We start from the raw sequence: 144179 nt of genomic DNA, 5'->3' as shown, positions 1-144179 counted from the left end.
TCTACTGTTCTCTCACTCTAACCTAAACTTTATTCTCCTCTCATTCTGCCTCATGTCTGGAAATTCTTTCCCAACCAGCATATGGACTGCAACAATATTAAAATGATAGAATCATATTTTTCAAGGTCTTCTTAGTCCTAGAAAAAATCAAATAATTATATACAGTACTATGAAAGAGTCACTTGTGAGCATAAGAACAGTGTAAAAACAGGTCATCAAGCCACAATAGTTCATTCCTTTTCCCTTTAAAACGTATCAGTCAGTTCAGTCACTCAGTCATGTCTGACTCTTTGCTACCTCATGGACCACAGCGTGCCAGGCCTCCCTGTCCATCACCAACTCCCAGAGTCCACCCAGAACCATGTCGATTGAGTCCGTGATGCCATCCAGCCATCTCATCCTCTGTCATGCCCTTCTCCCTCTTCCCTCAATCCTTCCCAGCATCAGGGTATTTTCAAATGAATCAGTGCTTCACATCAGGTGCCCAAAGGATTGAAGTTTTAGCTTCAACATCAGTCCATCCAAAGAACACCAGAACTGATCTCCTTTAGGATGGATTGGTTGGATTTCCTTACAGTCCAAGGGACTCTCAAGAGTCTTCTCCAACACCACAAATCAAAAGCATGAACTCTTCCGTGCTCAGTTTTCTTTAGAGTCCAACTCTCACATCCATACATGACCACTGGAAAAACCGTAGCCTTGACTAAACGGACCTTTGTTGGCAAAGTAATGTCTCTGCTTTTCAATATGCTGTCTAGGTTGGTCATAACTTTCCTTCCAAGGAATAAGAGTCTTTTAATTTCATGGCTGCAATCACCATCTGCAGTGATTTTGGAGCCAAAAAATAAATAAATAAATAATGTCAGCCACTGTTTCCATTGTTTCCCCATCTATTTCCCATGAAGTGATGGGACCGGATGCCATGATCTTAGTTTCTGAATGTTGAGCTTAAAGCCAACTTTTTCACTCTCCTCTTTCACTTTTATCAAGAGGCTCTTTAGTTCTTCTTCACTTTCTGCCATAAAGGTGGTGTCATCTGCATATCTGAGGTTATTGATATTTCTCCTGGCAATCTTGATTCCACCTTGTGCTTCCTCCAGCCCAGTGTTTCTGATGATGTACTCTGAATATAAGTTAAATAGGCAGGGTGACAATATACAGCCTTGATGTGCACCTTTTCCTATTTGGAACCAGTCTGTTGTTCCATGTCCAGTTCTAACTGTTGCTTCCTGACCTGCATACAGATTACTCAAGAGGCAGGTCGGGTGGTCTGGTATTCCCATCTCTTTCAGAATTTTCCACACTGTATTGTGATCGACACAGTCGAAGGCTTTGGCATAGTCAATAAAGCAGAAATAGATGTTTTTCTGGAACTCTCTTGCTTTTTCCATGATCCAGCAGATGTTGGCAATTTGATCTCTGGTTCCTCTGCCTTTTCTAAAACCAACTTGAACATCTGGAAGTTCACCGTTCACATATTCCTGAGGCCTGGTTTGGAGAATTTTGAGCATTCCTTTACTAGCGTGTGAGATGAGTGCAATTGTGTGATAGTTTGAGCATTCTTTGGCATTGCCTTTCTTTGGGATTGGAATGAAAACTGACCTTTTCAGTCCTGTGACCACTGCTGAGTTTTCCAAATTTGCTGGCATATTGAGTGCAGCACTTTCACAGCATCATCTTCTAGGATTTGAAATAGCTCAACTGTAATTCCAATGCCTACACTAGCTTTGTTCTTAGTGATGCTTCCTAAGGCCTACTTGACTTTGTATTCCAGGATATCTGGCTCTAGGTGAGTGATCACACCATCGTGATTATCTTGGTCATGAAGATCTTTTTTGTACAGTTCTTCTGTGTATTCTTGCCACCTCTTCTTAATATCTTCTGCGTCTCTTAGGTCCCTACCATTTCTATCACTTATTGAGCCCATCTTTGCATGAAATATTCCCTTGGTATCTCTAATTTTCTTGAAGCGGTCTCTAGTCTTTCCCATTCTATTGTTTTCATCTATTTCTTTGCATTGATCACTGAAGAAGGCTTTCTTATCTCTCCTTGCTGACCTTTGGAACTCTGCATTCAGATGCTTATATCTTTCCTTTTCTCCTTTGCTTGACCGTTCAGGTATGACCTAAATCAAATCCCTTATGACTATACAGTGGAAGTGAGAAATAGATTTAAGGGACTAGATCTGATAGACAGAATACCTGATGAACTATGGACGGAGGTTCGTGACATTGTACAGGAACAGGAATCAAGACCATCCCCAAGAAAAAGAAATGCAAAAAAGCAAAATGGCTGTGTTAAGAGGCCTTACAAGTAGCTGTGAAATGAAGGGAAGCAAAAAGCAAAGGAGAAAATGAAAGATATACCCATTTGAATGCAAAGTTAAAACATGTATGAAAAAACTATTATAATACCCTCTGTTGGAGTTCACTTAATGTTCTTTTCAATTACAAACTAGAATCCTTTTAATGTTAAGAGATCAAAACATTTTCTCTCTTAGTTACAAATGTAAATTTGATCACCTGATGCTAAAAAATATTGGCTGGCCAAGGAAATGGATATGCTGGTATAAACCACAACAGAAAAGACTCTGCCTTTGACAGTGTGATTTGCATAGCTACATTTTCATTACATTTATAATGTAACCCTGGGATTCCCTGGTGACTCAGCTGGTAAAAGAATCTGCCTGCAATGAGGGAGACTTGGGTTTGATCCCTGAGTTTGGAAGACCCCCTGGAGAAGGAAAAGGCTGCCCACTCCAGTATTCTGGTCTGGAGAATTCCATGGACTGTATAGATCATGGAATCCCAAAGAGTTGGGCACTACTGAGTGACTTTAACAAACTTTTTATAATGTAACCAGTATCTTTTAAGGCGCAAATACTTGAAACAGACAAATAGCTAGCATGCTGCTGCTGCTGCTAAGTCACTTCAGTCATGTCCGACTCTGTGTGACCCCATAGACGACAGCCTACCAGGCTCCCTCATCTCTGGGATTCTCCAGGCAAGAACACTGGAGTGGGTTGCCATTTCCTTCTCCAATGCATGAAAGTAAAAAGTGAAAGTGAAGTCGCTCAGTCGTGTCCGACCCTCAGCAACCGCATGGAATGCAGCCTACCAGCCTCTCCGTCCATGAGATTTTCCAGGCAGGAGTACTGGAGTGGGGTGCCATTGCCTTCTCCGTAGCTAGCATGAGGGAATTTCAAATTATAGGTTGCATATGGTTAAAGGAAATACTTAGGATGGCATGTTTATTCCATTGACATTGTTTCCAACAATTTGCATAGTGATTGAAAGGTTTTGACACCTTACCTTTGATAATATTAGATAACTATGTTCAGTCCAGTCGCTCAGTCATGTCCGACTCTTTGCAACCAATGAATCACAGCACGCCAGGCCTCCCTGTCCATCACCAACTCCCGGAGTTCACTCAGACTCACTCCCATTGAGTCAGCCATGCCATCCAGCCATCTCATCCTCTGTCATCCCCTTGCCTCCTGCCCCCAATTCCTCCCAGCATCAGAGTCTTTTCTAATGAGTCAGCTCTTCCCATGAGGTGGCCAAAGTCCTGGAGTTTCAGCTTCAGCATCATTCCCTCCAAAAAACACCCAGGGCTGATCTCCTTTAGAATGGACTGGTTGGATCTCCTTGCAGTTCAAGGGACTCTCAAGAGTCTTCTCCAACACCACAGTTCAAAAGCATCAATTCTTTGGTGCTCAGCTTTCTTCACAGTCCAACTCTCACATCCATACATGACCACAGGAAAAACCATAGCCTTGACTAGATGGACCTTTGTTGGTAAAGTAATGTCTCTGCTTTTGAATATGTTGTCTAGGTTGGTCATAACTTTTCTTCCAAGGAGTAAGTGTCTTTTAATTTCATGGCTGCAATCACCATCTGCAGTGATTTTGGAGCCCCCAAAAATAGTCTGACACTGTTTCTACTGTTTCCCCATCTCTTTCCCATGAAGTGATAGGACCAGATGCCATGATCTTTGTTTTCTGAATGTTGAGCTTTAAGCCAACTTTTTCACTCTCTACTTTCACTTTCATCAAGAGGCTTTTTAGTTCCTCTTCACTTTCTGCCATAAGGGTGGTGTCATCTGCATATCTGAGGTTATTGATATTTCTCCCAGCAATTTTGATTCCAGCTTGTGCTTCTTCCAGTCCAGCGTTTCTCATGATGTACTCTGCATATAAGTTAAATAAACAGGGTGACAATATACAGCCTTGACGAACTCCTTTTCCTATTTGGAACCAGTCTGTTGTTCCATGTCCAGTTCTAGCAGTTACTTCTTGACCTGCATACAGATTTCTCAGGAGGCAGGTCAGATAGTCTAATATTCCCATCTCTTTCAGAATTTTCCACAGTTTATTTTGATCTACACAGTCAAAGTCTTTGGCATAGTCAATAAAGCAGAAGTAGATGTTTTTCTGAAACTGATTATGATGTCCCAAAGTACAGTGTATTGTCCATATATGGAAGTGGAATAAAGAAAGAGCTTAGAAAATATCTGGAAAATTGCCAATGGGTTAAACAAAAAAATTATATTTCTTAATTTCAGTTTAACTATCTTTAAGAAAGTCATTTTAAAGTTATCAATCTCATTTAAGTCTATATAAAATATAATAGTTTATTTTAGAGTATGCTTTTAAAAAGCATATAACTGTTTTCTATATGGCTTAAATCACTATACTTTCTGGTGTTGCCACTCACAAGTTATTACTCAAACCAAGAATACCATGCTCAACCTTTTGTGCTAAGTTGCTTTAGTCGTGTCCAACTCTGAGACCCTAGGGACTGTAACCCAACAGGCTCCTCTGCCCATGGGGATTCTGCAGGCAAGAATAATGGAGTGGGTTGCCATGCTCTCCTCCTAGGGATCTTCCTTTAAAAGCTCAGCCTTTTACATCTCCCTATATTTCCACATAGAAACAAACACTTCAGCATTTTCTGATTCTTTTTGTATTAATCTGATATTTTCCTTCATATTTCTAAATAATTATGTAAGAAAGAATTAATTCAATCAGTTCAAATCATTCACATTACCCCAAAATGCTTATTTTCAAGACTGGCCCTTGGCCAGCTCTTAGAAAGTAAGCACTGGGCTCTAGGAGTAAAGAAAACAGGGAGACTTCTACCTTTAGCCTTTGGTTCCTAGCCTCTATGGCCTATCTTATTGGTTAAATGACCATTGAGTCAAGAAGTTACATTCTGCATCTCAAAGGACATCATCCCAACTGCATGAATATTATTGTCAAGATTGTGCTTAGCTTCACTTTTATTTTTTCTAGATGTTTACTTTTATTTTTATGTTTTAATGAGGTATAGTTGCTTTACAATGTTGTGTTAGTTTCTGCTGTACAACAAAATGAGTCAGCTATATATATATATATATATATATATATACACACACACACATATCCCCTCCCTCTTAGACCTCCCTCTCACCCCACTGTGCCACCTATCTAGGTCACCATGATCTTGGGTAACTTTGGCCTGCAACAGCTTGGAGTGAGACTTGGGTTTCCAGCCAGAGATCGAGACTGGGTCAAAGCGGTGAGAACACCAAATCCTAACCACTAGGCCAGTGATCAGTGATACAGGCCCTGGCCTTTCATCTTTGCAGAAAGATTTTCCACAAAGATGGAAAGTAGTGAAGCAAATAATTTGTTAAGAGGAAAAAGAACAGTATGTGTGGATAGGTACATACGCAGACTCAGAGCGAGAGACCATGAGTCACATTATCATGGCAGTTTAAATCACTTATGTGGGGCATTTCATCTTTGTTTCCTTTGACAGCAATCATTTTAATTTGCCTGGTTCATAGTCCATATTGGTATATCTCAGGATCCTCCCCTGTGTGCATGCTCATCTCTTGTGAAGTGAAAGTGAACGTTGCTCAGTTATGTCCAACTCTTTGCGACACCTGGACTATAACCCACCAGGTTCCTCTGTCCATGGGATTCTCCAGGCAAAAATACTGGAGTGGGTAGCCATTCCCTTCCCCAGGGGATTTTCCTGACACAGGGATCGAACCCAGGTGTACTGCATTGCAGGCATATTCTTTACTGTCTGAGCCACCAGGGAAGACTCTCTCATCTCCTCGCCATGATGGATTCTCCACAAAGGCTTACGAGTAGCCTGGCATTAGTTAGCGTCACTCCTCCTTGATCTCCAAGGAGACTTTCTGCACATGTGTGGTTGGGGAGGGCTTCACGGATGAGAAGGTGGTCCGGGCATGGCCTAGCTTCCTCCCTTAATTGTCCTGATATTCTTGTCTTAGAGTTTCAGTCCACAGGGAATGAATCTCTATTCACTTTACCCCGGGTGAGGGGGTGGTCATCTACCTCCTGTGAAGTGAAGATCACTGAGCTAAGCTCCCTATAGTATTCAGTGGTTCCCACTGGTATCTATTTTACACATGGTACTGTATATATGTCAGACTCAATCTCCCTATTCATCCCACCCTGTTTCCCTCCCAACCCTGTGTCCACAGGTCTGTCCACTACTTCTGTGTCTCTGTTCCTGCCCTGGAAATAGGTTCATTTGTACCATAATAATAATAATAATAAAAAAATCTATTACAAAACTTTCTCAGGTCACCTCTTTTTGGAGGATGCAGTATTTAGTATGCAATGGCTTGTGCCCATTGCTGCATCTCTTTCACCATAAAATAGGCTCCTTGCCTGAGGTACGTAATACAGAGCTGCATATCAGAATACCTGAGAATGCTCAGGTAGTGGTACTGTCCTACACACTGAGAGCAAGAACAAGCTTTTACCTGAGTCTTGCTCAGGACCGATTGCTGACCTTTTATGAAAGAATCAAAATTAATCAACATGTAGCCAAGTGGTTGGTTGACCTCCTCAAAGGAGTATCCTATGGAGGCCCTAGTATGAGTCTCTGATGCTGACTGAATTTTGCAGCAGTAGGAGCTCTACCAGCCTTTGTGAGAAGGAGCCCACACCACTGTGTCAGTAGCCACCATGGCTACCTCCACCATAAGCCCATTGTACATATGTACGGTTGGCCTAAAGGGTTCAGGATGGGGAACACGTGTATACCTGTGGTGGATTCATGTGGATATATGGCAAAGCCAATACAATATTTAAAGTTAAAAAATAAAATAAAATAAATGAAAAATTTTAAATTCAAAAAAAAAAAAAAAAAGGTTGACTTACAAGACACCAGTCATCCTATTCTCCCAGTTGTTCAGGGTCTACTCTCAGCGAGTGTCTCTGAAGGATACAGATAACAAGTCACACACTCTCTACCCAATTCTCTGTGTTTATCTACATGATTTTTTTTTTTTTCCCGTAGTCAAGGAAATCAATGGAATGAAGACCAGTGTCTTCTACTCTTAATTCTCACTCAAGTCCTGGACTCGCTCATTGTTCTTTTAGTTCAGGGTACTGAGATTCCTCCCTTGATCCTCCCTTTCTGCTCTTGTCAGATCCTGCATGTCACTCTTTGCCTGTTCCTTTCATCTTTCCCACAACTACGTGGGTTAACTAAGTTCTTCCCATTTGAACATCTGAGATGAAATCTGTTTCCAGACACACCCTTGACAAATAAAGGCATATTTGAACAAACATTTGAGGGGAGGTAACTAGAAGAAGAATATTTTAAATAAAGGCAGCAGCAAGATCAAAGACCCTGAAATTATAGCTTTCCCTGGATATTTAAGCAACAAGAAGGCTTGCATGGCCAATTAGAACAACCAAGGAAGTGAGCAGTAAGAGGTGAGGCCAGAGAAGAAATGTGGGCTGATAACTCACTACTCTTAGCACTGACTCAGTCTGATTCCAAATTCCAGCATGATTCCAAAAGAATTCTGCTGACCACATTAGTGTAAGTAGCATAGAATAGCACAAAGTTGTCACATGACAGGTAATATTTTTGTTCTAGTACCTAAATCCAGGGTTGCAGACTGTGTCCCACTAGAAAAATCTTGCCCAACCTCTTGTTTTTGTTTAAAAAAAAAAAAAGCTACTGGAATACAGCCAAGAATGTTCATTTACCAAATTCCTGTTGTGATAAAAACATGTATGGCTCACAAAGCTTAAAATATTTATTATCTGGACCTCTACAAAAATAGTTGGCTGACATTTTGCCTAAACGATAGAAAGTATGTCATCCTCTCTAATCACCAAAGATGTAAAAGACAATGGATTTTTTTTTTTTTTTTTTAATTTGTCCTTGACCTCAATCTTACAGCTTGGGTCTGAGTTCCTTTTTTAGTAGAGGCCTGAACACTTCAGTCCATACTTTCTTTTCTCAAGTGCCAATTGACATTTGTGAAGGAAGTTATTTTCTGTGTGTGGCCTTGTATTCTTGGCTAATACCCTCTTCTTTCTAGAGGATTCTGCCCTCTGTCTTAGTTTTCTGATTGCTTATCTGGAATTCAAGCTTCTGTTACACTTTGGCATCTTAGGCTTTTGTTTTCAAAAAGGCGGTGTCTGTCCCTTTAGTGCTTTCTGTTCTACAGGGTGTAGGGTGATTTGAGCTCTGAGTCTTTTCCACTCTGCCTTGTTTTGCTACAGGTAATTAGACAAGGTCCTAAGCAGACACTGAGTCTGCTTTATTTGAAGTATTATTCTATTTCTGTAAAAAATACCTCATCAGAATGCAACTTGGTTTTTGGTACATTCTTGTCAAGCTAATCCAATTGAGAAATCTACATGCAAACGTGCTTTCTGATTACTGTCTTGGCTACTGATGCAGGCTTTTTTAAAACAATTTTCCATGTGTATAGGCCTACCCAAGGGTCCGATCAATGGAAACCACAGCTTCTTTGTTAGTTGTAAAGGCCTTGGAAATCTGACTGACAGTTATAATCAAATCACTTATAAACAACACACTAAGAAAAAGGAAGTTGAATAGTCATCCAACAGCCTGTAAAAGGTGTTCAGTCTCTGTTGTTTTCCAGTCTGCTACCTAACAATTCTATCAAGATCATTATCAATCATCATCATCCTCAACAAAACCAAAAGTTTGTTCAATTTCAGGGAAAGGAGCTACAGCAATCGAATTCTTTGAACCCCTAATTTGAGATCGTGTTAACCTGACTGAAAATCCCATCTCATATCATCAATTTTTATATGGATAATAGTATTAATCTGAAACAGGTCTCATAACTAAAGGAAGTGGAACCTAGAACTATTTGTAGACAGTCTCACTTGACAAGTTTACTCTATACAGTGATATTGGCTTCCAATTCGCATAAACGCTGTCTCGTTTTGTTTCTTCAATATAAAACATTTGCTTTACAAACACAGTGTTCAGATTGCAAGAGAACTCCTCAAGTCAAGCATATACACTGTAATTGTACTGTAATAGCTGTCTGTACAGGCATTTTCACTGAAATCACCAAATAAAATATATTATTATATAAACTGTTCTTTATTAAATTGCTTACTTATAGACAAGTGTCAAGATGTCTCCATAATCTGACGTTTAGCTAAGGGAGACTAGTGCTATTCAAAAGTTTTTTTTCTAGTTTCCTCAGTAATTTGGCTGTGATAAACATGAAGAAACTTAAGTTGCTAATTCAAACTTAAAAAAAAAAATCTCTAAACCTCAAATGCTTCTGCGTGGGCTGTGAATATATTAGTAGGTGGTTTTTCAGTCTGGTAAAGGATTGATGTTTTCTCTTTAACTGGAAGTTTTGATTACAACAAAATATAAAGTCTAGGGAAGACTTTTTTCAATACCAATAGTATTTAGAAATTCTTATACACACTTTTCTATTTGTTGAGATTTAAATGATTAGAAAATGGTTAAGCATGACAAATGAAAAGTAGTTGTATAAATAGTGTAACCCTGTTTTGTAATATTTCTAAGGGTTTGTAAAGAAAAGTATAAATTCAATGTTAATATTTTCCATTTACTATTATGTACTTAATTACATGATGCTAGATTAAATTAGCTATTGTTTATGTAGAATCAATTAGATGTTAGGTATATAAGAGACATATTTTTTTCACATGATTGACTTTTTATTCTTAAAAAATAGACAACTGTCCCTATTTTACTGTGAGTATATTAACATTGAGGAATCTAAGAGAGATGCCAAAAGTTAAAGAGCACTAGAATTAGACATAAATGAGTCAGACTACAAAGTCTATGCCCCCTTTCCTAGACTAGGGTATGTATCACCCTAGTAATATTTTTACTGGAATTGCTTAAATGTGGGCAACAAAGAACCAAGTGCATAATAATTTTAGTTTCTGTTTCTACATATATGAAACTCAATTAGTGCATTTCCACAATTGAGAACAGAATAACAAAGAGAAACTTTTTTTTTTTATTTTCTTTATAAATTCTGACCTGAATGTATTTTATAAACAATTTAAGTTTACTAGGGTGTTGTACATTCAGTAATTATGCTTTGGTACAGTGCCTTTTACCTGATATCTGCATTATATAAAAGACATTTCTGTAAAAGGAAACAGGTTTTAATGAGTAAGCTACACAAAAATTTTCATCTCACACTTAACAATGAATATTACTGTTCTTATAATTTGCACTTCTCAGTCATAAGACATCCTTTTGTGGTTCTCATAATTGGTCTAATGAATTTCTAAAAATAAATGAAAGTCTAATTTGATCCAATGCCCATGAACAATTCACTCATTCACATCCAAATCACTGACCTGATTTGAAGACAAATCATGCCAAATGAAGTCATGCTTTTCTACCAAGTGTGTTGCCTCAGTGAGAGTTTTTGAATGGCCTGTTCTTAGATTTGAAGTGGGGATTTCCAGTGACAAAGAAACACAATTTGATCTCATAACCCTAGACACCACGGACTTATTTTAAATGACAGAAACTTGAGACTGGAAGAAAATCTGAGTCATTATCCAGTCAGTGTTTTCCACACAGTGGGAAACTTACTGATCATCTGGGATTTGACCAGTTTAGGAACGTGATGATATAATCTACAGGTAGAATTCAAATCATTTCTCTACCTGGGAAAAGTTTAGGACCTCTGAGTGTCTGCTGCTGCTGCTAAGTCGCTTCAGTCGTGTCCGACTCTGTGCGACCCCATAGACAGCAGCCCACCAGGCTCTGCTGTCCCTGGGATTCTCCAGGCAAGAACACTGGAGTGGGTTGCCATTTCCTCCTCCGATGCATGAAAGTGAAAAGTGAAAGTGAAGTCGCTCAGTCATGTCTGACTCTTAGCGACCCCATGGACTGCAGCCCACCAGGCTCCTCAGGCAAGAGTACTAGAGTGGGGTGCCATTGCCAGCACCCCTTATCACAGAATTATTCATCCAAATGTTTCCTTTTGTTGAAATTTCAACACTGGAACTTGTTAAAGACCTTTGAAAGAAGGCCACTTTGTATTGTATTAAGACACTAATCTCTAATTAGGACTGTTTGTGTTGGGAGGGGGTGGAGTTGTAACACATAATCAAATGATAAAATGACAAGAGAGATTTATCTAAGATTATCTGTATTTTTCACAGTTCCCTGAATGGTGGATGAAAGAAAGAATGTATTTATTTCTACATTTTATCTTTGGCAACCAATATATTGGCATCGGTTATCACATTACCTTTGATTACTGATTGTAGTAGTATAAAGATGAAAATCTATTGAATGGTTTCACTAAGAATAAAATTTTCTTACACTAGTAAGAATTTTGTCAATAATTTCCCCTAGTGTCTGCCACCAGCCAGAATTTTTTCAACAATTTTCCAAAATCGGATTCCAAAAGTTTAAATTCTGTATGACAGTAAAGAAGGCAGAGCACCAAGAATTAATGCTTTTGAACTGTGGTGCTGAAGAAAACTCTTGAGAGTCCCTTGGACTGCAAGATCAAACCAGTCAATCCTAAAGGAAATCAATCCTAAATACTCTTTGGAAGGACTGATGCTGAAGCTGAAGCGCCAATATTTTGGCTACCTGGTACAAAGAGCTGACTCATGGGAAAAAAACCCTGATGTTGGGAAAGATTGAAGGCAGGAAGAGAATAGGATGACAGAGGATGAGATGGTTGGGTGGCATCATCAATGCAGTACACATGAACTTGCAAACTCTTGGAGATGGTGAGAGAAAGGGAAGCCTGGCATGAGCAGTCTATGGAGTCACAAAGAGTTGGACACGACTTGATGACTGAACAACAACATGAAGCTAACCATTAAAATCCCCAATAAAGTACAATATTAAGATTGAGAGATAAGGCACAATAAAAAATTTTAACAACAGAATCATTTCTTTTGACAACTGTAGAAACAGAAAAACCTCACAATTTTCTCTTCATCAATTAAAACATGTCTTCAGTGACAGGAAAGATTTTAAGAAAATATTATGGACAATTAGGTGTCTAGACAAATTCTTACAAGCACATTAATTACCTAATATGTCTCAATAAGCAATAGAAAATCTCAATAATCCTATACTAATTATATAGCTTGAACCAATAATCAAAAATCCTCCAACAAAGAAAAGCCCAGGGTCAAATGGCCTCACTGGAAAATCCTACTAAATATTTAAAAAAGAATCAACACTAATCCCTCTCAAATTATTCCAAAAATACATCCTAAGTCATTATAGAAGGTTAGCATTATCTTGATACCAAAGCTAGAGACATATAAGAAAAAGGGAACTCACAGACCAATATCCCTAGTGAATATACACACAAAAAGGAAATTAATAAGCAGTCTCACTTACAACATCATGTAAAAAGAACAAAACATCTAATAATAAATTTAAGCAAAGAGGTAAAACAATCATATACTAGAAACTATAAGACATCTTGAAAGAAGCAAGATAAGACTTAAATAAATGAAAAGAGAAAGATTTAATATTGTTATAATTCAAATACTACCCATAGTAAATAAAATTGAAAGCCCAGAAATAACAATTTAATACAGTTAATAGTACAGAAATTTTTCTGAACAACTGATTTTCAAAAGGGTTCCAAGTATATTCAATGGAGAAACAATAGTTTCTTCAACAAATGGTGCTGGGAAAACTGAATTTCTGAATGCAAAAAAATCAAAGTTGGGACCCTAACTCACACCATGTAAAAGCTAATTTAAATTTGATTAAGGACTGAGATGTATATCAAAGTCATAAAAGTCTTAGAGGAAAACATATGAATTAGTTTCCCACTCTTGTATTTGACATTGGATCGTTTGGTATGATGCCAAACACAGGAGAAACATACGACACACAAATTAGACTTCATCAAGATTAAGAATTTTGTGCATCAAAGGACATTATCAGAAAAGTGAAAAACTTACAGAATAAGAGAAATGCATGCAAATCATATATCTAATAAAGCTTTAACAGAATATATAAAGAATATGTATTGCTCTTCATCCTATTTGTGACTCCAATTGTCTTGTTGTCACACTGTTTGCACTGTTCTCTGAAGCCTGGGTAGGCAAGGCGTGAGCTAAGAAGATGAAAGGAAACTGGAGGAGCCTTAGGGATAGCAGACAGGTTTATCCTCTTCCGGCTGATGCAGCAGACACGATATATTCTCTCCTCTCATGACTGAGCCAAGGGACACAGCCATGATGCAGCAGTAAATACTGCTGCTTTTTAGGTGGAGCTCATTCGTGAGCACTGCACAAAGTAGGGTGTGACCAAGCAAGTACCTTATGATGGGAACGCAAGGTGCTGTGATATCCACTGTTACATAAACTGCAAAGTTTGTTTACAGAACATGGGGTGAGAGCCCGACTGGTGCCATTTTGTTAATTTCCCCACAGAATACCTACAACGAAGCAATAAAAATACAAAAAGAAAGCAACTAAAAACATATATACAAATGGCCAAGAACCACACAAAAAGATGTCTGACATTATTAGTCATGAGGAAAATGTGACTCAAAACCACAATAAGATACCACATCATACCTACCAGAATGACTATAAACAAAATAAAAAGGGGGTGATACCAAGTGTTGATGAGGATGTGGAGAAATTTGAACTCTCACACACTGCTTATGGGAATGTAAAACAGTGAAGCTGATGGCATAAATAGTTAAGCAGTTTCTAAAAAGATTAAACATAGAATGAACAGGTTGAGGCAGAAATTGCTAGGCAGTCAATGTAGAGCTCTGAGACCACAGTCTTGCTTTCAGTAAACATCTCACTCCATTAACCTAAAATATGCTTTGTCCCAAATTCCAGGAATGTGTCCTTGGTCTGATAAAATATCAGCACTCAGATCCAGGGAAGGGCAGTAATTAACTTCTGTTTCATATTCCAAAGGGAAAAACAACTAGTGATCATTAATCTTAAGCCTATACATCTAGTGCATTGTAAAATGGCCAGGGGGCATGAAAAAGACTGGTAACTTAATGAGAGGATCAAGAGAAACCATAAAGGTGTTAAGTTAAGCATCTTGACCTTTAAACTGATTGGTTAAAAATAATGCGTTTTAAGAACAAGAGCCAATCAAAAATGTACAGATTAATACTGGTAAAGATATAAAACTGCTGTATTCCCTGCCTTATGGGGGGGACTCTTTACCCCCTCTCAGTGTCTATGCGGAGAGCTTTGTAGTTTCCTTCCCTTTAATAAATCCTATTCACTTGCTACCATGAATGTTTGCATGTTCATGGATTCCATTCTTCGGTTCCACAAGCAAGAACACCATCATTTCAATGTGACCCAGAAGGTCCTTTCCTAGGTATATACCCAAAATAATGGAAAGCAACAACTAGAACTGGACATACAACAACAGATTGGTTCAAAATTGGGGAAGGAGTACAACAAAACTATATTTCTACTCTGCTCATTTAACTTACATTCACAATGTAGTGCTGTGCTGTGCTTAGTTACTCAGTCATGGCCCACTCTGTGACCCCAAGGACTATAGCCAGCCAGGCTCCTCTGTCAATGGTGATTCTCCAGGCAAGAATACTGGAGTGTGTTGCTATGCTCTCTTCCAAGGAATCTTCCCAACCAAGTACAATATGTGAAATGCTGGGCTGCATGACTCACAAGTGGAATCAAGATTGCCTGTAGACATATCAACAACCTCAGATATGCAGATGATACAACTTTAATGCAAGAAAGTGAAGACAGCTTCTTGATGAGAGTGAAAGTGAAGAGAGGTAAAAGCTAGCTTAAAACTCAACATTCAACAAACGAAGAGCATGGCATCCAGTCCCATCACTTCATGGCAAATAGGTGGGGCAAAAGTGGAAATAGTGACAGATTTTATTTTCTTGGGCTTCAAATTCACTGCTGACAGTGACTGCAGCCATGAATTTCAAATACGCTTTCTCCTTTGAAGAAAAGCTATGACAAACGTAGATAGCTTATTAAAAAGTAGAGACATCATTTTGCGGGCAAAAGTCTGAATAGTCAAAGCTATGTTTTTTCCAGTAGTCATGTATAGATATGAAAGTTGTACCATAAAGAAACCTGAGCACTGAAGAACTGGTGCTTTTGAAATGTGGTGCTGGAAAAGACTCTTGAGAATCCCTTGGACAGCAAGGAGATCACATCAGTCAAGCCTACAGGAAATCAATCCTGAATATTCATTGGAAGGACTGATGCTGAAGCTGAAGCCCCAAAACTTTGGCCACCTGATGGGAAGAACTGACTCATTGGAAAAGACCCTGATGCTGGGAAAGATTGAAGTCAGGAGAAGGGGGAGCACAGAGGATGAGATGGTTGGATGGCATCACTGACTCAATGGACAGGAGTCTGAGCAAACTCAAACATAGTGAAGGACAGGGAAGCCTAGCATGCTGCAGTTCATGGGGTCACAAGGAGTCAGACATGACTTAGTGACTGAACAGCCACAGTTGAAAGCAATGACTCAAACTGACACTTGTATGCTAGCATTGATTATCCACAATAGCCAAAGTTCAGTTCAGTTCAGTCCCTCAGTCGTGTCTGACTCTTTTCGACCCCATGAATCACAGCATGCCAGGCCTCCCTGTCCATCACCAACTCCAGGAGTTCACTCAGACTCACGTCCATCAAGTCAGTGATGCCATCCAGCCATCTCATCCTCTGTCATCCCCTTCTCCTCCTGCCCCCAATCCCTCCCAGCATCAGAGTCTTTTCCAATGAGTCAACTCTTCGAATGAGGTGGCCAAAGTCCTGGAGTTTCAGCTTCAGCATCAGTCCTTCCAAAGAAATCCCAGGGCTGATCTCCTTCAGTATGGACTGGTTGGATCTCCTTGCAGTCCAAGGGACTCTCAAGAGTCTTCTCCAACACCACAGTTCAAAAGCATCAATTCTTCGGCACTTAGCCTTCTTCACATTCCAACTCCCACATCCTTACATGACCACAGGAAAAACCATAGCCTTGACTAGATGGACCTTTGTTGGCAAAGTAACGTCTCTGCTTTTGAATATGCTATCTAGGTTGGTCATAACTTTCCTTCCAAGGAGTAAGTGTCTTTTAATTTCATGGCTGCAATCACCATCTGCAGTGATTTTGGAGCCCAGAAAAATAAAGTCTGACACTACTTCCACTGTTTCCCCATCTATTTCCCATGAAGTGATGGGACCGGATGCCATGATCTTCGTTTTCTGAATGTTGAGCTTTAAGCCAACTTTTTCACTCTCCTCTTTCACTTTCATCAAGGGGCTTTTTAGTTCCTCTTCACTTTCTGCCATAAGGGTGGTGTCATCTGCATATCTGAGGTTATTGGTATTTCTCCTGGCAATCTTGATTCCAGCTTGTGTTTCTTCCAGTCCAGCGTTTCTCATGATGTACTCTGAATATAAGTTAAATAAGCAGGGTGACAATATACAGCCTTGACGTACTCCTTTCCCTATTTGGAACCAGTCTGTTGTTCCATGTCCAGTTCTAAGTGTTGCTTCCTGACCTGCATACAGATTTCTCAAGAGGCAGATCAGGTGGTATGGTATTCCCATCTCTTTCAGAATTTTCCACAGTTTATTGTGATCCACACAGTCAAAGGCTTTGGTATAGTCAATAAAGCGGAAATAGATGTTTTTCTGGAACTCTCTTGCTTTTTCGATGACCCAGCGGATGTTAGCAATTTGATCTCTGGTTCCTCTGCCTTTTCTAAAACCAGCTTGAACATCAGGAAGTTCACGGTTCATATATTGCTGAAGCCTTGCTTGGAGAATGTTGAGTATTATTTTACTAGCATGTGAGATGAGTGCAATTGTGTGGTAGTTTGAGCATTCTTTGGCATTGCCTTTCTTTGGGATTGGAATGAAAACTGACCTTTTCCAGTCCTGTGGCCACTGCTGAGCTTTCCAAATTTGCTGGCATATTGAGTGCAGCACTTTCACAGCATCATCTTTCAGGATTAAGCAAATCAAATGTTCACCAATAGATATAAATATTTACATATACATACATATATTATTCAGCCACAAAAAGGGTTGAAGATCGGACACATACTACAACATGAATGAACCTTGAGAACATTATGCTAAGTGAAATAAGTCACACACAAATGGGCAAATATTGTATAATTCTACTTATATGAATTACCCAGGATAGGAAAATTCATAGAGAAAGAAACTAAACTAGAAATTACCCGAGTCTAAGGAAGAGGCTTCCCTGGTGGTTCAGATGGTAAAGAATCTGCCTCTAATGCACAAGACCTGGGTTCGATCCCTAGGTTGAGATGATCCCCTGAAGAAGGACATAGCAACCCACTCCAGTGTTCTTGCCTGGAGAATTCCATGGAGAAGCCTGACCAGCTACAGTTCATGGGGTTGCAAAGAATTGGACATGACTGAGGAATTTTCACTTTCAGAGGAAGTGGAGAATGGAGATGATTGCTTAACAGATTTATGTTTCAGTTGAGAGTCTTTGTTTTGGTGATGATAATTTTTAGAAATAATAATGATGGTTGCTTAAGAATGTAACTAAAGCCACTAAATTGTACATAAAAAATTGCTAATATGGCAAACTTTTTAAATGTATATTCTACCACAGTAAACAAAGGTTAAAAGAAAAGTAAAGTGGAAAAGTGAGGGTCTGATCTTAATGAGTCAACATGCTACTCTCTGAAGCTGATTTGATCTTGTTTAAGTTATCCTGGTTAATTGAAATGGGAAAACAACAACATCAGATTTACATTTAATAAAAATATTCTAGAAACAATAAAAAAATCAGAAATTAGAAGAAAAAATAATAATAAATGTGATTCAACTATATGCTGTCTAAAAAACACATGTTTCATATTCAAGGACACAAATAGGTCAAAATTAAAAGAATGGAAATAAATGTACTATGCAAACTGTAACCCAAAAGGAGCTGGAGTGGTTGTACTAATATAGACAGAATAGAAATCAAGATAAAAATTGTTAGCAGAGTCATACATTTTGAAGTGATAAGAGACTTGGTAAACTAATTAGCAAGACATACAATTATAAGTGTACATGCACCTTAAAGCAAAGATTAAAATATGAAACAAAAATGGACATAATTGAAGAGGAAAACAGATAACTCAATAGATGGAAATTTTAATACTCCCATTTTCAATCATGGTTAGAACCACTAGGCAAACATTAACATGAATCAACACTAAGAACCAGCGGGAACTAAAAGCCCTAAGAATAACCATACCCGCAAACAGCAGAATACAGATTCTTCTTATCTCTCTTATAAATTATATATTAGGTCATAAAATAAGACTCAGTAAATACACATGATTGAATTCATACAAATCATATTCTTTGACCATAGTGGAATGAAATTACAAACCAATAACAGAAGGAAATTTGAAAAACTCCTGCTATAATCTGAATGTTTGTGTTTCCTCAAAACTTGTATGTTCAAATTCTCAGACCCAAAGGTGATGGTAAGTGGGGCCTTTGAAAGGTATGGTAAGTAATGGGCTTCCCTGGTGGCTCAAATGGTAAGGAATCTGCCTGCAATGCAGGAGGCCCAGGTTCAATCCCTGGGTCAGGAAGAAGGGAATGGCTACCCACTCCATTATTCTTGTCTGGAGAATTCCACGGACAGAGGAGCTTGGTGAGGCTCTCAAGAGTCGGACACGATTGAGCGAATAAACCGCCGCTGATCTCCCTCATGAAGGTTATGCTCTAATTATTTAGAAAAAATTGAAAAGTGAAAGCGGCTCCAGCATGTCGAACTTTTTGCAGTCCCACGGACTGTAGCCCCTGCCGGGCTCCTTTGTCCATGGAATTCCCCAGGCAAGAATACTAGAGTCGGTAGCCATTCCCTTCTTCCGGTTAGCTTCCCTACCCAGGGATCAAACGCAGGTCTCCTGCATTGTAGGCAGATTCTTCACCAACTGAGGCGCCAGGGAAGCTCATTATTCAAACCCATTCCAAAGGTTCTACTATCATCGCATTTGGGGCTTAGAATTTGAACATGTGAATTTTGAAGAGACACATTCAAATGAATGGGATTAGCTCCTTATAGAAGACGATCCAGAGATATCCTAGTGGTTCCAGGATGTGAGACTACAACAAGATATTGGAACAGAGGCCTTGCTTGACTATTCTTATACCCTGACCTTGGACTTCCAGCCTCCAGAACTGTGAGAAATAAATTTCTGCTGTTTAATAAGCTACCCAGTCTACTGTATTTTGTTATAGCAGTCTGGATTAAACTAAGACTGTCAAAATATGTGGAAATTAAAAACACACTCATAAATAATCATTGGATCAAAGAAGAAATCAAAGAAAAATTAGAAAATACTGTGAGATGAATGAAAATGGAAACACACCATTCCAAAACTTAGAGGATGTGCTTAAAACAGTGTGTAAAGAAACATTTATTGTGATAAATGCCTGTAATAAGAAAGAAAACAAAGATCTCAAATCATTAATGTAACAATCCATATTACTAAGCTAAAAGAGAAGAATCTCTAGCCAAAACAAGTGGGGGGAAGGAAATAATGATTATAGTAGAAATAAAACTGAGAATGAAAAAAAGAAAAAAGGCTCAATGAAATACAGGATAGTTCTTTGAAAATATTAATAGAAGTGACAAAGCTTTAGCTAGACTGAGCAGTAAATGAAAGGAGACTAAAATCACTTAAATTAAAAAAAAATAAATAAAAGATGAAACATCACTACTGAATTTTCAGACACCACACAAGGTTTGTAAAGGAATACTATGAACTGTATGCTAACTGCTAACAGATTATATAACTTTAGGTGAAATAGACTCTTGCTATTGTTGTTTAGTTGCTAAGTTGCGTCTGACTTTTCGCGACCCCATGGACTCAGTCTGCTAAGTTCCTCTGTCCATAAGATTTCCCAAACAGGAATACTGGAATGGGTTGCCGTTTCCTTATCCAGGGCATCTTCCCAACCCAGGGATCGAAACTGTGTCTGCTGCATCTCCTGCTTGGCAAATGGATTCTTTACCACTGGGTCACTTAGGAAGTCCCATCCACCATGACCAAGTAGGATTAATCCTAGGGAGAAAAATGTAGTTTAGTATTTTAAAAGTCAACATAATATATCAGTAGAATAAAGGACAAAAGAAACAAACATCTCAATAGACACACAAAAATATTTGACAGAATCCAACACTAAAATTAATTTTAAAAATATTAAAAATTTATAAAGTATAACTAGAAAAAGAGACTTTTGAATCTAATAAAGGACTTCTACCTAAAACAGAAAGACAGCATATACTTAAAGTTGAAAGAACTAAATGCTTTACCTTTAAGTTCAGGACAAATGAAGGATGTCCATTTTAACCACTTCCATGCAGCACTGAACTAGAGGTTCTAACCAAGACAATTTGGCAAGAAAAATGAGTAAAAGTCAAAACTCCTTTTTACCCCTCTCTTGCAGCCAACCCAGGAGTCAGCCAATAGAAGCAACTTTGTGTGTATAGCTTTGCATATGTGTGAATTTCAGGATCCTTCCAAGGAAGTGCTATATATATAAAAGAATTGCTTTACATAAAAGTCTGCACTTAGCATGTACTATTCTGGAGTGCACTTTCTGTTCTCTACATTCCATCAAGTAAGCACTACATATTAGCAAACCTTATATTTCCAAAATATTATAATTTTATGCTATTTAACTGTCTTATGTTACATATAAAATGTGATTTTCCTTGAATGTGACAAAATTTTTCTAACAAGAACTCCTTTTATGGTGCTTATGTTTCTAATAAAGTAGTAATGCTTATAAAATTTAAAAATCACATCATCATTAATCATAAAAGAAACCTTGTGGTAATAATATCTTAATGTGAAGTGAAAGTGTTAATTGCTCGGATGTGCCTGACTCTTTGTGACCACATGGACTGTAGCTCTCCAGGCTCCACTGTCCATGGAATTCTCCAGAAAGGAACACTGCAGTGGGTAGCTATTCCCTTCTCCAGTGAATCTTCTCAACCCAGGGATTGAACCTGAGTATCCTGCATTTCAGGCAGATTCTTTCCCAAGTGAGCCAAAAAGGAAAGCCACGATAGTATCTTTACTATCTTTAGATAATATCTTTACTAGCCAGGATATCCTTCTTTAAATTTACTTCCCAAAGGATCAGTATAACATTCTACTACTTGCTGCATTGAAAATGTCACTGGCATAACTTGAAGTTCTGTTTTGCGGTTCCTTTATTTTGAGATTTTTAAAAAAATGATGTGATCTTTGTCTTTTGCATAAATAAATTAGATTTTTCAAAAACTATAATTTTCATTTTGCCTCCTTTCCCTGAAATACTTAAACACTCTTAAAAAAGAAGTTTATTTTCATTTGCTAAATTATTTATTTTTATACTCTGTTTTCTTCCCTTTGTCATTTTGCAATCTCTGAACTCCCTTAAACTCTTTTATTCCCTGTAATTATGCCTTTCTTTCTAAGTCTTTTTATTATTATTTTTTAAATTTGGATCAAAACCTTATGCCTAAAGTGGATTGCACGGCATATCAAAAGCTTCAAACAGTAAAACAAATAAAAATAAGCATGCTGTTCACCATTTATAGTTCTGATGGGAGGGAAAAGGTCAGAGGAAATGGAAACCATGAAACCAGCACCCTTGCAGGCTGAAATTCGTGTAATGACTGTGTCAGGTCTCTCGTTTCATTTATAAGTGGAGAGAACATTTTAGTCCCACACAATACTAGCAGAAGCTACAAACAAAATACAGATGTGCTGAAGAACAAATGCATGATTGTTATGTCTAATTCACTTGTGTATGTTCGCTAGTGTTCTTTATCCTCCGATAGTCTCAAATCCAGGTCATGATTTTATTAGAGCAGTTATGGATTTTACAGTGGACTAGCTGACCAACCTAGAGAGCATATTCAAAAGCAGAGACATTACTTTGCCAACAAAGGTCCGTCTAGTCAAGGCCTTGGTTTTTCCAGTGGTCATATATGGATGTGAGAGTTGGATTGTGAAGAAAGCTGAGCACTGAAGAATTGATGCTTTTGAACTGTGGTGTTGGAGAAGACTCTTGAGAGTCCCTTGGACTGCACGGAGATCCAACCAGTCCATTCTGAAGGAGATCAGCCCTGGGATTTCTTTGGAAGGACTGATGCTGAAGCTGAAACTCCAGTACTTTGGCCACCTCATGTGAAGAGTTGACTCATTGGAAAAGACCCTGATGCTGGGAGGGATTGGGGGCAAGAGGAGAAGGGGACGACAGAGGATGAGATGGCTGGATGGCATCACCGACTCGATGGACATGAGTTTGAGTGAACTCCGGGAGTTGGTGATGGACAGGGAGGCCTGGCGTGCTGCAATTCATGGGGTCACAAAGAGTCGGACACAACTGAGCAACTGAACTGAACTGAACTGAGCTGAGTTAATCCTTACATGCTAGCTATGACTTACATGGAATGTATTTGGATAATCAACATAAAGTATTTACAATGTTTGAAAGACTAGTCAGATTGACTTTGCTTTCTGAAATGATGGCATTTAAATCAATGTATGAATGAATTAAATTTGCTGAATATACATATATATTAATAACATTGGCTGAACATTTATTGAGATTTTATTATATGGTTAAAAATTACAGTTTCTTCAATTGCTGCAGTCCTTTTACTGTTATCTGAGAAGAAAGCTCAGTCAAACTTAAAATGGAGACTTGTCTTTTAAATGACTGCTTTTAAGAATGGTTGTATCACTTCTTGGCCTTTGGTAAGATCATGTGTGAAGAATAGATGTGTTTTGTTTTTACACTCAACAGCTAGTTTTAAAATTATTCCTTGAATTAAAAAGAACAAAAAGCTGCATGAAATTATACAGTTTTCAGCCAATATTCTCATATTCCTGGTAGTATAAATCACAAAAGTGCCTATAACTTACAAGTGTGCCTACGAAAATCGATCACTGGATGTTACATAGCATCTTTCTGTTGGTAATACGGAGTTTACTGACACAAAAGGAATGATTTTTAATGAGATACTGTGAATTTAAAATCAAATAACAAAACACCAAACTGCCAAAGAAAATGGATTTATTAGGGCAAACGAGCCCTTAAATCCTGTTAGAGACATTATTAATAAATTGCCTTTTAACCCTCAGGTCAATCAAAGAAGCTGAGCTCATCAATACCTTTTGGCAGAGTGGTTGCTCTGCCATCACCACCACACAGAAACATTTTATGTGCAAACATTAGTATTACTTTAAATTGCAAATATTTGGAAAGTAAATAGCCAATTGTTTTTAAGGTAACATCTAAATTAAGGTCTATTCAAATTTTGCAGTATTTTCTAGCTATTAAATATATGTGTGAAAGATATGCATATTTTAACATTTATTGGAGTATAGTTTCTTTACAATGTTGTGTTAATTTCTATTGTCCAGAAAATTGAATCAGCTACAGGTATATATGTAGCCCTTTTTTAAAAATTTTCTTCCCGCTTAGGTCACTGCAGAGATCTAAGAAAGGTTCCTTGATAACCCAGAAACTATTTTAAACTGTGCTGTATCAATAAGTAAAGAAAAAACACACTAATTATAAATTCTGACTGCGTCTAGAAAGCCCAGAAAAAATAAAGTATTTGCCTTGGTTAACTTTCCTTAAAAGCATGAGTGATTTTATTTTTTACTATTTTTAATTGCTCTGTATTAATGCTTAATGAGCTTCCTTGGTGGCTCAGGCTGTAAAGAATCTGTCTGCAATGCAGCAGACCTAGGTTCAATCCCTAGGTCAGGAAGATCCCCTGGAGAAGGGAACAGCTACCATTCCAGTATTCTTGCCTGAAGAATTCCATAAACAGAGGAGGCTGGTGGGCTATGGTCCATCGAGTCACAAAGAGTTGGACGTGACTGGGCAACTGACCCTTTTTACTTTCTCTCCCACTCACCTCTATTGAAGCCCTGGCAACCACTAGATTTGTTTACTGTCTCTAATCTTTTCTAGAATGACATGTACATGTATTCATTCACTGGATGACATTTTCAAACTGGATTATTTCACATAGTTATACACATTTAAAATTCACGCATATCTTTACGTGACTTGATGTGTTAGTTGCTCAGTCATCTCTGACTTTTTGCAACCTCATGGACTGTAGCCCACCAGGCTCCTCTGTCCATGGAATTCTCCAGGCAAGAATATTGGAGTGGGTTGCCAGTTCCTTCTCAAGGGGATCTTCCTGACCTAGGAATCAAACTGGGGTCTCCTGCATGACTTGATAGTTCTTTTCTTTTTATCACTGAATAGCATTTTTTTGTATCGATTTGCTATAGTTTGTTTATACCTTTGCTTATTGAATGAGCTCTTGATTGCTACAATTTCTGATGATAATGAAGAAAGCTGCTATAAATATAGCTTTGCAAGAAACAGCCAAAGTGTCTTACAAAGGTAAAGTGCCATCTACGTTTCCATCAGAAAGGAATGAGAGTTTCAGTTTCTCAGCCTCCTTAAGACCAGGAACTGGCACTGTCAGGGTTTTGTTGGGTATGTTTTTGCAGAGTTAGGAGACCCACAGACCTCTGCCTTCAAAAGTCATCACATTGGGGATTAATTTTCATCAAATGAACTTTGTGGGGACACAGATATTCAGCCTATAACAGTATATTTATACCATTTACATTAAAAGTAATTATTGATATATTTGGATTAATATCCAGCACATGTCAGTGGTTTTATTTCCTGCATTTGTCCCATATTTCATTTCTTCTCTTTTTCTGCTTTTTCTGCTTTTGGTTAAGCATTACATATTATTCCATTCTATTGCTCACTTAGCATTTATATTCTTTTCAAAATTATTTTAACAGTTGTTATAAGATTTACTCTATGCATTTTAAAGTAAATAAACTCCACCTGCAAATGGCGCTACATATAGCACTTCATTTGTGATGCATGGGTTTTATAAAAGCATTCTTAATCCCTCCATTCTACCACTGTCACTTTGCCGTATTCACTTCACTTACTGTAAAGCTATAAATAACTGAGTTTATATTATTGCCTCAAATATCCATCAGATCAGTTACAATTTCAGTCCAACAAGCCAGAGCTCTTTATCATTTCTCTCTAAACTCTCTTGTTTTCTTTCTAAACATTTAGTAAGATGATACTTCCACATAGTTGCAACAGCTCTTTATCAATGGGCATTCCCAATGAAATCTGCGTGTCTGTGAATCAGGGACTTCTGTTATCATCTGAAAAAGAATTCTTCATTGGACATTCAACTGCATCTCTTGATGCTGTTTGTAGTTGGTTCAGACACTTTAATATTATTAGTCGGTAGTTTGTACACCATTGAAACACAGCTGAGAGAGAGGATACTTGTGTCTTCTTGCAAATATATTGTACTAAAAACTATAAAGCAGATTCACAGTGTGTTACTTTAGTTTTGGAGTGAGACCTAAATAGCGGCACTTATTTTCCCTGCTTAAAATTGGAACCGTGTGACAAATTAGACTTCTGTGAAAAGATGCTCAGCATCACTAATAATCAGGGAAATGCAAATCAAAGCCACAATAAGACACCAACTCACATTTGTCAGAATGACAATCATCAAAAAAGACAAGGAGCAAGTGTGATTTCCATGCTTAACCTCCTGTAGGTATAAATAATACTGCATTCATAGAAAGGAAACATTGATTCATAACCCAACTTCATAATACACACAGTAAACTTCTCTGGAGTCCAATCATAAATGTTCCAGGAATTCTCTACTTACTATTTAATATGTACTCATAAACATAAGTTTACTGTAAATGCAAGTTTTTGCTTTGTGACCAGTCATCGCAAGGTTTTTTTTTTTGGTTTTGTTTTGTTTTTCGTGTTTTTTTTAAACCAAGAATCTATTGCTGCTCGGCCTGGCCTCTACTGCTGTCCCATGAGGCATTAGTATCTAGTTAAGGGGACTGGTTGCTGTTTCATTTCCTTCCAGATACAACAAATTTTGCTAAGGATCATCATCTGTTGAGTATCATCATCACTATGCATCAATGTTTCATAGCAACAGCAACAGTCAGGATAAAGTCAGGACAGGCTAGGCTGTGGTGCAACAATAAACATCCTCAAAGTTCCAGTGGCTTAATAATGAGATCTATTTCTCACTCATATCATCAGCTGATACAGAATTTGGGACTGTACCTCCCTGTCATCTCAAGATGCTGCCTACCTTCAAAATGTAGCCTCAGTGGCTTCCACACAGAGGAAGAGAATAAGGGTGGTCATCCATGGGGTTAAATGACTAATTCTGAACTTATCTTAGTCCAGAGGTATGCTACAGCCAGTTCACCCTGGTTTGAAAGATTAAATTTGTGCATCTCTTCCCAACTCCAGGTTTACTTGGATGCCATGTTGATAGCTCACTATCAGCTATGGTTTATTTAAACCAGGAAAATCAGCAAACATTAGAAACAAGGTCTTTTGTTTGGGCAGAGTGTTTTGTTTTGTTTTTAAAGAAGCAGCTCTTTAAAATAGAAACCATACATATTTTCAATATTAAAAAATGTCTCAAAGATATTTAAAGAATAATCAAGTTCATGGTAGATGACATCTATTAAGTAATGCAGTCTTCTATTTATTTACTGCTTATAGGAGCCACAGAACCACAATAGTTGTATGCTTTTGCTAAGAATCAAAGTGATAGGGTTTTTTTGTTTGTTTGTTTTCCTATTGACATTTTACTGTATAAAATCATACATGGCTGAAAAGAGTGTACATGAATCAGATACAATTTTTATTGACAGCTTTGAAACCTTATCACAGACTCATTACATGCCTTTACGCTTAATTTCTGAAATAATAAAAATTCAATCTATCTGGATGGTATACTGAATGAACTTCATTTGCCAATATTATAATTTGTGAACAAGCAATTAAACTTGGATGCAGAAACATACTCATAGTTTCTAAAAGATACTGAGGGTTTTGTTGTTGTTGTTGTTGTTTATTTTAAAAAACTAGTTTCATTTGTGCAGAGGTCAACTTTTTTCTCCTGGATATACATCACATGCTTTGGACAATTACAAGGATAAAAATAGCAAAATAAAAACTATATTTTTCTACAGCTGCTCCTTTCAAATTCAGTGATCAGATATGACTGCTAACATAGTTCATAAGATGTGTTTGCTTCAAAATTTTGTGCATTGGTGAAGAATTATATTCATGATTTATTAATTCTTTTACATTAATTTCATTTATGAAGTGCTTCTGGCCAAACCTAGAAATCACTTGACAAAAACTATTCAGGGTTTCCCAGGAGGCCCTAGTGGCGAAGAATCCACCTGCCAATGCAGGAGACATAAAAGATGTGAGTTCGATCTGTCGGTCAGGAAGATCCCCTGGAGAAGGGAATGGCAGCCCACTCCAGTATTCTTGCCTGGAGAGTCCCATGGACAGAGGAGCCTGGCGGGCTACACTCCATGTGGTCCCAAAGAGCTGGACATGACTGGAGACTTAACACACAGCCAAAGTGCTCACTCACAGCAGAAGCACTTTTTAGGTGGTGAACAGTGGGTTCTGTCTGGGAAGGACAGCAAAGAACACAACACACTCAACGCCTCATGGAGCTTACATTCTATAAAAGGGTGGTATGAAAGTGAGAAACTCCTGGGAGGCAGCTTGGCCCCACAGGTTTGTCTTGAACTTGAGAGGCCTACATTCTATAAAAATGAAAAGAATAGATCAATTCAAGAACCACTTAGGAGCCACATCAGGACTAGAACCCAGGTCTACCTGATCCCTAGTGTGTGCTGATCTAATAAGACAAGCACAGATTAACTGGAGCATGTCATTACATCCGCTTCAACTAGATTTTGCATTTTCAGATAGTTGTTTTATGGTTTAGCAAAATGGTTTTGGATGTATGAAGTGAAAGTGTTAGTCGTTCAATCATGACCAACTTTTGCAATGCCATAGACTATAGCCCCCACCAGGCTCCTCTGTCCATGGAACTCTCTGGACATGAATACTGAAGTGGGTTGCCATTCCCTTCTCAAGGGATCTTTCCAACCCAGAGATCAAACCCATATTTCCTGCATTGAAGGCAAATTCTTTACCCTCTGAGCCTTACCTCTGTGCAATACCTTACAGTGCTTAAGTTAATGGAGATCCTCTAAAAACATAAGCCAGGTCATATCACTCTAATGAAAACCTTCAATAACTGTTTCTCTCAAGGCAAAAGCCAAAATCCTTAAAATGCCCTCTAGGCTCCTGTGTAATCTGCCCTTCTCTCTTCCTTTTATTTTTCTACCTGCATCTCCTACTACTCTCCCCTTTCTTATTCGAATCCAGTGGAGCTGTCCCTGCTTTCCTTAGACTTATCAGTCACACTCCCACCTCAATGCCTTTGTATTGATGGTTCCCTCCTGTGGAGAACTCATCTCAGAGAGTCCCAGGACCTGCTTCCACACAACTTTTAGGAATTTTTCTCAGATGTCAGCGCACTGACCTATCTAAAACTCCATCTCATCCCCTCCCTGCCGCAATGCCTGATCCTGCTTCCCCTGCGTGTCTTTTCCTTTTTTCATACTAACCATAAGGGCATGACAACCCCCTCCAGCATTCTTGTCTGGAGAATCTCATGGACAGAGCACCTAGAGGGCTACAGTCCATAGGGTCGCAAAGAGTTGGACGTGACTGAAGCAACTTAGCAGGCACAGAACCACTTAAGCTATTATGTAATTTACTTTTTATTTTATGATCTCTATTTTTATTGTCTTTTTCCCCAGTTGCAATGTAAGTTCTTCAAGGATAATGTTTTTGTCTGTCTGCTCAGATGATGTATTCCAAGCACCTAGAAAAGTATGCTGGAGTGTAGTAGACACTTAGTTAATATGTGTGGAAGAAATGGGTGTTGACATCATGTTTATTATATAATGACCATGTGCTATTAATAGAACAGAGTTCCTTAACATTTTGGCACCAGGGATAAGTTTCATGGGAGACAATTTTCCCACAAATTAGGGACAGTGAGGGAGAGTGGGAGTCAGGGGAGGGGGGTGTAGTTTCAGAGTGATTCAATGAATTCATTTATTGTGCACTTTATTTCTAGTCTAATGCCTTCACTGATTTGACAGGAATACTGGTCCAGGGACTCCTGTTATAGAATAAAGGGGTCTAAAATGTATGGAACATGGAGCTGTTCGCACCCAGTCCCATCTATGAGACTGTCTTTTCACATAAGACTGAAACTTTTCATATAATACGTACACACACACACACACATTTGTGTATACATATATCTAACTTTGAAGACATTAATGAATATATTAAAATTCTAAAGGCTTAATGAAAAGATGGAAGAGGAAATTACTTTACATTAAAGCACTTCCTATCAGTTCAGTTTACTTGCTCAGTCGTGTCCGACTCTTTGCGACCCCATGGACTGCAGCACGCCAGGTCTTCCTGTCCATCATCATCTCCTGGAGTCCACCCAAACTCACAATCACTGAGTCAGTGATGCCATCCAACCATCTCATCCTCTCTCATCCCCTTCTCTTCCTGCCTTCAATCTTTCCCAGCATCAGGGACTTTTCAAATGAGTCAGCTCTTCCCATCAGGTGGCCAAAGTATTGGAGTTTCGGCTTCAACATCAGTCCTTCCAATGAACATCCAGGACTAATCTCCTTTAGGATGGACTGGTTGAATCTCCTTACAGTCCAAGGGACTCTCAAGAGTCTTCTCCAACACCACAGTTCAAAAGCATCAATTCTTTGGCACACTCAGCTTTCTTTATAGTCCAACTCTCACATCCATACATGACCACTGGAAAAACTATAGCTTTGACTAGACAGACCTTTGTGGGCAAAGGTCTCTGCTTTTTAATATGCTGTCTAGGTTGGTCAGAGCTTTTCTTCCAAGGAACAAGTGTCTTTTAATTTCATGGCTGCAATCACCATCTGCAGTGATTTTGGAGCCCAAGAAAATAAAGTCTGTCAAGTGGGCCTTAAGAAGCATCTCTAGGAACAGAGCTAGTGGAGGTGATGGAATTCCAGTTGAGCTATTTCAAATCCTAGAAGATGATGCTGTGAAAGTGCTGCACTCAATATGCCAGCAAATTTGGAAAACTCAGCAGCGGCCACAGGACTAGAAAAGATCAGTTTTCATTCCAATCCCAATGAAAGGCAATGCCAAAGAATGCTCAAACTACCGCACAATTGCATTCATCTCACATGCTAGTAAAGTAATGCACTAAATTCTCCAAGCCACGTTTCAACAATACATGAACCGTGAACTTCCAGATGTTCATGCTGGATTTAGAAAAGGCAGAGGTACCAGAGATCAATTTGTCAACATCCATTGGATTACCAAAAAAAAAAACCCACTTCCTATAAATGCCCTTAAATACTTGTTTTTTTGCTTTCCCAAGTGCTCATTTCTTATGACAGCTGCCATATTTGTGCTTTCTACCAGGTTCTTTCAACCATCTTCTCAGGTGACCTCTTTTCAGTATTCTGGGATTAAGTCCCACCAAACCTTTTTCCAACTACACGTCTACATTTCACTGAATTCAGTAAAGCAAAAAGTCCTGCTAGGAATCCTCCCATCGTATATATCTACCTTTCATCAAATTTGGCAAAACAAAAAGCATTGTTAAAAGTGCCCCCTCCTTGGCAGTGATTATTGGAGTTTGCAGTGGAGAAAGGGTATTATCTTGCTGTTTTATATGAATACATCTTCTCCACAGTCTTCAATAATTTAAGGATATTGCTTATGATTCCTGGAAGCAAAGATAGAACAAATTTATCCTATGAAATAAGTGATTTCCAATCCATAGCAATGAAACTGACCAATATTTTTGTTTTTCCTTCGAAAGATAAGAGAGTTATACTTGGACAATACAAGAAAAGCAAGTCAAATTGAGTCTATGATATCATACTATAGTCTGATATTCTATGATACAGTCCTGGACTGTACTCAGGACCCTAAGAAAAAAGTAGTAAAGGGAGATTTAAACCAAAATCAAAATGAGATCAAGAAATAAAAATTCAGGAACTTTCAGATGAAATGAATTAGAAATAAAATCCATAGAGATGGTATTAGCCAACAGGAAATAGAAAGTTAAATTGAGTGCAAAAATAATAATTCATTAAGCAGTAGTCCGTAGAAATAAAGTTGAAGAGGCAAATTTAAATGTCTCAGCTCATTATGGGAAAAAATTCAAAATATTATATTTTAACCTCCCAGTGTTTGGTTGCTACATCTGGCAGTCATTCAAACCTTCATACTCCCTATGCTTTCTTCCAGTGCAAATTCAGGTATGGGGGTCATCAGAAGGGTATCTCATGCCCACAGCTGGCTTTGTTGATTTCCTGCATTCCTAGGGACTTACCTATAGAACCACATGGAACCAAGAAACAATAACTCTGAGGTTGCTTTTAAAGGATTATCAACCTACAAGAAGGTCATCAGTCATGTATTTCGAAGTTCAGTGCATCAAAATTTGACTGTTGAAAGGATTTGCACTATAGGCACATGCATAAATGCAGTGTTCGCTGGTTAACAGCAAGTATCTATTGTGTTATTCCTTATGTGTGTACATATATATATAAAGTAAATTCTTTACACAATATTACTCAGAGGAATGGGATTAAAACTATCGATGATGGAGAAACTAACGTGTGCCCAGTAGCATCCAATTCTTTGTGACTCTTTGGACTGTAAGCCTCCAGGCCCTTCTGCCCATGGCATTTTTTAGGCAATAATACTAGAGTGGGATGCCATTTCCTCTTCCCTGGGATCTTCCCGACCCAGGGATTGAACCCACATCTCCTGTCACTCCTATACTGCAGGTGGATTCTTTGCCCGCTGAGCCATCAGGGAACCCTGAAGAAACTAAATGAAGTCTCCAAGCGGTCATTCCTCCTTCATCTTCTTTTCTCTTTCTCATACATGATATTTGTAATGGGATTTCACTGAAAACCCGTTTTCATTATTTTCATCACTTCTATTATATTGTGTTAGCATCTCCAAAGAAATATTTAAAATGAATAGGAAACATGAATATTTGTGATAATTTCTCTACAATTATTTCTTTGCTTTCAGCTAAGAGAAAGCATTCTTTATTTTCTTTGGGAATTATGACTACTGATTGATATGCTATTATTTTTGTCTCTATTTCTTTCCCTTGTCATCAAAAGTTTGCAAGTGATATAAGTAAATACTAATTAATTATTTTCTAGTTCAAAGTCTGTAAAATATGGAATTGTTTTCATGAAACTTGTATTCCAATAGAGATGACAACTTTCACAATGAAATCATGTATAGCTATAAATTAAAAATGATTTCTTCGGGAAAGAACAGTATTCTGTTCTTTGGGAAGATTTCATCAAAAAATTGATGGTTGATAATGGAACTATAAACTGCTTGGAAATTACTGAAGCAAAAACTTGAGATTTGCCAAAGATTCAGTAACACTGCTAAGATTAAATGCTTCTGTCAATAGCATTATGCAATTTTGTATACTTTGATTAGCTACTACCAGAATCTCTATCCCCTATCCTGCTGCATTTTACTGAATTCTTGGTACTAGATCTAGAAGACTAGTGAATTTAGAGTAGAAAAAATGAGGAGTAGGCGTGGGTGATATGGGAATGGAGAGGAAAGCAGGTGAGACAATGTAGAAACTTCTTTACCATGTAAAGAGCTTTGGTTTTCATTGTAAGAGCATTCAACAGCCATTTTGCAAATATATATTGTCAATCTACAATAGGACATTGTTTGGATATTTGCAAATATGTGTTAGCAAAGACAATAAGTAAGTAAATGATGTTAGAAGTTTGAAGGTGAAAATAATATAATGTGGAAGGAGGATAGAGTCAGAAGTAAGTTGAGCTGAGGAAACTGTGAGCCATGACATGATCTACTTTGCCTCGTATGGATGCATTTCTCACGGCAAGATGAAAAATGAACTGAAAGGGAGGCTTTTGCAATAGTTCAGGCCAGAGGTAATGCTTGGTCCACTAGTGATGGTGGAGATAATGAAAAGTGAACAGATTTGAGAGACATGTTGTTGTTCAGCAGCTAAGTCATTTCTGATTCTTTGAGACCCCATGGACTGCAGCATGCCAGACTCCTCTATCCTCCATTATTGCCTGGAGTTTGCTCAAATTCATGTTAGTTGGTGATGTTACCTAATCATCTAATCCTCTGTTGCCCCCTTCTCCTCTTACCTTCGATCTTTCCCAGCATCAGGGTCTTTTCCAATGAGTCAGCTCACCATATCAGGTTGCCAAAGTATTGGAGCTTCAGCTTTAACATCAGTGCTACCAAAGAATATTCAGGATTGATTTCCTTTAGGACCGACTATTCAGATCTCTTAGTAGTCCAAGAGACTCTCAATAGTCTTCTCCAGCACAACAGTTTGAAAGCATCATCTCTTCAGTACTCAGCCTTCTTAATGTCCAACTCTCACATCAGTACATGACTACTGGAAAAACCATAGCCTTGACCATAGGAACCTTTGTTGGCAAAGTGATATCTCTACTTTTTAATATGCTGTCTATCTTAGTTATATCTTTTCTTCCAAGGAGCAAGTGTCTTTTAATTTCATGGCTGCAGTCACCATCCACAGTGAGTTTGGAGCCCAAGAAAATAAAATCTGTCACTGCTTCTACTTTTTCCCCTTCTATTTGCCTTGAAGAGATGGAACTGGATGCCATGATCTTAGGTTTTTTAATGTTGAGTTTCAAGTCAGTTTTTTTAGTCTCCCTATTCACCCTCACCTGAGAGAAGGCAACAGCAACCCACTCCAGTACTCTTGCCTGGAAACTCCCATGAATGGAGGAGCCTGGTAGGCTGCAGTCCATGGTCTCGAAGAGTCAGACATGACTGAGCGACTTCACTTTCACTTTTCACTTTCATGCATTGGAGAAGGAAATGGCAACCCACTCCAGCGTTCTTGCCTGGAGAATCCCAGGGACGGGGGAGCCTGGTGGGCTGCCATCTATGGGGTCGCACAGAGTCGGACATGACTGAAGCGACTTAGCAGCAGTATTCACCCTCACAACAGGTAAAATTGACAGGCCTTTGTGATACATTTGATATGAAGGATGATATAAGAAAGAAATATCAAGTATTTCCTTTGCAGAATTGATCAATCACAGACTATTTTTGAGATAGGGAACATTAGGGAAGGTTTGATTGGTTCTTATTTTCCAGCTGGTAGTAATCAGGAAAATCTTGAATGAATTCTTTAGTAATTCACCATGACTTATGACATGGCATGACCTGAATTATTGTACATATATTCTTTTTCTTTCATCTTTCTATATATCTGTTGGCTGTTTGTAAGCAATTTTGTATTTTAAAAGTGGTTCTGATTAAGCTAAAGTTAGTAATAAATTAACATGATAGAAGAAAAAGTTGGAAAACTGTTGCTACCTAATTTCAAGACTTACTATAAAACTACAGTAATCAAGACAGTGTGGTATTGGTGAAAGAACAGACAAGGAGATCAACAGAACAGAATGAAGAGTCCAGAAACAGACACCCATAAATACAGTCAACTGACAAAGAGCAAAGATAACATAATGGAGTAAAGACAGTCTCTTCAACAAATGGTACTGGAACAACTGGACATCCATGTACCCAAAAACAGAGAAGAATCCAGAGATAAATATTGCATCCTTTTAGGAAAGATTAACTCAAAATGAGTCAGAGGCCTAAATGCACAAAACTATAAAATTCTCATAGAATATAACACAGGAGAAAACTTAGATGACCTTGGGCATAATGATTTTTTTTAAACAACTTCAAAATTTTGAATTGAAGCAATGACCTTAACAGACACATCACCAGATAAAAGCTAAGCATATTAAAAAATGTTTCACATCATTTTATTAAAGAAATGCAAATGAAAACAGTAATTAGATACCTAAATTCTTATTAAAATGACCAAAATCTGGAACACTGACATTAACAATGAGAGAAGATGTGTGGAGCAACAGGAATTCTCCTACACTGTTATTGAGCTAATAAACTGGCACAGACAATTTAGAGGACAGTTTGATGGCTTCTTAAAAAACTAAGCAAACCCTTACCATACAATCTAGCAATTATGCTTCTTGATATTTTCCCAAAGGAGTTGAAAACTTATGTCAAAACAAAAGTTTGCACAAGATGTCTACAGAAGTTTTATTAACAATTTCCAAACCTTGGAGGAAACCAAGATGTCTTTTGATAGAGGAGTTTGTGATTGTTGTTCAGTTGCTCAGGCGTGTCCAACTCTTTGCGGCCCCATGGACTGCAGCGAGCCAGGCTTTCCTGTCCTTCACCATCTTCAAGAGCTTACTCAAACTCATGTCCATTGAGTCAGTGATGCCATACAATCATCTCATCCTCTTTTGTCCCCTTCTCCTCCTGCCTTCGATCTTTCCCAGCATCACGGTCTTTTCCAGTGAGTCAGCTCTTTCGATCAGGTGGCCGAAGTACTGGAGTTTCAGCTTCAGCATCAGTCCTTCCAATGAATATTCAGGATTGATTTCCTTTAGGATTGACTGGTTTGATCCCCTTGCAGTCCAAGGAACTCTCAAGAGATTTTTCCAACACCACAGTTCAAAAGCATCAATTTTTTGGTGCTCAGTCTTATTTATGGTCCAACTCTCACATCAACCCACACTAGTACTCTTGCCTGGAAAATGCCATGGAGAGGAGCCTGGTGGGCTACAGACCATGGTATCGTAAAGAGTCGGACACAACTGAACGACTCACTCACTCACTCACTCACTCACTCTCATATCTATTCATGACTACTGAAAAAGCCATAGCTTTGTTGGCAACAGTGAATAAGTAAACAGGTAGTAGATGAATAAGTAGATAAAATGTGGTACATCCCAACAATGCAATTATTCAGTACAAAATTAAATAAGCTGTCAAGCTGTATAAAGACTTGGAGGAATCTTAAGTACATAATTACTAAGTGAAAGAAGCCAAACAGAAAAGTCTACATCCTCTGTTATTTTAACTATATGACATTCTGGAGAAGACTAGACAATGGAAAAAATAAAAAGATCAGTGATTCCTATTGGGGTGAGGGGTAGGGAATGAATAGGTAGAGCAAAGAGATCTTTCAGGTCAAATACTCTGGGTGATATTATGTTATTATAATGATATGTCTTTATACATTTATCCAAACCCATAGAAAATCAGAGATACCAAAGGAACATTTCATGCAAAGATGGGCTCGATAAAGGACAGAAATGGTAGGGACCTAACAGAAGCAGAAGACATTAAGAAGAGATGGCAAGAATACACAGAAGAACTGTACAAAAAAGATCTTCATGACCCAGATAATTACAATGGTGTGATCACTGACCTAGAGCCAGACATCCTGAAATGTGAAGTCAAGTGGGCCTTAGAAAGCATCACTACGAACAAAGCTAGTGGAGGTGATGGAATTCCAGTTGAGCTATTCCAAATCCTGAAAGATGATGCTGTGAAAGTGCTGCACTCAATATGCCAGCAAATTTGGAAAACTCAGCAGTGGCCACAGGACTGGAAAAGGTCAGTTTTCATTCCAATCCCAAAGAAAGGCAATGCCAAAGAATGCTCATACTACCCACAATTGCACTCATCTCACACGCTGGTAAAGTAATGCTCAAAATTCTCCAAGCTAGGCTTCAGCAATATGTGAACCATGAACTTCCTGATGTTCAAGCTGGTTTTAGAAAAGGCAGAGGAACCAGAGGTCAAATTGCCAACATCCGCTGGATCATGGAAAAAGCAAGAGAGTTCCAGAAAAACATCTATTTCTGCTTTGTTGACTATGCCAAAGCCTTTGACTTTGTGGATCACAAAAAACTGTGGAAAATTCTGAAAGAGATGGGAACACCAGATCACCTGATCTGCCTCTTGAGAAATCTGTATGCAGGTCAGGAAGCAACAGTTAGAACTGGACATGGAACAACAGACTGGTTCCAAATAGGAAAAGGAGTTTGTCGAGGCTGTATATTGTCACTCTGTTTATTTAAATTATATGCAGAGTACATCATGAGAAACACTGGACTGAAAGAAACACAAGTTGGAATCAAGATTGCCGGGAGAAATATCAGTAACCTCAGATATGCAGATGACACCACCCTTATGGCAGAAAGTGAAGAGGAACTCAAAAGCCTCTTGATGAAAGTGAAAGAGGAGAGTGAAAAAGTTGGCTTAAAGCTCAACATTCAGAAAATGAAGATCATGGCATCTGGTCCCACCACTTCATGGGACATAGTTGAGGAGACAGTGGAAACAGTGTCAGACTTTATTTTTTGGGGCTCCAAAATCACTGCAGATGGTGACTGCAACCATTAAATTAAAAGATGCTTACTCCTTGGAAGGAAAGTTATGACCAACATAGATAGCATATTCAAAAGCAGAGACATTACTTTGGCAACAAAGGTCCGTCTAGTCAAGGCTATGGTTTTTCCTGTGGTCATGTATGGATGTGAGAGTTGGACTGTGAAGAAGGCTGAGTGCTGAAGAATTGATGCTTTGAACTGTGGTGTTGGAGAAGACTCTTGAGAGTCCCTTGGACTGCAAGGAGATCCAACCAGTCCATTCTGAAGGAGATCAGCCCTGGGATTTCTTTGGAAAGAATGATGCTAGAGCTGAAACTCCAGTACTTTGGCCACCTCATGCAAAGAGTTGACTCATTGGAAAAGACTCTGATGCTGGGAAGGACTGGGGGCAAGAGGAGAAGGGGATGACAGAGGATGAGATGGCTGGATGGCATCACTGACTCGATGGACGTGAGTCTGAGTGAACTCCGGGAGTTGGTGATGGACAGGGAGGCCTGGCGTGCTGCGATTCATGGGGTCGTGGAGAGTCGGACATGACTGAGTGACTGACTGATCTGATCTGATCTGATCTGATAGAATGTACAAATCCATGAGTGAAATCTAAGGTATAAACTCTGGACTTTGGGTAATTAAGATATGTCATTGTAAATTTTTCCTTGGTTAAAACAAAAAAGAAAAAGAAAATGCACCATTCTAGTCATTATGTTAATAATGGAAGAGGCTATGCGCTGTGAGGTCAGTCTATGGGAAATCTCTGTGTTACTTTCGTCTCAATTTTGTTGTAAACCTAAAACTTCCCTGCAAAAAAAGGTTTTAAAAAGTTAACGGGACACAAGTCTATTCATTTAATCTCGTAAAGTAGCACAAAATCATTATTTGCACTTATGGAAGCTTACAATTGAAATGGGTATATTCTCTTTCCGTCCAGCATGAATTGTTGTAGTGTACATATCAGATGATTACCTCTTGATTGTAATGTAAGTGCTTGACATTAAGCTTTTGATTGCTGATCCATCCATGTCAAATATACCATCTGGAATAAACATATTGCCGGCTACACAACTAGATAAAGAGCCAGAACATTTTACACATCAGGTTCCTTTTTTTTATGATAGCTCTGATTGACTTAGATAAGTGACCATTTGACTGACTTCTGGCTTTTACATTCCTGTACTTTACCAGCAGCTCTTATGCTTTATTTCTTTAGATTCTTTTTAAAAATATTTATTTATTTGGCTGCCTCAGGTCTTAGTTGCAGCTTCAGTGATCTTCTTTAGATCATGTGGGATCTTTCATTAAGGCACCTCTGTGTGGGCTGAGTTGCCGCATGGCATGTGGGATCTTAATTCCCTGAACAGGGATGGAACCCATGTCCCCTGCATTGCAAGACTGATTTGAAAGTCCCCTTGCCCTTATGTTTTAAATTCACCAATAAAAAGTAAACCTGCAAAATCCTGAGTACTCCACCTTTGACATCAATAAAAAGAACCCCGTGTCTTCTCTCTCTCTCTCTCTTTCTATCCCCAGCCTCTCTGTTTTAACCCAAAGTGTGACTTCTACCCTCTAGAACTTGTGAGTAATAAACCTATTTCCAAAATTCCTTGGTGGTTTTTGCTAAGGTGCATCTTGCAATCATAATAACCCTAAAGGCCAATCCAGTCACAACACTGACTCCAGGGTTCCCACAAATAGTCCTGGCCTCACTGAATGCCCACAGGCATTTCCAGCCAGTGACATCACTATCAAACAGGCTGAGACAGACACAAACAGGTACTCATTCAATAAATTTTATTGAGCATCTGAAATATGTATGTCACGTTACATTCTATTGGTTCATTCTTATAGAGAATCAAACTTATTTTCAGGCCTCTGTACTTACTTATCCTTGAATTTTGGGAATTGCCAAAAGCGTCAGAGAATGGTTTTCATGTGTAACTTTTGATGCTGCTTTTCACATCTATCTCTTATTCCCAGCTGTTGCTTTTGTAGGCCTTCCGGAAATTGTCCCCTATCAGTAGGGTTTTCACAATGAAACGGTCACACTCTCACTCATAACTTGTTAATTATATAAGAGGAAAACTTTGTTCTGGACATGGCAAGACATATTTTATTCAGACTACTGCAGTAGGAAAGAGAGACTTTAGTGAAAACTAAGCCTGAAACAAATGTCAGGAGGCTTTTCAAGAACTGGGGTATGTTAAAGAAAAAACACTGAAAAAAAACACTGAAGCATGCTGGAAAGGAGGGTTTGGACAATGTGATTAGGCCATCTGCATTTGCTAATTGACACTTACTCAAAGAGGAGAAACAACCATTTTATCCTGACAGGAGGTAGTTTTGCAAAGTTCATCAAAGTTAGACACACTCCCATAGGATCTAAGCAATTAGGAAGTTAAGCTCAGATGATTGCATTTCAAAGAGAGGATTCCCAGATCTTTGAGGAAAGAGTGCTGAATAGTAGGAGATTTACATCTCAAAGGGGCAAAGAAAGGATTTATAATCATAAATTTTCAAAAGTACATGCTTTAAGAAAGGGAAGTTAACAATGTTTAGTTAAATTTTGGCTGGAACAAATAGTCAATTCTTCCTGCAGTGTTGAGGTCTCTTGAGCAGTTCATTTTTAAGAGAATTGTAGTCATCCTAGGGACATTATCTTGGATTAAAGAAACTAGGCTGCCACCCCTTCTCAATGTAGAGGGTTGAACAGAATCATTTGCCCCAGGAGTTCTACAGTTTTCAACTGCAATATTGTAATTTATATGAATATATATGTTTGGTCATTTAGATTCCATAATACCCAGAAAAGAGCAATAGGAACATCTTCTGTTATAATAATTGGTCTCTTGTCCTCAGTTCCTGAAATCACTTCAGAGTCATAAAGGTGAAATGGGTGTGCTGTTATTCATAACAACCACCACAGCTGAGTGTATATTAATGAGGTGACTTTTGGAAAGCCACTAAGGCTGGGGGCTGGAGGCCAGGGCAACCAATCGAGAATAGAGTGGTGGGACTTTTAGTTTCATCCCCTGATTTCTGAGGAGGAAAGAGAGTCTAGATATTGAATCCTATACCCATGACCAGTTATTTAATCTATCATGTCTATGTGATGAAGCCTTCATAAAAACACAGAAGGAGGGAGTTCAGAGAGAACTGGGGGAACCAGAACACTTCAGTGTGCCCTGTGCTGGGTCCACACTCCACAGGGACAGAAGCTCCTTTGTTGGCTATCTCACCCTATGTGTCTCTTCCTCTACCTGTGGATTCGTGTCATATACTCCCCTTTATAACACACTGGTAATCTTGGGAGTGTGCCTTCTGGGAGCCTCTCTAGCCAGCTAATCAAACCCAAGGAAGTGGTCATGGACAACTCCATTTATAGCCAGCTGATAAGAAACACAGTGTTGTACACAGATAAGAAACACTGGCATTGTGCTGCTGTCTGAAGTGGAGGGTAGTCTTGTGGGTCATCTTGTGGGACTGAGCCTTTAACTTGTGAAACTGATGCTGGGCTTCAAGTAGATGGTGTTAGAACTGAGTTGAATACACACAGCTGGCATCTGGAGAATTGTTTTATGTGGAGAACCCACTCCCTTGCACCACACACACACATACACATACATTTTGTAATTTGGTGATTAAAATATTTTTATCATTCAATTCCTATCATTTAAAATTGCACCCAACCATCATGTTGGCGACTCGTATTCAACCCAACACTTGGTGCAGTGAGGAATCTTCAATCTCAGACAGTATTTGAGCAATTCTTTATCTCTCATATAACCTGTAATGCCTGTTGTATCTTTCTGTTATAGGTTGAATTTTAAAAGCATCATTTGGGTTTCTATGGGCATGTATGTAGTTGAGAATGAACTCAAGTAAGATTCTTAATATATGTAGCTTCAAACCATTGTTTTCTACCTGCATGTAAGACTTTTTCATACATCTTTATTTCCAGAATCTCCTTCATGTTTTCTTAGGGAATTCCTCATTTTCTCCCCCTCCATGCTGTCTCCTACTGGATTCACTCCCTTATTTCTATCTGAGAAGACAATGCATGTCAGAAGAATAGGATTCATACCTCTCATAGGCTAAAATGCTTCATTAAGAAAAAAAAATCAGTGAATGAATTGACTCATTGAAATTGAATGAATTGATTCATTGAAAATCAGTGAATCTACTGATATCTTAGGAAGGAGATATTATATGATTATATTCTTCATATAACATTTTATCTGAATCACATCAACTCAGCCAGTATTTCCACTAGTATTTATTCCCACACTTGTTGGAATTTTTATTCTAGCTCAAGATAGATATTTCTTAAAAATGATGACAATTTTTGTGAGTGAATTTTGAGTTGTTTCTATTTGACTTTTTAATTGAATGAATCATAGATGGACTTAGAGAGTATTATGCTAAGTGAAATAAGTCAGACTTATTTCTTATAAAAAGAAATATTTATATTTCTTATAAAAAGACTCTATATTTTTTATGTTAAAATACTTATATTGGGGTCTAAAAAATTTTTTTTAATTGTATTTTAAAAAATAGAAACAGATTTATTGACATAGGGAGCAAACTAATGATTACCAGTGAGGAGAAGGAAGAGGGAAAGGGCAAGATAGAGGAATGAGAGTAAGAGGCACAAACCACTAAGTATAAAATAGATAAACAACCAGGATATATTGTAAAGCACAGGGAAATATAGCCATTATTCTGTAATAATGTTAAATGGAGTATAATCTATAAAAATTTTCAAAATGTAATTCAAAAATTTGAATCACTATGTTGTATTATGTAAAAAGAACTATACATTGTAAAATAATTTTGTATATTTTCAAATTATGTGCTTTTATATTATGCACATTTACATAAAATTATATTATGCAAAATAATGTAAACTAACTGTATATCAATTAAAAATTAAACTACATTAAATTTAAAAAGTTAAAGAGCCATAAAACATTGTAAGATTTTCAAACATAAGTGATAATGGGGTCCACTGCTAACAGAGATCATGTTGACTCTTCAGAGGTCTTTCAACTGTACCTTTGATCGTAATACCAAATCCTGTCATATGTGAAAGGGGGCGGTTTGTTAACTTTTATCACATGATACATTATATTAGGAATAACACCAATTAAATGTTGCATGTTTATTCTTTTGAATTTTAATACTATCTCTTATTCAGATGAAACTGGTTTTAATAAATGATATTTAGCATCTGATATTCAGGGTGTTTTATCAGCAATGAAAATGTGGGTTGGTGAGTAGGCCCATTTTCTGTAATTAGAAATGTATCCTTTTATTAACTGTTTAAGCTGAGAGTAATTATATATAAACAAACTTCTCTAGTGTGTTTCTGCTATTAAATTCTGTACCTTTCTTATATGTAACTTCTTATCATTTGTTGGGAAAAAAAAGTCTTACTCTGGTTTTACTGAATGAAAATAATTTAGTGTGTATTGTTTAGAAGAATAAACTACTCAGTTTTCTTATCCCTATGACTTAAATATTCGTTTGATGTTTTTCCATGTGCTGTTAAAATAAAGTCTTTAAATGATGTCATCTACTTATAAATCCAACATAAGAAACCTAAAATTTGACTCTCAGCATTTTCTTTGCTTTCTTCATTTTGTGGTTGATTTGGACCTACATAAATTCCCTGAAATGAGTCAGGTTCTTTCCAAATAGTTTAGTATTCCAAGCACTTCATATAGGCTGCACAATACTTGTTCTTTTCTCATTTCCACTGCCAATGTGCATTGTTATAAAAATGAGCCACTTTTTTTTTTTTTTTGCCAGTAATAATGTATTTGCTATAAATGTTATATTGCAAATTTCATCAAGTCCCACAAAGAAAGTGATATATTTTATCATCACTATTGCTATTTCTCTAAAGAGATACATGTAAAAGATTGTGTACAGGGGAAAGTTTTTAGATATCAATTGTATACACAGATAGTTATGAAAGATAGCCAGCGAAGCTTGAAACAATGTTTCAGTTTCATTCACCTACTTAGTATGTAGGCCAGGGTCAATCATAATGGGAAAAAAAAAAAAAACTCCCCCAAACACAATCACAATTTCTTTTTTTTTGGTCCTCTCTGTAATGAAGGTTCCAAGTTGACACAGATGGTAACAATAAGGAGGCAAGATCTGAACGCTGCCAATTGCGTCATCCTGAAACCTTTCAACACACCTCATCTGAAACGATAACTATAATTCCTGTTCTATGTAGCACTCTCCTGAACTGCCACACATTTTTTTAAAGTATTAAGGAAATCATTCAAAGAGCATTATTGGAAAATAAGACAGGGCAAATATTCTGGTCAACGAAATAATGCATTTTAATACTTCCCAGCAGTTACCTAAAATCCCAGCTGAATGCGAAGACTTTAAGAGGTAAAGGGGAAAAGGAATTGATGGTAGTGGGGGTGGGGGGGGGTGGGGACTAATATGTTTTATCCAGTATGTATGTCCTCCATTCAGTGTTATCTCCTGCCAGTTTACATGAAATATTTCAGCATATATCAATTCACTGTAGCATTTATGAAATGTCCTGATAGTAGAAGTGAAAATCTTTTAGGAGAAACAACATTATAAAGCTCTGTATAAATTATGTAAACACATATTAGACACCACAGAACGCCTAACTGGCCAAGCAAAATTTTATTCTACTTTATCTTAACTCTAACATGATAAAAAGTAATAAGTAGTATTAACTCTTTAAAATGAAATCCACAAATAAGTATTTCCAATCTGTGCAATAAAGTACTTGCATAGTTTTGTGAAATACTATATCTGTGCACACAATTTTTTTTTTTTTTTTTGCTATTTACTGTAAAAAATGCTCATTTTTGTTCCCTAGAACTGAGTCGTATTTACACAACTCTGAGGTTAAAATAAAAACCTACAGCCTGCCACAATAAATGTGTACAAGCAATTAAAATATCAGAAAAATGCAGAACAAAATATCATTAATTAGTTATTCTATTAGTCCTTCAGTAAACAAGATGCAGCTCAGATAGTAAAATAACTTCACCAAGATAATCTCTCAGTGTTGAGGCACTCAGAGATTAGCATGAGCTGGAAGCCCTTATCACCTCAGTCTGAAGAGCAAAGGAAGGTCAAATTCAAACCCAGGAGAATGGGAAGCTTAATGTAGGTATGGCCTGATGGGAGCTGTAGTTGTGGACAGTACCAAACACAAATAGAAAATGCTGCTAAACATGGTAGGAAGTGGAAAACAAATGCCCCAGCCTTCCCTCTTGTCCTGTGATACTCCTGCCAGTGCATCCCATTGACCAAACCCAGCAACCTGATGTCAGACAGTAAGAAAGCCAGGTGATAGAGTCCAAGGAGTTAGCTTCCAGTGCAGAAAAGAAGAACAGAAAAGACAGAGGGCAGATTGGGCTATGCAGTAGTCTTTGTTGTTTATCTGTTTCAGTCTTTGCTGTAATGTGTAATGTTAATTCTATGTCAGTCATACGCTACATTAAATCTTTGGGCTTTTCATGTTTTCCAATATCCCCACACTCTATTTATACTTGAAAAACATTTTAGCTGGCTATAAAATTATTGGGCTATAATCCTTTTTCTTGTGTATTTATAAACATTGCTATTGCCTTCAGTTACAAAATATTGCTGTAGATATACTATTGGGCCTATCTGATTTTTCTTCCTTATTTGTGTTCTCTTTTTCTGCTCTAGATGCCTGATGAATCATTTCATTACCTTGAAGATGAATAGCCTGGAATGGTTATATCTCAATGTTGAGTAAGCTGAATTAAAATTTCCTGGTATACTATATGCAGATTAATTTTTCTCAGTCTCCTTCTTTTTTTCCTGTAAAATTAAGAGATGTCTCAAAAAATAACACTGCATAAATCATTTGAATGTGTCAAGGAAGTGCATGTACTTGTAAGTGCACCAAAGTTGAACATCTGATATTACACAAAAGGTTTACAAAAAACAGACAAAAACAATGCTATAACCAAATAAAAATGCTTTTGAGTTGTATTCCATATCCAAAGATGATGCGTTACTGTCTTTCCTTGAGTTGGGTAATGAAATATTACCTAAAAGCAGAAGAAAAGCCAATGCAGCTTCAAAAGCAGAAGTGTTTCAGCAAAAGGCAGGTTCAAAATGAATATAAGCCATATGTGATTAAACTTGTTTTTCTTTGGAGGGTCTTTAGCTCAGGAAAAATGTGAAATATAACTTGTTCAGTAACTGGTAAATTATAATGTCTTATATTTTAAGCTTCAGGGTGCAGAGTTCAGACTGAATTATAGTGCAGTTGGGTAGATTGTGTGTTAGTTGCTCAGTCGTGACCAACTTTTTGCAATCCCATGGACTGTAACCCGCCAGGCTCCTCTGTCCATGGGATTCTCCAGGCAAGAATACTGGAGTGGGTTGCTGTTCCCTTCTCCAGAGGATCTTCCCAACCCAAGGATTGAACCCTGGTCTCCTGCATTACCGGCAGATTCTTTTTTTTTTTTTTAAGTTTTTTATTTATTTTTTTTTAAATTTTATTTTATTTTTAAACTTTACAATATTGTATTAGTTTTGCCAAATATTGAAATGAATCTGCCACAGGTATACCCGCGTTCCCCATCCTGAACCCTCCTCCCTCCCCTACCCTCCCTCTGGGTCGTCCCAGTGCACCAGCCCCAAGCATCCAATACCGTGCATCGAACCTGGACTGGCGACTCGTTTCATACATGATATTATACATGTTTCAATGCTATTCTCCCAAATCTCCCCACCCTCTCCCTCTCCCACAGAGTCCATAAGACTGATCTATACATTGGTGTCTCTTTTGCTGTCTCGTACACAGGGTTATTGTTAGCATTTTTCTAAATTCCATATATGTGCGTTAGTATACTGTATTGGTGTTTTTCTTTCTGGCTTACTTCACTCTGTATAATAGGTTCCAGTTTCATCCATCTCATTAGAACTGATTCAAATGTATTCTTTTTAATGGCTGAGTAATACTCCATTGTGTATATGTACCACAGCTTTCTTATCCATTCATCTGCTGATGGGCATCTAGGTTGCTTCCATGTCCTGGCTATTATAAACAGTGCTGCGATGAACATTGGGCTACACGTGTCTCTTTCCCTTCTGGTTTCCTCAGTGTGTATGCCCAGCAGTGGGATTGCTGGATCATGAGCTACAGAGAAGTCGCTAAAACTCCATCTTCTTACTTATGTACCCCTTTTATGTCTAGGAAGGCCCTCAGGGCCCATGAAATTCATCAGGGCAGTCAGTGTTACCTGGCTGGCTGAAAGTGGGCTAGCTGGGAAACTCAGTGCCCCTTCTTCAGATCACAGCGGCTGTTAGGGCCATGAGACACCGCATGTAGAGACTTGGACATTTGCTAACTTAGTGTTCCCTAGGGTTATTCTAACTGCTTGCTGCAGATTTCCTGACAAGGGCTTAGTAGTTTCCTACTCTGCCACACTGTGGACTGTAGCCTGCCAGGCTCCTCGGTCCATGGGATTTTTCCAGGCAAGAACACTGGAGTGGGTTGCCATTTCCTTCTCTAGGGGATCTTCACAGTCCAGGTATCAAACCCTGGTCTCTTGTGTTGGGTAGATTATTACCAGTTTAATGATCGTATCTAAACATTAATTAGTAGTAAATCTATTTGAATCTGGAAGGGGATTCTTTTTTTTTTTTTTTTAGGAAATGGAAGCTAGCCTGTAATTTCCTGTTGAAATAGACCATGTCTATGGTCTTGCCTAGGCATATTTCATGTGACTGGTTCTATGTTCAGCTCATAATAATTGTATGAAGAATATTTGTCTGATATGTAAGAGTGCTCAAAGTGTATAAAAGGATACTCCAAAGGATTCGTCCCTATACTCCTCAGGATTTCATTTCACTGACTTAGCTGAAGACCTCACATACATGTATGTCAAGTCTATGGAGGACTCGAAATCATAATGGGATGCGTATCAGTTGGGTGATCAACTTGGGATACAGCAACGTCTTACAGGATGTATAGCAATGCATTGCTTTGTAGACTAATGCAATGCAATTACTCTGACACAAGAAAATTATACAAAGCCTCTGGATCTCCAAAATCAATTTCAAAGGTATTGAAGTGGAATAATATAAAAGAGTAGGGGGATAGAGGAAAAAAGACTTAGAAGTTACACTTAACAGCAATTAAAATATAATATGAACAATGTGGTCTGACTCCTGGAGAAAAATGAATAGAATCTAATGGAAATTGATGGTCCAGTCATCTCTCTTCCTATGATGTTAGTAATATTAATTTTACAGGCAGCATCTCAAAGGAGGTATAGGCCTCTTGAATCATGTTCAAAAGAAAGAGATCACAGTATAAAGTGTGGCAAATATCTCCAAACATATGAAAAGGTGTCATGTAAAAAGACATTGTATGTGCTGTCTATAGTCTCTGGGCATGCTGTTGAGCTAAGATAAATGGAGTGAAATTGTTAATAGACATGTAAAAATTGAATGGACTTGATCATGAGAAATGCTGGACTGGAAGAAACACAAGCTGGAATCAAGATTGCCGGGAGAAATATCAATAACCTAAGATATGCAGATGACACCACCCTTATGGCAGAAAGTGAAGAGGAACTCAAAAGCCTCTTGATGAAAGTGAAAGTGGAGAGTGAAAAAGTTGGCTTAAAGCTTAACATTCAGAAAACGAAGATCATGGCATCCGGTCCCATCACTTCATGGCAAATAGATGGGGAAACACTGTCAGACTTTATTTTTCTGGGCTCCAAAATCACTGCAGATGGTGACTGCAGCCATGAAATTAAAAGACGCTTACTCCTTGGAAGGAAAGTTATGACCAACCTAGACAGCATATTCAAAAGCAGAGACATTACTTTGCCAACAAAGATTCATCTAGTCAAGGCTGTGGTTTTTCCCGTGGTCATGTATGGATGTGAGAGTTGGACTGTGAAGAAGGCTGAGCACCAAAGAATTGATACTTTTGAACTGTGGTGTTGGAGAAGACTCTTGAGAGTCCCTTGGACTGCAAGGAAATCCAACCAGTCCATTCTAAAGGAGATCAGTACTGGGTATTCTTTGGAAGGAATGATGCTAAAGCTGAAACTCCAGTACTTTGGCCACCTCATGCAAAGAGTTGACTCATTGGAAAAGACTCTGATGCTGGGAGGGATTGGGGGCAAGAGGAGAAGGGGACGACAGAGGATGAGCTGGCTGGATGGCATCACTGACTTGATGGACGTGAGTCTCAGTGAACTCCGGGAGTTGGTGATGGACAGGGAGGCCTGGCGTGCTGCGATTCATGGGGTCATGGAGAGTCAGACACGACTAAACGACTTATCTGATCTGGACATGAGAAACATGATTTGAACTTCCTTGGCTGGTAGTAAATTTCTCATCACTGGAGGTGTTCAAAAGAAGCAGAATAACTTTTCAAAAAGAATTTTAATGAAGTTACACCCCAATTAAATAAATAATAAATTATTTTAAAATCTTTTCTAACACTAAAGTTACATGGCTCTACTAACATTTCTTTATATTTCTATTTTCTCATTTTTAAAAGTAATTTGGAATCCTATTTCCAGCACTTACTAGCTATGTGACATTGATTTAGCAAATTATTTAAGTTGTTGGTATTATAGTTTCTTCATCTCTATAATGAGGATAAATAAGTTATTGAATTATGTGAGTTAAGATATGGAAGGAACAGTAAATGGCACAGAATAAACATTCACAAATAAGTATTTGAACTTTGAGGGAAAAATTGAAGAATTCAGCTCTTTGACACTACTATTCAAATCATGTCCCCACAATAGGGAGGAAAATTTGGTCTTTATTTATTTGAAGTATGGTAGATTTACAATGTTGTCTTAGTTTCTAGTATACAAAAATATGACTCAATTTTACACACACACATATATACATATATATATATATATATATATATTAGATTCTTTTGCATTACAAGATATTGAATAGGGTTCCCTGTGCTACACATTAGGTCCTTATCGTTTTTTTCATATTTAGTAATTTGTATCTGCTAATGGGCTTCATAGGCATCTCAGTGGTAAAGAACCCATCTGCCAATGCAGGAGATACAGGTTTGATCCCTGGGTCTGGAAGATTCCCTGGAGAAGGATATGGCAAACCAATCCAACATTCTTGTCTAGGAAATTCCATGGACAGAGGAGCCTGGCAAGGCTATAGTCCATGGGGTTGCAAAAGAGTAGGTCGTGGCTTAGCAACTAAGCACTCATATATGTATACCACATCTTCTTTATCTCCTCAACTATCTATGGACACTTAGGCTGCTTCCATGTCTTAACTATTGTAAACAGTGCTGCTATGAACATGGGGTGCATGTATGTTTTTGAATTAGTTTTCTCTGGTTTTATGCCTAGGAGTAGTACTTTGGATCATATGGTAACTTTATTTTTAGTGTTTAAGGAAACCTCATACTGTTCTCCATGGTGGATACAAAAATTTACATTTGCACCAATAGTGTAGGAGGGTTCCCTTTTGTTATATGATGACTATAAAACTCTGATTCAAAGAAATGGAAATATATCCCATGATCTTGAATTGGAAGAATTAATTTTATTAAAATGGCCATACAAGCCAAAGCAATCTACAGATTTAAAGTGATCTCTATCAAATTACCCACGACATTTTGCACAGAACTAGAACAAATAATTCTGAAATGTATGTGGAACCATAAAAGACCCAGAATTGGCAAAGGGTTTCTCTGAGGAACAAGAATGAAGCTGTAGTTATATTCCTCTCAGACTTAAGTTTACACTATATTTACATTAGGGTCCTTCACTGAACTCTACTTCAAAGACATGCAGTTCCTTAACTTTTTTGAGTAAGACATAAAAAAAAGTCAATACATAATACATACATTATTGCTTTTTATAATTTCATCCCTAGAATTGAGAAAAATACATATCATACTGAATATACTCAGAATTTTTCTCACAAATAATTTGATGATTTTTTTTTTTTTTTGGCTAAAACATTTCAATGGCCCTAAATTTTCAAGTGGCTTCCCCCGTGGCCCAGTGGTAAAGAATCTGCCTAACAATCCAAGAGATCCAGGTTTGATCCCTGGGTCAAGAAGATCCCATGGAAGAGGAAATGGCAACCCATTTCAGTATTGTTGCCTGGACAATTTCACAGACATAGAGCCTGGCTGGCTACAATCCATGGGGTCTCAAAGAGTTGGACACAACTTAGCGACTAAATAGCAACAAAATTTTCAAGTGCATGTTTTTTGCATAGGGATTAATTCATCTACCTATTCAGTAACAGTATTTCTTTCATATTTACCCTGAAACACAGATAAATAGGTAAAAAATAGAAGTTTAAAAAAAATGTATTGTGAATTTAATCATCAAATCACCTAGCTTAAGTCCATGCAAACACAAGTTAAAGAGATAAATAATTCCATGGGGACTGAGAGTCTGTGTATTCACTTGTAAATACATTTATTATCTCTCATGGCATCTGCTAATTTTTGTACATTGTTATTTTCTGTAGACCCTGAGTCTAGGGTAGCTAATTAGTGAATGCAGCCAAAACTAAAAATGTAATACAATAAAAGAAATACAATTTTTAAAACTCCCTCCTGACATTTTAAACTAGAGATTGTACAAATTGCTTCTTTCCTAAGTACTGTTTGGTACCCATCACTCTGGACAAATAACCTTTATACATTATATAATTCATTGCCTAGGAAAATTAATGCTTGTACTTGTGGGAGACTAATACAGCAGTGATATTCCATTATAATGATAGTCTCAAATTATAAGTATTTTCCCTCAAAAATTCTATGTGCTCATCAAATCCATCTACTTCTTTTACAAATTAACATGATTTACAGCCTGTATTAGGGAGATTAATAGCTTCCCCAAATATAGCCAATGACTTAAACACTAGAATCAGATAATATACCACCTTGCATGAAAGCGTGTTTTCCTGATATAATTCAGTTCTTGAGATAGGGAGGGCATTTTGGATTTTTTCAGTGGGCACAGTCTAGTGACATTAAAGAAGAGGCAAAATTTTCTTCTAAATTCTTAGCTGGAAACCCTACAAGCAAAAAACAGATTAAGAAAGAAACAGAAGTTTATTGGCTTGTATATGTCATATATGCGGCTCTCCAGGAGGTAAGGAATCTACCTGCCAAGCAGGAGATGAGGGTTTGATCCCAGGGTCATCAGAAGATCCCCTGGAAAAGGATCCCAGGATTCTTGCCTCCTTTTGCTAAGACATATATTTGGGGATGGCATATTCTGCTACCTTTCAATATGATCCCTAAAAAAGCAAAAAACTTTTCCTGGGTTAGAAGACATGAGACAGGACGAGAAAAGGGAAAGCATTTGAGGAATGAAAAGTGGCGAGAACTGATGTTGTTGGTTTGAAGATGGAGAAAGGGGACCAGAAGCTGAAGAATATGGGTGTTCTCGAGAAGCTGGAAATGGCCCTCACCTGAGAGCTAGTAAGAAAATACAAAACCCAGTCCTACAAGATTGGTAAGGAATTAAATTCTGCCAATAATCTGAATGAGAAAACAGATGAAGAAAGCAGATCTTCTCTTAGAGCCTTCAGAGAGGAATATGGCCTGCAGTACCTTGACCTTAGCCTGGTGGATCTTAGCCTGTGTTGATCTTCTGACCATTGTTTTGCATTATTCAGGTCATTAAATTTTGGTAATTGGTTATGCAGCAATGAAAAACGAATATGATGTCATAACAACTTCTCTTTCTCTGAGTTCATTTAAAACTTGCTAAGCTTCTATATATGTGTGTGTGTGTGTGTGTGTGTGTGTGTGTATACACATACATATATATATGTTTTTTACCAATGAGACATTTTATACTAAATTATAAGAAGAATATGTGATTTTTAAAAAAAACATTATCACTAGTCTTTGACATCCTGCTGCTGCTGCTAAGTCGCTTCAGTTGTGTCCGACTCTGTGCAACCCCATAGACAGCAGCCCACCAGGCTCTGCTGTCCCTGGGATTCTCCAGGCAAGAACACTGGAGTGGGTTGCCATTTCTTTCTCCAATGCATGAAAGTGAAAAGTGAAAGTGCAGTCGCTCAGTCGTGTCTGACTCTTTGTGACCCCATGGACTGCAGCCCACCAGGCTCCTCCGTCCATGGGAGTTTCCAGGCAAAAGCACTGGAGTGGGGTGCCATTGCCTTCTCCGTTTGACATCCTACTGCCAACCAAAAACAAAAGACACACACGGAAGGCTGCAAATAAGAAAAGTGTTTAGCTGGAGGTCTTAAAAACTACAATTTGGGGGCATAGATTTGGGTGAAGCTTAAAGAGTATTTTAAAGAAGAGAAACAGTCAGGGGCTTATAAATGCAAAAGCCACCAGGCTGTACTCTGACATAAGAGAGGAAACATTAATTCTTAAGGCATGTTGTCTCTGGTGGGTTCAGGGTAAGAGTTTGATAAACATCTTGAGTTTCTGCAAGATGTTCTGGATGCCTTTGCTGAGACACTGAGTGGTCCAAAAATCAGATTCTTTCAAGCTAAAGACCAGTACATACATCATACTTCCTCAATGGCCCCCTGGCTCCATTTTATACCAATACTGTCTCTCTTGATTTTCCTTCCATATCACTTTATTTGGGTCTGTTAGTCTAAGTATTAAACTGCACAGTGATAAAGGGCCAGGACAAACAATTACATGTCCATTATTTAACTCAGAGATTAGAAAAAAGAAGGGAAAATAAGTTGGAAACTTATATAGACTTGAATTGCTTTTTAGGCTTGCCTTTAAAAAAACAGAAAAAAATAAATGAAGCATCAACTTTAAATAAATTAAAGGTGAAATAAATTTAATATTAAGTTGAATTTCTTCAATAATATGTGAAAGATTAAATATAAATCACACTTAAGACCGATTGTCTCAGACAATTGTCTTTAAAACCACTATTTTAAATTTTGGATAAAGTGTCATTCTCAGTTCTTCTTTCTGTTTCATTTTGTGATCTTCATCTGTCAGGAGTTCAGAAGATGCTATGAAATAAATAGCTTGAAACACTTATTGAGGATACATTAATTTCATCTGTTCAACTTAGTTTCAAAAATTCTCTGGGAGAGAAACTCTGTTCCAAACTCTACCAAAGAAGATTTAAGGGACCACCAAACAACTTAAACATCTTATGAAATACTGAATTCTGAAAACCTCTATTCATATCCGTTGGGCTGTTTATTTTTCAAAAGTCATATCTGACTCTCTGTGACCCTATGGAACATAGCCTGCCAAGCTCCTCTGTTCTTGGGATGCTGATTCTCCAGGCAGGAGTACTGGAGTTAAGTTGCCATGCCTTTCTCCAGAAAACCAAAGTTAACTTTTGAAAAGAAGCTACCCTTTGTGGCTATCAAAACCTCCAATTCAATATGTAAATGTAGGCTCCTCTGTCCTCGGAATTTCCAGGCAAGAATAATGGAGTGTGTTGCCAATTGCCATTTCCAACTCCAGGGGATCTTCTTGACCCAGGGATCAAACCCATGTCTCTTGGGTCTCCTGCATTGCAGACAGATTCTTTACCACCAAGCCACTGGGGAAGCCCACACTGTGGTATATTGGACTTTATTTAGAATCAGGGAGAAAAATATTTATATTACAGCAGATAAGTCTGCTTTGGAGCATGCTTATATTAACACATTATTGGCTGGAGGATTTTTGCAGAAACTAATACCTATTCCCGACAATTTGTTAAGTGAATATTGAAAGATTCTGGTGAACAACATTCAGGTAACACAGGACATATTAATACATTTCTGATCAATAAACTGTTAATCCAAACTTTAGCAATATTTTCAAACTCAAACTGTTTACTCCTATACTCTCCTATCCTCTGTTTTAGTTCTACTACTTTGTAACCAGCACCTGGGATTCAAGAAAAAGCAATTGAAAATTTTAGGACTTTGGAGGAGTAGATTTTCAGCATCACACTGCAAACAGAATAGAAATGAAAAGAAACAACGTGAAAGTAATTGATTCTACCAAAGACAGCCGGATGTTTCAAATACAGTAAGAAAGCAGATATATTGTAAACCTGAAAGGAAGTTGTTTGACTCATGCATCCTACTAAGAGTCTGAGCTGTTAGTAGCTAAGAGATGTCTTGATCAGATCTACATGAGCAAAAGCCCCAGGCAAGTAAACTGCTGCATATGGGCAAAGGGGGTGTGTGTGTGTGTGTGTGTGTGTGTGTGTGTGTGTGTGAATGCTTGCGTGTAGGTACACACGTTTCAATGTGGATCCATTTGTGCCTGAACCTTTGAGAATATCCTGATTGGACTTTGTGTTATTAAAACCTACTTTTTATAACATGCTTTTGAAAACAGGGAACCTTCATGGCTGACCTTTGCCAGTGTCATGGTTGCTGAGTCAGCCTTTCTGAGGATAACTGTTACTTCCAAGAAATGGCATGAGGTCAACAAAGGACTTGTTTGTGGTCTGTTTGTTTTCCCAAATCTAGGTTTCATTTGATCTTGGGTGAGTTCAAACTAATTTGGAATAAAATGAAAACACTTTTCTGCTTCTCCACCTCTAATCAGTAATATCCCTGTCTGTTTCAATTAGAAGAAAGAACAGTTCTATGTCGGCTCCAGGCAGAGGACACACAGTCTTGCCAAGGTGGAGGGTGTTGGAATCCAGTGTGGAAAGCAAGGGAATATGTATGAAATACTGTTTGGCCCTATTTTCTTAGGAAAAAAGAGTAAAGTTTTGCTTCACTTTAAGTTACAGCATACTCTTTCCTCTTTATTTTTTGTTACTGCTTCTCCATCCTCCAGTAATTCTTCCAAGTCCACTTCTGTGCCCCAGCGGTACTCTCCGCTCCTGGCATTCTCTGTGAGAGAATCTTGATTATAGTCCATCACTCAACTTTGCTGAGTTAAGCATCTGACTTTATCAAACGCTATATAAAAAGCTGCATGGTAAAGGTTGTTGCCTTTTATTCTTTAGTTGGAATCAAGATAAACACAACCTGCCAGCCATCTTTTATGAGCCAGCGTGTTTGGTTCCCCTCAGCACTCCCATGCCCTAAGACTACTGTAAGTTGGAAGTAGCAACCGTCATTTTTATTAAACAGGATATACAGAAATAGTTTCCTCAAAATATAGGATTTAATAAACTAGATCACTGGTTCCAGAAGGCAGATTTCTGAATTTGCTATATTTACGCAGTTAGTGGTGGCACTGGCGGTAAAGAACCCACCTGCCAGTGCAGGGGACATAAGAGGTGCACATTTGATCCCTGGATCCACAAGGTCCCCTGGAGGAGGGCATGCCAACCCACTCTAGTATTCTCACCTGGAGAATCCCCATGGACAGAGGAGCCTCGCAGGCTACAGTCCATATGGTCACAAAGAGTCGGACATAACAGAAGTGACTTAGTACGCATGCAATATTTTTAAATATTATGATATTTTTAATCGTAAATATATAGAGGTACTTTATTTGTTCATATCATTTCCTAATTTCACTTGGTTTCTTATTAACTTTCTTATGAATTGTATGTAAGGAAGAATCCAAGACTCTTTTTCATGTACAATGATCCTATTTTCCTGAACAGAAGCTCTGGCTGAAAACTATTAAAATTTGGATTCCAAAATTAGGTTAGTGAAAGAGGAGAAACAGGATGGAAAGTTAACACATCCATTTATTATGCAATGTGCAAAATGGTGCTTCACGGTATTTCCACTGAGGTTTGCTCATCCTCTCTAATATGGCTAAAGAATTCGTTCCAACTAGTATCTCTTGTTCTAGAAATCTCTAGACACTTATTGTAGCTTAGAGTCAGCATGGCACTGCCAGGTAAGGAATCGGAATACTCTGAGTTTAGTCTCTCTTCTACTCCTAACCTCCTGGGTAAACAACTCTGAAGCTTAATTTTTTTCTTATCTGTATTATAAAATGTTGAAATAATTTCTAAAACCTTGAATAGCTTTATAATTCTGATTCCCAATGTAAATAATACATAGTGAAATTTCTCACCTTTTTTTGCAATACTTTAAAATGTAAAATAAATATTTTTTTCATCTTAATCATAGCATTTCTTTTCCTGTGATATCAGATGTGTAAGCTATTAATACCATGTGCATGCATGCATGCTCAGTTGCTTCAGTCATGTTGGACTCTGTGATGCAGTGGACTATAGCCTGCCAGGCTCCTCTGTCCATGAGATTCTCCAGGCAAGATTACTGGAGTGGGTTGCCTTGGCCACTTCTAGGGGACCTTCCCCACCCAGGGACTGAATCCAGGTTTCTTATGTCTCCTGCCTTGCAGGCAGATTCTTTACCCATTTGAGCAACCTGGGAAGCCCAATACCATGTGGACTTACCATGAAATTCCATAAGAAGATATTACATAAATGAGTCAAGTCTGTAACTTAATAGAGAACAAGAAATCCAATTACAAAAATATGGCTAATAATTCATAAATGATAAAGATGTATTTTGTGCTAGTATATAGCTTTCGAAGAGTGGGTAGTGGGCTTTTCCTGATTATTTAACTTCTGGCCATTGAGATCTTTTTTTCCCTAGGACAGTTACACTTTAATGTTTATCTATGTGTTGTTTTTTTTTTTTTTTTTAACTAGTCAGTCTTGTTTCACTTCTCTCAGTTTTCAGCAGAACTTGCTTTGGAATAGAATGCTTTCTACAATGTTGCTATAACATTGCCACCAGCAACCAAACTTAGCCAGCTGGCACCCTAGTGGCTCAGCAGTAAAGAACCTGCCTGCAATGCATGATCCACCAGTACACCTGGGTTTGATGCATGATCCACCAGTAGACCTGGGTTTGATCCTTGGGTCAGGAAGATCCCCTGGAGGAGGAAATGGCAACCCACTCCAGTACTCTTGCCTGAAAAATCACATGAATGAGGAGCCAGGTGGGCTGCAGTACAAAGGGTCGCAAAGAGTTGGACACCACTGAGCACACACACTACCAAAAGTTGTAAAATTAATACAAAACCCCCCCACCTATTTTTGCATGATTTGCATTCACAACAATAGACAAGTGAGATGCCCTCTTCCTGTCTTCTTACAAGCAAAGGAATTTTAGTTAAGTTAAGCAAGTTCAGTTAAAATTTCTGAGAGCGGAGAGGAAAACAGGGATATTTTGATCTTTCTTTTGAAAAATGAATTTTTAAAACATTAATCAGTGCCACCATAAAGATATCTTTACAGGGGCATCAGTAGATAAGAAAGATAACAGCATGCTTGGACTCTTGTTGTTCATGTTAGGTGAGTGTTGCAATCACTCCATCTGGTCGTTTGAAATCATGTGCTAGTGAGACCCCGTGTTATCCTTGCAATATTCAATAGGAAAAAAAAAAAAGATGAAAGCTGTTTTCTGCTACTTAATCTTTCTCCCAGAAGTCCCCTCTGCTGACAGGATGAGTGGGAGAGCAGGGAGGGAGCCTTACAGGCACTAGCTAGAACACACAAAACAGGAACTTGTCTCATTTTGGGAAGGGAGTAGGATGTCTTGTGAACAGAAACCACTGATTTTCACCTGTTATCCTGGGACTCATTTGAACTTTTAGGAGGTAGAAAAACTATTTACCAGAATTTTTCTCAAGGGAGGTAATTTGGGGGATTGGCGAAAGAGGCATGATTAGGCAAGAACAGACCTCAGTAAAGGACCTTAGAAAAATAGGTCTGGAGTTCTTTGTTTTGCTTAGCTGGCCATTCAAGTTTATAGCAGGAACGCAGCAGAGGAGTCTAAGAGTAGCCAACAGGGCACTTCAATTTCATACTTCACCAACACAACACTCAGACTCTCTTCCAAATGAATGTGGGGCCAAAAATTTGAGAAGATTGGTTAGACAAGCAGCAGATTACTGCCCACATTGGGACACAGCAGATCGTCTGATTCTGTCCCTACAAGCTTCAGCTATTACAATTTAAATTTACTGACAACCCCTGGCAAAGGCAGGCAACCAGACTATAGACTTTTCTAAGATCAGCCCTAAAATTTATTAATTTTTTTTCATACTGCTCTCTATTTACAAATGTAAACTGCTTGAGGCTTAGAAAGTGAGCATTAAAACCACTGCAGTGAACTACCTTATTGTTTTATATCTTAGTGTTTTACACATGAAAGCACAAATTACTATTAGTTTTTAAAACAGTTGTTGAGAGGGTAGAAAGACTGTGAATATGTGTGTGTGTGTGTGCATAAAAGTGGGGATGAGGAGGTATGTATGTGTGCAAGTCATTGATCTTATTGTGTAATTCAGGAAGAGCAAAACTACTAGATATTTTACTAAATTCACACAGAAATAGTGTGGAAATAGAAGCTAATCAGTATTTCAGTTTCCAGATTTATCTAGTATAGTAATTAGATTTCAGTATTTTCAACTCATTGTACAGCAAACCCATCTTTTATTGATTTTCCATCCATGAACTCTATTGATTACTGAAAGAAGAATGTTAAAGTCTCCAACTGTAATGTTGATCTGTGTATTTGTCCTTTCAGTAGTATCAGTTTCAACAGTTTAGGCTTTGCGGAATTTGAAGCTCTATTGTTGTATACAATTAAGACTTGTCTACCTTCTTGGTGAGATGAATTAACCCTTTTATTGCTGTGCAATATCTCTCTTTGTTCCTGGGAAATTGTTCTGCTCTGAAGTCTACTTTGTCTGATATTCACTTAGTCACTTCATTTTCTATTGTTTCCGTGATGCATCCTTTTTCATCCTTGTACTTTTAATTTATTTATATCATTGTATTAAGGGGCTTTTTAGCAAGCAGATATATTTGGATTTTTTTTTTTTTTAGCTATTCTAACAATTTCTGAAATTTAATTGATTTTTAGATAACTTGCATTTAACATAATTATTGATATTTGGAATTAGGTCTACCAGCTTCTTTTGTTGGCTCTGTCTTACCTTTGCTTTTCATCATTACCCCTCCCCTTTTCTGATGGCTTTTGTGTTAAACACTTTTCAGTTAAACATAGTTTGGGTTTTCCTGTTGTTTCTTCCACCGTGTCTTACAGTCCTCACATACATTTATCAGCACTATGGCTTTCTGCTCAAAGTGGTAGCTGGAGAGTCAGGATTAAAAAATTTTTTTTTTGCCTCAATGTCTGTGTTCCACCCTCAACTTTCCTCCTCTCTACATACGGGCACTGCAGGGGAGCTCACTCCAGGACATCCCTCTTCCCCAGTGGTAGACCTCTTTTGCCTGTTGCTGGATTCTGGCTGGCAAGAATTTACTATTGTCCAGTTGCAGCCTCAGTTTAGGCAGATCCTGTATGTCCAGCCTCATGGGGAGCAAGATAGGAGAATATTCTCAGCATTTTTCTCCCTATGTGCCCTAAATGATGCCCTTGATCTGTGTTGATCTTTACCACGCATTCCCTAACCCTACCCCATTGGATGCAAATCTCTAAGTGGGCACACATATAGAATTCTAAGGCCAGCATGGCTTTCTTAACACCTCCCTGGGGTACAGGAGTTTCTCCTCTGCTCATTCCCCTGTATCAGTGTGTCTACACTGTTCCCTTTAAGCTTCCTCTAGAAGCTGCAAGTTTTTGCCTCATAGGAGAAAAGAGTTTAGGAGGAACAGTTTAGGGTTTGTATATTCCCCTCAGCGGCTAGGGCTCCTCTGGTAGCTCAGAAGGTAAAGAATCTTCCTGTAACATGGGAAAGCTGGGTTCAGTCCCTGGGTTGGGAAGACCCCTGGAGAAGGAAATGACAACACACTCTGATATTTTTGCCTGGGAAAATCCCATGGACAGAAAAGCCTGGCTGGCTATAGTCCATGAAGTCACAACGAGTCAGACATAGCTAAGCAACTAACAGTCACTAAGCAGCTAAAAATCACTTTATGCAAGATTCCAGCAAGCAGAGGAGGCTTTTTATTGTTGTTGTAGTTTGTTTCCAGCCCTGCTTTCAAATATTCTTCAGAGTTATTTACAGTTACTGAGAGAGGCTCATTAAAAATAAATAAAGAAAGAAAAAGCTTGTAAGAGGATGTCTTGGCCCCAGTTCTTCCAGTCTTAGTTCACATTTGGCCTTTATTAATTTGCTAAAATTGCAGCTGATTTTGTCTTTTCTCATTCATTTTTTACTTTTATTTTTTTGGAGGGTTTTTGAGGTTAACTATTTTTTTTTAATTTACTTTTTTATTGAAGGATAATTGCTTTACAGAATTTTGTTGTTTTCTGTCATACCTCAATATGATCAGCCAAAGATATACATATATCCCCTCCGTTTTGAATCTCCCTCCCCATCTGACCCCTCTAGGTTGATACAGAGCTCCTTTGACTTTCCTGAGCCATACGGCAAATTCCTGTTGGCTATCTGTTTTACATATGCTAATGTAAGTTTCCATGTTACTGTTTCCATACATCTCACCCTCTCCTCCCTTTTCCCCATGTCCATAAGTGTATTCTCTATGTCTGTTTCTCCACTGCTGCCCTGCGCATAAATTCTTCAGTACCATTTTTCTAGATTTCATATATGTGCATTAGAATACAATATTTATCTTTGTCTTTCTGACTCACTTCACTCTGTATAATAGGTTCTAGGTTCATCCACCTCATCAGAACTGACTCAAATGAAATCCTTTTTATGGCTGAGTAATATTCCATGTGTGTATGTACCACAACTTCTTTATCCATTTATCTGTTGAAGGACATCTAGGTTGCTTCCATGTTCTACCTATTGTAAATAGTGCTGCAATGAACAATGGGATACATGTGTTTCTTTTTCAATTTTGATTTCTTCAGGGTATATGCCTAGGAGTGGGATTGCTGGGTCATATAGTGGTTTTATTCCTAGTTTTTTAAGGAACCTCCATACCGTCTTCCATAGTGGCTGTATCAATTTATATTCCCACCAACAGTACAAGAGCATTTCCTTTTCTCCACATCCTCTTCAGCATTTATTATTTGTAGACTTTTTGATGGTCTTTCTGACCAGTGTGAGGTGACATCTCCTTGTAGTTATGATTTGCATTTCTCTGATAATGAGTGATGTTGAGCATCTTTTCATGTGTTTGTTAGCCATCTGTATGTCTTCTTTGGAGAAATGTTTGTTTAGGTCTTTTTCCCACTTTTTGATTAGGTTGTTTGTTTTCCTGGCTTAAGTTGTATGAGCTGCTTGTATATTTTAGAAATTAATCCTTTCACTTGCTATTATTTTCTCCTTGTTTATAGTTTCTTTTGCTGTGCAAAAGCTTTTAAGTTTAATCAGGTCCCACTTGTTTACTTTTGTTTTTATTTCCATTACTCTAGGAGGTGGGTCATAGAGGATATTTCTTTATGTCATTGAGTGTCCTGCCTAATGTTTTCCTCTAAGAGTTTTATAGTTTCTGGTCTTACATTTAGATCTTTAATCCATTTTGAGCTTATCTTTGTGTATGGTGGTAGGAAGTGTTCTAATTTCATTGTTTTACATGTAGCTGTCCAGTTTTCCCAGCACCATTTATTGAAGAGGCTGTCTTTACCCTATTGTATATTCTTGCCTCTTTTGTCAAAAATAAGGTACCCACTGGTGCATGAGTTTATTTCTGGGCTTTCTATCTTGTTCCATTAGTCTATACTTCTGTTTTTGTTCCAATACCATACTGTCTTGATGACGGTAGCTTTGTAGTATAATCTGAAGTCAGGAAGGTTGATTCCTCCATTTCCATTCTTCCTTCTCAAGACTGCTTTGGCCATTTGGGGTCTTTTGTGTTTCTATATGACTTGTGAAAATTTTTGTTCTAGTTCTATGAAAAATGTCATTGGTAATTTGATAAGGATCATATTGAATCTGTAGATTGCATTTGGTAGTATAGTCATTTTCACAATATTGATTCTTCCTACCCAGGAACATGGAATATCTCTCCTTCTGTTTGTGTCATCTTTGATTTCTTTCATTAGTGTCTTATAATTTTCTGTGTACAATTCCTTTGTCTCCTTAGGTAAGTTTATTCCAAGATATTTAATTCTTTTTGTTGCAATGGTGAATAGGATTGATTCCTTAATTTCTCTTTCTGGTTTTTCATTATTAGTATATAGAAATGCAAGTGATCTCTGTGTATTGATTTTGTAACCTGCAACTTTGCTAAATTCATTCATTAGCTGTAGTAATTTTCTGATAATATCTTTAGGGTTTTCTATGTACAGTATCATGTCATCTGCAAACAATGAGAACTTTACTTCTTCTTTGCTGATCTGGATTCCTTTTATTTCTTTTTCTTTGATTGCTGTAGCTAGGACTTCCAGAACTATGTTGAATAATAGTGGTGAAAATGGACACTCTTGTCTTGTTCCTGAGCTTAAGGGGAATACTTTCAGTTTTTCACCACTGAGAATAATGTTTGCTGTAGGCTTATCATATATGGCTTTTACTAAGCTGAGGTAGGTTCCTTCTATGCCCATTTTTTGAAGAGTTTTAATCATAAATGTGTGCTGAATTTTGTCAGAGGCTTTTTCTGCATCTATTGAGATGATCATATGGTTTTTATCTTTCAATTTGTTAATATGGTGTGTCACATTATTTGATTTGTGTATATTGAAGAATCCTTGCATTCCTGGAATGAACCCAACTTGATCATTGTGTATGAGCTTTTTGATGTGTTGCTGAATTCTGTTTGCTAAAATTTTGTTGAGGATTTTTGCATCTATGTTCACCAGTGAAATTTGCCTGTAGTTTTCTTTTTTGTGTGTTGTCATTGTCTGGTTTTGGTATCTAGGTGATGGTGGCCTCATAGAATAAGTTTGGAAGTGTCCCTTCTGCAATTTTTTGAAAGAGTTTTAGAAGGATAGGCATTATCATGCAGAATTCTCCTGTGAAGACATCTGGTCCTGGGCTTTGGTTTTTGGGGAGATTTTTTTATCACAGCTTCAATTTCAGTGCTTGTAATTGGTTTGTTCAAAATTTCTATTTCATCCTGGTTCAGACTTGGAAGATTGAACTTATCTAAGAATCTGTCCGTTTCTTCCAGGTTATCCATTTTATTGCCATATAGTTGTTCATAATAGTCTCTTATAATCTTTTGTATTTCTCCCTTGTCTGTTGTAACTTCTCCTTTTTCATTTTTAATTTTGTTGATTTGATTCTTTTCTCTTCTGTCCTTGATGAATCTGGCTAAAGGTTTGTCAATTTTGTTTATCTTCTCAAAGAACCAGTTTTTAGTTTTATTAATCTTTACTATGGTTTCTTTCATTTCTTTGTCACTTATTTTTGCTCGGATCTTTATGATTTGTTTCCTTCTACTAACTTTGGGGGTTTTGTGTTCTTCTTTTTCCAGTTGTTTTAGGTGTAAAGTTAGGTTGTTTTTCTTGTTTCTTGAGGTAGGATTGTATTGCTATAAACTTTCCTCTTAGAACTGCTTTTGCTGTATCTCATGGGTTTTGAGTTGTCGTGTTTTCATTGTCATTCATTTCTAGAATTTTTTTTTTTAATTTCCCTTTTGATTTCTTCAGTAACCTATTGGTTACTTAGAAACGTGTTGTTTAATCTCAATGTATTTTTTTCTCACAGTATTTTTCTTGTAATTGATATCTAGTCTCGTAGCATTGTGTTCAGAGAAGATGCTTAATATAATTTCAATTTTCTTAAATTTACTGAGGTTTGATTTGTGACCCAAGATGTAGTCTATCTTAGAGAATGTTCCATGTGCACTTGAGAAGAAAGTATATTTTTCTGCATTTGGGTGGAATGTCCTGAAGATATCAATGAGATCCATCTCATCTATCATTTAAGGCTTGTGTTTCCTTATTAATTTTCTGTTTTGATGATCTGTCCATTGGTGTGAGTGGGGTGTTAAAGTCTCCTACTATTATTGTGTTACTGTCAATTTCTCCTTTTATGTCTGTTACAGTTTGTCTTATGTATTGAGGCACTCCTATGTTGGGTGCATAGATATTCATGATTGTTATGTCTTCCTCTTGGACTGATCCCTTGATCATTATGTAGTGTCCTTCCTTATCTCTTGTAATCTTGTTTATTTTACAGTCTATTTTGTCTGATATGAGGATTGCTACTCTAGCTTTCTTTTGCTTCCCATATGCATGGAATATATTTTTCCATCCTCTCACTTTCAGTCTATAAGTGACTTTAGGTCTGAAGTGGGTTTCTTGTAGACAGCATATATATGGATCTTGTTTTATATCCTTTCAGCCAGTCTGTGTCTTTTGGTTGGAGCATTTAATCCATTTACATTTATAGTAATTATTGATATATATGTTCCTATTGCCATGTTCTTAATTGTCTGGGGTCAATTATGTAGATCTTTTTTTGTTCTCTTGTATTTCTTGTCTATATAAGTTCCTTTAACATTTGTTGTAAAGCTGGTGTGGTGGTATTGAATTCTCTTAGCTTTTGCTTGTCTGAAAAGCTTATTATTTCTCCATCAACTTTGAATGAGATCCTTGCCATGTACAGTAATGTTGGTTGTAGATGTTTCCCTTTCAATACTTTAAATATATCCTGCCATTCCCTTCTGGCCTGCAGTTTCTGCTGAAAGATCAGCTGTTAAGCATATGGGGTTTCCCTTGTATGTTGCTTGTTGCTTCTCCCTTGCTGCTTAATAATGTTCTTTCTTTGTGTTTAGTCTTTGTTAGTTTGATTAGTATGTATCTTGGCATGTTTCTCCTTGGGTTTATCTTGTATGGGAGTCTTTGTCCTTCTTGGACTTGATTGACTTTTCCATGTTAGGGAAATTTTCAACTCTAATCTCTTCAAAATGTTTTCACACACTTTCTTTTTCTTTTATTCTCCTGGGGTCCCTATAATTCGAATGTTGGTGTGTATGATATTGTCCCAGAGGTCTCTGAGACTATTTTCAGTTCTTTTCATTCTTTTTACTTTGTTCTGCTCTTCAATGTTATTTCCATCATTTTATCTTCCATCTCACTGATTCGTTCTTCTGCAGGGGTTCTGGCAGCACCAGGTACTCAGAGGGGTTGGCGGCTAAGGCAGCAGGAAATATAGTGCTCTAGAAGGCACTATATTTGCCAATACAATCCAGTATTCTTGCCTGGAGAACCCCTCTCCCTGACAGAAAAGCCTGGCAGGCCACAGTCCACAGGGCCGCAAAGAGTTGAACACGACCAAAGCAACTCTGTGTGCATAGATGCAAGACTTTTTTTGCCTGTGGCAGCTCTGCCTCAGTGAGAGTTGAGCGTGAAGTTGATGCAGCTGCTTGGCTTGTGCGGACCCTGGAAGCGCCATATGTGCAGGGACACAGACTGCCTCCACTCCAGGAATTATGGCCCTATCAGAGTCATTTAGTGAGCTTCTTGGAGCGGGCTATCAGAAGTCCTCTTTGGCTAGTCTTTCTCCGTAGTTCTGCCCAATCAGGCACTTAGAGGGCTCCCTTGCCTGGGGTCTTTCTCTGTTGTTTGGAGCATCAGTCACTTAAAGGAGCACCCTGAGTGGGGTCCTATTCTGTAGTTCAGTGCAACAGGCATTTGATGGGCCAGCCTCTCTCTATTGTTCAGCTGCCAATGCTGGCATGTTCGGGGGAGAGAGGCTATGGTGATGGCTCCATCCCCTATGCATGACTCAGCAGTATCACCTTGCTTCCATGTGTGCCAACTTTCCTCCTCCACAGGCATTTCCTACCACAATCTCCTCCCCCACATCCCCTTGATCAGTCTCTGCATAGTCAACAGCAGCCCTCACTTTGGGATTGAGCCACAATCCCTAAACTCTGGCTCCCAGCCACTGCACCTATCTGGGGTACGTATGGTTGTGCAAGGACTGTCAGATTCTCATTCCATTTAGGCTGCCACAGATCAGGTGTTTCATTCTCAGTCTTAAGTGTTTCTCCTCTGACTCAGATTCCCTATGTGGGGAACGGACTCCTGCTTAAGTTCCCCCACCCACTGAGGGCAGGTCCAGTCCTCCTAACACTCCTGTTTTTCCTAATTCCTTCATCCTACAGAGTTTTGCACAGGTCTATATATTCTCTTCTGCTGGTCAGGGACTCCTGCCTGTTCTCAGTTGGTGTTTTGCATGCACTTCTGTGTCTGAAGGTGTATTCCTGATGTATTTGTGGAGAGAGATATACTTCACGTCCACCTATTCCTCTGCCATCTTGTTCCCTCATTTATTTTTATAGTGGCTGCTAATTAGTCTCATCTTCTCTCAATGCTTTGACCCAGATCAGTGAGTGCTGTGTCCCATTCCTTCTCATAGTGGCATTTTTCTCTTTGAAATTTAAATAATTTAGTTGGATTACAACCTCACATTTCTGATGGACTTGAGAAAAACTATGATTTTAAAGTTTATAGTTTTGGAAGTTTTGGCCACAGCAATCAGAGCAGAAAAAGAAATAAAAGGAATCCAAATTGGAAAAGAAGAAGTAAAACTCTCACTATTTGCAGATGACATGATCCTCTACATAGAAAACCCTAAAGACTCCACCAGAAAATTACTAGAGCTAATCAATGACTATAGTAAAGTTGCAGGATATAAAATCAACACACAGAAATCCCTTGCATTCCTATACACTAATAATGAGAAAACAGAAGGAGAAATTAAGGAAACAATTCCATTCACCATTGCAACGGAAAGAATAAAATACTTAGGAATATATCTACCTAAAGAAACTAAAGACCTATATATAGAAAACTATAAAACACTGGTGAAAGAAATCAAAGAGGACACTAATAGATGGAGAAATATACCATGTTCATGGATTGGAAGAATCAATATAGTGAAAATGAGTATACTACCAAAAGCAATTTATAGATTCAATGCAATCCCTATCAAGCTACCAACCGTATTCTTCACAGAGCTAGAACAAATAATTTCACAATTTGTATGGAAATACAAAAAACCTCGAATAGCCAAAGCGATCTTGAGAAAGAAGAATGGAACTGGAGGAATCAACCTACCTGACTTCAGGCTCTACTACAAAGCCACAGTCATCAAAACAGTACGGTACTGGCACAAAGACAGAAATATAGATCAATGGAACAAAATAGAAAGCCCAGAGATAAATCCATGCACATATGGACACCTTATCTTTGACAAAGGAGGCAAGAATATACAATGGATTAAAGACAATCTCTTTAACAAGTGGTGCTGGGAAATCTGGTCAACCACTTGTAAAAGAATGAAACTAGAACACTTTCTAACACCATACACAAAAATAAACTCAAAATGGATTAAAGATCTAAACGTAAGACCAGAAACTATAAAACTCCTAGAGGAGAACATAGGCAAAACACTCTCTGACATACATCACAGCAGGATCCTCTATGACCCACCTCCCAGAATATTGGAAATAAAAGCAAAAATAAACAAATGGGACCTAATTAACCTTAAAAGCTTCTGCACATCAAAGGAAACTATTAGCAAGGTTAAAAGACAGCCTTCAGAATGGGAGAAAATAATAGCAAATGAAGCAACTGACAAACAACTAATCTCAAAAATATACAAGCAACTCCTACAGCTCAACTCCAGAAAAATAAATGACCCAATCAAAAAATGGGCCAAAGAACTAAATAGACATTTCTCCAAAGAAGACATACAGATGGCTAAGAAACACATGAAAAGATGCTCAACATCACTCATTATCAGAGAAATGCAAATCAAAACCACTATGAGGTACCATTTCACGCCAGTCAGAATGGCTGCGATCCAAAAGTCTACAAGTAATAAATGCTGGAGAGCGTGTGGAGAAAAGGGAACCCTCTTACACTGTTGGTGGGAATGCAAACTAGTACAGCCACTATGGAGAACAGTGTGGAGATTCCTTACAAAACTGGAAATAGAACTGCCTTATGATCCAGCAATCCCACTGCTGGGCATACACACTGAGGAAACCAGAATTGAAAGAGACACGTGTACCCCAATGTTCATTGCAATGCTGTTTATAATAGCCAGGACATGGAAGCAACCTAGATGTCCATCAGCAGATGAATGGATAAGAAAGCTATGGTACATATACACAATGGAGTATTACTCAGCCATTAAAAAAAATACATTTGAATCAGTCCTAATGAGGTGGATGAAACTGGAGCCTATTATACAGAGTGAAGTAAGCCAGAAGGAAAAACACCAATACAGTATACTAATGCACATATATGGAATTTAGAAAGATGGTAACAATAACCCTATGTATGAGACAGCAAAAGAGACACTGATGTATAGAACAGTCTTATGGACTCTGTGGGAGAGGGAGAGGGTGGGAAGATTTGGCAGAATGGCATTGAAACATGTAAAATATCATGTATGAAACGAGATGCCAGTCCAGGTTTGGTGCACAATACTGGATGCTTGGGGCTACTGCACTGGGACGACCCAGAGGGATGGTGTGGGGAGGGAGGAGGGAGGAGGGTTCAGGATGGGGAACACATGTATACCTGTGGCGGATTCATTTTGATATTTGGCAAAACTAATACAATTATATAAAGTTTAGAAATAAAATAAAATTAAAAAAATAAAGTTTATTTGAATTTATATTATGGTTAGAATGGAAGCAATATTCCTTCCAGCTTTTTACATCCTAGCCAGAAGCAGAAATCTATTTTTGCTCTGTCTATAGCCACATAATCTAAAGGTTAATGAAGTAATATGCAGCAAAGGTCTGTATAGTCGAAGTATGGCTTTTCCAGTAATTATGTATGGATCTGAGAGTTGGATCATAAAGAAGAAGGCTGAGACTTGACGAATTGATGCTTTCAAATTGTGATGTTGGAGAAGACTCTCAAGAGTCCCTTGTACTGCAAGGAGACCAAACCAGTCAATCCTAAAGGAAATCAACCCTGAATATTCTTTGGAAGGACTGATGCTGAAGCTGAAGCTGAAGCTCCAATACTTTGGCTACTTGATGTGAAGAGCCAACTAATTGGAAAAGACTCTGATGATGGGAAAGATTGAATGCAAAAGGAGGGGGTGGCAGAGGATGAGATAGTTAGATAGTATCATCTACTCAATGGACATGAATTTGAGCAAACTCCAGGAAATGGTGAAGAATGGGGAAGCCTGGCATGCTGCTGTCCATGGGGTTCCAAAGAGCTAGACAGGACTTAGCAACTGAACAATAACAATGCTGAACTAAGAAAGTGAACTAGCACTTACTAGCTTTCTACTGCTAATTCCCTGATTTAATTTTTAAATTAAAATATCCAAATTATTTTAATAAGTTAAACAATGTTAGAAAGGGCAGACATTGTGGATGATAGGATTTCTAATCTACACTTTCAGTTAAATCATATAATCCACTGCCTATTCAAAGTACAGGAAAATGGTTGTTTAGCATCAGCCACTAGATAGAGAAATGACAGAGAAGTGGTGAGATCTCAAGCAAATTTGTCTGTTAGCAAAAGTATTGGTAGAATAGAGACATTTGATCATAATGAATGTTCCCCCACTGCTGCCCATATTATTTTTTAAATTGTTAGATTGCTCATATTTACTATTTTTCTTAATATTCCGTGGAATTGTTTCAAATTTTAGAGTGTTTTCTCCCTGAAATTTTCAATGAGTTTGTACTAGTGTTGGCCAAAAAGTCCATTCAGAATTTTCCATTACATTGTGTGGAAGAATCAGAACTAACTTTTTGGCCAGTAGTTGGCTTAAAGCTCAACATTCAGAAAACAAAGATCATGGCATCCGGTCCCATCACTTCATGGCAAATAGATGGGGAAACAGTGGAAACAGTGTCAGACTTTATTTTTCTGGGCTCCAAAATCACTGCAGATGGTGATTGCAGCCATGAAATTAAAAGACACTTACTCCTTGGAAGGAAAGTTATGACCAACCTAGATAGCATATTCAAAAGCAGAGACATTACTTTGCCAAAAAAGGTCCATCTAGTCCAGGCTATGGTTTTTCCTGTGGTCATGTATGGATGTGAGAGTTGGACTGTGAAGAAGGCTGAGTGCCGAAGAATTGATGCTTTTGAACTGTGGTGTTGGAGAAGACTCTTGAGAGTCCCTTAGACTGCAAGGAGATCCAACCAGTCCATTCTGAAGGAGATCAGCCCTGGGATTTCTTTGGAAGGAATGATGCTAAAGCTGAAACTCCAGTACTTTGGCCACCTTATGCGAAGAGTTGACTCATTGGAAAAGACTCTGATGCTGGGAGGGATTGGGGGCAGGAGGAGAAGGGGATGACAGAGGATGAGATGGCTGGATGGCATCACTGATTCGATCGACGTGAGTCTCAGTGAACTCCGGGAGTTGGTGTTGGACAGGGAGGCCTGGCGTGCTGCGATTCATGGGGTCGCAAAGAGTTGGACAGGACTGAGCAACTGATCTGATCCGATATAACAATTGCTTTTAATGTAATAGATAACAATCAAACTAAAATCCAAATGAATATAATCTTAAAATAAAAAAGAGGGTAAATTGACAAAGACAACTTTATTTCAAGCATAGTCAATCAACAACATATCTCAGTTGCTGTCAATGTAAGCTTAATTCAATTTTTGATACATTATAGATGCTGTGAGTGAATGAGTGAAGTTTCTCAGTCGTGTCCGACTCTTTGCGACCCCATAGACTGTAACCTACCAGGCTCCTCCGTCCGTGGGATTTTCCAGGCAAGAGTACTGGAGTGGGGTGCCATTGCCTTCTCCAGAGGATCTTCCCAACTGTAAATTATCATTTGGATGGATGTTTATGTTCACTGGACTGAGTTTAGGCAAGAAAAATACCCCAAGAGGTTTTATAAACCATTTTAACAATGTAGACAGAAATAAAACAGTTTTACCCACTAATGCTTAGTTCAACCAAATATTAAATTAAATTAGCTGGAACATCCCATTCCCAGAGAAATTCAGTCAATAGTGGTTTTATAATAACAAGAATGTCTTAGAAATATTTATGAGAATTTTTTCTGAGAAGGTCATTGAATTTTCATCAGTATAACTGAAGTTAGTCCTTCAAGATCCCTGTGAAGTAGAGAAAACATCTTATCACTAAAGTAAAGTGGAAATTGCTCTGTTGTGTCCAACTCTTTGTGACCCCATGAACTGCGGCCCACCAATATGCTCTGTCCATGGGATTCTCCAGGCAAGAATACTAGAGTGGATTGCCCTTCCCTTCTCCAAGGGAGCTTCCCAACCCAGGGACTGAACCCAGGTCTCCTGGATTGCAGGTAGATTCTTTACCATCTGAGTCATCAGGGGTTTTATCATGACTAATTGACAAATGAAAGGTATAAACAGTTAAGTATCATCACAGAGTGCTTTGGTAGAAAACTAAACACATTTTCATTTGGGTTAATTTATAAATGTATGAAATAAATAATCTAAGTCATTCTTAAAACTGTTTAAAAAGTCCCAAGAATACACAATGTATTTATACTGCTATTGCTAAAGATTACCTAACATTTAAAGATATGAAGCAATCAATAAAAGAACCATTTTATGAAAAACACTAGTGTATAATCATGCATGCTTATCAAAGATTAATAACCTTTTAATAAACTCCATCTTAGAAAAATACAGCATCATTAACTTTCAAGTGAATCATTAATTTTAGTCTCGAATAAAACATGCCTTTATGAACACTTGAAATTTTTGTTCATGATACCTGTTTGCTTTCTTTTCAGTTCAGTTCAGTTCAGTGGCTCAGTCGTATCTGACTCTTTGTGACCCCATGGACGGCAGCACACCAGGCTTCTCTGTCCGTCGTCAACTCCCGGAGTTTGCTCAAAATCATGTCCATTGAGTAGATGATGGCCTCCAACCATCTCATCCTCTTTCACCCCCTTCTCATGCCCTCAGTCTTTCCCAGCATCAGGGTCTTTTCCAATGAATCAGCTCTTCACCTCAGGTAGCAAAAGTATTGGAGCTTCAGTTTCAGTGTCAGTCCATCCAATAAATATTCAAGGTTGATTTCATTTAGGATTAACTGGTTTGATTTCCTTGCACTCCAAGGGACTCTCAAGAGTCTTCTCCAGCACAAGATTTTAAAAGCGTCATTTCTTCAGATAATTTAGTCAATAATGGACCCTCTAAAGCTCCCAATTTAAGTCCTATGAACCTACATAGATCAGCTCTAACTGTTTTCTCACAAGTATCTTTCAGGAACACAGTTCATGACCTATAGTGAATATGTTGTTTTTCTCTACACACACCCTTTCTTCAAGTTCTCTTTGCTTCTTTTACTCCTTTTAGCCTTTGGTAGACTATATCTCAGTGGCATGTGGTTGGAGTGATAAGACTATATACTGTGTTTCTAGTAGAGACAATTGTATAGTAGAGACACTAGTGTTTTTCATACAATGGTTCTTTTATCAATTGCTTCGTATATTTAAATGTTAGGTAACCTCTAGCAATAGCAGTATAAAAACCAGGACCCTTCCTGATCTTCTTCCGTAACTGAATCAAAATCTCCCTTTTTTTCCTTAAAGTAATTTAAGTGATATTTCTGTTCCTTCATTAGCCATGATGGGCTTTTTATAGTCTTTGTCTCTATCATACTCTTCCTTTACTTTTCCTTCAGTGTCTAGCTTACTCTAGACTATTTACCAAAGTGGTGTATTTCTTTCAAAGTATTGCATTTTTTTTTCAATATTTTCACAAAATGAATTTCCCACAAATAAGTAAAAATGTGCTATATCATCATGTGGAATAGTGTGTACCAACACTCTCTTTGTTCTGAAAATTGTCTTTCTACTAATCAAACCAAGTGGGTATTACTTTGCTGGCACTCAATCACCTAACATGTTTGCATAGAGTTGATGATCAAGTGAGTACCAGGGGATGATCAGAGGGAAGAAAGAGGGTAAGCTTAAGGTATTAGATAAAACTCTTGGATGCCCTCCTGTGGGGTTTCCTCCAGGCACAGATCACTACTCCTCTCATAGCAGCTTGCTTTTGGCAACCCTTCTCCAGCTTTCTGTAACCTGTCCCTGCTTTTGATTGAGGCTTGCTAACAATTTCACTGCTGTGAGCTTAGCTACCTTTGAGGGTCTCCTGTAGTTAGTCCACACCTTTGTTTAATGTCATTGCCCATAAACTTTCTTAAAATTATCTTGAGTGTGATATTTATTTCCTAACTCAAGTATTTTTAAAAGTTAAAAACAAATATGAATCCTTTACCTGTGCACGTGTAACCACTCTGTCATGTCTGACTCTGTGACACTCTGGATGATAGCTTGCCTGCTGCCTCTGTCCATGGGACCTTTTAGGCAAGAATATTGGACTGAGTTGCCATTTTCTTCCTCCAGGGGATCTTCCTGACCCAGGAATCAACCATGGGTCTCCTGTGTCTCCAGTATCACAGTCAGATTCTTTATCCACTGGACCATCAGTGGATGGTCCTTGTACCTGATTGGAAAATCTTGTACCTGATTGGAAAACATTTCTCTTACATACTGATATTCACAGATTCAGGTTACAAAGTTAAAGCATCAAAATCAGAATTTAACCACATGGTCTGATTTTATTTTTGTTTTATTAACTTTGCTATTCAATAGGATGACATTGATCCCTCTCTCTAAAGCAAAAAATAATAATAAGGTATTGACTTTTAAGCTAAAGAGTCATGGATACCTTCTGACTCAGTAGGGACAAGACAGACTTTTAAAATCAGACCATTTGGTTAAAATTTCAATTTTGCTATTTTCAGGTTGTGACTTGAATCTGTGAATCTCAGTATTCTTATTTGTACCACAGGGATTGCAATGTACCATTCTAAAGGTGGTTGTGAGAAGTAATTGGGATAAATATTTAAAGTGTCATGTAGAGAAAGTGTAGCTTAGTAGATCTTCCATCATTTTATTCCTCTTTGACTTTCATATATTTTACAGCGGATTGTAGCGTTAGGTATATGGTGCAGCTGGGCACAAAATGAGAGGAGAATCTGCATTTGCTTGTTAGTTTTGAGATTGCATGACACTGTCTCTAGATTAATAACCTCCCAGAGTTTAGAATATTATCTTGCACATTTTGGAAAATACTCGAATGAGTTGTGGCATCCTGGATTCTACTCTCTTATCTGGTATCAGTTATATGATTATTTATAAAAATAACTATCTCAAATAGACAATTGTGTTTCTTTAGAGTAGACACTTTTGATGATATATTTGTTACTGAGTTTAAGTTCATGCTGTTCACTACATGACAGGCCAATAATAAAGAGACAAGATGTTGGGGAAAAGAATAGAGACCTTATTCAGAAACATAGCATACCAAGAAGATGGTGGACTAATATTTAAAAGAACCATCTTCTCTGAGTTAGAATCCAAGCTTCTGTAATACTAGAAAGGAGGAAGTGAAGTCCTGATTCTAGTCAGACCCCAGAGGGGATGTGTTTATTTCTTCCTTCCTGCAGTCATTCACAGGTGGGACTGGTAAGGATGTTCCCTGTGACCTAAACAAAGGTACTTTAGCTTAACACTCATTACATGGGAGGCAGGATTCCCAAAGATGGGTGATTCAACTTATAGGCAGCAACACTTTAGTGATTAACTTGTAATAAAATACAAAGGTTTTTTGTTGTTGCATTTTCTAGAACCAACATTTGTATATAGAATATGTGATTAGTATAAATAGTTTATAAATGTTCAGAGTTCATTACATATATTTTAGTTTATACATCAGGAGTTCAAAAAGTTTTAAAAAGTATTTGTACTCTAATAAATGTTAAGTCACTTCAGTCATGTCCAACTCTGAGACCCTATGGACTGCAGCTTGCCAGGGTCCTCTAATAAATACCAACAATGAACGCTTATACAAATTATTTCTTCTGTAACTTATTTTTCCTGAAAGTTTTCTATTTATGTCAATTTACATAACCTTTGTTGCTGTCATATTGATTTGGGGGACCCATTACCAGAGCTCCCAGGCAACAGGTTTTTATCTTTTTGCAGAAGCTATGAGTACAAATTAAATATCCTTATTTAATCAAATTGGAAGCTTGAATACGTGCTACAAATTGATTTTCTGACTTTATTAAAATGCCAGTTTCCCTGATAGTTCAGTTGGTAAAGAATTCACCTCCATTGTAGGAGACCCTGGATTGATTCCTGGGTTGGGAAGATTCACTGAATAAGGGATAGGGTACTCACTCCAGGATTCTTGAGCTTCCTTTGTGGTTTAGCTGATAAAGAATTTGCCTGCAATGTGGGTGACCTGGGCTTGATCCCTGGGTTGGGAAGATCCCCTGGAGAAGGGAAAGGCTACCCACTCCAATATTCTAGCCTGGAGAATTCCATGGACTGTATAGTCCATGGGGTCACAAAGAGTTGGACACAACTGAGTGACTTTCACTTCACCTAAAAATGAAAATAATATTTATTAATATTAATGTAATTAAATGGCATTTATATAAGATGTAATATTATTACATAGTAATGAAAGGTTTTAAATATTATTTAATACAATAATGCTTTATAATAGTAATAATATCTAATAAGTATTAAACATAGCAATTAACATACTATTGAGCTAGGTTACAATATTGTAAGTAAGAGGTAGATTTTTATATGAATAATATATTAACATAATTGTATTTTACCAGCAGGGTACAATTGCTTTAATAACTACATATTCTCTTTTTAATATCTAATAATACCAAGGCAAGTATCATTAAAGATGAAAAGTAGGAAATAATTTTGCATGCAAATAAACAGCAATGACCATGAGTGCACACAATAAGTGTAATTCCACTACTCCATCTTTTCAGTGATTCATATCCAACATTGAATATTTATTTTTTAATAGGAAGGAAAAATGACCTAAGACAAGTAAACAAAGGCTGAGAGTTATGATATGACACAAACACTTTGGTACAATAACTCTTTTTGCTAACTTTAAAAATTTATTTGTTATTTTTAAATGTTTTGGCCACAGCACATGGAATCTTAGCTCCCAATCAGGGATTAAACCTGCATCCCATGCTGTGGAAACATAATGTCTTAATGACTAGACTGCTAGGGAAGTCTTTCTGTTTTTTCACTGTTTAAAATTTTATTTATTTATTTATTTAATTGGAGGATAGTTCTTTACAATTTTGTGTTGGTTTCTGCTATACTTCAACATGAATCAGCCATAGGTATACATATGTCCCCTCAGTCCTGAGGAGTTCCCACCTTCACCCCATCCCACCCAGTTAGGTTGTCACAGAGCACCAGGTTGAGCTCTCTGTGTTATACTGCAAATTCCCACTGGCTATCTGTTTTACATATGGTAATGTATATGTTTCCATGCTACTTTCTCAATTGGTCCCACCCTTTCCTTCCAGCAGTATGTCCACAAGTCATTTTTCTATATCTATGTCTCTATTGCTGTCCTACAAATAGATTCATCAGTATCATTTTTCTAGATTCCATATATATGCATTAATATACAAGGTCTGTTTTTGTTTTTCTGACTTACTTCGCTTTATATGGACTTCCCTTTTGGCTCAACTAGTAAAGAATCCGCCTGCAATGTGGGAGACCTGGGTTCGATCTTTGGGTTGGGAAGATCCCCTGGAGAAGGGAAAGGCTACCCACTCCAGTATTCTGGCCTGGAGAATTCCATGGACTACGTAGGATCCCTCCTCTAGTCCATGGGATCTCAAAGAGTCAGAAACTTTCACTTTCACTTTTCATTCACTCTATGTAATAGGCTCTAGGTTCATCCACTTAACTAGAACTGACTCAGATTCATTTGTTTTTATGGCTGAGTAATATTCCATTGTATATATGTACCACAACTTCTTTATCCATTTGTCTGTCAAAAGACGTCTAGGTTGCTTCCATATCTTGGCTATTGCAAACAGTGCTGAAATGAACACTGGGGTACACATGTATTTAAAATTGTAGTTTTCTCAGGGTATATACCCAGTAGTGGAATTGCTGGGTCTTATGGTAGTTTTAGTCCTAGTTTTAAAAGAAATCTCCATATAATTCTAGTGTCTATATCAATTTACATGCCCCACCCACAATGCAATAGAGTTCCCTTTTCTCCACATCCTCTCCAGCATTTATTGTTTATAGACTTTTTGATGATGGTCATGGAGAAGGAAATGGCAACCCACTCCAGTATTCTTGCCTGGAGAATCCCATGGACGGAGGAGCCTGGTGGGCTATATAGTCCACAGGGTCGCAAAGAGTTGGACACGACTGAACGACTTCACTTTCACTTTCATTCTGACTGATGTGAGGTGATATCTCATTGTAGTTTTGATTTGATTTCTCTAATAATAAGCAATGTTGAGCATTTTTTCATGTGTTTATTAACCATTTGTATGTCTTCTTTGGAGAAACGTCTGTTTAGGTTTCCTGCCCTTTTTTTTTTTTTTTAATTGCATTGTTTGTTTTTCTGATATTGAGCTGCCTGGGCTGCTTGTGTATTTTGGAAATTAATCTTTTCAGTTGCTTCATTGGCAATTGTTTTCTCGTATTCTAAGAGTTGTTTTTTCATCTCGTTTATGGTTTCCTTTGCTGTGCAAAAGCTTTTAAGTTTAATTAGATCCCGTTTGTTTATTTTTGTTTTTATTTGCATTACTCTATGAGGTGGGTCATAGAGGACCTTGCTGTAATTTATGTCAAAGAGTGTTCTGCCTATGTTTTCCTCTACAAGTTTTCTGGTCTTATACTTGTCTTTAATCCATTTTGAGTTTATTTTTGTGTATGGTGTTAGGAAGTTTTCTAATTGCATTCTTTTACGTGTAGCTGCCCAGTTTTCCCAGAACCATTTATTGAAGAATCTATTTTTTTTCATTGTATATTCTTGCCTCCTTTGTCAAAGATAAGGTGTCTGTAGGTGTGCGGGTTTATCTGTGGGTTTCTACCTTATTCCATTGATCTATATTTCTGTTTTTGTGTCAGTACCATTCTGTCCTGATGAGTATATTATGTAATATAGTCTGAAGTCAGGGAGGTTGATTCTTCCAGCTTCATTCTTCTTTCTCAAGATTGCTTTGGCTATTTGGGATCAGTTGTGTTTCTGTATGGACTTCCCTGGTGGCTCGGATGGTAAAGCATCTGCCTGCAATGGGGGAGACCTGGGTTTGATCCTCGGGTCAGGAAGATCCCCTGGAGAAGGAAATGGCAATCCGCTCTAGTAAATTCCACAGGTGAAGGAGCCTGGTAGGCTCCCTGGGATTGCAAAGAGTCAGACACGACTAAGCAGTTTCACTGGTGTTTCTATACGAGTTGTGAAATTGTTTGTTCTAGTTCTGTGGGAAAATGACATTGGTAATTTGATAGAGATTGCATTGAATCTGTAGATTGCTTTGGGTTTTATAGCCATTTTCACAATGTTGATTCTTCCAATTCAGGAACATGCTATATCTCTTCATCTGTTTATGTTGTCTCAGAAAATTACTATAGCTAATCAGTGAATTTACTAAAATGGGAGGATATGAAGTCAATACACAGAAACCCCTTACATTCCGATACACTAACCATGAAAAATCAGAAAGAGAAATTAAGAAATCGATCTTATTTACCATTGCAACAAAAATAATAAAATGCCTAGAAGCAAACCTACCTAAGAAGATGAAAGGACTCTCTACACAAAAATACAAGACACTGATGAAAGAAATCAATAATCTCTTAAAAACCACTTCACCATTCAAAAAGGAAATACTTTAGATCACATTGTTAGAAAGTTTTTGTCTTCTTTGAGAAGGTAAGTTTTTGTGTGTCTGTGTACATAATGAAGAAACTTTTTAGATATGCTTCAGAACAATGAACACAGCAATGGGAAAGAACCGTCCCATTTGCTAGATCCCTTGATTAAAAAGATACAGAGAATGGGTTTGAAATTTTGAAAAAATAATCACTCATAATTCCATCACTTACATATAAGTATTTCAATTTTTTAAAAATATTTTCTTCTGAAGGTATCCTATTCATGAAGATAACATTTTTTTAAAGAGTTGAGAATTACAGATTCAAGGGATGTAAAAGTATTTAAATCCCTAAATATGTATTTTACTAAATTCTATATTCCTAAATATTTCTAATAAAATTATATCTATCTATGTTTCAAACACAAACATAAGAAGGGCTGCTTTCATACTGTGTTCCCTTACATTCTTGAATCCCTTTCTAATTGCAAACTCCTTTAAAATTACAAAGTCACAATCCTTGGGGGATGGGCAAACGACCTTAAGACAGGTACCCTATTTTGTCCTGAAATATCATTTTCTTTAAAGAATTCTTGCTCAGTTAACCTTAATCCAGATCTTACCATCTAACTTTAGTTCCTCATATAGCTTCAGAATCAACTTTGAGAGCTCAAGTTGATCAGCCTTAAAGCAACCAATGTATTGGAGAGAAGAGACAATGTCTAATATAAATTTAATTTTTTTAGCAAGTTAAGGAGAAAAATGCATATTTAGAGGCAGATAAAGAAGAGCCAATTGGAGTTGTTTGCACATTTCCAGTGAGTCAATTCTACCTGGAGGCCCTTTAGTTTCAAGATTACTTGTGAACGGAGAAAGAAGAGAATCTTAACTCTAGGACAGTACTTCAAGTTTATTCAAAATTTCATGCAAAACTAGTCACCCATAGATGGTTTCTTTGTAGCTTGCCTGAATTGAATGAATTGTCCCAGACTTGTTCTTCAGTTCAGCTCATTTCAGTCACTCAGTTGTGTCCGACTCTTTGAGACCCCATGAATCGCAGTACGCCAGGCCTCCCTGTCCAACAACAACCCCCAAAGTTCACTCAGACTCATGTCCATTGAGTCAGTGATGTCATCCATCCATCTTATCCTCTGTCATCCCCTTCTCCTCCTGCCCCCAATCCCTACAAGCCTCAGAGTTTTTTCCAATGAGTCAACACTTAGCATGAGGTGGCCAAAGTATTGGAGTTTCAGCTTTAGCATCAGTCCTTCCAATGAACACCAAGGACTGATCTCTTTTAGAATGGATTGGTTGGATCTCCCTGCAGTCCAAGGGACTCTCAAGAGTCTTCTCCAACACCACAGTTCAAAAGCATCAATTCTTCGGTGCTCAGCTTTCTTCACAGTCCAACTCTCACATTCATACATGACCACTGGAAAAACCATAGCCTTGACTAGACAGACCTTTGTTGGCAAAGTAATGTCTCTGCTTTAATATGCTATCTAGATTGGTCATAACTTTCCTTCCAAGGAGTAAGTGTCTTTTAATTTCATTGCTGCAATCACCATCTGCAGTGATTTTGGAGCCCCCCAAAAATAAAGTCAGACACTGTTTCCACTGTTTCCCTATCTATTTCCCATGAAGTAATGGGATCAGATGCCATGATCTTAGTTTTCTGAATGTTGAGCTTTAAGCCAACTTTTTTACTCTCCACTTTCACTTTCATCAAGAGGCTCTTTAGTTCTTCTTCACTTCCTGCCATAAGGGTGGTGTCATCTGAGCAACGGATAAATGCCCACGTCACAAATCCCTGTCAGTCTTGAGTGGAGAGGGGTGGAATGCAGATGAGAGAATCTAAATTCTTCCCCAATCCTTGGAGGAGTCTTCTTTCCAGAGCAATATTAGAGCACATCTGCCTTGCTGCAAGGCAAGTTTTCTTCTTTATAGGAGATTAACCCAAAAGGATTCAAACTCGTTTCCTGGGTATTTTTAAGATCACGTTTTGCTGACACTTTAAAATGCAACTTTTATGCTTTTGACCTTCAGTTACACTTTAAAACATCTTCTATTTTAAACCTTACAATTCTTCATGACCAGCTTCAAGTCGTCAGGTCCATGATTACCCCAACTCACACAGGGAACTCCTTTCTGGTGTTTATTTTTTCTATTGTCATCTATCGCTTCATATTACTTTGTCATTCCTGTTCCTGTTGTTGTTGTAAGCATGCCTTCAACTTTAATAAGATTATAATTATTTTGTGGTTAGGGCTGGATATTTTATTTCCATCTACTTCTTTTTATGCTTTGAATGCAGTAGTTTCCATCATTATATGTTGAGTGGTTGCTTTCAGCTCTCAAAATGTGGACTATACAACTGTTTAGCTTCTTACAACAGATATTTAACATGATTATGTGGAATGTTTATGGTCTGGCCTGGGAGTGATATTCCCTTCCATTAATTCTTACATGTAAACTATTTTAAATAGAAATAGTTTTCATTGGATCCAAAGGAAAAGGAAAACACATTGAATCTTATAGCTTAATCATCATGGACTTTCATTTTAGTGATTCCAGGGAGGGTAAACTAAGTTTAACAAATAAACCAAAAGTTAACATTATACATTAAAAAACAGATTTTAAACCTTAAAAAAATAATATTTATTAGAGAGAACCAATTAAGTTAATTTTTTTTGAGAAAACTGCTCAAGTGTTTAACAAAAGGGGAAATTTGGAATTTGGAATATTTAGTCCTTGGAATATTTACTAATATCCTACAAAATGCCTTTATAAGTAGAATGCCCACACATGCAAGTATAGTCAGGATAGTCCTGGATTGTGCCTCATATCCTGAGAAATTATGAATAGCCTTTTCCTACCCTTTTTCAAATGAATCATTTCACAAATGGAATCATAAATTTATGGTCAATACACAAATAGTTATCTTAGTCCAATTTCTTGCTTTCAAAGCATAGAAAACCACAAGAACCAACTCAAAACAAAGGAGTATACCAAGATTAAATAGTTATATAACTTGTTAGTTTTGAAACAGATATCATATAGTGGGCTGTTTAAAACATATTGCCAGTATTATCAAAGTAAAAGTAAGAAATATATAATTCTTATCAGGTTCTGGACTAGTTCACTGTGTTTAGACTTTCAACATAGAATTTGAGTATTTTTATTATGTGCACTTTGTTTGTGCAAAGTAAATTACAATGTGGTATACTGTAAAGACCCTCTAAAAAAAGCTTGGATTCTTTCCTTGAATTGAAAACAAGTCTTTAAAGGGAACATTTTGATCTGGTTAAAGCTATTCAAATTGAGAAGAAATAAATGACTCTATTACAAAATGATGGGGCCTGTGCGGGATGACCTGAAGTCTTAAGAGTTGATAAACTTGCATGTATTTTTAGCAGTGTTATTAACATGCAAGTGGCTCTAGAGTTCAAGACCATGGGGTTTTAAACGTAAATCAAAATCATCATATGTTCTCAAAAGTAGGTCCATTTAAGAAATTCAACATTGTGATGCACGCTCATGTTAGTTTAAGCTTTCAAATTTCAATGATGCTAGAAATCTAATAATAATAATTATCAGTCCTTCAACCTGCAAATTCTAGTTGAAGTAGATATCAGGCTTTGGTGTAAATAAAAACCATCACAAATAGCAGAATGTTCTGGAACAATTCATTTCTTTAAAGAACAATTTGTTCCTTTTGCTTCATTGAAGAGAAAAGGTTTGATGGTTAATTCTTAAATTGGCCTAAAATGTTTATCATAAAATTTGAAAATAGTACAAGTACACACAAAAAAGGGCTTCTCTGTTAGCTTAGTTGGTATAGGCTACCCACTCCAATGTTCTTGGGCTTCCCTGGTGGCTCAGCTTGTAAAGAATTTGCCTGCAATGTGAGAGACCTGGGTTCAATCCCTGGGTTGGGAAAATTCCCTGGAAAAGGGAAAGGCTACCCACTCCGGTATTCTGGCCTGGAGAATTCCATGGAGAGTCCATGGAGTCACAAAGAGTCAGACACGGCTGAACGACTTTCACTTTCACACACACACACAAAGAAGCATATACATTTTGAGTCCTCGGTTGTGATTAGGACATATCCTGGGAAGTAAGCTGGAGAGAGTTTGAGTTGCTTTTGTTGTTATTCATCACTGCTGTCTCTTGTCAGTATACTTATGGCTCAGATAGTCTGGAGACTGAAAGAATTCCCTTAATAGGAAAACATGAAGCTGGGGGTAGGGGTAGAAACTGAGGGAATGAGAAGGTATAGACTCATGAGAATTGTCAATTATGAGACATCAAACAAACACTATATCCATTTGACAAAATGTCAATCACTTCTATGATCCTGGAGGATGAACCCTATTATTAGCAATACCTTGACTCAGTTCTTGCAACTGTGTCCAACAACTGAAACCTCATTATCACTCTCTATTTACTTATACATTCTAGGTACCCAATACTTCGGACTAATTGAAAGTAAAAATCAAAAATTGGTCTTGAAAATGATTTTTTAATGGAGGAAGAGACGAGACATAAGAAACCAAACAGCCAAAAGCAGTGTGTTGTCCGTGTTTGAGACTTCATTGAAATAATCAAGGATGTAAAAAAAAAAAGAAATGAGACAACTGAGGAAATTTGAAAATGAAGTATGTACTAGGTTGACTACAATATTCCTTCAGATTTTTCCATAAGATATTATAAAAAACCCAAATGATCATTTTGGCCAACCCAACATCGTATTAAGGAATTGCTTTAATTTCATCTTGCTTGATAATAGCGTTATATGTGAGGTCTAGATTTCTTAAAGATGAATATCAAAATATGTATTGACAAGACTGAATGGTGTCTGAGATTTGTTTTAAAATATTTTAGGGAAAAAGAACATATGAAACATAATTTTAAAATATTTATAATGTTGAAGATTAATGATTAGGTTTTCATATTTAAGTTTGCAAAGCCGATATTATACTTCAAGTTATTTAACAAACTGAATTTGAAATGTATAGAATTGCTCAAAGACCCAAAATCAGGCAAGGTTCTCCTAAAGAAGAGTGAAGTGAGAGGGCTTATGTTGCCACATTTCAGAACTTATTGAAATAAGTATTAATTCACTCCTTGAAAAAATATTTGTTGAATATCTATTATTTCCTGAGTTCTCCAATACAGTAGAGACAGTATAGTATTGGTGAGAGGTAAACATGGAGATAAACTAAAGAGAATTTCGATGCCAAAGTCAGATATTGCATATATTGATACTTGAGTATATTCTTACTGCATGTATTGATATTTGATAGATAACTAATTGGAAAAGGAAGCAAATAGTGCTAGTATCACTGATGCTCCAAAAGAAAATAAGACTTGATACCCACATCAATTGCTACATGCATATACACTCAAAACATACATATTGGGTTGGCGACAGATTAGAGACAATATGAAAATCAAATACTAACCTTTTACAAGAAAATATAGGCAAATATATTTGACTTTAAACTAGAAATACATTTCTTACAAAATGTACAAGACATGTAAAGAATGAAAGAAAATGTTTATGAATTTGAATAGATAAAAAGTAAGAATTTCTGTTCTTCAAAGCATTTTGGAAACATACACACACCTATATCTATATCTATCTATTTATCTATCTATCTATATATATATATATAGAGAGAGAGAGAGATGCATTATTATAAAGAGATGATATATTTAAAAAATCTATAACTTTTACAAATTGTAAGAAATAAACTAAACATAAAATGGGCAAAAAGGCAGAAAGAGGCACTGTACTGAAAAGGAATGATACAATTGAATAATCATAGGAAAGGTTGACCATCTTATATGGCTGGTGGGAGTGTAACTTGGCATAATCACTTTGAAAACAAAAATTTTATCACCTTGTAAATTTGAGAATGTGCATAGTCTGTGACTCAAAATTTCACTAAATATCTGTTCAGTTCAGTAGCTCAGTAGTGTCCAACTCTTTGCAACCCCAGGTCTCCCTGTCCATCACCAACTCCCAGTTCAGTTCAGATGCTCAGTCGTGTCCGACTCTGTGATCCCATGAATTGCAGCATGCCAGGCCTCCCTATCCATCACCAACTCCCAGAGTTCACTCAAACTCAAGTCCATTGAGTCAGTGATGCCATCCAGCCATCTTATCCTCTGTCGTCCCCTTCTCCTTCTGCCCCCAATCCCTCCCAGCATCAGAGTCTTTTCTAATGAGTCAACTCTTCGCATGAGGTGGCCAAAGTACTGGAGTTTCAGCTTTAGCATCAATCCTTCCAAAGAACACCCAGGTCTGATCTCCTTCAGAATGGACTGGTTGGATCTCCTTGCAGTCCAAGGGACTCTCAAGAGTCTTCTCCAACACCACAGTTCAAAAGCATCAATTCTTCAGCGCTCAGCTTTCTTCACAGTCCAACTCTCACATCCACATGTGACCACTAGTCAATAGCCTTGACTAGATGGACCTTTGTGGACAAAGTAATGTCTCTGCTTTTGAATATGCTATCTAGGTTGGTCATAACTTTCCTTCCAAGGAGTAAGCATCTTTTAATTTCATGGCTGCAATCACTATCTGCAGTGATTTTAGAGTCCCCCCCAAAAAAGTCTGACACTGTTTCCACTGTTTCCCCATCTATTTGCCATGAAGTGATGGGACCGGATGCCATGATCCTAGTTTTATGAATGTTGAGCTTGAAGCCAACTTTTCCACTCTCCTCTTTCACTTTCACCAAGAGGCTCTTTAGTTCTTCTTTGTTTTCTGCCATAAGGGTGGTGTCATCTGCATATCTATAGATGCACATTTAAATTACTATATTATTGTTATCAGCAATGCTGCTATCGACATTCTGTGACTTGAAAATGGCTGTAAATAATTTGGCACTCTTTCCATGAAAGAACGTGGACTATTTTCTCTCTTCTTGAAACGGGGTTACTCTGTGATGCTTTAACCAATGAAATGTGGGGGAAAGCATACCTTGCTAGTTTTAGATCTAGCTCAAAAGAGGACTTACAGTTTCAGCCTTGTATCATCTAGATACATCAGCCATGTATCATCTAGATCTGAGCTGCAGTGTAGTCAGAAAGTAGCTGACTATCCTGCTGAAAAGATCTAGTAGAGAGGTTCTAGGATCTCTGAGGAGAGAAGCTGGGGAGCCCATTCCTCCACGGCCAGCCTCCAACTGCCTGTTTCACAACATCAAGCTTTCATGAAAACGCCAGATAGTCTTCAGGTCAATGGGACATCACTAGGTCACATCATTGATGGCACTTGGAGCCAAAGAATCACTAAACTAAGGCCTTACTGATGTTCAACCCAAAGTATTAAGTTCATAATAAAGTAAATGTTGTTTTAAACTATAGTCTAGGAGGTATTTTGTTATGTAGCAATAGGTTATCAAACCACTCCTGGTATGCTATGAAACTGAAACTGAAACTGAAAGTGAAGTCGCTCAGTCATGTCTGACTCTTTGCAACCCCATGGACTGTAGCCCACCAGGCTCCTCCATCTATGGGATTCTCCATGCAAGAACACTGAAATGGGTTGCCATTTCCTTCTCCAGGGGATCTTCCCGACCCAGGGATCAAACCCGGGTCTCCTGTGTTGTGGGCAGAAGCTTTACCGTCTGAACCACCAGGAAATGGACTGTGAACATGAGTTTTACTAAGAAATATAGCTGGTTTTAGAAAAGGCAGAGGAACCAGAGATCAAATTGACAACATCCGCTAGATCATCAAATAAGCAAGAGAGTTCCAGAAAAACATCTATTTCTGCTTTATTGACTATGCCAAAGCCTTTGACTGTGTGGATCACAATAAACTATGGAAAATTCTGAAAGAGATGGGAATACCAGACCACCTGACCTGCCTCTTGAGAAACCTATATGCAGCTCAGGAAGCAACAGTTAGAACTGGACATGGAACAACAGACTGGTTCCAAATAAGAAAAGGAGTACATCAAGGCTGTCTATTGTCACCCTGCTTATTTAACTTCGATGCAGAGTACATCATGAGACATGCTGGGCTGGAAGAAGCACAAGCTGGAATTCAGATTGCTGGGAGAAATATCAATAACCTCAGATATGTAGATGACACCCCCACATTTAATTGGTTAAAGAATCACAGAATAACCCAGTTTCAAGAAGAGAGAAAATAGTCCACATTCTTTCATGGAAAGAGTGCCAAATTATTTACAGCCATTTTCAAGTCACAGAATGTCTATAGTAGCATTGCTGATAACAATAATATTGTAATTTAAATGTTCATCTATAGACATGAAGATGACACCACCCTTATGGCAGAAAGCGAAAAAGAACTAAGAACTAAAGAGCCTCTTGATGAAAGTGAAAGAGGAGAGTGGAAAAGTTGGCTTCAAGCTCAACATTCAGAAAACTAAGATCATGGCATCCAGTCCCATCACTTCATGGCAAATAGATGGGGAAACAGTGGAAACAGTGTCAGACTTTTTTGGGGGGGCTCTAAAATCACTGCAGATGGTGACTGCAGCCATGAAATTAAAAGATGCTTACTCCTTGGAAGGAAAGTTATGACCAATCTAGATAACATATTAAAAAGCAGAGATATTGTTTTGCCAACAAAGGTCTATCTAGTCAAGGCTATGGTTTTTCCAGTGGTCATGTATGGACGTGAGAGTTGAACTGTGAAGAAAGCTAACCCCCAAAGAATTGATGCTTTTGAACTGTGGTGTTGGAGAAGACTCTTGAGAGTCCCTTGGACTGCAAGGAAATCCAACCAGTCCATTCTAAGGGAGATCAGCCCTGGGTGTTTTTTGGAGGGAATGATGCTGAAGCTGAAACTCCAGTACTTTGGCCACCTCATGCGAAGAGTTGACTCATTACAAAAGACTCTGATGCTGGGAGGGATTGGGGGCAGAAGGAGAAGGGGACGACAGAGAATGAGATGGCTGGATGGCATCACTGACTCAACGGACTTGAGTTTGAGTGAACTCCGGGAGTTGGTGATGGACATGGAGGCCTGGCATGCTGTGATTCATGGGGTCGCAAAGAGTCGGACACGACTGAGTGACTGAACTGAACTGAACTGATAAAGGGAAACCCACAGGGCACATAACCCAGAGCTGTGTCACTGTTAAAACTCAAGAGAGGGACAGTTTCCTGCTGTCAAATAGATGAATCTTAGGAGTTTTGAATACACAAAATTTAGTTCAGAAAGTATTATGCAGTGTGTTCTTAGGTTGGCCAAATACTTTGTTTAGGATTTTCCATACTATTTTACAAAAAATCTGAATGGATTATTTGTTCAACTCATATGCATCATTATATAACTATATCTACAAATCTCATAAGTAAATAAATCTCAAAGATATAGAGGTAGTTGTGTTTTTTTTTTTTTTAATATATAAGGGAATTTCAAACAGTACTCAGGAAAAATTTTCTGTCTTTGAGGAGTACTCTAGCATAGAATGGAAGAGAAATACTGAGGCCAAGAATTTTATATGAACTTTTAGGTCTTAAAATTATTGCATTATTATACTCATATATATTAAGTGTGCTATTTAGCATATTAAAGCTGCATTTAAAACTATTTTTTGTGTTCCTGGGTTTGGAAAATACCCTCAGGTCTATCTCGCCTTTGGAATTGATTTGTTATTTTGTATTCCTAGGAATTTCCTTTAACTTCTCACTCACAAGCAGTTATGTATTTTAAAAACTGTATTTATATTTTAATCTATTCTTTTATAGCAGAAGGGTCTTTCAGAATTACCACTTGACTGTGTTTCTAGAGCCAGATATTTGTTCTAGCCCCTTCTATGTGTATACACGTGTGTGTGTGTGTGTGTGTCTCCTTGAGCTTATATAAGTTTATGTATAAACTTATACACCCTCCTAGATCTGTGGCTCTCAACTGACAGAGAAGTCTCCCCACTAGGAAGGATTTGAAAGACATAGAGAACTTCTACATGTTTACAATGAGTGCCATTCCAAGCCTCTGAACACCAGTGATAAATGTCCAGCAATTAACAAAGAATTGTTCATCCAAAGAATAAATATTGAAAAACACTCCCCTATATTGATGATATGTCTCTTACTTAACCTTTCTCTTATTTACTTTCCCTCCCCACCTCTTTTTCCCCTGGGAAATTTTCTCTCCTTTTTTTCCCCTTATTCATCTATTGATTTCATTCTTTAACTTTAGCAACTATATTTTAATTTCCAAGAGTTTTTACTTTGATCATACCTTTTGCAACTTTCTATTCCCATTATATGGCAGATAATTTCTCCCCTGTCTTCCATTTTAGTACTTGAATTTTTTAGGTTTATTCTGTTTACTGGACTATCTCTGTATAATTTGGATTAATTGTTCTGTGTCTGTATCTTAGTATTTCATGTTGATGCTCTTTATGTCCCTGAATATCTTTGTTGAGGTTTCACTTTTTATCATGTCTGGATAGATATTATTGTATAAGTAAGTTTTCTGCCAGTTCTTCCTTAAATGAGAACTCTGGCTGACTTATTAGACAGAACTTGGCCTGCTAATTAGGGTTTTTTTTGCTTTTGGAAAACAAATCCAAAGAGAAAATCTACATGTGCTGCATCATCTGCAAACTAAAAGAAGAAGTTGTATATCTTTGGTGCTCCTATCCACTATTACTTTCTTTGGAAAGAGATTGCTCTCTTTCCTTTGAATTTCTAGCTACCTTCATGAGGGTAGGAGGTCAAGTCTAATGAGCATTTTCATTATACAAATGTACTTGTTGGAGCGAATAGCAGATCATCAAGACTTGAAAAAATGTATTTACTTTTTCCCCACTTCTCAAAAAGATGTCTCCGGGTCATCAGCAACTATGGAAGAAAGTGACCTGGGGATGGTGAAATTGTTTCTTACACAGTCCATCAATTAATCTTCATGATTTTACATATATGTAGTACTTTTTAATCTTCTTTAGATTTTGAGGCTTTATGTCAAATAAGAATGGCTGCTATCTGCACTGAAGTTTTCTCCTCTATTACATGAAGCCTTAGCCATCTCTGCTTAGCTTCTTATGTGTTCTCATTATCCACTACTCCCATATTTTTTAAATCTTTTAAAAATGGATAATGCACTCTTCTTTTTTTCGTGTCTTCTGTATTTGTGTTACTGAACATTGGTTGATGAATGTGCATGAATAGTTAATCATCATGTGCAGTGAGTTTTATGTACATATTTTCAGAATTATAACCATGAGCATATTGGAGCCAGAGTAATGAGATGCAAAATTGGTTAGTCACAATCCACATTGTTTTGAATTATTTATTTAAAGTTTATATTAGCTTTGAATTATTCCAGTCAAAAAGAGAAAGGAGAATACATTTTGCATATTGTTTTTGTTTCTTAGAATATATATTAAAAATAGAAAAATTAACATCTGATGCGAAGAACTGAAAAGACCCTGATGCTGGGAAAGATTGAAGGCGGGAGGAGAAGGGGATGACAGAGGATGAGATAGTTGGATGGCATCACAGACTCTATGGATATGAGTTTGTGTAAACTCCAGGAGCTGGTGATGGACAGGAAGGCCTGGCGTGCTGCAGTCCACGGGATTACAGAGTCTGACACGACTGAGCGACTGAACTGATCTGAACTGAAGAAGATAAAACAGTTCCGTGTGTTGATTTTATATCCTGCAACTTTACTGTAGTCATTGATTATTTCTAGTAATTTTCTGGTGGACTCTTTAGGGTTTTCTATGTAGAGGATCATGTCATCTGCAAATAGTGAGAGTTTTACTTCTTCTTTTCCAATTTGGATTCCTTTTATTTCTTTTTCTGCTCTGATTGCTGTGGCCAAAACTTCCAAAACTATGTTGAATAGTAATGGTGAAAGTGGGCACCCTTGTCTTGTTCCTGACTTTAGAGGAAATGCTTTCAATTTTTCACCATTGAGGATAATGTTTGCTGTGGGTTTGTCATATATAGCTTTTATTATGTTGAGGTATGTTCCTTCTATTCCTGCTTTCTGGAGAGTTTTTATCATAAGTGAAAATGAGTATACTACCCAAAGCAATTTATAGATTCAACGCAATCCCTATCAAGCTACCAACAGTATTCTTCACAGAGCTAGAACAAATAATTTCACAATTTGTATGGAAATACAAAAAACCTCGAATAGCCAAAGCGATCTTGAGAAAGAAGAATGGAACTGGAGGAATCAACCTACCTGACTTCAGGCTCTACTACAAAGCCACAGTTATCAAGACAGTATGGTACTGGCACAAAGACAGAAATATTGATCAATGGAATAAAATAGAAAGCCCAGAGATAAATCCACGCACATATGGACACCTTATCTTCGACAAAGGAGGCAAGAATATACAATGGATTAAAGACAATCTCTTTAACAAGTGGTGCTGGGAAATCTGGTCAACCACTTGTAAAAGAATGAAACTGGACCACTTTCTAACACCATACACAAAAATAAACTCAAAATGGATTAAAGATCTAAACGTAAGACCAGAAACTATAAAACTCCTGGAGGAGAACATAGGCAAAACACTCTCCGACATACATCACAGCAGGATCCTCTATGACCCACCTCCCAGAATATTGGAAATAAAAGCAAAAATAAACAAATGGGACCTAATTAACCTTAAAAGCTTCTGCACATCAAAGGAAACTATTAGCAAGGTGAAAAGACAGCCTTCAGAATGGGAGAAAATAATAGCAAATGAAGCAACCGACAAACAACTAATCTCAAAAATATACAAGCAACTCCTACAGCTCAACTCCAGAAAAATAAATGACCCAATCAAAAAATGGGCCAAAGAACTAAATAGACATTTCTCCAAAAAAGACATACAGATGGCTAAGAAACACATGAAAAGATGCTCAACATCACTCATTATCAGAGAAATGCAAATCAAAACCACTATGAGGTACCATTTCACACCAGTCAGAATGGCTGCGATCCAAAAGTCTACAAATAATAAATGCTGGAGAGGGTGTGGAGAAAAGGGAACCCTCTTACACTGTTGGTGGGAATGCAAACTAGTACAGCCACTATGGAGAACAGTGTGGAGATTCCTTAAAAAACTGGAAATAGAACTGCCTTATGATCCAGCAACCCCACTGCTGGGCATACACACTGAGGAAACCAGAAGGGAAAGAGACACGTGTACCCCAATGTTCATCGCAGCACTGTTTATAATAGCCAAGACATGGAAGCAACCTAGATGTCCATCAGCAGATGAATGGATAAGAAAGCTGTGGTACATATGCACAATGGAGTATTACTCAGCCATTAAAAAGAATACATTTGAATCAATTCGAATGAGGTGGATGAAACTGGAGCCTATTATACAGAGTGAAGTAAGCCAGAAGGAAAAACATAAATACAGTATTCTAACGCATATATATGGAATTTAGAAAGATGGTAACAATAACCCTGTGTACGAGACAGCAAAAGAGACACTGATGTATAGAACAGTCTTATGGACTCTGTGGGAGAGGGAGAGGGTGGGAAGATTTGGGAGAATGACATTGTAACATGTAAAATATCATGTAAGAAACGAGTTGCCAGTCCAGGTTCGATGCACGATACTGGATGCTTGGGGCTAGTGCACTGGGACGACCCAGAGGGATGGTATGGGGAGGGTGGAGGGGGGAGGGTTCAGGATGGGGAACACATGTATACCTGTGGTGGATTCATTTTGATATTTGGCAAAACTAATACAATTATGTAAAGTTTAAAAATAAAATAAAATTAAAAAAAAAAAAAAAAAAACATATCTAAAACCAAAAAAAAAAAAACAGTTCCATAGAGTGTTTCCTTGGGATGTTGGGAGCCCTGTAAATTCTCTTGGAATTCAAAACATTCTTATATAACAACATTTTGATGACCTTAAGAGTAAATGTAAATAAATAAAAAGCATAAGGATTACATTTTCTTTGACCCATATGTGACAGTTTTGAGAAAGACATGTTTAGCACATAGGCTCTGGACTCAACAAAACAGGAATTATGGTAAAAATTTCCCCATGTAGCTCACAAACCTCATAGAATTCATAAGAAAAAAGTTTTCTAATAAAAAGGCATATAATTAATATTATTATAGTAATATTAAACTCAGTCATACCCCAAACTTGCGACCCCATAAACTGTAGCCCACCAGGCTCCTCGGTCCATGGAATTTTTCAGGGAAGAATACTGAAGTGGGCTGTCACTTCCTCCTCCAGGTGATCTTCCTGACCCAGGGAGCAAACCCATGTATCCTATTTCTCCTTCATTGCAGGTGGATTCTTTCCCAGCTGAGCCATCAGGGAAGCCCATTAATATTAACTCTATATAACCTAGTTGTTTGCTTGGGAATAGAGCATCTTACAAGTTGAATCTCATTGTCAGGCTTATATTTATTTAGTATTATTAAACAGAGATACATATTTTGCTTCTAAAGATTGTGAAGACTCATATAAAATTAGATAACAGATAGGTAACAATGTTAGTAAATATTTCTACACACCTGCACACACAAAGGGAGAGTCAGAGTCTTCCCATTGCTCAAAACTATTCCTTGGTAAGGTCTTACCCATGTGTATATATGTTTGTAACAAGTTTATATTCCTGGTAGAACAGTCACACAAACTATAACATTCTGTTTACAGACCCAGATTCTCTAGAGACAATATCAGTGCTATGATTGCTCAAAATTTGAAAAGGCACAAAAGATTTAATACCAAACATGTACTTCATTGTAATTAAATGGGTGGACTTAATTTAAAGCCAAAATGTATTTCAATTCCCGTATTTCCTAATAAAAATAGAGGACGCAGATGGATACCATCACATAAGAACAATTTTCAACCACAATGGTTTTAACTGGAAGGTTCAGTTCAGTTACTCAGTCGTGTCTGACTCTTTGCAACTTCATGAATCACACCATGCCAGGCCTCCCCGTTTATCACCAACTCCTGGAGTTCACCCAGACCCATGTCCATTGAGTCAGTGATGAAATCCAACCACCTCATCCTCTGTCATCCCCTTCTCATCCTTCTTTCAATCTTACCCAGCATCAGGGTCTTTTCCAAAGAAGCAGCTCTTCACATCAGGTAGCCAAAGGATTGGAGTTTCAGCTTCAACATCAGTCCTTCCAATGAACACCCAGGACTGATCTCCTTTAGGATGGACTGGTTGGATATCCTTGCAGTCCAAGGGACTCTCAAGAGTCTTCTCCAACACCACAGTTCAAAAGCATCAATTCTTCTGCACTCAGCTTTCTTTATAGTCCAACTCTCACATCCATACATGACCACTGGAAAAACTAGATGGACCTTTGTTGGCAAAGTAATGTCTCTGCCTTTTAATATGTTGTCTAAGTTGGTCATAACTTTCCTTCCAAGGCGTAAGCATCTTTTCATTTTATGGCTGCAATCACCATCTGCAGTGATTTTGGATCTCCCCAAAATAAAGTCAGCCACTGTTTCCCCATCAATTTGCCATGAAGTGATGGGACCAGAAGCCATGATACTAGTTTTCTGAATGTTGAGATAAAAGCCAACTTTTTCACTCTCCTCTTTCACTTTCATCAAGAGGCTCTTTAGTTCTTAGTTCTTTTTTGCTTTCTGCCATAAGGGTGGTGTCATCTGCATACCTGAGGTTATTGATATTTCTCCCGGCAATCTTGATTCCAGCTTGTGCTTCCTCCAGCCCAGTGTTTCTCATGATGTACTCTGCATAGAAGTTAAATAAACAGGGTGACAATATACAGCCTTGACATACTCCTTTTCCTATTTGGATCCAGTCTGTTGTTCCATATCCAGTTCTAATTGTTGCCTCCTGACCTGCATATAGGTTTCTCAAGAGGCAGGTCAGGTGGTCTGGTATTCCCATCTCTTTCAGAATTTTCCAGTTTATTGTGATCCGCACAGTCAAAGGCTTTGGTATAGTCAATAAAGCAGAAATAGATGTTTTTCTGGAACTCTCTTGATTTTTTGATGATCCAACAGATGTTGGCAATTTGATCTCTGGTTCCTCTGCCTTTTCTAAAACCAGCTTGAACATCTGGAAGTTCACAGTTCACGTATTGCTGAAGCCTGGCTTGGAGAATTTTGAGCCTTACTTTACTAGTGTGTGAGATGAGTGCAACTGTTTGGTAGTTTGCGCATTCTTTGGCATTGCCTTTCTTTAGGATTGGAATGAATACTGACCTTTTCCAGTCCTGTGGCCACTGCTGAGTTTTCCAAATTTTATTAGATATCTTATAAAAAAATATTCAGAAATAGAAGCAAATCACTGTCTCTGAGTGTACACAGCCATTTGTGGCTGGCTCTAGCAATAATTATGATCATGGCACTTTACATAAAAGGAAGATGTTTCTGCACATATTGGCTTTGTAATTTTTCTTTTATTCATTCATTCAAAACTGTTCATTTTTTTTGTTTACTTTGTGGTAGGCATTTGAAACTGAACAAATGGCTCTTGGAATAAGATTAGAGATCAACTTTACAGTCTATAGACTGGGCATTCTTTAAGCTCCTTGATAAAACAATTGGGCTCAGTATTTGGCGTTTCTGCCTGACCAATAAGTGTTTGACACACAGTTATGTCTCTTCTAATACTTAGTGATTGAATAGGCAGTTTCAAGCAGACTTTTCATGGCATTTTTTTTTTTTTTTTTACCATTCACTCTACACAACTCTATACATACCAGTGTCTTCATCAACAAGTGGCATGTCACTCTCCCTTCTGAATGAATCAATTCAATGAAATGTCACTTTGAAAAATATCCTTGAAGATAGATTAGAACGCTCTTTTTCAATGTGGATATCACGGGGGGAAAGAGTCTGAGGGGCCAATATTGTGAAATACCTGCACATCTTGCTTTCCGTAGGGGGAGGTGAGTGGATCATCACCAGATGCAGATCGGCTCTCAGTGGTTGCTCGGTTTTTTTGACATGTGCATAGAACACGTGTGCACCAAATAAAATAATCACAAATGTACTCTTTATGGTAAAGACACCTGGCATTGTGGGAAGTTGGAATGACACATGATGCCCCAGAAAATGCCTAAAATGAACTGTAACTCAGCTTTAAACTCAATACTAAAATCCCTTGATCTTGAACTCTAAATTAAGTTACCATTTTGATTAGCATGCAAGTAATACTCATATGCCTAAGCTTTCCCAAAACCCATAATACTGGAAAGAAGCAGTCTCATGACCCACAAGTATCTGAGTTAGCATTTCTGCTTCACAGAAGAGAAAGCAAATAGGGGGAAAGTGCTAACATGTCCTGAGCACTTAGCATATTCCAGGCGTCATGCTAATGTTATATTTAGATCACCTGCTTCCTTCTCTTCATGAAGGGAGGAATGACAATCACATAGACTTCAACAGAAAATAGTCTGTTCATAACTATTACCTCCTATACATATTTCCCATCTACCAATGTAAGAGAAGACAGCAAAAACGAAATAATTTTAAAAGGTTTTTCTTTAGCTTGCTACTTGAAGTTCTATCATTGGAACAGTCAACCCACTGAGAAGCTCTCTCTCTAGTTACAATGGTTAAGTTTCCTGGATGATCAAACTGTCATCCTCCATGTCCCTCTGAAAAGCATCCAGACACATGCTCTTATTTTCCACTGTGTTCTCTGAATTGGATCAGGAAGGACACTGTCTTGTTCTCTCACTTTCATGTGTAAAAACCGGAGGACACAAATGTGATGAGTCACACACACTAACGGGTTCAACTCCATTCAGCACCCACACCAAGCTCACACACCTTATATAATTTTAATCTATTAGAATGTGATGATCGACCTTGGGGAAGTGATTTAACAGTTCCAAGTTGAACTCTTATCTGCTGTTATAGACGCTGTTACCTCCTGTAACATATACTTCACAGGCTGGTTGAAACTAGTAAATTACATAGTGCATGTTAACTATTTAGTGCATGGTAACAGCTAATGAAAAAATGCCATTTTCTCCAGCTTGCCCCCAAATGGTGAGATCTGGGAGAGAGATTTAATGATGGTCACAGCTTCCCAAAGTCTTTCTTTTTCCCACTTTCATCAAGCACCTATTCTACACTTACGGAGAGATGTCCGTATTGTTGAAAGCACAGAATTTAGGCCTGAGGTATATCCCTCATTTTGTACACAATTGCATTCACAGACAACCATACAATACTTTTGAAAATGTATTATTGAAATATCTTTAATTCGGGTTATATTTTTCCCACCAAGATATGATAGTAAATGTTTGTTTAAAAATATTTTAATTATATAATGTAAAAAATCATATGAAAATAAAATAAAATAATTTTAAAAGTTTAATTCTTCATCCCACTGATTATACTTGCGTGACTTTTGGGGAAGTAAATATATAGAAGATACTGTTTGGGGGATTCCTGATTCTTGAGATAGGGAAGAACTCCTAAAATTTTTGTTTTCTTTAGGAAACTAAATATCTTACTTTAATAAACTCTTGCCAAAAATAACTTAGCAGCTGTGTATCAGGGAAGATACATAGGTCTTATCTTGCATGTCAGTGGTGGTCTATTTATAATGAATGTCAGCCCGTTTAAGTGTCATATAGTCAGTGGTGCATCTACAGCCAACCCAGGACAAGGACAGAGGCTTCAAAGTTGTATATTTATTATTATGGCTTTTTTTCCCCCCTTTTAGTACTTTCTCTGCATGGTAGGGAAGTCCCTGGTGGCTCAGCAGTAAAGAATCTGTCTGCCAATGCAGGAAATGCTGGGTCGTGAAGATCACTTAATCCCTGGGTCGGGAAGATCCCTTGCAGAAGGAAACAACAACCCACTTCAGTATCCTTGTCTCGATAATCCCATGGATGGAGGAGCCTGGCTGGCTACAGTCCACGGGGTCGCAAAGACTGTAGTTAGCTGCTAACATGGGTTAACAGCTAAACAACAATCGAACACAATTTTAGGTAAAATAAAACTGATGCTTCTCATTTTAAACAGATAAGAAAAATTTTTAAATAGCATGTAGGGAAAATGTTCTTTGCATAATATCAAATAGAGTTATGTTTTAAAGCAAAGGCATATTTGATGTCACATATATAAATTATTCTATGATCAATTAAATAATCTATTTCAGGTTCTTTTAATTGCATACCAACTATTGTCACTCTTTAAAATTGATCTGGAGAAAATGAACCTGAGGCATAGGAATCTATGAGGGAAAAAAACCAGGGTGGAAAGCCCTAATCTGACCTTCTAACAAAAAGTCCTTCAAAAGTGATTTTCTTCCTTCTCTTGGCAATGCCATTTCAGTCTCTAAGAATTTCCTATTTGCTACTTGACCTTTCAAATAAGGTCATCACCAAAGGAAATGTCTTATTTCAAGAGTCAGTGCTGACTTTAGAGATCTTAGGGAGTTTCAGACCATAGACCTTGTTAGATCCTGTTCAGAAGGGGAAAAGTAAGAGCTATTTGCCAATTGAATCATTTGCCAAGTGAATTTCAAAGCTCTTGTGTGTTTCAGGAAAGTAGAGAGGCATGCTCTATAGACCTTAACTGTCTATAAGTCTATCATTTCCAAGTATTTCTTAATTGCTTATATCTTAACCTAATACTTTGGAGACTGAGGGTTGTTGCCTATAATATAAAGTTATATCTATTTTAGAAATCTAAAGTTATAAAAGCAAAATAAAAGTTAAGTTTAAAAAAAAGCTCTGTCAAATAAAATATGTCCACACTATTCACTACATGGCTTCATCAAACACTAATTTTATACAAATCTATTTGTGTGTACAAAATACTTTATTTGGAACTTACAGAAAAATGCATATACATCTTAAGATAATTTACAGTGATCATATAAAAGTAGCTATAGTGCTCAAATTTCCATCCAGTTGTTTGCTTTTCCAATGATTTATGGTGTCCAAGGCTCAGTTAAGACAGGAAATTAGTGAACTGTATTTTCCTCATAAAGTATAGCAAATCAACTAGATATATAAATAAATGGTGAAACATAAGATACTCTCGTTAGGAAAAAAGTAGTTGCTGAGGTTTTGAACCAAGAAATTGAGTTGAGGACATAATTATTTTTTAATTGTATCAGTTTTCCTTGTCCTGACAGATTGGGTCTACTATAGACATTGTTGTCACATGATTGATTAATATTTAAAAAAAGAAGAAGGTGCTGAATGTGCTTGTCAGCATTTCTGAGGCCATCTTAGGTCAAGGTCTTTGAGAAGCAGACTCTGAGCCTAGGATTTGAGAACCAGTGATTTAATAAGCAAGTTCTCCCAAGATAAACCAGTAAGGAAGTGAAGGAAGCAGGAGAGGAAGAAACAACGACTTTGTTTTTGTTTTTTGTTTAAGAAATATTAAGAGTCATCTTAGTAAAATCACCAAAAAAACATTTTTTCATAAATGTTTTAATGATAGCCTTTGCAAAAACATTTTGAATTTTGTAGTAATTTAAAATTGACTTGCAAATATTTATATGGCATTTTTCCCTCCCTGTGTCTTTACAGCCAATTTTAGTTGAATATCCAGAAGGTGTTCTAAGCCAGATCAATCAATATGTTTGTGAAAGCAAGACACAGAACAGCAAATACATACAATTTATAATTTGGTAAGGTCTACATAGGTCTTCTTTTTCTCAGCATGTTACCATTACATAGGATGTATTTAGTCATATTCTATAATACTTCATTTAAGAGTGTCATCTTCTTTAAAATAAGATTGAGGATAGTTTATTAATAGCTTGGTTTAACTCAACTGAGTAATTAAATGGAAATCATTCAGGTATCACTATTGCTAAATTCCATCAGATAAACTTTTCAATATAATACCGTTGTCTGCTATTATGTTTCCATATTCTTCTTTATTAAAATCCACAGTTTTAAGAATAGATTCATAGTTGAAATAGGAGATGGTCGGGGAAGAACTTCATGTGTAGGAACCTTATCATCCCTTTGCACCTCTTATATGCTACCTGATACTGGTGATAACAAGAGCAACCAGAGTGTGCAGTGTCATCAAAGGTCAAGGAAACGTAGAATATTTAGGTTAACTATTACATTTAAGAGATTTTTCCCTAATCTTCTTTAGCCTTATGACCTTGATAAAATGAATTAATCCTTCTGATGCTCAAAGCCAATATCTGTATATTTGGTTGATAACTGATATTTATCTCCTTGATTTGACAGAGTTTAAAGTCTAGAGTGATTGCCTTCAATAGTGATTCCCTTGTGGTACCCACTTTTAATAAATACCTGTTCCTTTTTGTTTCCTTTTTTTTTTTTTTTTGCTTTTGTGGTTCAGAAACTGCATTAGGTGAAAAATGTTAAGTTCCCTAAAGAAGACTATTTCTTCTTAAATGCTTGAACCACTTAACCTTATATAGGAGTTAAATTTTTAATTTACACTGAGATATAAAACCTTGTATTGATGTATTTTATTCTACAAATGTATGTGAGCTTTTAAAGAGAAGTTGTGAATATAAATATTAATCCAAGATATTCAAGAGCTTCTTGGGACTATTCCAAGAAAAGGAATTTTCCTAAAGTAATGATCTTGCAGAGCACTCTGTGGACAACAGTGTGAAGTGGGATGAAGTGTGCTGAGAATGGTGGACATTCGGATCTAACTGATACCTAAAGTGTGAACAGGAATGCAGCCAGCCAAGAGAAGATTAGGGGTTCTAAGCCAAAACTTGATAAATCTTGTACGAGATCAGTAATAATAATGGTTGGCATACATGAATCGCTCTACTTTTGAAACAGCACAAACAAGGTGTCTTTTCCTGGAGTATCAATTTTTGTTTAGGTTGCAGAAGCGGGGGTGTGGGAGTAGAGAATGTATCACATTCCTATGAAGATAAACAGTAAGGAGTAGATGAAAAATTAACTTGGAAAGTTAATTAGATTAGATATTTGTAACAGGCTGCTAAGCTTTTCACCTCCTAGTTTCTGGGAATAAACTACTCTTCTATGTTCTTTATATTGGGATGGAAAATCAAAGAAACACTGGTCTAGTTCGAGTTTCCAGAATGCATTAGTATCTGATCAAATACCATAATAATTATAAAAGGTAACTAAATCATCATTTCTATTCCACAAGTGAGGAAACCAAGGCTTTGTTATCCAGTCATTAAGTTGTATCTGACCCAAGGACTGTAGCATGCCAGGTTCCTCTGTCCTTTAGTAACTAAGGCTTAATGGGTCAAAGTTAATTTTCCAGGTTTGTGTAACCAAAAAGTTAGAGTGGAGACATTACCAAACTAAACTTTATTTTTCCAGAAAACCTCTATCATGTCAAGTAGATACATTTTTACACATATATGACAAATAAATTTTTACACAAATTTAAAAAAAAAAAGTTATGTGAGCACTTAAAATAGTGAAGGATCACACACACACACACATTGCATGGCAGAAGGAGGAGGCATTTGAGCATTTGACATTGAACTGGTGAGAAATGGTAAGGATTGAACTAGTGTAGGCTTAGATCCCTTACTATAAGAGGCTAAGTTAATCTTAGAAATTTTACTCTCTTTGGTAATGAAGTGACTACTTCAGTTATTATGAGGTATTTATAAGGTATATATGAATAAGTCACAGGGTTACTTCCAAAGACAGATAACTCATGACAGTGAAAAGATGTGAAGAGATAAATAAGCCAACATATTTTAAGCTTTAATACATTTGTAAGTGTACAGAGCATCCAATTTATTTTGATATAATCAGTGGTGAAAGTAATGCCATCAAGCATTAGTGGTTGGCGTCTAACAAGAATCATGTGCTGTGTAAAGCTGTTGGACAGAGTTTAAAGGATCAGAATGTTGGAAGATATTTAAAAAAATGGCAAATGCCCTGTTGCTTTTGTAAGCGATTTTAAATTAAAGCAGCAAACTCTTTAAAACATCACACAATGGGTAGAAAAAAAAAATGAAAGCTAATTAACCTCAATTCTTTTTAGTTGTAGAGCTTTGTAATAATCTTCTGCGGAGTTCATGACCAGAGGATTACTAGACCTCTAGAATTTTTGGAGAAGAGGTCGAGGTAGGAGCCAAAGCAGCCATGTGAAACTCCACTGGCCTGCCTGGGCATGTCTGAACCAGATGCACACTTCTGATCCAGGTTTAGAAACAGGTAAAAACAAGGAGTTCTGTGTATATGTCAATGTTGTTAAAGGATACATCTATATGAATATGTACATGTATAGTATGCTATAAGAATATGAAGTAGTATGTATTTATCATAGTGGAGAAGAGTTTGACAGCACATCTCAAAAGTCTTAAAATATTCACACCATTTTATCTAGCTTTTCATTTCTACCAATTTATATTAAAGACATTATCAGAAAGGAATGTAAACATTTTTGGATATACTGTGTGTTGCAGCTCATTTATAATGGCAAAATATTACTGTAAAAAATGTTTCTTTTTTTTAAATTAAGATATAGTTAACATATTATGTCGGAGAAGGCGATGGCACCCCACTCCAGTACTCTTGCCTGGAAAACCCCATGGATGGAGGAGCCTGGTGGGCTGCAGTCCATGCGGTCGCTGAGGGTCGGACACGACTGAGCGACTTCACTTTCACTTTTCAGTTTCATGCATTGGAGAAGGAACTGGCAACCCACTCCAGTGTTCTTGCCTGGAGAATCCCAGGGACGGGGGAGCCTGGTGGGCTGCCATCTATGGGGTCGCACAGGGTCGGACACGACTGAAGCGACTTAGCAGCAGCAGCAGCAACATATTATGTGCAACCTAATAATTTAATGTTTGCATCTATTGCAAAATGATCACCAGGATGTCTAGTTAACATCTGTCCCCATACTCAGTTACCACTTTTTTCTTGTATGAGAGCTTTTAAGGTTTACTGTCTTGGCAATTTTCATGTGCACAGTACAGTATTCACTATAGTCACAGTGTTATATATTACATCTTCAGGACTTATTTAATTTTATAGCTGGAATTTCATACATTTTGAACCCCTTCATGCATTTGCATGCAACCCCCAAACCCGCATCTGGCAACCACAAGTCTATTCTCTATCTATAAATTAATTTATTTCCAATAATTTTAATTTTCAATAGTAGAGACATGATACAAATCATGGAATATTTATAAAATAGGATGTATACAGACATGAAAATTCATGTATTAGAAGAATATTTAAAGACACAGGTGAAGAATCAGTGGAGTATTTAAAAGTAATTATATGTACCAATTGATAATTATATTTACATAATTTATATGCATATTGCACATGTATTTATAGAAATACTATAAAATATTTATACTATATCATCAAGTGATGGAGTTGTATGTACATGTTTTGTTTTTGCTGCCAAAATCTTGCCATTTCTTATAAAATGAAATTATTTTTCAATTATATTAAAGTATCATTTCTAAATATTAACACTTGGGGAAAAGCAGAGTCATGTAAAAAATGGGCCCAAGTATCACAAACATAGGAAGTATATTTTTAATACAGCCTAAAACTCAGCTTTTAAAGTTCATTAACTGAGGCGTATCAGCAAGCTTATTACATTTCCTTAAGCTGTGAAGCCTAAGCCCAAATCTCTACTCCTACTGTGATTTTATTAAAATATTCTCTTTGATCTTACTTATATCAATTTTCTTTCAATAAATCTGTGTATCCACCAACACATTTTTTTACATGTGTGTGCTGAGTCGCTCAGTCATGTCCAACTCTTTGAGACCCCATGGAGTGTAACCTGTCAGACTCTTCTGTCCATGGGGATTCTCCAGGCAAGAATACTGGAGTGGATTGTCATGCTCTCCTCCAGGGGATCTTCCTGACCCAGGAACTGAACGCAGGTCTCCCGCATTGCAGGTGGTTTCTTTACCATCTGAGCCACCAGGGGAGCCCTTTCTTACATAGGCACGTGGTATTTCTAACTCTAAAGCTAAAATGAACGCAGAGACCGAGACCTGAGTAAGCAAGTAATTTGAGTCCCACATGGTGCCTCCAACTTTCATTCCTAAGGATCTCTTGGAATGGCTCTTCCATCAGCAGAGTATGACTGTGCACATTTTACTATAACCTCATCAATACTGGCAGAAATTGTCTGGTAGGATTTTTTAATTTATAAAATATACTTATTGAAGTAATTTTGAAAAATACAAATGTTTTCTTAAAAGGGAAATATCCAACTGTCGAGAAACAGATCTTCTTTTATTTTGTGGGAGGAAAGCATAACAGGGAAAGAAACACTTTGGACTGATAGCTTTTGATTTAAGAGTGTGTGAGGGAGAAAGGAAGAGAGAGAGAGACAGAGAGAATGAAAGGAGTTAGCAGAAATGGAGAAAGAATAATGGAGCAAGTGAGAGAGAGAAGGGGTCATAGAGACTTCTTGGGCTGGTTGATAACTCGCAAAGCAACCTATCCTAGGGGGACAACAGATGCTCAGTTGGACCCGTAGCATAACAGACATTTACAAAATCTAATGGAACAAAATATCCAACACACTCCGATCCTGTTTCCCTATTTCCCTGTCTGATTATCCTATTAGTTTTTAGAGAAAGAAGATCAAGGGAAGGGGAGTGGAGACAGTGGGGCAGATGCCAAGGTCAAACCCAATCTTGCTTTGTTTTCTTTGCACCAAGCGTTTGTGTGACAGCCAGCTGCCCTGGAATGAAAGTATCTTTTTTTAGGAATGGCAATATTGGTTTTCTTCCTCCTTTAAAATTTCTGATTGTGGCAAATGGCTTCCTTTGTCTTAATCTTAAATCATATATTTTTAAATATATAAAATATGCAACTTATTAATAGGCTTCCCTGGTGGTTCAGAGAGTAAAGAATCTGCGTGTAATGCAGGTGACCTGGGTTCGATCCCTGGTTCTGAAAGAAAACCCAGAGAAGAGCATTCAACCCACTCCACTATTGCAACCCACTCCAGTATTCCTGCCAGGAGAGTTCCATGGACTGAGGATACTGGTGGGCTACAGTCCATGGGGTCGCAAAGAGGCCAACACGGCTGAGCAACTAACACTTTCACTTTCTTTCATGCATAGGAAGAAAAAGTCAAGATGCTTTCAGTTAGAATATATGAAATATATATTGGAAGGAGTAGAAACTAATGTCAGTGGGAAGGCCAATGAAGAGGCTGTCATGTCGCTACAGGTAAGAGAATTTATTGCTTATACTAGGATACTGGCAATAGCGAAAAGATTTAAGTGGGATTGATAAGTAAAACTGTCATAGTTTATTGATAAATGCATATGAGAGTATTTTATGAACACCTAGACTTCCAACCTCAACAGTTAGATGAGTTATTGTGTTTTACAGCAAGAGCAGAAATGCTGAGGGAGAATCAAGAGAATCAGATTGAACAGTGAAGATCTTGATTATGGTTTAGACAGACTGAGTCAACACAGCCTTTGGGACATCAAAGTGTATGTAAGATAGTAACTACCTGTGTCAGTCTGGAGTTGAGACAAAATATTCTGACACTATATTTGCTAATGGGAAAGTAATTTTTAATAGGATGCTCTAATGGTTTCTCCTTCCTCTGGGGTTAAAATCACAGCCATCTGCAAGGTGGAGGGTAAAGACAAAGGGCCTGAGGTGGAAAGTCAGCGTGGGATGGATAAGTTTGGGAATAGTGAGTTTGAGTGAACTCCGGGAGTTGGTGATGGACAGAGAGGCCTGGCGTTCTGTGATTCACGGAGTCACAAAGAATCGGACACGACTGAGCGACTGAACTGAACTGAACTGAACTGATTGTGTAGTATGGGCAAGCACATTATCTAGGGTAACAGTGTGCTAGCTAGGTGAAGCTTGCAACTTTCAATCTCCATTCAGAAGAAGGCTATAAACCAAAATATTTTAATGGAGGGTGGCATCCATTCCTGGGGAACATAGAGAGCTCAAATTATTGACTAGTGTTGCATTATTGAGATTTTAGAAGTTCTCTATGGTTAAACAGTTACAATAAAGAAAGATTGCCTCATTATTAGCTCAAGCTTGTTAATTAAAAACATAAGTTTATATCTGAATGCTTTCAATATGGCATTATACCTGAATTACATTCCCCTTCCCTAAAATAATAAACTTTGTGTTTGTGAGTGAGAGTGAAGCATGAGTTCCTGGAATCAAAATAAATGAAAAGTATTGTAGCATCTGGGAAATTGAAACTATTTTAAGGTGACTTATATGCATGGGAAGTGACAGGAGTTGGAAGTAAAAGAGTGGGTATCAGCTGTGAGAGTAAAGAGGTTTGTAATTATAGCAGTTAGAGGAAAGATTAGAAAGGAGCTTTGGATTTCCATTCCTATCTCTTGAAGTAGCCTTGGAAAGATAATTTCCATCTCACATTATGGTAATCTCTACAAGATGGCAAGCTCCCCAGTGTTACTGAGCAAAATTTAGGGATGCATAGGAAATTAATGTTGTAAGGAGCTGATATATACTACATTAAACTGAATGCCTTACCTTCCATTATTTTTTCTCTCAGTCCCCTCACTCTTATCCCGTCAAGGATAAGAGTCATATATGACTCTTGACCCAGTGGACTGCAGCACACCAAGATCTTCTGTCTTCCACTATCTCCTGGAGTTTGCTCAAATTCATGTCCATTGAGTCAGTGATGCTATCTAACCATCTCATTCTCTGCCACTCCCTTCTCCTTTTGCCTTCAATCTTCCCCAATATCAGTGACTTTCCAATGAGTCAGCTCTTTGCATCAAGTGGCCGAAGTATTGGAGATTCAGCTTTAGCAGCAGTCCTTCCAAAGAATATACAGGGTTGACTTCCTTTAGGATTTATTGAGTTGATCTTCTTGCAATCCAAGGGATTCTCAAGAGTCTTATCTAGCACCATAATTGGAAAGCATCAATTCTTTAGCCCTCAGCCTTCTTTATGGTCCAACTATCACATCAGTACATGACTACTGGAAAAAAAAATACTGTTGTATTAGTCACTCAGTTGTGTCCGACTCTTTGAAACCCCATCGGCTGTAGCCCACCAAGTCCTCTGTCCATGAGATTCTCCAGGCAAGAATACTAGAATAGGTTGCCATTCCCTTCTCCAGGGGTTCTTACCAACCCAGGAATCAAACTCAGGTGTTCAGTTTTGTGGATGGATTCTTTACCCTCTGAGCTACCGAGAAGCCCTGATATGGGAGAAAAAAAAAAAAAAAAAGCTTTGATTATACTGACCTTTGTTAGCAAAGTGTTGTTTCTACTTTTTAATATGATGTCTAGGTTTGTCATAGCTTTTCTTCCAAGGAGAAAGCATCTTTTAATTTCACCATCCACAGTGATTTTGGAACCCAAGAAAATAAAGTGTGTCACAGCTTCCACTTTTCCCCCCATCTATTTGCCATGAAGTGATGGGACCAGATGCCATGATCTTAGTTTTATGAATGTGAAGTTTCAAGCCAGCTTTTTCACCCACCTCTTTCACCTTCATCAAGAGGCTCTTTAGTTCCTTTTTTCTTTCTGCCATCAGATATGCAGATATCGCCTGCATATCTGAGGTTGTTGATATTTCTCCCAGCAATCTTGTTTCCAGCTTATGATTCATCCAGTCCAGCATTTCACATGATATACTCTGCATAGAAGTTAAATAAACAGGGTGACAACATAGATCCTTGACGTACTCCTTTCCCAGTTTGGAGTCAGTTCACGTCTGGTTCTAACTGTAGCTTCTTGACCTCCATACAGATTTCTCAGGATCCAGGTAAGGAGATTTGGAGATTCAGCTTTAGCAACTGTCTTTCCAAAGAATATTTTATATATATATATATATATGTGTGTGTGTGTGTGTGTGTATATATATAATGTATAAGAAGATTCCTATATCTTTAAGAATTTTCCACAGTTTGTTGTGATCCACACAGTCAAAGACTTTGGTGTAGTCGATGAAGATGAAACAGAAGTAGATGTTTCTCTGGAACTCCCTGGCTTTTCCCATGGTTCAACAAATGTTGGCAATCTGACCTCTAGTTCCTCTGCCTTTTCTAGATCCACCTTGTATCTAGAAATTAATGTTTCACGGACTGCTGAAGTCTAACCTTAAGGATACTGAGCATTAACTTGCTAGCATGTGAAATGAAAACAATTGTATGGTAGTTTGAATATTCATTGGCCTTGCCCTTCTTTGGGATTAGAATGAAAACTGACCTTTTCCAGTCCTGTGGCCACTGCTGAGTTCTCCAAATTTTATGACATATTGAGTCCAGCACTTAAAAAACAAAAAACAAACAAACAAACAAGGTAGGAGAATTTCTCATCTCAGGGCAGTCTTGGGAAACTGATTGAACTTAATTCTCTATGTGGGCAGTATTCTCTGGAGCACCAACTAGGAAAGAGCAAGGGAAACAGAGCTAAGCTGAGAAAGCAAAATGAAATGCTTTGCAACTGCTACAGCAATGTCAGTCACAAGGAATCCTAGAGTTGAAGTACCCCTGCAGAGATGTCTCTTAATATCATCAAGTATTCAGGAATTTGAACACTTCAGTGATCAGTTATTGGATATCAGTCACTAGGGACCATTAGTAAGGTAGGGCAGCTCCCTTAGGATGACAGCATTTTAGAGAGAGATGCAGGAAAAACTGCCAGTAGCTGAGGTGGAACATGAGTAGCATCACATTAATAATTACTATAGTTCCTTCAGGACATTCCTTTCAAAGAAATTCAAGGTAAGTATTTGTCCAGAATATATGCTTGGTGGTAAAGGCATATACTCTTTATGCTTAAGGATGCTGCAAATTAGGGCCAGGCTTTCAGTCTTCCCCAATACATTAACAGTTAGACCATAAAGAAGGCTTAGCATCAAATAATTGATGCTTTTAAACTGTGGTGTTGGAGAAGACTCTTGAGAGTCCCTCGGACTGCAAGGAGATCCAACCAGTCCATCCTAAAGGAAATCGGTCCTGGGTGTTCATTAGAAGGACTGATGTTGAAGCTGAAACTCCAAAACTTTGCCCACCTGATGTGAAGAGCGAATTCATTTGAAAAGACCCTGATGCTGGAAAAGATTGAGGGCAGGAGGAGAAGGGGATGGCAAAGGATGAGATGGTTGGATGGCATCACTGACTCAATGGACATGAGTTTGAGTAACTCCGGGAGTTGGTGATGAACAGGGAAGCCTGGTGTGCTACAATCCATGGGGTCGCAAAGAGTGGGACATGACTGAGCAACTGAACTGAACTGAACTGAAGCCAATCCCCACATAAAATAGAAGTTTAAGGGGAAATTAACTACACTGACGGTTGGCAAAATCATTCCTTAAAGTAGAAGGTGGTAAATATTTTAGACCTTGTAGGCCATACAGTTTCTGTCCCAATTACTCAACCCTTCTCCTCCGTTTTCAAATGTGATCTGTCATATCTGACTCCTTGCAACCCCATGGACTGCAGCCTGCCAGGCTCTTCTATCTGTGGGATTTCCCAGGGAAGAATACTGGAGTGGGTTGCCATTTCCTCCTCCAGGAGATCTTCCTGACACAGGGATAGAACCCATGTCTCCTGAATCTCCTGCATTAGCAAGCAGATTCTTACCACTAGCATCATCTGGGAACCCTACTCAACTCTGCTGTGTGTGAAATCAGACACAGATAATGCATGAACGAATAGGTGTTGGTGTATTCCAATAACACTTTTCTTTTATAGATACAAGTGGTGATCCAGTCTTGGACTTTGAACTGTAATTTTTCAACTCCTGATTACTGAAAGAAAGCATACAAAATTGTACACCATACAACATCTAAAGCAGAATTTTGGAACCAAACGGTCTAAAATTTTTCTGTAAGATATAAACTATTCTCAAGAGATAATGAAAAATGTCAGCAATAATGAATCAAGAACAAGGACTTACATAAAATAAAAGTTGACATATTAGATCTGAGTTAAATAAGTGTTTAAATAAACACTTACCAGATGGAATAAGTAACAGGATGTATACAGCTTAGAAAAAACTAGTACACTGGAATATAATGTAATGAAACTCTTCCTGAAAGATAGAGCATAAAGTAAAACAAACTATACAGAGAAAAACTAACCAATATTGCAGACAGCAATAGATATGCCAATATCTGGGCAATAGAGTACTAGAAAGATGAAGGAAATGTCACTGGAAAGAAGAAAATGTCTTAGGAAATAATACCACATTTCCTGGAATTAATAGATGCAATCCAAAAGTCTACAAATAATAAATGCTGGAGAGGGTGTGGAGAAAAGGGAACCCTCTTACACTGTTGGTGGGAATGCAAACTAGTACAGCCACTATGGAGAACAGTGTGGAGATTCCTTACAAAACTGGAAATAGAACTGCCTTATGATTCAGCAATCCCACTGCTGGGCATACACACTGAGGAAACCAGAAGGGAAAGAGACACGTGTACCCCAATGTTCATCGCAGCACTGTTTATAATAGCCAGGACATGGAAGCAACCTAGATGTCCATCAGCAGATGAATGGATAAGAAAGCAGTGGTACATATACACAATGGAGTATTACTCAGCCATTAAAAAGAATACATTTGAATCAGTTCTAATGAGGTGGATGAAACTGGAGCCTATTATACAGAGTGAAGTAAGCCAGAAGGAAAAACACCAATACAGTATACTAACGCATATATATGGAATTTAGAAAGATGGTAACGATAACCCTGTATACGAGACAGCAAAAGAGACACTGACGTATAGAACAGTCTTTTGGACTTTGTGGGAGAGGGAGAGGGTGGGATGATTTGGGAGAATGGCATTGAAACATGTAAAATATCATGTATGAAACGAGATGCCAGTCCAGGTTCAATGCACGATACTGGATGCTTGGGGCTAGTGCACTGGGACGACCCAGAGGGATGGTATGGGGAGGGAGGAGGGAGGAGGGTTCAGGATGGGGAACACATGTATACCTGTGGTGGATTCATTTTGATATTCGGCAAAACTAATACAATTATGTAAAGTTTAAAAATAAAATAAAATTAATTAAAAAAAATAAAATAAAATTAAAAAAAAGAAAAAGAAAGACTTCAGATTGAAAAACATCATAGATGTCTAAGCCCATACTTAGACATATAAAGAAATTTAAGAACATAAATTAAAAGGGAAAATATACAGCTTCCCAAAATAACAAATCACCAATAAAGTAGAAGAATCAGGTACACAACAGAAGTTTTACAAGAAACCAGAATATACACAGTGAAAAACAATTTTTCACATGTTGAAGGAAAAGAATATTGAATACAAATTTTGTGTGTAGCCAAATTTTCACTTGAAAGTCAGTGTAGTAAGAATGATCTAAATGTTCAAATAAAATTTAAAAAAAAATAACAGCAAAGACAGAAAGATAAACCAAAATATTTAAAGAATGTAATAAAATAGATTCTGGAAAACTGATTGTGAAAAAACAGGAGGATATGCAAAGAAAAATATAGAAGGCTTCCCTGGTGGCCCAGTGGTAAAGAAACTGCCTGCAAGTTAAGAAATACAGGTCAATGCCTGGTGGTCCGGGAAGATCCCACAGGCCTCAGAGCAAGTAAGTGTGTATTCCGCAATTACTGAGCCCACACTGGGGCCTGTGCTCGGCCACAAGGGAAGCCACCAAAACGAGAAGCCGCAGCTAGGGAGCAGCCTCCGCTTGCCACAATTAGAGAAAAGCCCACGAAGCAACAAAGACCCAGCACAGCCAAGTAAAAATAAATAGACAGAATTTTAAAAATATAGAAGAGGTACTTTACTAAACAACAGAAATTTTTAAATATGATAAAAGACATGGTGCTGAACAGTTTACTAATATGTTTGTAAGCCTAGAAAAAATAAATCCATTTCTTGATTGTAAAATGAGAAAATGGCACTTGAAAATTGGAAGCTTGAGTGAGCAAATAGAATTAAGGAATTTTAAATGATAATTAAAAACCAAATTAATTCCCCATTCCTTGGTGCCCTAGGATTATACAGCTTTACTCCTGACTTCTACACCAGCTCAAACAATAATCTATTCTTATATTGTTCAGATCATAAATTCTGTCCAGCTTTTTATTTAAAAACAATGATGTAACTGTTTCCAAAACTGGGAAAAAATATGAAATATAAAATTTGTTGTAAAGTGTAAATACAAAATCTCAAATGGAATACTAGATGAATAAATATTATGGATTTTTTTAAAAAATCAAGCTAAGGTAAAATTTATCTCAATAATACAAAAATTAATCAACACTATACAATTTTACCCATGTAATATACCAATCGGTAGACCTGCAACAAACATATAATAGAAAAAATTCAATAATATAAAAAGCAAGCAAACAGCATTCCTCAATTACTTGTCACTCCTTAACATAAAATAGAATATGGTCAGTGGCCTATAGGAAGTAAAGGGAGAAAAATAGAAGTTTAAGGCTTGTAAAAGTCTGTTTACTCAAGGCTATGGTTTTTCCAGTAGTCATGTATGGATGTGAGAGTTGGAGTGTAAAGAAAGCTGAGCACCGAAGAATTGATGCTTTTGAACTGTGGTGTTGGAGGAGACTCTTGAGAGTCCCTTGGACTGCAAGGAAATCCAACCAGTCCATTCTAAAGGAGATCAGTCCTGGGTGTTCATGAGAAGGACTGATGTTAAAGCTGAAACTCCAATATTTTGGCCACCTGATGAGAAGAACTGACTCATTTGAAAAGACCCTGATGCTGGGAAAGATTGAAGGTGGGAGGAGAAGGGGATGACAGAAGATGAGATGGTTGGATGGCATAACCGACTCAGTGGACATGAGTTTGGGTGGACTCCAGGAGTTGGTGATGGACAGGGAGTCCTGGCATGCTATGGTGCATGGGGTCACAAAGAGTCAGACATGACTGAACAACTAAACTGAACTGAACTGAAGGCTTGTAAAAATTGTCAAGTTGGCCAAAGATATTTTTGTCTACACAAAAAGCTCAAAGAATCTAGACAGACCATTTAAAACAAATAAGATAATTCAACAAAGTGGTTTCATTCAAGATAAAGTTACAAAAATAAAACTATCATTTTTGCACTAAGAACATCTGCAAAATATCAAACATGACTGGATTTTATTATTGGTTTTCACATCAAGCATTTTAGAGAAGGTAATGTTGCCTGGGTTCCATGGTTTTCAAATTAGCAAGTTTTCCTGATTAAAAGGTCAGTGTGTTTTTGCTATTTACAAAGAATTAGATTACAACTTATGGGAATGCATATTGTTTTAACATTCACTCAAATTGCCATTTTTAATTTTTTTTTAATTAAGAGGAAATGCACCAGCTTAAAAGTCAAAGGAATTACTGTTATGTTTTCTTCATTACTTTTGTTGTCACTAAGTCGTTAGTGACTCTTTGTGACCCCATGGACTGTAGCAAGCCAGACTCCTCTGCCCTCCACTATCTCTAAGAGTTTGCTTAAATTCATGTCCGTTCAGTCGGTGAGGCTATTTAACCACCTCATTTTCTGCCACTCCCTTTCCTTTTGCCCTCAATCTTTCCTTGCATCAGGGACTTTTCCAATGAGTCGTTTCTTCACATCAGATTGCCAAAGTATTGGAGCTTCAGCATCATTCCTTCCAATGAATATTCAGGACTGATTGCCTTTAGGGTTGAGTAGTTTGATCTCCATCCAGTCCACGGGACTCTCAAGAATCTTCTCTAGAACCATAATTCAAAAGCATCAGTTCTTCAGCACTCAGCCTTCTCATTATTTTTACTTAAGTATAAATGATGAAGTTTCTACAAAAGCAAGAAAAGAATAATGTCAACCCAGGCAAACACAAGAAGGCAATGGCACCCCCCTCCAGTACTGTTGCCTGGAAAATCCCATGGATGGAGGAGCCTGGTAGGCTGCAGTCCATGGGGTCCCTAAGAGTCGGACACGACTGAGCGACTTCACTTTCACTTTTCACTTTTGTGCATTGGAGAAGGAAATGGCAACCCAGTCCAGTGTTCTTGCCTGGAGAATCCCAGGGACAGGGGAGCTTGGTGGGCTGCCGTCTCTGGGGTCGCACAGAGTCAGACACGACTGAAGGGACTTAGCAGCAGCAGCAGCAGGCAAACACAAACTGAGCAGGTATCTAACACATTACCACTCCCCACAGTCTATTCCGTGCTTTCTTGTGTATAACAAAAGTACTCTGTGCTTCCAGGGAAAAGTAGTAACTCTAAAAGTAGTAGAATCTCTGCAATTTAACCCTAATTGCGCTATGTACCTCTTTTGGGTTTTTAGCCTCGTCACTCAAACAGTGTATAAGGACAAGCCCAAAACTTTATTTATTACAAGTTTACTGCTCTCCTCTACCATAGAATGTGAAGACTCTTCTGAAGAAACTTAAATATTGTAGGCAAAATCTGAAGTTGGTGCTTTAAACTTATAGATTGGCAAATTGATTTCCTCTGAAAGAAAACTAAGGGATAGGAAAATATGAGATTTTTTAAAAAATTGAATTATACCAAAATTCTTAGCATTTGCAAAGTGCATTCTCCTTTGCTATTGTAGTTAAATATCGATATAACAGCTTTAAGGAGTTGACTGGCAGTGGATAGGAAGAATAGAAAGAACTGTTATTCAGCTTCGAGTTTTCATATTTTTTTTTTCTTTATAGACAATCATAACTGTACTCACCCCTCCCAAAGGATTTCCCTTTTTAAGACTCAATATTCCATACAAGAAGCACACAGATGTAAAGTTAAAAATAAGAAATGAAGAATCTGGTACAGCTGGGGATAATTAGTAAAAAAAAAAAAAAAAAAAAAGTGTTTGCCATTAAAAAAAAAAAGGAAGCTGGGTAGACAGATTTTTCTTTAGCCAGGCTTTGGGAGATCCTTGGAAAATAAATATATTTACAGCCCTGGCCCTTCTCTTTCATCCCATAGTATCTAGCAGGAGGAGATCCATTGTGAAGAAAAACGTATTAAAATCACCAAATAGTGGCATTCATAAATCAGTTGAGGTTATCTTACTGAAACAGGTTGATTGATTGGAATCACATTTGAGAAATCAGTCATTTCTGGGGCTCTATCTCTGTTTTTGAGCCAATTCTGAAGCTTAAACACACCATTTAAAATTCCAGCGCAGTCTTTCCAAATGGCTATTTCCTTTCAAGCCTTTCATTTTCTGTACCTGTATGTGTCTTGTAGAGTAAGATTCTACAAATACAGCTACTTCAGTTAATTTTTGTAAAGGTAAATGTTCCCTTAGGTTATGATTTAGTGAGATGATGCTTTCATAAAGCTGAACTTATCAAGATTTCATCCAATTCAGTAAATAGTATATGCTCTGAGTCAGGAAGATGGATACAGATCTTGCTAAGACTAAGTTTCTAGTTTCAAGTCTCTTGCAGTTTAATTAATAAGACACAGGCTGTATTCTTTCTTACTGATTAAAATATTCCATGGCTTGGGAATGTTGTGCATTATATATTGTCTGGACTTTCTATCTATCATCTAAGGAAATATTTTACCAATTGGTGGACTGAAAATATTTCTGACTGTATATAAGATTTAAGTGAGCCAGAATAAGTAACTCTGAGCCTTTCCACAAACCAGAAGAAACTAAATTTGGATCCATGAAGGCTTGAATGTATTTTTCTTTTAATACATTTCTTATTCACTAAGTTGTTATTGTATATTAAACCAAAAGGTTGAAATTACTTTATGATATCTGGGTGTAGAGTTTCGCCTTTGCTTTTTCATTATAGCTGTAACCATACCTTAGATAGTCAAACTGTGTAATTCACTAAAGCACATTCTCACAGGTTCACTAGAAGTTAATGAATAGCTAATAAATCTGCACTTAAGTGTGAGGTAAAACAAACCAAAAAAAAAGTAAGTTGTTTGTAATGTTTCCGTTTTGAATTTTACTCTTTCTTTCCTGACATCCTTCTCTTCCTGCATACCCTTATCGCTCTTACTTCCTCTGCCTTTGGATATATTCTTCCTGCTAATTTGCAGTGTTGACATTAAGCCTAGACTTGAGGCACATTCTTTGCTTAATCTTCAAGAATCAGGGAAAGAGTACACAAAGATTTATATGAGGTTTATTTAGTGAACTGCTTAAATATGACCTCAGGGTAGTTCAACACCGTATACCTATTTCAATAATTTAACACAGGAGCTGGAACAGTTCTCTAATTCTATATCTACAATGTTTCTGATTATTTGAAGAATGTATTTTAATATCCAAACTACATTTTACAATTTTCTAAAGCGTGTTTTTAATAGAACGACTCTGATTTTCGTTTCAATAGAAATAAAAGCAAAACCATTATCATTTTCTCACAGAGTGATCCTAGAAACAGACTTCATTAAAAAGAATATATACATCTCATTAATATTTTTGGATAGAATTATAGAGGTCTTCAACTTCATAAAAAGATTAGAAAAATTGTGTTCAACTTCAATAAATATTTGGAAATTGTCTACCTCATGTGAATAAATGTGAATGTTTGCAAACCAAGATGCTAAAGTCTAAATATGTCTTGTTTTGTTTTGGGTAAATTAAAATCGTGGTTTAAGAAAAAAAAATCAAGTGTCTCTCATTCTAATTTCCAACAGGATCACAACTAAGAGTTGACTTTTTTTTTTTTTTTTCCTATTTAAAGGCTGCTGGTAGAACATTTCAACATTGAATACTGCTTACTGTTGGGAAAATTCCTTCCTTTGTAGTGCAGCAAGCTTTCAGCCCTGACACATGCATGGCAAAGACATCCAGGTTGCACAACAGTCCAAACTCCTGCCAATTCCCTGGCTCAGGACTACTGAAAACTTTACGTGCTCACTTGGAACTTGGTCTCTGCCATGCTCTTTAAAACCACATGGTCCTGACTAACTGCATTCCATCACTAAAGAGCATCACTGACTCTAGGTAACCACTCAGCACCCAGGTCCTTCTCTTATCCCCACTATTTGTCCATTACAGGGACACTGTGCCCTTTTGTTCCTCATTCTCTCAGGGAGACAATAGGATTAACACCATTTAGCCCTTCAGCTTCTTGGATCTTTAACTTCGTCGCATATATCTCCTCACATCTTGGATACTTATCTCTATGAGTCATCTTAAAGTGACTAAGAGAATGTTTACATTTCTTGCCATGTAAATAAATGATCATTTTGGGCTACCTTGGTGGCTCAGCAATAAAGAATGCGCCTGGAGTGCAAGACTCCTGTTCAGTCCCTGGCTCAGGAAGATCCCATGGAGAAGAAAATGACAATCCACTTCAGTATTCTTACCTAAGTAATTCCATGGACAGAGGAGCCTGGTGGGCTACAGTCCATGGAGTCACCAAAGAGTCAGACACTGCTTAGCAACTAAACAACAACAAAACAACAACAAATGATTATTTTCCTATAGCAAGTACTGATAATAGTTATGTTTCCTCATACTCTCTCACTTTTCAAGAGAAGGAGTTGGTCGTTTTTTATAAAGAACTCTCACTATGCCCTTAGTAAAGCCAGTCCAGGTTAATTTCTTGTTCATAGCTTATAATAAATAATCTAATACATTGTAATTGTGTTATAATAATCTTATCTTTTGAAGTTGACACTAGTAAACCATTCCCTTTTAGGAAGAGTTTAAAAATATAAATTTCCAGTGATTCATCCTAGTGAAAGGTGGTTGTTGCTCAGTTGCTCAGTCATGTCTGACTCTTTGCAACCCCATGACTGCAGAGCACCAGGCTTCCCTGTTCTTCACCATATCCCAGAGCTTGCTCAAACTTATGTCCCTTGAGTTGGTGATGCCATCCATTCATCTCCTCTTCTGTCGTTCTCTTCCCTTCCTGCCTTCAATCTTTCCCAGCATCAGTGTCTTTTCCAACAAGTCAGCTCTTCGCATTAGGTAGCCAAAGTATTGGAGCTGCAGTTTCAGCATCAGTCCTTCTAATGAATATTCAGGGTTGATTTCCTTTAGGATTGACTGTTTTGTTCTCCTTGCAGTCTAAGAGACTTTCAAGAGTCCTCTCCAACACCACAGTTCAAAAGCATCGATTTTTCAGTGTTCAGCCTTCTTTATGGTCCAACACTCACATCCATACATGACTACTGGAAGAACCAAAGCTTTGACAGAAAAGTAATGTCTCTGCTTTTTAATATGCTATCCGGTTTTGTCATTGCTTTTCTTCTAAGGAGCAAGCATCTTTTAATTTAATGGCTATAGTCACCATACACAGTGATTTTGGAGGCCAAGGAAATAAAGTCTGTCACTGTTTCCTTATTTCCCCTATCTATTTGTCATGAAGTTATGGGACTGGATGCCATGATCTTAGTTTTTTAATGTTGAATTTTAAGCCAACTTTTTCACTCTCTTCTTTCATTTTCATCAGAAGTCTCCTTAGTTTCTCTTCACTTTCTGCCATAAGGGAGGTATCATCTGTATATCTGAGGTTATTGATATTTCTCCCAATAATCTTGATTCCAGCTTGTGCTTCATCCAGCCTAGTGTTTCACATGATGTATTAAATGGCAACCCATTTCTGTATTCTTGACTGGTGAATCCCATGGACAGAGGAGCCTGGCTCCAGTTCATGGGGTCACAGAGTCAGATACGACTGAGCAAATAAGCACATACTCTGCATATGGGTTAAATAAGCAGGGTGACAATATACAGCCTTGACACACTCCTTTCCCAATTTTGGAACAGTTCTTTGTTCCATGTCCAGTTCTAACTGTTGCTTCTTGACCTGCATATAGGTTTCTCAGGAGGCAGGTAAGGTGGTCTCTTAAAGAGGTCTCTACGAATTCTTCCACAATTTGTTGTGATCCACACAGTCAAAGGCTTTAGCATAGTCAGTGAAGCAGAAGCAAATGTTTTTCCATGAAAGGTTGACCAGAAGTATTTCTCTACCCTTTATCTTAAGAGATGGCATCTAATTCTTCTTTTGAGTATGGGCTGGCTTTAGTGATCTGTTTGGCCAGTAGTGTGATTGTAGCCAGTAGTAAGGCAGCAGAAGTGATTGCCTTAGACCTCTTAACCTAGGTCAGGAGACACTTCAAATCTACTAGATTACCTTGAACAATGTTTCTCAGAATTTTGGGATGCCCTGTGAGAAGCTGGACTGACATCTGCTGCTGAAGAAACCTGTGAAAAATCCTGAGATGACCTGAAGAGAGAGAGAGATTGAGAGAGAAAATATCCAAACAGCCTTAGTTATTCCAGCTCTTAGGAACGTAAGTCAGATTAGGTGAGGATCGGATATGAATTGTTTTACTTAATCTTTCACAAGTTGTAGATTCATAAGCAAAATCAACGACTGTTGTTATTTCAGGAAATTAAGGTTTTATTTCTAGGTGAGGGAATATCACAAAGTAACAGATAATTGTGATACTTCCTGTTACTGACTGTTGATTCTGTGATTTTTGAAATCATGAAAGTTGTTAGACAGTTTCTTTATCCCATCATATGGAGCCATCATAAAGCTAAATTGTGAAGTAGGTAAACTTGAGTTTTCTGTGTCAAATACCCATGTATATAATCCCCACCTGGGACATTTCCTACCTACTCTGCAGTTTCACAGGACCTACTGCTCCCCATAGACTGCTTCTCCTTGACTTTTTCAAATAAATCTTGCACTCAGGGAAAGTAGTCTTAAATTTTGTCTTTTTTAAAAAATCCATTTATAGTTGCAACTTGTAATTCTTACTTGGTTATTTCTTTTAGGATGAATTCCTCCATTCCACAAATACTTTCTTTCCATCTCTATATCACTTCTGAATTAAATTATTTCCAAATTACTTTGTTTTATCATATTCATACCCATGCCATTCTCTACACTATATCCAAGAATCTCTACACTATATCCAAGAATCTTTCTGAAATATAACTTATGTTTTTTACCCCTTTGGTGCACCTCCAAGGCATGTGGAATCTTAGTTCCCAGACAAGGAATGAAACCCATGGCCCCTGAAGTTGAAGTGCAGAGTCAACTCTGGACCACCAGGGAATTCCCTGAAATATAAATCCTATCAATAACCTGCCTCCTTCCCAATTTCTTCTTCATACATCATTGACTGCCACCCCCTACACACACACACACACACACACACACACACACACACACAATGTGCTTAAAAAAAATAATAATAACCTAGATTCTTTAAAATCTTCTATGTAGTACTTAAAGAATTTGTAAAGTTAAAAAATAAAATAAAATTGAAAAAAAAAGAAAAAAAAGAATTAATCTGGGATTTCTTTTCCAGTCTTATGTTCTCACCATGATCCTAAACCTAGCTGGGGTCCTAATTCTGAGAAATGTCAATAACTCCTCAAACTTAATGTCTGCACTGTCTTTTCCAGATTTTTGCAAAGGTTTCTTTCATGAGTTTCTCTTCTCTATTGAGCCCACTCTATAGAATCTCTTTGCTTTTCCTCATACTGTTTCACCTTCCAGCTTTCCTCCTTCTCTCTGTAGAAACAAATATTGCAACAAAAAATTGACTCTGAATTTTTCTATTTAATTCCATAGAAACTACAGAAACTCTACAAATATCCCCAATGTTACTCTTTAAATTTTGGTGCATCTTAAAGATCTAATTCCTAGAAGAGTAAATTTTCACTATCCTTAGTGGTCCCAGAACCTCCTCAACAGGAGTGGGGAGAAGGCAATGGCACCCCACTCCAGTACTCTTTTGCCTGGAAGATCCCATGGACGGAGGAACCTGGTAGGCTTCAGTCCATGGGGTCGCTAGGAGTCTGACACGACTGAGCGACTTCACTTTCACTTTTCATTTTCGTGCATTGGAGAAAGAAATGGCAGCCCATTCCAGTGTTCTTGCCTGGAGAATCCCAGGGCCGGGGGAGCCTGGTGGGCTGCCGTCTATGGGGTCACACAGAGTCGGACACGACTGAAGCGACATAGCAGCAGCAGCAGCAGCAGGAGTGGACAAGAAAAAGTCTGCTTAATGGATAAATATGTGAGTTATTTATATACATATTATATATGATGTGAATTATTATTTTCATGTCTTTATGTTAACATATGGATTAAAACAAAATATTATATTTATAATTATTATATTTATAATATTAATACAATATTAATACAAATTTAATATTAAGATAATGTTTATTTTATATTAATAATAATATTATTATAGCTAGTTTTTATCTTAAGTTGAAACATCTTAAAATGTATTTTTGTGTGATTATATAAGCTTCCAAGTTCTGTTCTGCATAAAGCATGCATAACTTTTCCAGCTTTATAATGAATTCACATGTTTTTAAAAAATTTTTTTCCATAAATTATTTTTTCTAACTAGACTACATGTTTACGTAGTGGTATAGTGGTTTCCTTTCAAGGAAAGTATAAGAATTATATATAGCTGTTAACAAATTAATAAGATTTTTGGTGTTAACAGGGTGTTTGCAGAGCCCTCAATGAATCATTGCTTAGTTTTTTCGAACAGTGTCCAAAAGTGTACCTCAGTCAAGAGGTCCTTGTCAGAGGCAGTAAAGTAAATCATTTTTTATGATTGTTACCAAATACTTTCCATTTCACTTAGTGACTTTACCATCAGAAGCAACTTGTCAAAACACAGAAGTACCTGCTGACACTTTATCTGTAGATATGTAAGTTGTATAAACAGGTACAATTGTTTTACAGTTTTAGATTAATATAAGTAGAGATTAGTTCATGCCTAAAAGCAATAGTATGCATCGTTTCTTAATAATGTGTATTATTTCTAAAAGAACTTACTCAGCATGCTTCATGTTTAAAATACTAGTTTTCTGAAAAAAAAATCAATCTTAGTGGAACTGTGGCTTAGAGGGACAGAGAGTAAATATGGAGAAGTAGGTGGGAGTATTAACTTGAATCAAACAAAGCTGCAAATGACCTGAGAATTGGAAGTATTCCTCAGACAATCTTGACGGTACATTCAAGGACTTGTAAGTGAAAGAGGAAAGCATTTAAAACCGAAAGTTTCTGGCATGACTGTTGCAAAGACTTGAGCAAGTTTATTTCCAAACCCAATGTCATTGGCCTTCGTGTTTGACCAAAAAAATAAACATAGTGTAGACATAAGTTTAGAAAACAGGTTCCACAATGAAGCCAAGTTTCACCAAAGTTGATGAGTCCATTTAAATGTGGCTACTGAATATACTCTTGACAAATTAAAGAGAATATTCAGTACATGGGGGAAAAAAAGGTGGGGGGGATCTGAATGGATGCAGCATTTTCCTAAGAGTTGGTTTATATCTACAGAAAAGACTAACAGTCAAATCTTTCAGAAACTGAAATCTCTCTAAAACAAAGAAATGAGTCTTAAATGACTCTTGAGCTACAGACTGGAGTGAAATGATCAAGTGTCAAGCAGGCAAAATTAGGAAAAGAGAAATAAAAAGTGAGAGAATGTATGTAACATCATCTCTCAATATAGTTAAATTTTGATTAAACTATAATGTGAAAACAGTACTGTATTCATTTTGAGTTCTTTTTCATTCTCTTTGATCTTTAGTAGGAATTTATTTTGAAAAAGTTTTTTCACAACTTTTTCATAGGTTCTAGGGAGTCACTGTGGCCAGAAGTTATAGGGGCCAAATAAATTCTCATTCTTGATGCCAGATAAACCTGTAAACTGAAAGGATAGGTATAAATGCAGTAAGTGAGAAATAGATACAGAAGTGGTAGGTGATCACTTCTTACATGTTATTCATTTATCAATCAGATAGGATAATATATGTCATTGAAGCCTACTAAATCTCAAGCTACAATCAATGATACTGTGAATATATTTTTGATTGTTCTCTTAATTTTGTCTTTACTATCAATTTCTTTAAATATATTTCCATTGCTCTTGAGACACATCTGTGCCAACCATGGTGTTGGTCACATAGTAGGTCTTCAACAAATATTGTGGAATGAATAAATGAGTGGTACAAATGAGTTGCAATTTTGTGTCAATTACACATCAGTCAACAGCATACTCACTTTCACTGGACCCGGTAGCCTAATAATAGGTATTTCAAATTCCACATGTCCAAAATGAATTCTAATTTTTTAACCATAATATGATCCTCTTGTAGCCCTTCCCATCTCAGTCATCAACAACTTTATCCTTCCAGTTCCTCTACCTTCAGAAAATACATTTCTGGATTCAATCCTTTTCACCACCTCCACTGTTACCACTTTAGTCCAAGTCTCCATCATCTCTCACTCAAATTTTTGCCATGGCTTCCTAGTTGGCTTTTGCTTTTAGTCTATGCCATCTACACTTGGCATAGCCCTCAAGAGTGGTCTTCAAAAAATCCAAGTCAGATCATGACTTTTCTCTCTTCTAAGCCATCATTGGCTGCCTTACAATGGCCTTCTATTCCCTAAATGACTTACTCCTGGGCTAGAAGACTAAATGGCATTATCAAATTTCCACTGAGGGAAGTTAAGATGAGAGAAATGAAAAAAGGCAGGGTGCTCTGTAACTTGACTGCTCTTGATATAATTATATATTGGTTGAAATAAGAGAAAATTGTGCTTTGTTAACTTGGGTTTCTTTTCTCTTTCTGCTCAGTCTGTTTCCTACTACTCTCATTCTGCTTACTCCTTTAAAGACACACTGGCTTATGCATCATGCCTTATCCATGCCAGTTTATTTCCAACCCAAGCCTTTAAGTTTTCTGTTTCCTTTCATCTGCAAACATCCTCCCCACGAATATCCACATGGCTCCTTCTCTCATTTCTTTTGGAACTTGACTCAAATACTATGTTTTTAGACAGGGTTTCTCTTACTTAACTATTTAAGCTTTCCTCATTTCTAGTATTCCTAACCTACTTTATTACTGCTTTTATTTTTTTTCTATTTTAGTTGTCACCATCTGTCATAATATATATGTGTGTGTATATATATATATATATGTAAGTATGTGAAAGTGAAAGTCACTCAGTCATGTCTGATTCTTTGCAACCCCATGGACTATACAGTCCACAGAATTCTCCAGGCCAGAATACTTGAGTGGTAGCCAAGGCTACCCACTCCAGTATCCTTGTCTAGAGAATTTCAAGGACAGAGGAACCTGGTAGGCTACAATCCATGGGATCACAGAGTCAGACACAACTGAGCAACTAACAAACACACACATATATAACTTAAGTATTTTAATATGTGTCCCTCTACCCCTCCCCCATAAAAATAAATTACGTATGGTCAGGGATGTTTGTTGATTTTGTTAATTACTATAGCCCCGGAACCTAGAACAATGCCTATCACATACAAGGGCTCAGGCTCATAAATACTTGTCAGATGAATGAATGAACATTAAGAAAGCGTTATCATTCATTCCATTGCTACATATAAGGTAATGACAATCCCTTTGATTCACTTCAGCAAGGCTGCTACCTCTTCCCAAGGAAGCATTTAAGAATTCCAGACTGACTCACAAATTCCTTTTCTTTAGCATTTCCTTCTGTCTCCTTACTCTTTCTATTTTTCCCTCCTCCTCCTTCTCTTTTTCCTAATAAAATGACTTGTTTAAATTACATCCAATGTAATCTCTTCCTTGTAGCCATATGGGAACCTGTATATTCCAATTTCCTTTATTGTCAACAACTTAAAATGCAAATATACACACTCACATGCTTTCTTAAATTTAGTGAAGAGGAAAAAAAGATAAAAATGGATTGCAGTTCAGACTTTTACAGTTTTCTCATGACCGTAAATAATTTGTGAACTCAAATTCCACCAATACTTGGTTACACTTCAGTAATTATTATTTGACCAAAATGTACAATAACATTTAATTGTGAATATTTGAGAATAATCAAATTAGGCCAAAGACCATGGGTGTGCTGTAGGCTCAGCTTCTTCTGTTAAACTATAGGTGAGGTAGTTTACCCTGGATATTAGATACTATGCTGTGTTTGAATTCAAGTCCTGGAACCACTTATCTTACAGTTGGGTCATTTAGCAAATCAGTAATTTTCTCAAATGAGAACTTCTCTTATATTCTCCTTAGTAATCAAGGAGGATAAAGCATATGATAAGAGCATTTTTAGTCCATATATTCCCCAGTGAAAGCAAACAACAATTTATGCTAATATCACTGTGATTTTATATTTATGAATTATAACATGAAGGAATGAATATTTAGACTTCCTGCTTCACATTTCCCTTTTTCCATCAGAATTATAAAGGAGTTGTAAGGCAATTAAGAGTGTTGCATGGAGGTACAGCACTGGAATTTTAAAACAGTTTAAAGGCATTTTTGAATAGTAATATACTGTAATATGCCTTTTAAATCCTACACGTACTTTAAAATCTTTCATGGAAAATTCCCAAGTTAACATGATAAGGTAAAGCCCTGCTTTCTTTAGGGAATAATTTTAGGAAAATAAGCTTAGCTTGATTTTCATGGAAAAAAGTCTAAATAGTAGTATGGCTGTTTAAATTTTGTCACATTTCTTTTTGTGGGTGTCTTGAAGTAAATGAACAGGTTTATGTAAACATTATGATTTGGCTTCTCTTCAACATTAGAAAGAAGCAGTGTGTGACTAGTGACGTACATGGGCTTTACGTCAAGAGATTTTGCCATTTTTCAAGCCAGATATAGCTTTTGTATCAACAAATGAAACACAGGTCTTCAGTGTTAGCCTTGGGCAGAAAAATTCTATAATACTTCAATGAACTCTTTGCATTTTAGGTTTTTTGACCAGAGTATTGTATATATCTAATGCTGCTGCTGCTACTGCTAGGTCACTTCAGTCATGTCCGACTCTGTGCGACCCCATGGACTGCAGCCTACCAGGCTCCTCCATCCATGGGATTTTCCAGGCAAGAGTACTGGTTTGGGATGGCATTGCCTTCTCCTATCTAATGCTACAAAATATTAATTTTATCATGTATCCAAGTTAACTAATTAATTGCTATCTATAGTACTCATAGAGGGTAAACTTGTTCCTATTAGGGACCTGCTGATATAGATGTTTCTAAGTGAGAATTCATGTAAATATGTGAGCAGCTCATTCTGCCTTCCTGTGTAATAGCAGTTATGTTGCATGTATGTGTTGAGTAAACTAAAGTCTAAGAATAATTTACATGTAGAATTTTGAATACTATCACAACTAGACAGCAACTACAAGATGAAAAATATTTAGTAGAGATTCTTATGTTGCAGTTAGAAATGTGATTTTAATTTTCTGATAGGCTTCTGCCTAAATGTGCTAATCTTGTCTCAACTTTATAATCCTTTGGTCTTTCAGTACTTTATCTTTCACTATATGCATCTTTTATTTCTGTTTACTGAGACACGTTCAGTTACCTTTGAGGCACACCAGGAGCCTTTCTGTAGACTCTTGAATTGCTTTCTCTGTCAATTATCTCAAGTTTTTCATGCAAGAAAGGACCACTGTCTATTGAACAGTTTGTTTCTAGGGTGAGCTGCTAATATGAGTGCATTTAAGAGTTTGTTTTGTACATTCATACCCAAAGTCTTAACCAATGATGTCAGCATTACCCTAAAGATTAAAAAAAGAAAAGGACAGGTGAAAAATCTGGATAGAGTTTATTCCAAGAGATATTTAGACATTCCTTAAAAAAAAAAAAAAAAAGTAGTTTTGTTTTTAGAAGCCAACAAAGTAGAATGCCAAAATCAATCTCAAAGCAGTAGAACTAAGGATTTTTAGGCCAGGCATTACTTGTAATGAGATAAAAACCCCCACGTCATGTAAAACAAGCATTAAAAGGAAATATATGTAGCTAGAAAATAGGAAAACCTCTAATGCTCTCTGTAAAGTAGACCAGATGCCTGCTCCTACATGTTCTTTTTATTTATCTCTAGAGGAAATGCTGAAGTTATTGCTGAAATGTTTGAGTGTGAATGAGAATGATTATTTCACACCAAATATTCCCAACCAGTCTGTCATCTGGCAAACAGCTGTGAAGCCTTCTTGACATCTTGCTTTGTGACAGCAACAATCTCTTATCACCCATCAGTCCCAAAATGTCTCGTCACCTGCCACTGGCCTTTCTGGCAAACCACAGCCAGTGCCTCTGCGATAAAAAACACTTGTGCCTGCTTGAAGTGCAACACTTCAAGCTGTCCTGTTGTTTAGATGGGAGATATGTTAACTAAAATGAAATTCTAGAGGTACTGTCCACACACTGTCAGTAGAGATGAGAATCCAAACCACATAGACTGAAAATAAAGCAACAAGGGGACATAATAAGAATCTTCTCTATCACAAGCGCTTAAAGACATATGTTCCTCAATATCACAGGCATACATTTAACTTGTAAAAAATATTTTTTAAATATAATAAACCTAATCTATTGGGTTAAATAAAGAACAGCAAGTAAAACCAAGAAATTTCAAATGATGCATGTTGAATTTAGCCAAATCCGTTTTATACTAAGGAATATTAACCAAGTATAGGTGAAAATCAAATTGCTATTTAATGTTTTTCCCCTAGGAAGGGATAATCAATCAGTAAATAAAAGTCTTGAACATAATTATACATTATGCTGCTGTGTTTAGTCGCTCAGTCATTTCCAACTCTTTGCAACCCCATGGACTATAGCCCGTCAGGCTCCTCTGTCCATGGAGATTCTCCAGGCAAGAATACTGGAGTGGGGTGCCATGCCCTCCTTCAGGGGATCTTCCCCACCCAAGGATCAAACCCAGGTCTCCCGCACTGCAGGCTGATTCTTTACCATCTGAGCCACCAGGGAAGCCTGCTGGTTAATGACAAAAAATATAAGTCATGACCTCAGGTGGTGGTCATGACATGCATTTTTCTTCCTCATTTCTGAAATTATTCATGCTTCATAATTCATGGATAGATCACCTATGTGTAAATAGTGGCATCAATATGAGGAGATTACACATATGTATTTTGAAGACTTTCATCTTCTTTCATCTTTCCCAACTAGTAATGGTCTTTTATCCAACTAGCTCTAAAATTCACATCTCAGTTGGTTGTTTGGCTTAGTGAAAAATGACTAAAGAATTATCCTCATAACTTAAAAAAAAATCTAATAGCCTTTATGGTCAAAAGATAAACCCATTAAAAATTATGTTTGAGTAATATAAAAAAATTATGTTAATATAATGGGAAATATTTCAAATAAAATTAGACATGGTATAAATGAGAGAATTGTTTGCATCCAATATTTATCTTGAAAGCACAAATCCCAAGAAGCAAAAGCTTATTTAAAAGTCAACTTTCTCATTTTACTTGGGAAAAAAAAATTGAAGATTATACAGGAAACCTCACAAGAATAGCTTCTGTCCAATTCAAGAAGAGTGAGATAATCTGCAATTTCTCACTAAATTTTAAAATTAGCCATGTAAAGTCATATAGTAACCATTAATATCAACAAATTACCCCCTCCCAAAATGTTTATTCTATGAATCTTTGTTGTGTGCATGTGTTATGAAGCAAACATGCTTCTTCTAATGTATATTTAGAGCACAAGCAAACAGGTAACTAGATGACTTATGTATTGTTATAAACATGTGGTATATGTGTGTCACAGTGTAAAATAAAATGCTGGAAATGTTTTCTGATTTTTCTCAAATTAAACAAAGTCAAACATAAAACCGTCACTTGATTTTTTTGTTGTTGTTGTTTTTACCAGACAAAATAGACTTTTTTTTTATAACTTTACAATATTGTATTGGTTTTGCCATATATCAACATGAATCCGCCACAGGTATACACGTGTTCCCCATCCTGAACCCTCCACCCTCCTCCCTCCCCGTACCATCCCTCTGAGTTGTCCCAGTGCACCAGCCCCAAGCATCCAGTATCGTGCATTGAACCTGGACTGGCGACTCGTTTCATATATGATATTATACATGTTTCAATGCCATTCTCCCAAATCATCCCACCCTCTCCCTCTCCCTTTCCCACTCAGCCATTAAAAAGAATACTTTTGAATCAGTTCTAATGAGGTGGATAAAACCTTCACTTTAATCTCACATCCATTTCAAAGACTCTACAAACACGCAAGGATACACACAGGAATCCAACCCAGACCTCTTGACCTCAGTTTGAAATCTTGCAGTAACCAAGAGGACTGGAATGTGTATGTAGATTTGTGCACACATGTACACATGTGTGTGCATATATATGTGTGTATTTATTACTGTTTTTTCTCTTTCCTTTTCTGTCCCTGCCAACTTATTAAGCTACCGGAGAGGCTGGCTGGGAGGGAAAGGGCACGCCCTACTTCACAGGTGCATTTGTAATCCACTATCACCGCTCTCTGGGGTGTCAACTTCAAATATTGGTCTTTTATCCGCATGGGTGCCTTTGAAGGCTATTTGACAACTTCCCCATTGAGTACTAACATCCTGCAATTCTCTGAAGCAGCCACCTCCTCCTAATCGTCTTCTACTCTGTCGGTATGACCCAGTGTAGACCCTTAGCTGGATTTGTTTGGTCCTGCCTGCCATCCTCTTTGAGCTGGTTCATTAGCCAAAGCTCACCCCAACCACTTCCACACATCCTGTAACCTGTGGCCTGCCTGAACTGAAAGTTCTGTTCAAATGTTACCTGAAAAAAACAGGCACTAGTCACTATGGGATCCATAGGGTCAGTTTCCAAAGCACACACAGGTCACTATAGGGGCCCACAGTGAGTTCCTCAAAGCTTCCTTTCACTGTGGCCTTCAAAGCATCTTCTGGCACAGTCTTAAATAGACTTGGATTAGCGTATAACAAGCATCCGTGTCTTTTTGCCCACTTTCTGTTAGGCAGATAATTATTCTCAAGAAGTGGTATTTTAACACTCTGGAAAATTTTAGCATATTCTAGTACATCTATATAGAATGTACATATATATATATATATATATATATATATATACACACTTATCAGCAATATCAGCAATGCTTCAGTTTCCCTGAGCATGTGGATAGTGGATATAGTCGATTTTAATCATCATTAGATGAATACTGCAATTCACACACACACACACACCCCACATCACACACCACACAAAACATCACATACCCCACACAAACACATCACCCACACACTATGTTTAAACACTATGTCAACTAAAGATATTTTATCCTAATGACTTGTTGAATATTGTATATTATTTATGTCACATAACAAGTTTTGATTGCAAATTTTGAAGTACCTGCTTTGATCATTTTAAAAAGAATAAATGGAACAGAGGCTTACACTTGCACAGTGCAGTCTCCTTTTTTACCTTCCTACCCTAACCACTCCCAATTATACATATCAATGAAGAAAAGACAAAGAAATATAAATCAATTAAGAATGAATGTTATGTGGAAACGAGACAGCTTCCTCCCAAGTCTGAAGTCATTTTGAGTTCATTAAACACAGGCTATTTCTAAAGCAAAGAGGACATCTTTAGTCTTTAAAAATATGAATTCTGATTTTTTTTTTCTGCTTCCATATTTCTGTTGCCCATTTCCTCACTAGAGGCTAAAATTGTTAGGTTGATCAAAGGATAGAAACACTTGGAAAAAAGACCAAGGGCAATTGCTCCTAAGATGTTGCCGTCTTCCCTGGAAGTTTCCAGTTTGCTGAGACAGTCTCACTGCACCATGAGGGACACACACAGACCCATGGTATCTTTTATTCTGTTTGTCTTTCCACTCTCATTTTCCAGCCTGTTTCAGACAGCAGCTATTCAAACTTTTTTTGGATACTTTCATTAGCTATGGCGTCCAAAAGTTTGGTTAAAATAGTAAGCGAGCTGACCAAGCAACATTCTGGCTTTTTTTTGGTTTTATTGGGCACACCATTTAGTGCCCCTCCCCCACTTTATTCTCCTAGCCCCAGAACACAGCCTTCTCTGGATGGTATCTGGCTGTCTGGCCAGTGACCACTTTATTGCAGGCCACACATCTGCGTCCTCAGAATCTGAGACCTCGCCTTTATGTCAGGGCATCAGGGATTGTTCTGCCAAAACTCCAGGAGCTGTTTACTTCTTCTCTGTTCTTTCCTGTCTCCTCTTTTCCTTATTTCTTTAATCCCCAAGAACAATATGAGCTGCACCTACAGCTGACACTACTAGAATACTCCAGTTGATCTCAAGCAGATTTTTAACTCGTCTTCTAGCCCCATTACCGACTGATCCTGTGAGTTTAGAAAAGTCATTTAAATTCTCTCAGATCCTGGCAGCTTATCTACAGAATCAACCCTATTAAAGGACTCTGTGAGGAGCAAGGATGCTATATGTATTGTTATTACTGTTAGGTCAGAGGGCCCCTAATCTATGGCTGACTTGGATGAAAGGGCATACGCTGAAGGAATTCAATTAACCAGTTCAAGGCTATCTCTTAGCTAAATTGCTCTTTTCTCTCTTGAAAGCAGCAGTTGGTATCATTACAGTGGGCTTTTTAAAGGAAAAGGAAGAACAATGATGTCTTTTGAAAGCTCCATCCGCATTAAAGAAACAGCTACAAACCTATGATATCTGTAACAGTACTGGGTTAATATTTTAATCTCTAAATCAACATTTCAGAACTCTTTACTCTCGATAAAGATTATACATGCATATCTGCACAGGTTTAGAATTTAAGAGCATCTCATCTGTGCTCACAACCTGGAAAATATTATCATATTTAAGGCCCACATGGAAAGGTACTATTAGGACCTACCAGTGACAATTTATACACAAAAGTCAATCCCTTTTCAAATGTCATTTCCATTAGTATCTTATATCAGAATTACAAGTGAAATGAACACACTGTAACCTGGTATTTTAAAAGGTTATGTTGAAGGAGTAGAGAGGCTTAAATTAATTTTCCCTGCTCTTATCCAGTAGGCCTTTACCTCAATAGGATTTCCTATAATTCTATCTTAATCCATGTCTCTGTGGATGAACCAAACGGACCACAACACAGGAGAGCCTGCCAAAGTGGCTCCCTGCCAGAAGTCCTTTCTACCCTTTAAGAGGAACTTCAGCTTAATAATTGTACAGCAAGCCAAATCAATCAAGAAAGCAGAGAGCAGACGCATATCTTATTATGCTCTGCAAAGATCTATTTGTTTAGCCATGTGCAAACATTGCCCTAAAATGGTCAGAAGGTTAGCACGTTAATCATTTGCTAGATCTATTCAATCCTTAACATTAATGTCAAGAATAAATCATTTCAAGGAATTTTTCTACATAAGCAATATTAGTATGATATCTGGAAGGAGCTGCACTGCTGATTTTGTTTCTAGAAACTTGATATAGAAAGAGAAGAAAAAAATTCTTCATATTTAGAAGGTCAAAGAGAACTTATATATTTGAGATTATAAAGTAGCCAAATATAGCAAAAGTATTTTCTAGCAATACCAGTTAGATGAAACATAAATGTTAAATGAAGACTAAAAGTCTACTTTGCCACCTGAGCTTAAGCATTGGTCTAAATTATTGCATGTATAATACACAGGCTCAATATGTATGCCTTCATCAACTGCTTTACTTGAATTATTCTTGTGGCAATTTTTCCTTTCCTTACAGGTTGGCTGCTGTTAAGAGGCTGGAAAAGAGTGTATTATTTATTTTGAGGCCAATGTAGGATCACATTGGGTAAAAATATATTAGATGTGCATTAGTTAGACATCTATCACAGTAAATATTGTTCCATATCACTTAGGAAGTTTGAATCTAACTTTCAGCTTGATGGTGATAAGAGATCTTCCTGATCCAGGGATCAAACCCATGTCTCCCACACTGCAGGGAGATTCTTTACCAGCTAAGCCACTAGGGAAGCCCAAGAATACTGGAGTGGGTAGCCTATCCCTTCTCCAGCAGATCTTCCCGACCCAGGAATTGAACCAGAGTCTCCTACATTGCAGTTGGATTCTCTACCAGTTGAGCTACTAAGTAATCCCAGTAAACTGAGGATATCAAATTTGCTTAAGTTTATTTGAGTCAAGCAGAATCCAATCTAACAGAAAGGAACACCAAGGAGTTGTACAATATGAAAGACTTTTATAGCTAGAAGGGAGTGGGAACAAGGAAGTTATATAAGCTGAAAAACTCAGGTTGGTTATCACAAGGTCACTTTCCTTTATGGGATGGCAGGGGTCTGCCATAAGATGACCTAACTGGTGCTGACCAGGAGATTCCTCTTTGACTGGTCTAACATTCCACTTCCAGGATTGCTAACGCTATAATTAGTAAGTCTTGAATTTGTGATGTGGGACTTAGCATAACTGACTCCATTTAAGACCTGTTGTCTTGTTTTTAACAATGTGATTTAATATTATTGAATTTAGAATTTTTGTTCACTAATATGATTTTGGCCATAAATACCATGGCTGAAAATATCCATATGAGACTAGATTTTTATATCAACAAATGAATAAAAGGGGTGACTGAATAAACAATTCTTTTTACTTGTCTGCATAAGATTTAAAAAATGTAAAATATCTTATTTATAGTAGAAGGTTAGCATTCACTCTAGATGTGTCCATACAGACTTTTGTCAGGGTTTGAATGGATAAACAGAATGAAAAATCTTTATTCTTTCCTTTTATCCAGAAATTATACTAAAGCAGGAATGGGTCTTCTTATTTTTAGATAGACTCTTAGGAAGTCATACAATCACTGCACTCAAATACCTAAAGAAAAAAAAATAATACTTTGTGTACTGTGAGAGATTTTTAAAATGTGAGACATAACCATGCTGTAATCTATCTTAAAAAAAAAAGGGAGGGGGCAAAAAATGAATTCATCAACTTTTGACATTGTCCTCAGTGAAATGCCTTCTATTCTTGAACTACAGATTCCCTATAGAAAACTCTCTCAACTTCTCAAGAACTCCCCTATAAATAAAAATAACTCTACATTCATCCATATCTTGTTTCTGTTACTTAAAATAACACAGTCCCTGGAAATTCTGCGCTGAGTTTAATGTCTGGGGAAATCCTCAGTCCCTATCTTTTTACTAAAACATCGGCAGGTGACACTTCATCCTAAAATAATTAAAATTTTGAAATTTATTCACAGCAATTTCCTTGAATATCTCCCTGGAGCCCTTTAAATTTCTTCATCTTTATGCATAATGTTCTTCCTATATTCATGTATCTATTGTTTAATCCACTCATCTATCCGTCCATTTGTCTATTGTTTCATGTGTCTAACACTTGTACATCTTTTTTGTTTGTATCTAAATATCATAGAGGACTCTTGAGAGTCTCTTGAACTGCAAGGAGATCCAACCAGTCCATCCTACAGGAAATCAGTCCTGAATGTTCATTGGAAGGTCTGATGCTGAAGCTGAAACTCCAATACTTTGGCCACCTGATGCAAAGCACTGACTCATTTGAAAAGACCCTGATGCTGGGAAAGATTGAGGATAGGAGGAGAAGGGGACAACAGAGGATGAGATGGTTGGATGGCATCACCAGCTCAATGGACATGAGTTTGAGTAAACTCTGGGAGTTGGTGATGGACAGGGAGGCCTGGCATTCTCAGTCCATGGGGTCGCAAAGAGTTGTATATGACTGAGCGACTGAAATGAACTGATCCATATATTTATCTATCTATACACATATTTATTTACATTCAATATGTCAATAATCTAGCCTCAACCATCAGTTTCAATCATTGATCCTCTATTTCTACCCCATTTTTACCTCAGGAAAGGTTTATTAAATGATTTTTTAAATGTTGCACACAATTCCTAATTTGCTTTGCTTGCACCTCATAGGCTGAATATTTATTCTAAGAATCCTACCACTTAAATGCAACATATTAATGTATTTTTTAAAAATCTATATTGAAAGAGACACATGTACCCCAATGTTCATCCAAGCACTGTTTATAATAGCCAGGACATGGAAGCAACCTAGATGTCCATAAGCAGACGAATGGATAAGAAAGCTGTGGTACATATACACAATGGAGTATTACTCAGCCATTAAAAAGAATACATTTGAATCAGTTCTAATGAGGTGGATGAAACTGGAGCCTATTATACAGAGTGAAGTAAGCCAGAAGGAAAAACACCAATACAGTATACTAACTCATATATATGGAATTTAGAAAGATGGTAATGATAACCCTGTATACGAGACAGCAAAAGAGACACTGATGTATAGAACAGTCTTTTGGACTCTGTGGGAGAGGGAGAGGGTGGGATGATTTGGGAGAATGGCATTGAAACATGTATAATGTCATATATTAAACGAATCGCCGGTCCAGGTTCGATGCATGATACCAGATGCTTGGGGCTGGTGCACTGGGATGACCCAGAAGGATGGTACGGGGATGGTGGAGGGAGGGGGGTTCAGGATGGGGAACATGTGTATACCTGTGGCGAATTCATGTTGATGTATGGCAAAACTAATACAATATTGTAAAGTAATTAACCTCCAATTAAAATAAATAAATTAAAAAAATCTATAGATTTGGCATGTCTTCTTCCTTGATGTTATAACTTTCTTAGAAATCTATTAATATTTATCTATTATGTAATTTTTTATATTCCATTTTGTTTCCTGGACTTCCCTGGTGGCTCAGATGGTAAAGAATCTGCCTGCAATGCAGACGAGGATTTGATCCCAGGGTTGAGAAGACCCCTGGAGGAGGAAATGACAACCACTCTGGTATTCTTGCCTGGGGAATTACATGGACAGAGGAAGCTGGCAGGCTATATAGTCCATGGGGTTACAAAGAGTCAGGCATGACTGAGCAACTAACACTTTCATTCTCTCTTTGTTTTCTAGCTATCTAATTGAACTTGTACTACCCCAGTAATAAACAGTACTTTACTTGAAGGTTGGGTCTCGTGATCCTTTTTTTTTTTTTTTGGCTTTGTGTATCATATAATGTAAAACACAGAATTCTGTGAATAGTAGACATTTAGCTCATGTTGACTAGATTATGCAATTGATGTCTGAAAGTTTATTTGGAAAAATTGTCAACACTGGTTTGTGTTCCTGGGGTAAACTGGATTCAAGAAAATTTGGGAAGGAGCTTCTAAAGTGACCCAGGAACAAGTTGATATAGATTTAACTTAATACTGGAGATGTGAGAGTTGAAAGATAATTGTAGTTTTATAGTTTTGTTTTTTTTTTTCCCAAATAGAAAAGGTGGTTTTCATGACATAGTGGATTTACAGAATGAGGGACAGTAAAAGATCAAAGGTGAATTTGTTAATTTAGCTAGCATGGGAGACTGGTCAAATAGTACCATGATGGTTAACTCTGAGAGCTAGACAGGAGAAATTAAGGTTTGGGGCAGGTAACCATATGCCATTATAGTGACTGGGTTCCATGACGGAGTGTGGACTGAAAGGAGGCCAGACGGGAGAGGCATGTGAGGAGTGCAGGACACAGGGGAGAAGCCAGCAGAGCCTTGGGAGGAATCCAGTTATCATTAAGGACAGCTGAGAAAGTGATATACTTTCAGAAGGAGTAAGTGACCAATAATAAACAAACTAGATTGGAAGAATGATCACAAATAAAGAACAGCTTGATATTAGCAAGAAGGTGGTCACGTCTAAGCACATGAAGGGGTATTTCAGTGGAATGGTAGCATTTTTGTCTCATTATTAAAAAATAATAACATATCTTCCTCTGTCCTTTATTTTTAATGTGTGACTTCTCACATGAAATAGTCTTCTCGAGAGGACCAGTCAATAAAATTGTTTTATATATAAAGTTAGATTATATATAGCATAATATATAAAATACAGCTGGCTGTATATGGCAAAACAATATATTTTAGCTCCCTATTCACGATCTGAAAAATCCATGTGTCAGGCAATATGGGTCCTACTTTTAATCTCATCTCCAAATTAGTTCTTAATTTAGAGTATCATCAATATAATGTTCTTCCTTTACTGGTAGCTCAGCTGGTAAAGAATCTGTTTGCAATGCAGGAGACCCAGGTTTTATTCCTGGGTCTGGAAGATCCCCTGGAAAAGGGATAGGCTACCCACTCCAGTATTCTTGGGCTTCCCTTATGGCTCAGCTGGTAAAGAATCCAACTGCAATGCAGGAGACCTGGGTTCAATCCCTGGGATTGGGTTGGGAAGATTCAGTGGAGAAGGGAAAGGCTACCCGCTTCAGTATTCTGGCCTGGAGAATTCCATGGACTCTATAGTTGATGGGGTCACAAAGAGTCAGACATGACTGAGTGACTTTCACTTTCACTTTTTACATACGATGTTCAGTGTTCAGCTGAGTTACTGAGGGTTTAAAGAAATCCACTGGGGGAAGACAGAGGGGTGGGAAGAACTAGCACCAGGAGAACTGGCTACCACTTTTGATAACTGACTTAAAAAATCATCTCGCTGTGTCTAGTCACATCCTCCAACTGAATTCTACAACTGTGGAGTACTGGACAGATTTTCAGACACAATAGGAACCAGCTATTCTTTCAGTGCTGGTCTATGTAGGCCAGTACTGATTCAGCTAAGGGAACATTCACCCCCTCTGAATTCTAGCCAATGAGAATGAGAACAAGAATGTAAGGAAGGCATACAACCCATGCATTTGTACCGCATATTCAAGTTCATCCTTCTGTGGGCATTTTCTTTAGACCAGGGAGTGAATGAGACACTAGAGCTTAATGATTTTCAAAGGCAGATCCATTCACCACCTACAATAGTGTCACCTGAAGTCATTTTTCCAGGGAGAGGTTTGGGATTTCACATTTCTGAAATTCTAATTCTAATTCTGGGGAAAAGCCCAAGAAACAGCAATTTTTTTTAATTTATTTTTTTATTGAAAGATAATTGCTTTACAGAATTTTGCTGTTTTCTGTCACACCTCAACATGAATCAGCCACAGGTATATATATATATCCCCTCCCTTTTGAATCTCCCTCCAATCTCCCACCCCATCCCACCCCTCTAGATTGATACAGAGCCCCTGTTTGAATTTCCTAAGCCATAGAGCAAATTTTAAAGAACTCTGCAGTCTTTTTTAAGGCCTATTGCACTCAGGTTTGGGAACTAATGAATACTTTATGTGTCAAATTTGCTAAATTTTAAAACCTTAATATTAGCACAGAACAAATTGAGGAAACTGAAACTCTGAGGAAGTAACTGGAGAAGGAAATGGTGACCCACTCCAGTATTCTTGCCTAGAGAATTCTGTGGACAGAGGAGCCTGGTGGGCTGCTGTCCATAGGGTCACAGAATCAGACACGACTGAAGCGACTTAGCATGCATGCATGCGTTGGTGAAGGGCATGGCAACCCACTCCAGTATTCTTGCCTGGAGAATCCCAGGGACAGAGAAGCCTGGTGGGCTGCCATCTATGGAGTCACATAGAGTTGGACACAACTGAAGCGAAATTAAAAGACTCTTACTCCTTGGAAGAAAAGTTATGACCAACCTAGATAGCATATTGAAAAGCAAAGACATTACTTTGCCAACAAAGGTCTGTCTAGTCAAAGCTATGGTTTTTCCTGTGGTCATGTATGGATGTGAGAGTTGGACTGTGAAGAAAGCTGAGTGCCGAAGAATTGATGCTTTTGAACTGTGGTGCTAGAGAAGACTCTTGAGAGTCCCTTGGACTGCAAGGAGATCCAACCAGTCCATTCTGAAGGAGATCAGCCCTGGGATTTCTTTGGAAGGAATGATGCTAAAGCTGAAACTCCAGTACTTTGGCCACCTCATGAGAAAGGTTGACTCATTGGAAAAGACTCTGATGCTGGGAGAGATTGGGGGCAAGAGGAGAAGGGGACAACAGAAGATGAGATGGCTGGATGGCATCACTGACTTGATATACACGAGTCTGAGTGAACTCCAGGAGATGGTGATGGACAGGGAGGCCTGGTGTGCTGCGATTCACGGGGTCGCAAAGAGACACAACTGAGCAACTGAACTGAACTGAACTGCAGCGAATTAGCAGCAGCAGCAGCAGCAAAGGAAGTAACTAACTTGTTTAATTTTATTGAATCAAAAATCACGTCTAGACCTTGGAACTGATACTGCTTGTTGTTACACTGCTACTGCCTTTCATGGAAATGGTTCTCCGTTTGACTCTATGTTTATCACTTTCTCAACAGGCACTGCTCTGAACGGTAGATTACTACACTAAACCGATCCAATGCTTTCATTCTCTCTTGATATTTGGTCAGAGTTTTATTTTATTTTATTTTGGTTAATTCCCCCCATGAGGTTCATCTGAGCCCAGTAGGAAATCTATCCTGTTTTCCCCTCATCCTCGGTGTGTTTCCTGGGTAGCAAACTCATGAGAAGTCCTCCTTTTTTTGCTTTGTAGATCTGATTTTTTCTAGTCACTTAGTGGTAATTAAGCCAATCCTCCTGCCCAAACTCTTGAGTCAAAATGTTATGACAGATTGATTTGCACTAAGCTGATAATGAGTGCACAGGAATTAGAGTACTGTCACTCTTGCCAATAAAACATGAAAATTTAGTGCACCTATGAGAGATGGAGAAATTGTACTCACTGAGTGGTGATAATTTTGGCTAGAAGAGCCGTTTAGAACTATTTATATTTGTAAAACTGCTAAACTTTTTACCTGGCATATTGTACTAGCCAGGATTAGCCAGAGAAACAGAATCTATACAATATGTGTGGGTGTATCATATACGTGTGTGTGTGTGTGTGTGAAGTGTGTAACTCACCCAGTCATGTCTGACTCTCTGCAACCCCATGGACTATAGCCTGCCAGGCTTCTGTCCGTGGAATTCTTCAGGCAAGAATATTGAACTGGATTTCCATTCTACTCTCCTGGGGATCTTCCTGACCCAGGGATGGAATCCAGGTCTCCTGCATTGCAGGCAGATTCTTTACCATCTGAGCCACCAGAGAAGCCCCTATAAATATGAGAAAATAAAAGAGACAGAGTGATTTATTTTAAGGGGTTGGCTAATACAATTGTGGGTGCTGGCAAGTTCAAAATCTGCAGAGTAGACTGGTAATCTAGAGCCAGGGAAGCATTGATGCTGCAGTTTGAGTTTGAAAGAAGTCTTCTGGCAGAATTATCTCTTCTTTGAAGGAAGCTGGCCTTTTTCTATTAAGACTTTCAGCTGATTGGATGGGGTCTACTCACATCATGAAAAGCAATCTGATTCACTCCAAGTTGTCTTATTTAAATGTTAATCTCATATAAAGAAAAAAAAATCTAGAATAACATTTGACCAAATATTTGGGTACTGTAGCCTAATTTAGCCATTATACCTGATAATACATAAGTGAAAACCATTTTGAAAATATAAAAAGATTATTATTAATGCAATATATCCTTCAGCTACTTTAACATGGAACTTGACTCATAAAATAAGACTGAAGAGAAAATAAAAGCACATAGAATTATGGTAATTTTGGAAAGGGAGAGCATTGTTCTTATGATGATACAACTTCACACACAGGAAGTGCAAAGTCTACTGGATCAGTAACTCCAGTATATAATCATGGGTTCCATTTTGTGTGTGTGTGTGTGAAATTTGGAGCACAATTTTATTTTTAATTCCTAGTGAACCATAAATCTGAATTTCAGAGGCAAATGTCCAGCAGCCATAAATGTGTGCCTTGGAATGTACCCTCTGGAGAAGGCGATGGCACCCCACTCCAGTACTCTTGCCTGGAGAGTCCCATGGACGGAGGAGTCTGGTGGGCTGCAGTCCATGGGGTCTCGAAGAGTCGGACACAACTGAGCAACTTCACTTTCATTTTTCACTTTGATGCGTTGGAGAAGAAAATGGCAACCCACTCCAGTGTTCTTGCCTGGAGAATCCCAGGGACGGGGGAGCCTAGTAGGCTGCAGTCCATGGGGTCGCACAGAGTCGGACACAACTGAAGCAACTTAGCAGCAGCAGCAGAATGTACCCTAGGTGAGAAATCAGAGTAAAATGTGAGGAAGACTCCAATCAATACCTGGTCTCTAGTTTCTTAGATAATGCCTTAATGCCTTTAATGCTCTCTTTCCCCCATTTATGATAACAAAGAAAAAAATCGTAGTACTTTTCCTTCAGTCAGTTCACAACATGATTAAGTCTCCCTTTGGCTTTGTTCTGTTTATTTATTTTTTTATTTTACAAAAAAAAAGTTATTTTTGGCCAATATTTTATTATTGTATAGGGGCCTTGTTAGCTTGGCTGACTAAGTAAAACTGTAGTAGACTTAACGGATACCAAGGACACTGAAATATGAGAAAAAGTATGGGAAATTTCCAGATAATTCATTTGGCTTAATTTTTCAATTTGTAACTGCTCTCAAAAATGATAGAATAGAGATAGTGTCTCAGAGAAATCCCAGAAAATATCTATCTTTCAACAAAATCTAACATTAGCTCTCTGATAGCGGTGGTGGTTTAGTTGCTAAACGTGTCTTGACTCTTGCAATCCCATGGACTGTAGCCCGCCAGGCTCCTCTGTTGATGGAATTCTCCAGGCAAGAATATTGGAGTTATTGCTATTCCCTTCTCCAGAGGATCTACCCGACCTAGAGATCATACTCAGGTCTCCTGCACTGCAGGCAGATTCTTTACCGACTGAACTACCAGAGAAGCTTTCTCTGATAGTATCTGTAGAAAATCAATCCTGGCTCAAACATGCAGTGGGGAAAATAAAGTTCTGCCAAAAAAGTAACATCCAGGAAGTCCAGCAAAAGTTAGTAATTTTCCAATAGATTTGCAAGAAATTAGAGAAATAGGGAAAATGGCATTGTCACAATGTAAACAATGGACAAGAATGGAGTCCTGAGTCCAGGGAGCAGAGCTCTCTCCAATTTGACAGCTAAGGAATAGGAGTCAAAACACCAATTCAGGAATCCAAGCACAGAGGAAACAGGTGGAAGGGAGGACTCATCTTAAAAACAAACCATAGGTGTTAAACTGGTTTCCAGCAAGGCAAAAGCCGGATTACTAAGATTGAGGAATAAGATTGAACACACCTTTTGGAACGAGTGCTAAATCACTTCAGTTGTATCTGACTCTGTGCAGACTCTTTTCAGTTGTATCTGAATCTTTGGACCTTAGCCTGCCAGGTTCCTCTGTTCATGGGATTCTCCAGGCAAGAATACTGGAGTGGACTGCCATGCCCTCTTCCAGGGCATCTTCCTGACCCAGGGATTAAACCTGCTTCCCCTGTGTCTCCTGCATCGACAGGTGTGTTCTTTACCACTAACTCCTCCTGAGAAGCTTTTGCCTCTCAGGTAATTAATTTAATTGCTCTCTGTATGACTCCTGAAAAAAAAAAGAGATATCCCAGAAGAAGGTAGCTAACTAAGTCTGGAGAACTGAGTAAATGACTAAGCAATGGACAGACAAGAAACAAGGTGGCAGGAAATGTGGCCAGTACTTAAGTTTGGTTTTAAGTGTTCAAGATTTGTCAAGTCTAGGGTTGCTTATAAAGGTGACGGCAGAAAATCTTGGCTTCAGCATGCTCTTTAAGATTCATTTGGAAAATATTCTAAAGTATAAAATAACACTATTGTAAATACTTTATAAGGGTAGAAATTGATTCTCTTCCCCACATATATTTGCCTTTCATTTGTTTCTTAAGTTACAGTCCTTTAAGAGATTTTGTTAGCCTAGACAGGAGAATTATTAGGGCAACATATTTTGTCCAAAATAGAAAACAGTGAGTACTTCTTCATTCCAAAGAAAGAAGAGATTATATTTATGAAACTTGGTGGAATGTCTGTAAATCTACCATGTCTAATTCTACTTAATGATAGTAAAATTTGATACTATGGATGCTATGTAATACATACAGTCATAAACACCCTCCCACATACATGGTTTCCTAGTTATATCTTTCTGCACTAGCCACTGGTTATCCTCTTACCAAAAGAAAAGAAAAAAATAAAACAAAATAAAAAACAAATAAACAAACATCTTGGGAATAATATCTTCACTGCCACAATTTTTCCTATCATTTAAAATTCTATTAATGATAAATAGATCATGATTCATAAAATAACCCAAAATATCAAAACCCATAATAAAGTAAACTTTGGCCATTCAGGAGCAATCCAGAGAACTTTATAAAATCTCAAATTTACAAAGCATATAATTGTCTCTATAAAATATAGACAAGAAATAACAGAGTACCACAAAATCAAGTCAAGATGTAGAAGGTTGGCAGTTCCTATGCAATATACTGTGGTGTTGGAGAAGACTCTTGAGAGTCCCTTGGACTGCAAGGAGATCCAACCAGTCCATTCTAAAGGAGATCAGCCCTGGGATTTCTTTGGAAGAAATGATGCTAAAGCTGAAACTCCAGTATTTTGGCCACCTCATGCGAAGAGTTGACTCATTGGAAAAGACTCTGATGCTGGGAGGGATTGGGGGAAGGAGGAGAAGGGGACGAGAGAGTATGAGATGGCTGGATGGCATCACCGACTCGATGGATGTGAGTCTGAGTGAACTCTGGGAGTTGGTGATGGACAGGGAGGCCTGGCGTGCTGCAATTCATGGGGTTGCAAAGAGTCAGACATGACTGAGCAACTGATCTGATCTGATTTGATCTGATGCAATATATTGAGCTAATTCCTTTAACTTCTTATAAGAATTCACAGTTTCTCATTCAAACTAATGCCTTTGTAAAATTTATTTAAAATTCTTCCCAGGTGACACAATGATAAAGAATCTGTCAATGCATGAGATGCAAGAGATGCAAGTTTGATCACTGAGTTGGGAAGATCCCCTGGAGTAGGAAATGGCAACCCACTCCAGTAGTCTTGCCTGGAAAATTCCATAGACAGAGGAGCCTGGCAGGCTACAGTCCACTGAGTTGCAAAGAGACAGACACAACTGAGTATGAACCCATGCATGCACACTAGGGTCTTTGCTATTTAAATGGCAAATAAGGAATGATATAAATTGTTCTAGGGACTTTCAATGGGAATTTTACTTTTTTACAATACTTTTCCTGTTGATTCATTTCTTTTCAAAGCAATTTCCATTGTCTTCATCCAAAAAGTTATTTATCTAATATATTAGAAATATATATTTGGTGCCTAATTTACTAATATAAATAAAATTTTCATTAAGCAGTTGCATTATCATCATAAATTTTATTTACTGATAAATTTGTTTTTCACCATGTTCTGAAGTGTTTATTCATATCAGAAGGAACCAAAATGATATAAAATCAAATACAGATAATAATGTCAATATGTAAAAAAATTCTAAAAATGCATATACGTTTTTACTAGTATGTCTTTTTTCCATCATCAGGTTGTGTTACAAAAACAAAATAAAAATCAGATACCGAACAGATGCGAGTTTAAGATTTGTTCTTAACTGCGC

Source organism: Bos indicus, chromosome 1 (genome assembly GCF_029378745.1).
Source record: "Bos indicus isolate NIAB-ARS_2022 breed Sahiwal x Tharparkar chromosome 1, NIAB-ARS_B.indTharparkar_mat_pri_1.0, whole genome shotgun sequence".
Classification (NCBI taxonomy): Eukaryota; Metazoa; Chordata; class Mammalia; order Artiodactyla; family Bovidae; genus Bos; species Bos indicus.
This window is presented reverse-complemented; position numbering follows the sequence as displayed.